General features: G+C 39.9%; 1 protein-coding gene across 2 annotated transcripts; it reads left to right on the top strand.

Annotated features, from left to right (window-relative positions):
* The first annotated feature begins 51,765 nt into the window (after positions 1-51,765).
* On the top strand, positions 51,766-121,344 carry PIK3C3 (phosphatidylinositol 3-kinase catalytic subunit type 3). Of its 2 annotated transcripts, XM_071580841.1 has the most exons (25): positions 51,766-51,890; positions 53,908-54,096; positions 54,609-54,752; positions 56,871-57,000; positions 61,132-61,218; positions 63,331-63,426; positions 70,528-70,599; positions 71,669-71,773; positions 72,278-72,370; positions 73,074-73,259; positions 77,223-77,377; positions 78,616-78,703; positions 79,876-79,943; positions 82,956-83,061; positions 83,941-84,057; positions 85,628-85,759; positions 88,434-88,562; positions 88,893-88,962; positions 89,515-89,579; positions 91,882-91,966; positions 93,023-93,097; positions 99,247-99,415; positions 103,729-103,819; positions 116,906-117,031; positions 120,612-121,344. In XM_071580841.1, exons 1-25 carry the CDS (start codon positions 51,823-51,825, stop codon positions 120,624-120,626), a joined length of 2,661 nt encoding a protein of 886 aa, XP_071436942.1. In that variant the 5' UTR covers positions 51,766-51,822; the 3' UTR covers positions 120,627-121,344. The 2 variants fall into 2 exon arrangements, with proteins under 2 accessions (XP_071436942.1, XP_071436943.1); XM_071580842.1 differs by lacking the exons at positions 116,906-117,031; positions 120,612-121,344 and adding an exon at positions 107,073-107,151.
* Positions 121,345-144,179: the final 22,835 nt, after the last annotated feature.

Raw genomic sequence — 144,179 nt, 5'->3', positions numbered from 1 at the left:
AAATTAATGGCATCAAGCAGAGTAAAACACTGTCACGGCCCAGAGCTCCATCCTGTAATAAGTGAGTGGCCCAGATGTCAAAAGGGTTAGGGCATTCCCTGCTGCCACACACAGGCTCCTGAGGGCAAAAAACATTTTGTTCTCATTTACAGTGTGGTGGAATGGGAGAGGGGGAAAAAGGAACAAGGCGGAACATAACTGAGAAGTAAATTGATTTACATTTAAATGTTATGTTTTTATTACTATTTTTTTTCCACTCACTGTGAAATGTTATCCTTTAAACTAGACAAACCAGGGTAAACTATTTTTTATAGTGTGAAAAAAAATGATTGACATTCTGGGGTAATACTTTTTAAATTCCTCCAATTAAACAAAGCGAATTTAATTTTAAGTTTAATTAAAAGGAAATTTAATTAGAAAGAAGATTAAATTTTAATTAAATTTCTCCAAAATCCTTATCCTTGCCTTTACTGCTAATATTTCTCTCGGAACCAAATCCCTTTTTAATATTCTTAAATTCTATTCTAGTAAACTTTCCCTTTATATTAAAATTATATCTGCCTGGATGTACTCGCTACCAGGGAGAAAAAAAATCATTACCCCTTTTAAAATACTTGAAGAGTACACCTGAGACACAGAGTAAGTCAAGAGCGACCAGTGGAACATTTGGATATGCTCTGAGTGCGACATCGCTAAATTAACCCGCCTGCTGCTGAACAGTCTGCAGGCAGGGGAGCATCTGTGTGTCACAAGACATTCCTTTCCTGCACACTGTTCTCTGCTGCTCAGCACACCCACAGTGTCTGTACAGGCTGTGCTGCTCAGCACTTCATATGCTCTGCTCGTGCATCCACTTTTCTTCTCCAGATTGTTTTGTTGAGGGTTTTTTTTTGGCTTTTGGTTTTTCTGTGGGTCTTTGATTTGTTTTGTTTTATTTGGGATTTTTAATCATATAATGGTTTGGGTTGAAAGGGACCATAAAGATTATCTTGTTCCAACCCACTGACATGGGCAGGGCCACTTTCCATTACATCAGGTTGGTCAAGTCTCAAGTTACCTGCCTTGAGCAATTCCAGGGATAGGACATCTACAGCTTCTCTGGCCAACCTGTGCCAGGACCTCATCATGCCCATAGTAAAGAATTTCTTCACAATATCTAATCTAAACCTCCCCTCTTTCAGTTTAAAGCTATTCCATTGTCCTATCCCTGCAGATCCTTGTCCAAGGTCCCTCTCAAGTTCTTCTGGATCCCCTTCACACACTGTAAAGTTCTCTAAGATCTCCCTGGAGCCTTCTCTTCTCCAGGCTGAGCAGCCCCAGCTCTCTCATCTGCTCTGTTTTCCATCTACTCTAGTCTGTTGGAGAGGTTTGCCTCCATCACAGCACCCAAGATGGTCTGGGTCAAACCTCCTTTCTGCTTACCCTGTATGCCTCTGACATCCACTCCAGTCTTCACAACAGACAAAACCACCTGACAACCAAAAATCCCTTGATATAAGGTACTATACAGCTTGTGTAAAGGTTTGCAAAGCTTGTGGTTGCTGCAGCACAAGACAGCTGCAGCACCAATGCCTCCACCCTGCCACCAGATCATCTCCCTGGTTCTCTGAGGATGCAACTTCTGTGCACAAAGCAATGCCATGCAGGAACAGGGACAGGACACCCCAGTGGACACAAGATTGGAATCAGCAGTAGCAGGGCAGTGCTTGTCCCAAGCCACGCTCCTGCACTTCCAATTTTGTTCTTTTTCCAGCAAAGACAATCACATCTCATAGCAATGGTCAGAGGAAAGGGGAATTGGCTGTGCTGGGAAGTGAACTATGAGGATGGTACTTAGTGGGACTTTCTTGGCAGTTATCTCCTGACCCCTAAGTGAGGTATGCTGTCACAGCCTCTGTCTAGCGTGACCACACAGCCCAGCACAGTCTGGTGGGTCCAGCACAGGGTCACAGGGTGTCAAAATCCTGTGAAACTGTGCCTGCCTACAGTTCATGCTGGGGCCTTGCACAAAGGGTAAGATGAGGAGGAGGACAGCCAGCACTGGCCCTTGGGCTGTGGTCAGGGTCTCTGTCCCCAAGACCTTCCACATTCATAATGAGCCAATATGTGATCCATCATCCCAGATTCAGAACAAACCATGCTTATTTTAACATGTTGTCATGGTGACCACTAGTCTTGCCAATGCACACTGACTTGCAAAGCATCATTATTTATATAGTTACTCTTAAATGTAAAATCCTACCCGATGAACTCATATGTTGCTCTACCTGTCAGCCACCTACCTGCTTCAGCATCTCTTCTTTAGCAGGAGGCAGGACCAGACACTTCAGAAACTCCAAAAGAGAACACAGATGATGCTTTGTCTACATATCTGTGAAGAAGAAAAGTCACACTCCCACTTTGAAAAAATGCAACAAGTATTAATGCCCATAAAAGTCCATTTTTCCTGGTTGTTTTGGGGGGGTTTCTTTTGTTCAGTTTGCTCTTTTTTCCCAGACCACAAGCTGCATGGGGTACCAAGTGGTGCTAGACCATTCAGTGAATATTTGAAGGACCATTCACAGAAAATATTTTGCAAGATTTATAGAGCTTCATTTACTTTGCAAGGGAATCCAAATAAGGTTCATCTTCCCTGCTGAAATAATAGCAGAGATCCCAGGAAAGCCATGTGTGCAAGGCCAGTCCCAACTGCTTCACCCCCAGCAGACCCATCATAGCCCTACTTTGGCTACTTCTCTTCTACTTCTTGACATTTCTGAGGTCATTCAGGTTGTTCCTGAACAGCAGTCTTGTTTTTCTGAAGGGGATTTTTTTTTTAATTAAATAATCTTTCTATGTTCCCTTACCTTAAAGTCATCTATTTTGTCTATGGGGGCATCATGCTCACCTTCTGATCTTCATAATCTCTGTGTCTCTCTCCCACCCACTGCAAAAGTCAGCAGGAGATGACCTTCCTCTTCACCAGCTGTCAGACCTGGTTGAGGTTCCTGAACAACAGAATTTTTGCCTTGTGGAGCTTTTCTTTTTATCTTCCCCATCTATCTTAAGAATAAACATGGACCAAGTGACAAAAATTCATACTCTACCAGTCTGTTCTGCAGATAGTTTCACAGTTACAGTGATTGAAAAAGACACTGAGCAAGGATTATTAAAATATGATGGGCCAATGGCATTATGCATCTTATTTCTTTCACAGATGTAGTACTAAAAGTGTTCTAGGACAGGCTTGAGAACATGGTAATAATCTTTTATTTATAGTGATTAAATTGTTAACATGATGGAAATTTATATTCTTGTTTTTGCACGCCACTGCTCATTTCCAAAATCTGTATTTTTATTGCTAACTTCAATTACACTAGGATCAACACAGATGAGGTCTAATAGACAATGCTAAGACATAAATAGGAATGGAAAGAGAGAAAAGAAATAACTTTACCTGTTTTTTAAGTGACAAGCTGAGGCATCGAGAAACTAGCTGTGGGTACCGACCACTTGCAAGTGCTCTCTCCAGTCAGTTTAATGAGTTCCATAGAGCTCACTTGGAAAATCTGTTCTGAAACAGAGAATTCAACCCTGATTTCCAGAGCCCTAGATTGTTATTTCAAGAAAAAATAAGCCCATTATATTAGACACAAAACAAAATTGAGAGTTAACACAAGATAGAACATTTTTATTACTGATGGAAATGATTAGATACATCTGATAGCATTCAGGTGATGAAATATGATAGCATCTAGAGATCATGGATAAAATCATTACATGATGTGGGTATAACTTTTAACTGATGGATAATTTGAATTCATCTTTTGTGTGAAGGCTCAGTCTATTCAGACATCAAATACGAACTATTCAATGCGGCCAGTAATAAGTGCTATGTCAGAGGGCAGAAGATACGAGCTGTACACACCTAGAGATCTGCTCCACCAAGGACTCTGACAGTGTAAGGTTCATTCAAAAACGTGGCAGAGGAAGATAGCAGATGCTTATGCTCATCACCTTAATAGAAGATGTTCCTTCTGAAGTGATGGTGTGGGCCACGTTCTTAGCCAGTGGGGGTTGTGACACTGAGCTGGAAACCCTTCAACACATTGGTGCTGTGTTAGGGTAAGTTGTGTCTCATGATGCCTTGCTATTTTCAGAAGGCAAGGCTTTGAAACAAATCACACCACCACATATGAAACTGAAAACAAAAACCTGAGAGCACAGCATTGTGTCCATTTAGTGAATTTGGACTTTTCCAGGTCATATACCCAATGTGTAGATCTGAATTAGTCTGCGGAAGAGAGGGGATACAGGCAGTGCTGGACTGCATGAAGACACTGCTTGACCTGATTCAATATGACACCTGGCAGGAACCAAGGAGGCATCAGAAGAAAGTTCAAGGCATTTGTCTCACAAGGAAACATTCCTACTTTCCCACAGCAGCTAAAGGTCTTCTCGATCCTGAAAGTATAAGGATTTATTTCCTGTCTCTTACTATTGTTGAAAGAAAACTGTTCTTTACCATTTAGTGTATTCTGTAGACTATCTGGAGAGTAAGGAGCTTTCATCACATAGACACAAAAATAGAGAGAGTTTTATGGGGTGTGTTTCATTCCCATTGGGTGCCCACCAGCCATGACTAGTGCCCTTTGGGCCACACAATCAACCTCCTCACTCACAAAGATAAATGTCGTATCAGCCCTGCAGTAAGCCATCATCTATTCTTGAGAAACAAAGAGAGTATATAGCATGACCTTCTTTGAAATATTGGATCTATTTACACGGGTTTGCGTGGACCACATTACTTATGAGTCACCAAGGGGAAACTGAGCTCCTTGTAGATAAAGCGATCAGTGTGAACCACTGTAAATAAATCTGAAATTTCTATGAAGGTCGCACTGTGTCTGATTTATACTTCAGCAACCTATGAAATAATGTTGGCCAGGTAAGTGGTTTTCAATTATTTTTTTTTATTCACATAAGAAAAGAAAAAAAAATGCCTATTTTGTAGTATAAGGGACTGCTGTGTTTTAAAGTGCATCTGGTTAGAGATGACACATGCCCAGGAAGTAAGTTGGCTGGCATAAGGCTAAATGTTCCTGGACCTGATTCTGCCACCCTAACACACCAGGATGACTTGAATGGGCATACACGGCAGGGTGAAACCCAGCAGCAGACACAGATGATCCTTAGACAGTTTGAAGCTCCATTTTTCTGATTAATTTATAGCTTTGTTTCCACTATTAACCCCAGTATAGGTCAAGCCCAAGTGAAGCCTTGGAGTCACCTAGGAGTTACCACAAGGACAGCCTTTTGATCTTGGAAGATAAGCAATGCTCCAGTGGCCAAATTATAGGAGTGAAAGTTGGGATCTTATTTCTGTCATTATTCTGCTTTGTGACAAGTTTCACTGCCCCTACCAGCTTTCATATGACCTCTCTGCTAAAGTAGGTGAGCCCCAGATATCAGAGGAGACCACTTGATTAAATTAGGAGCAATAACCATGATGACTACATTTTAGGTTGAGAGGAGTATTCTCATTGAATTTGTATCCAGTTGCTTCAATTTGCAAAATCAGAAAAGAATTCTGTGAGCTGACTGTCTAGGAATATTGATAGGTTTTCTACTTGCTGTTCATGACATCACTGGAAAGTAAAAATGGTATCTAGTAAGTGTGAACTTGATCACCCTCCATGTTCTTCTGAGACCAAAAACCAATGTTTAGTGTTCTAAACAGGGTAAAACAAAAACAGCTTTGGAGCACCTGAGCTTAACACAGGAAAAACAATCTTTTGAGAATTAAAAGAAAGTTGAACTTTCCCAAATTGTTGCTCATTGTCACAGAAGCAAGTTTCACATAACACAGTAGGAAGTCAGGATTCAGGAAGATTGAGAGAGCCTTCAGTCACAATATGCAGCTTCAGTAATCACAGCAGATGAAAGTCAGACTCGGAAAAGACAATGACTCTCTCTAGCAAAAGAGAAAACTCGAATTTACTTTATGATTTTTTCATAATCTCAGGAAAACATGTAAAAAAAATCCTGGAAAATATGCCCAGCACTCAAACTTCACCCTAGCTTTTAAACATCTTAATAAAATATCCTGAGATAGAAGCTGGTCTGAAACACAGCCTTCCTGGAAGTCTAGGTACAATAAGGTTTTTCTAAACCAGACTGAGATTTTAAAACCAAATTGGTTAATTTAAACCTGACTGAGATCAGCCTTTTGTCAGCCTCAGCAGTTCTGCCACACCTCAGGACCTTTTATCAAATCTATGCCTCAGCAAATTTAAATGCTAGTTTAACTGCAGTTGTTAGTTAAATGACAGTTAATTACATCCTTGTAGCTCAGATTAATCACTTTAGCATATGAGTAGCTTACATATTGGACAGGATGTATCTAAAGTGTCTCTGGAAAAGCTGAGTCAGAGCAGCACTTTTCCTTCACTGTCAAAACACCTTTTGCCCCACAAGGGGCATATCTGAGCATGTGTCAGCACTCCATTACCATCCTCTGACACAGGGGTTGGCTCAGCTGGGCTGGTCATTGCCTTCTTAGGATATGGACTGAGAACTGTCTCATGTCTCACAGGAATGGCTAAACCCACTGAAACAGGTTCCCTAAAAAGGTAGTGGGTGTCCCAACTCTTGAAACATTCAAGATCAGGTTCACAGGGCTATGAGCAAACTGATCTAGTTGAAGGTGTCCTGACTCATTGCAGAGGGATTGTACTAAATGACCTGTAAAGGTGCCTTCAAACTCAAACTATTCTGTGATTCTGTGGGATTGAAACCTAAAAATTGTTAAAGTAGAATTATCACATTAAACAGGCCGGGGTTTTTTGCTGCTATTATTAACACTATCATGGTTGTGACAGTTCTCTACACAAGTACTAGACAATAAGAAAATTGTCCTAGTCTCTGTGTAAACTCCAATCCATATCCTAGAAAACTGCCACTTAAACTTTACAGTTTAATTACTCCAAGTGGTTGTTATTTAATTTGACTGTAATGGTTTTAGAATAATTGCAATGCAAAACCATCTATGCAAAATATGAATTCATATTTTTACTTATTTAACTTGGCACTTTGTTTTGCTACTTTTTCTTCACCCAGATTTATCAGGAGTCTGGCGACCCTCAAAGACCATTTGAGAAATGGTACAGTCCTGGCAAGGACTAAATCCTAGGAGAAGTCTGAAACTCACTGTAAAGCTCTCCATTCTGTTGCTCCACAGACTCTGCTCCACCATCTGCCTCATGAATTAGATTTTTTGTTGCTGTATTTCACAAGTTTAAAAATACGGTTATTATGATCCATAAAGCAGCTTTCACAGAGATTATTAATTAAGTCCCAAATATTGTACTGATGTGCTTTGTGAAATGTGTCTCCAACGTCACAGCACTGCTGCTGTTATGACCCATCTGCATAAAATTACATTGAAGCACTTAAAAGTAAGTTTTGTGTTTGCTGCAGGGTGTGTGTGTGTGGGGGGGGGGGAGTATTATTTTGTTATCCCTTGTAGCAGTCCAAGAAGTAAAACCTGGAGCCTTAAAGTCAGGTGGATGAGATAAATTGAAACGGATCTTATTGCTCCCAAACACTCTCCTGGAAACAATGGCATCTTGACATTTTATCAGTCACTCATGCGGTCATTCTCGGCGGTATCAGCCAGAGCTTGAAGGATAGAGCCGTAAAGAAAGGATTGTCAGCCATAAACATTCCTCAAAACCATGAAAGCCACAAATGAAAGCTTAAGTAATGGAGGACAGAATACCCTTGATATTTGAACAATTACCTGCAACAACAGGCTTTGTGCAGAGCCCTGGCCATTTTTTCAAAAACCTTTAGTTGTCATGGCCAAAACAGGATAGAGAAAGAATAAAAAAAAAAAAAATGGGGGGGGAGAGAAAATAAAAAAGGGGGAAAAAGATAGAGGAAGAGGGAAAAAAGGACAAAGAGCTCTGATATGAAAAGATAAACTTGAGTGTCTGCATATAATAGGAACCTTAGTGAATTTTTTTATTTTTTTTTAAATCAAGATTTATTACCAGATATTAGAATTATTAGGCTGGTAGCAAGATACTTCTTTTTTTCCCTTTTTTCTCCAAGAGATCATTAGAAAAACATTCATGCTGCTGAGCTGTTAACTCTGGCCATTTCTGACGTCAAATTATGGAAGAAAAAAATGACACTTGCGAGCACATGGCAATTGAAGGAGCTTCAGTAATGGACAGAAGTGAGCAAGTTGGAAAGCAAAAGTGAATTCAACTTCACTTTTGGAAAAATATCATATTTTTGTGCAGGAATAAAAAAAAGAAAATCTAGCTTTAAATAGTCTTTCTGCCAATATTTTAGCAATTTAGAGCTTACAGAAAGTATGTAAAATGTAGTGCTTGGTATCCAAGCAAACCCAAACTCTGGAGGCAGTAAACATGAAAGGTTAAATGCTCTAGAAATTGCATTTGTAGAGTTTCTCAACTTAGGAGATTAATAGTTACTCAAAGCAATGGATAAATATTAGCAAAGGACCATTAGCAGAGAAAAACACATCAGTGAATCAGAGCTCCCCAGCTTATCAGATCAATTTTAAACAGGTTTATCTTGGACTTTTCCAGCACCTTAATGAGGAACAAATTGGTTTTTTACCCCTTTTTGTTTCCTGAGATTTTGTTGACTTTTTGTTGTTACATATATCCAACCATTAATATAAATGGGTCAGTGGCATAAGAGCATTAATTCCCTCTCCCCTGCAGGTTCCTGAATATATGCATTTTATAAAAGTTCCCTTCTATTACTCTGCTTATGGTCACCTAACATTTAAGAACAAAGGAGTTACTGTTGTTTAATGAATCTTATAAAGGAATAAGAGACCAAATAATTAATGGAAATAAAACCAGAAAGAGACTAGGGTTTGGGATTTTTTCTTTTATATATATATGTGTATATATGTAGAAAACAATGTGAACAGCTAAGTTAGAGCTTGTACACTGGCATGAGTAACTCTGTGGCCAGAGGGAAAGGAATCACACCGTGAATCACATTCTGTGTTTGCAAGCAAATATTGAACCAGGCAATTGAATAGGAAAGCTCTGTTTTACCTTTTAGACCTCCAAGAGATTAGAAACAAACAAACAAAAAACCAAACAAAAACCACAACCCCGCCCATGCAAACACATGCCAAAAAAAAAAAATCAGAGAGGAAAGTGATATTTAAAATACAGTCCTTGCTGAAGCAACAAAACGCATTTATTACACTTCATTAATGGCAGAGCAGAGAGCAAAGCAAAGGAACAAAGGCACTCTTTTTAAAAAGAACTCACATATTTATGTAAAAATTTAAGTTCATTCAAAATGCTTCAGGACGTGCCTGTGGCCTCTCACTGTCATTTCAAAAAACTACAGGTCCCATAAATCCTAGACCCATTCTGACAGGGTGATGTGGATCTCTTAAACATCCAAGATTGTCTCAGATGATTCAAAGCACCCTGGGGAAAGAAACTGGAATTAACTCAGAGAGCTAAACCTTCCCAGACATGCAGACACCTGCCTCTGGGCCAGGCATCTCGTTCACTATTGTCGTCTGTGGGCTTCAAATGACATTTGGCATCTAAATGCTTCTGTGGGGCTGACTACAGGATCCTTTTTCTCTGGGGTACCTCTGTCTGCAGTTCATAACATTGTTCTGAACCCTGGAGGCTGGGTTCTTCTCCTGACCAGTTGAGTACATCTTCATGGTCCCTTATCCACCTTGGATTTCATTTGGCATTGTATGAGTTTGGTTTATTTAAATTGCTGCCTGCAAGGCTGAATTTCTCTATGTCACTGTAAACTGGGTAAAGTTTGTCATTTTGGAAGGATGCTGGAATCTGTCTATGCCCTGAAATGTCTGTGAGATGGAAAGTAGTTACCTTGAGGAGCTTTAAAGTCTCATGGAGAAACTTGTCCTCACCTCCACCAGCACTTGTGGAGCAGGAGAAGGGATATTATGGGAATATCATGCCATCCCCTTCTACCCATAGACCTCATAGACCAGCGACATCTGCTCATTTTCATCCCTTAATTCCCTGGCCATATAAACCTGTTAGGTTCCTGCAAAAGTCTTAGTTTAGATGAAGCATAACTTATCACCCAAAAATCCTAACAGACGTTGACATTAGCAGGGGTTTTTATGTATTTTCTGGATGTAGGAGGTCTAACAGGATAATGTAGGAGTCTCTTTTATACCAATTGCAGCTGACAAGCAGATGCAGCTATCCTTATACACCTTTTTCTAATAATCGACATTGTATAAATTCTGCAAATGATGCTGGCAAGTTTGGAAGTTTTCTAAACTGAATTTCTTTTGGATTCATATATTCATCCCATTTTCATGACAAAAGAAATGCTATTTTGTGAATACCTCACGTTTTTACAGGGGGAAGAACAGAGTTACCATGAGGTTAAATGTTGCAGTGTAGATATGAGCAAGTTGAAATACAGAGCAACACTTCCACTTCCTCCAATGAAATATGCATTTTATCTTCTATGAAGACTTGTTTCTTGCTAGTCTCTGTCAGCAGGAGCCATCAACATAACAGTGTTTTGCTGACCTGTGAAAGAGCTTCTGGTAACCAACTACTCAACAGCTCCATTAAGACAGAATTATTTAAGCTGATTCCATAACAATGTGAAACTTTTGTAAAATGAGGTTAGAAGGTTGATGCATTTTATATAACCAAATGCAACCATTTTGGGCCTGAACTTGTGGGATGCTGAATAGTCTCATCTTCCATTAACATCACAGACATGCTCAGCATTTTATGAGATCAATATCGATGAAATCTAAAATCTTAAGGTAATGTTTTAGTTACAGTAATAGCAGTGGAAGTGCATAGGAATCTGAAGACAATTCCTAAGTAAAAGGAACAAAACCCTGGCATGTTTACTTGTTACTGATGACAGTTTCGGGTTAAATCTTTGCCTTGTCTTACCTTTCTCCGTCTTTAACCTTGAATACCTTTTAGAGTACCCAGTAAAGCTAATCTGATTCACAATTTAATACATTTTTTGACATTGTTCCTCACACAGTCATCAAGTATATTAAATTGCTAATAATTACTTGGGCAGCTCTAGTTTTTATAAGTTCAAAATAACACAGTCAGCCCATTAAACATAAATGTAAGGGACAGTAACCAATGCAGAATCAAATCAGAAATCTATCCTGGAAAGAATCCAGTCCCGTTCCCTAGTTTGGTTTTTTTTTTCAGGAAAGTTTATAATTTTGTCACACATATAAGTGTATGGCACACTGTTGAAAACCTTGTTGAGTCCAATTGACTATAACAGGAGACAAGTTCCACAGCCATAGAATTTTTATCACCTTTTCCAGATTAAATATACTAATTTCTAATTAATCCCTATAAAAAAGATCTTGGATGCCTATGACATCTGAACCTATTGAGTCTTTTAGGATTTTTCTGGAGGATGTTCACGATCCTCTGTTTGTACTGACTGTAGTGGGCCTGAACAGAGCCCACCAGCAAGATCACAGATAGGATGCTTCCAAAATTAAATTCTATCAGTGTAAGTAGAAACAGCTCTGCTAAGAAGCAGGTTAAATTATAGTTTGTGGGAAGTTATAGACCATTTCCCAAAAATATCCTTTCATCTTGAAAGTTCTAATACTTGAACACACAAATCCCTCCTCTTTCTCAGGCTATTTATCATTTTTAGAGGCTATAAATTATACACACCAAGCACCAATTTTATACACCAACAACCATAACAATGCAGTTGCAAAACAGAACACTCTGAAGGGTATGTTCCCCTTTCAAAAAGGATAAGAAAGAAAAATAATGCAATGCCTAGGTCTGCAGTAACATTTTCCATTCAAAGATCTCAGACTGGTTATAAAGGAGCCATTAACCTCATTAAACACCTATGAGACAGGAATCTAGCCATTATCATCATTGCTTTCCATGAAGGGGCAGAGTGGGGAGGGTATCTTGTGTTTGTGTACCTTAAGGGGAAGTTTTACAAATGTTTTCCACTCCTGCTATAACTGGTTCAACTCCATCAGTTTTAAGCAAATTCAGGAGCAATATATTGATTGTTCTGGGCCAAGACAGATTACATGATATATAACATGCTGACAGCAACGCTGGATAGATCAGGCTCCTAACACTGACTGACTGACTGTTGTTAGTATTGACATCAAGTTAATTCATCAGGAGGAAAGTTGTGGCACAGAAATCAAAAGTGCACATCACCAGCTTCTGTCTGGTGAAGTTTGGGGTCTTCCATTGCCTCGAAAAGAGCACGACTGTCTCTTGGGAGAGCTTGCCACAGATTGGAACTGGGAAGTCACCCCTCAACTCTGTGCCAAAGGGGACATCCTGAGTCAAGAGGAGCAAGTTGCAAAGCCAGGGCTGGCAGGTCAAAGCCTTGGTGAGATATGTTGCATCTGTTTTTCTACTGGATAGCTCTTGCTGATCCCCACTTGACTGACTTCTGGATCACACATCAGAGCCAGCTATCTCCCTGAGGAGTGACTATGACCTATGAAAGGTGTCAGGCCGGATTCAGGTTTTCACCCTGGTTGTCTAGCTGGAAAAGCCTACAGCTGAGCATAGAAACTGGAGCTTTAGTTATATTCAGCTGTGATTCAGTCAGCAGCATATGGAGCACCCTCCAACCCACCCAAAAGTGGATACTGTGGTCTGAATGTAAAGCTGAATCCCACCCCGGTTTGCATGACTGCTCTCAGGCATCTATTTTTTTTTCAGATACTGAGATGCCAGAGTTGCCGATGTGTTTATAGTCTGTGTAACAATTTGACTCCTGCTCTTTCTTTATTAACAGTATTTTTTACAAACTTTCCTAGACGAACAGGCCTAGAGAGGCTCAACTCCTTACTCAGAATTACCAGCACACAAACAATATCAAAACCATCCACATCTTCTGACCCCAGATCACTGGACAACACTTTCACATGTGGAAGACATTTTTTTCCATTAGTTAGCTTTTTTTCCACATAAAGTCTTTTCTAAAATGTCTTCCTGACTGTCTCCAGAGTTTAGTTGACTCCATTGGAAAATCACTCAGCTCCACTCTGACATGGCCACTGGCTAAGGGAGGCCTTGCTATATTGCAACATGCTTATCTTTTAACTTTACTGCCTTTTTTCCTCTTAATACTAAAGCTAGATGGTTATAGATCTTTAGGAGATTACAGATATGCTATATTCCCCCAAAAATACATAAGCTAATAAGTAATTTTGTAGATACCTGAACATTAAGAAATACTTAGTTTCAGATAGGACTCAGGAGGAAATTTCCAACTTTTGTTTTGCTTTGTACCCATTATGAAGGTCAGTCTTTGTTCACCCCTGTTATCAAGTAAATTTCCTGATAAATGCCAATATTGCAGAATATGCAAAATGTCTTTTGCTTTACTTGTGTCATCAGTTTTCAGTTCAACAGATGTGTCCTATGTGGTGAGGATATTTAGGGAGTTTGAGGCTGAGGGATGTGAGAGACCAGTTCCCCAAACGCCAGCATAGCCACTGTGGTAAAAGCTAAACATGCCATGAGTCAGAGCATCCCTGAAGCACTGAACAGACAAAGGATGTGTAAGGAAATGTCCACAGAGGAACCTGGCCAAAGTTATAGGATAGGTCAAGGGGAGAATGAAACATGGATCACAAATCTCTCAGCTTCTACTAAGTGTTCTTGCCACAAGGTGAAATACAAAAAGGATTTACTCGTTCATCTAGCCTTTCTATTTCATTACCTATCACCACATGAGACTCTCCTACCCTTTTTCCAGACTAATTATATAGTTTTAAAATTCCTGAGGTTTCTTCTGGACTTTCAGAAGTCGGAATGAGATACAAAAGAAATCAGGAGAAGAAAAATCCATTTGCTTTACCCTTACTGCAGTGACATTCACACAAAACATATATGTCATCTGCTGATTTTCCCCAGGGAAGGCTACATCAGAGTTTTGCACTGTGCTCTTAAACAAAAATCCTCTTCTCCTTCCCACCCTCCAAATACGTATAAAACCCAGAAGTGTGTAGTCTTTGCTCTTTGTCAATATGCTTACCTGGAATATGAATTCAAGTTTGAGCCTGTGATTTGCTTGATCTGGAACTCACTTTGCCAAGAGGATACAAACAAGAACATATAAGTGCTGACAGTTCTCCAATGCCATTTCCACAAATCCTTCTCCAGGGACAGATAAATAATAAAATGGTTTAATGGGAAATAACACTAAAACATCTCAGCCCACAGAACCACAGTATATGCACCAGACACACATGGGTGAATGCTGAAATCCAGAGAACATTTAGTTACACAGATAAGACTTTGGGAATCCTCACGCTTCTCTAAGCTAATTGAAGGGTAAATCTGGAGTAAATGGAGCAACAGTGATGTACACTGTCATAACAGATTGAGAACCAGACCCAGAGCTCCAACCATCAACCTACATGATAGAAAAAATCTTCATCATCTCTATATCGCAGCCTATTTCTTGATATTTCTCTTTTGAACACCTACTCTGCTTTTTTAGCAGTGCGGAAATGCAAAATAGTCATCTTACATTTTCCACAGCTGACTCCCATTCTGCAAATTCAGTTAGGCAAGATGTGACCCAAACGATTCCTCCCTCTTGATTTTTTTTTTTTACTTTGCTGCTATTTGTGGGCAGTCTTTATGTCCAAGGCTGTCAGTGAAGGGATTTTGATCAGGCAAATCTTTACTCCCAAGACTGTGCTGCTGAATTAGAATGGTAGAGTGTGCTCTCAGCTAAGTGCATTAAGTAAAACAGCATAACAGCATGCAGCATTTTAGACTTGTAGCCTACAATTTCCCCTCCTGCCCAGAACGTATCAGGGTGATCTATTAACATCCTGCAAGCACAGGGTTTTTCCATTCAGTGACAATTTCCTTTCCTTTTTGTTACTAACCTGCTATTAACCATTTCAGCCACTGCTGAGCATTGAGATGTTTGCAGAGAGTTATCTAAAACTATTTGAAGACTGCCTTCCTGATTGTTGAATGTTTCCTTAAACATCTTTATAACTACTGTAAGCATTTTCCCCCCTTATTTATTAGACAGATTTAGATCCCTCTAACTGTCAGGGCACCCCATACCACCAGGAATCCATATGTGAGCCCTGGGATTTCTCAGACATCTCAGGGTCTCCAAGATTGATGACTTAAATACTTATAATTGAAAGGATCGACTTCAGTTTTCTTAAGCAAAAGTCAGCTGGAGGACCTACAGTCTTGTGCTGCAGTCATTAAGCTTTGTGACATCCTCCTCTTCCCATTCAAGAGCTCTCTGATGTCTCTGCTCTTCTCAGACAGGGAGATGCTCTGAGTCAAGACTGTGTCATCAGTGGCCTAATTTTCTACCACTGGCTTTAGATATAACACATCTCTTTTAGTTATTGAGTACCCTTTTTTTTTTTTTGCTATCTAGCAAACAGTAGGTTTCTTTCTAATATGATACCTGTTGTTCTTTGGGAGTTTTTCTGATTTTTATGAGAGACTGTCCCTCTCAGATCCACCTATTAACAACAAGAGGCAGGAAAGGTCTTAAACCTCCTAAAACCAGCTTAAAAGGCAAATGCTTTTCATACAGCAGCTCTTCAGTTTTCATATGGTTCTTGCTCATTGTGTTTTGATCCTATTGATGCTGAATGCTCTTTTGCTATACCTCAGTGTGATATAATGGAAGGAACACCATGTGGTAGTTTGCAGAAAAGTCGATTAAACTAGCAGACATAAAACTGCAAACAGCTTTTACGCGTCACTAATGGACTGGGACCGCTTGGCTTTTATGATAGCTCAGAAAACCTTACACACCTGAGGTGCTGTAAAAATGAGTAACAGTTAAAAACAGGAAGAAATGTAAGGGACAAGGTGCAAAGTAAGATGGCTTTTGGCATGAGCTTTTCGGCAGTGTCAGACCACGGTCTGTTTACAGGTACAAATAAAATGAGCTCTCCTCCTCATGGGAAAGTTGCCTTGATCTCAAAAGTACCCTGGAAACTTGGTGATCAAAAATTTGACTATTAACAGAGTCCCTTTCCATCTGCTAAAAAGAGGAAATGGCTTTGGTCAACAGGGATATTTAATTTGTAGGTTCAATGTTTGGCTAACTAAGGATGAGATTTGTCACTTTTCTCAGAGTTAGCAGAAACATTCCCCACATTGTGTTTAGCTCTGACTAATGCTGCCTGTCTTTTACTTTCAGACCCTCATGGCTTTTTGCCTCATCACCATGTTACCACATGTAATATCTATGTGGTGCTGTTTGATATTTTAGGGAGCAGGACTCAGAAGGACAAAAGTTCTGACAAACCTTTTTCTTCTCTCCTCAACTGGCAGACACATGGACTAATTCTCCAAGCCAAATTTAAAAAAATAGTATCAGAGAAATGACAAATGTCTACAAAAAATGCTGAATACTGAATGCAGATGATATGTCTGAAAAATCACTTGATCATTAAGCAAGAGAAGATGTCACCTGTAAAATAAACCAAGAAAGGAGAAGGCACAACTGCAATGTAATATTAATAGGGTCTGAACTGTTCAGGAAGATCTTGGTCAAATGTGAATATATTCTCTGTGTCATATACTGTTGACAGATGCTGTCCCCAAAGCAAAGCTGAAGCCAAGTCTGACACCTGACTCATACCAACAGGCAAGACATGAGAAATCTCAAAGTGTGGTTCAACTAGGCAGGAGACAGCAGGGTGTTTTATGGCAAAATCTTTTGAGTGTCATAAATTTTCATGCTATGTACCTGGATACCACAGTGAAAGGCGATGGATTATATCCATTTGTCATGATTAAAATTCCTGCTCATAGCTGGAGGAAAAAAGTTAACTTGCAAATAATATAGCTCAATTAAGTGGAAAAAAACACATCCTAGAGAAAACCCACCCTAATTGAAGAGCTTTGACCTAAAATGAATCAGGTTTGGTCTTAACTGACTGAGCACCAAAATATATATTCTATTATTTTTTATCTTGCTGTAGTAATTAATGTAAGGAATGTTTCATGCCAAGTTAGCTTTGACTGTAATGTCCTCAGAATAAAGAAAGTGAAAATAGCATCTCTGTCAGAGTGGTTGCACAGTGTTCTCATCCCCTGAAGGAAATCCAAGCTCTGCTGATTAAGAAGACTTCAGCTTTTGATCATGAGTTATTGGATATTGACCCATCATTCAGTCAGGGCTGCAGACTGACTGTCCTGAGCTGAAAGGCTTGGAATCAGCTCACATCCAGTGGGAACAGCTCTCCAAGCAAAACTTCCTTCCCATCTAAATCAAGCCTACAAATGGCAACTCACCTTTGTCAGACATTCATCAAATGTGACATGCTTCATGAAGCCAGGCCACAAAAACACAGGAACCTGTCATAATAAGCTCATGCAAGACAGTAGATGGTCTTGATGCTGTATGACATGCTGGGTAGCAGATACTGTGCTTCCCAAGCAGGTGAATGTAAAACCCAATCTCATAGAAAGAGAAATTGTTGCTCATAAATTGGAAAAGGAAAACAAAAAAAGTAAAACAAAAACCCCCAAAACTCCCAAACAATTATGTGATCTAATTAAAATGTACATTGATTACTGTCAGGCTGTGGAAATGCTGACATGCAGGGATTGATCCTGCTTAGAGATGGTTCATGAAGCAGCAAGCCCCCAAACTGGGAGCTATCGCTCTCTCCAAACCCACAACAAGTAGCTGCTAAACTCAGGCAAAAAAGTCCTCCAAAGTTATGTATCTCAGCCTACCACTTCAAAACACTACTGACTTGGGCAATGGTTATCCCTATTTTTGTTATTTTTTGGTACAGAATGCTGCCGTTTATACACTTTGGTACAGAACAAGCCGCATTCACTGACCCTCCTGCAGCAAAGAGCTGTCTGTAAGACTTCAGGTTATGCAAGGACCAGCTCAATGAACACACAGCACACAGGATATGAAGAGCAAGAGTAGTCAGTGTCTCTCCAAGCCCAGCTTGCTTACACAGTGCAGCAGAACTGCAGCAGGAGCTAGAGCTAGGGGAAGGTTTTGAGATATAGCTGAAATCAGCAGTGAAAGAAAAGCAAAGTAGCCCAAAAGTTTTTAAACAAAATAAGCTTCTAACAAATCTACCTCCTTTGCAAAATTAGGGAATGAGAGAGAGTAGGTTCAAGTTGAACAATAGGAAGAAATTCTTCATGGTGAGGGTGATGAGGCAACAGAACAGCCCAGAGAAGCCATGGATACCCCAGGCCTGGAAGTGTCTATGGCCAGGTTGGATGGGGTTTGGACCAACCTGGTCTAGTAAAAGGCATCCTTCCCCATGGCAGACATTTGGAACAAGATAAGATTTGAGGTGTCTTCCAACTCAAACCATTCTGTGATTCTATGAAAACTATTTTGCCCCCTAATGACAGATCCACAACATCCACATATGGATGTTTCAGAGCCAAAGACAATATGAAGTGATACCTAAATTTATACTTCTCAGACTATATCTTCTTAGGTAAAATGGCATCAGTTTTCCTTGTGTCAGTCCATTCACCTTCAAAAAAAGGAAACTAATATGTCTTATGATAACTTCAAAAATTCTATTTAATCCATTGACAAAATTAGAGGCAGAAAATATTAAACTACATCAACCTACCTATCTAATGTATTGATACATTTTGATCAGTAGATAAAGTGATACAATAGATAGAAAAATATCACAATTGACCAGCCACAAGGAATGTAATACTCATCTTTCCCCTGGAAAAACAAAACAAAACAAAACAAAACCCTGACTGCTCAATTTTGACATGTCCTTTAGCAGAATAGATAATTGCTGTAGTAGGTAATAGTTTATAGTTGATTTTTTTCAGGTAAAACAATAGATGTCAGTAGTTTGTGGAGAGATTTTTTTTCCTTTTTAATGGTCAAGTTCTAAATTACTGTGACAGACATTTCTTTGACAATCTGTGATGGTCAAGGATGGGTCACAGTTCCCATGTACTGGATGTATCTGTCTGTGACCCTGAACTTACAAACCTCCCAAAACTGCAAGTCACCTTGGAAAAATCTCCACATAGAACTTCACACAGGCACATCTTTCTAACACGAGACATAAGAGATCTTCTATACCATGGAAAAAAAAAAGAGAGAGAGAGAGAGAAAAAAAAAACACCGAAACCCTGGATTACTGATAATTTGCAGCTGGAATGAGGTGCTCTATGATTAATGCCCTGTGAGTAGGATGCTGTAAAGAAAACATTATTTTGTATTGCAAATAAATGGGACTGCTAAGTGCTGTGCAAATCCTCCCAGGTACCAATGGCCCATAGCTCTGACAAAAATGCATTTGCAGAGCACTTAGTGTCAAGAAATCCCATCCCTTGATGCCAAAGGGTTAAGAATCTCTCCAAATCAGAGGATAAACTCATTACAATGGGCCATTACTGGAGAAAGAGGAAGCCCCAAGACTCCTTCCACATTTCTTTGCCAGGTTAGCAGGAGGAACCAAAGAGCATAATACAGGTTTGAGTGCACATAAAACAATAGTAAACTCCATAAAGAGTGAGGATTCCAAAGTAAATAGAATACCGAAAGTCAGCAGAGGAAAAGTTAACTTAATATAAAATACTTGACTCTCAGGTAAGGCATTAAGATGCTGTTTTGGCAGCCAGAACTAATAGCAGACTTGCTGAAAGGGTATTGGCTTCAGAAAGAAGACAAATACAATCCTAATCCCTTTTTCCTGCCACACGCTGGAGATGAGTGAAACCCAAGGGGGAAATTCTTATTACAGCAAATAGGTGCAAGTCCACAGGAAAAATTAAGTCAACTTGACAATTTACAAATTTCCTTTCAAATATGAAAGGTGGATGAAAACAGAAGGTTATTTTTAAATCCAAACCACAGTATTTTGTATCTGTTAATATCACTGCTGAACAATAAGGGACACAGGAAAACAGTTCATAATGAACCTAAGCTTCATCTCACTGGCATGAAGCCAGGACAAAATAAGTTTTGTCAGACAAGCAATATTAGAAAATCTAATGCCAGGAAAAGACATTTTTTCTTCTTCCCATCAGGGGCAGTGAGACCTGGCAGTTTATCTGCAGCTTTCTGGGTGAAGATGCAAACCAAGGTAAAATCTGCTTATCCCTGACTTTGCTGGGTAAGGAATATATAGCACAAAGTTCCTCAGTTAAAAAAGAAAAAAAAATTCCTTTGCTGTGTGCTTCACGTTCCTCCTGATTTATTCCCCTGCAGACAAAAGAGGATTAGGGATAATCAAAGTTTGCCATCAGCATACCTGTACTATTCCACAAATGAAAGACCTTGAGCTTTCTGGAAAATACCCATACTGTTAGGTGGGCATCTGCTTAACTCTTATGGACCTTTAACATGTGTTTTGAAATGCTCTGGCATGCCAGGACCTAGGAGTATTAAATCTTGCTTTTGTAGGTGGAAAAAATTGCAATCCATGCTCTGTTACAGTGAATTGACTGTACAGATAAAATTACACCCTACCCACTACATAGCAACAGATACGCTCCTGAATCTTGGGCTCAAGTGCTCCTAACTCCCTTATGACTTCCAGCAAGCTGCACTTCCACTGTTTGTTTGGGGAAAACACCTTCCTCTCCAAATGCATTTTGGTTTGGGTGTACAGTAACACAAGCAAGACAGTCAGTGAAGATTGTACCTGGGAAAAAAATAGCTAGTTTGGGGATGAAATGCCATCTTGCTAAAATCACATCTTTCCTTGATGTTCCAAAAAGTGGTTTGTCTGGCTTTTTTTCCCCATTGTAGATGCAGATGGCTCTTCCTGTTGAGTGAGGAAATAAAAGCAGACCACTCTGTTCAAGGAGCTGCATGAGTTCCAGGGATACATGGGTGCCACAAACGCATGTTGTACAAGAACAGACCTGATGCTGAGGAGAGAGAGATGGTGGAGGAAAAGAAACTGCATCTCAGGCACTGGAAGAAGGAGTTTTATCCTTCTCTTGTAGACCACAGGGCAATCGAAGGGAGGCGGCAGATGAGATGAGAGAATTGCTTTGGAAATTTTCTTGTTGATTCTCACAGAGGTCACATGAGTGGGAAAACATGCTCATTCCTAGGGGCAGTCTGTGAACTTCAGGCTGAAGTTGTGGAGAGTCTTGCAGAGATAATTGCCCGGAGGAGAGAACATCAACTAAAATTCTGAAATGGAAAACATCACAGAGCATCATAAACAGACAACATTTAAACATCTCTGTCAGCAGATACACTAGATTATTATTTGCTACCTCAGATACAAAAAGGGTGACCAGCCTATAAACACAACAAAAATACCCAATCACAAAAATGCTACTGGAAACTTCCACACCATGACAGAAGCCCATTTAGCAGTATTTTTAATGATTTTTCTCTATATGACTTATAGTCGAATGTAATATTTATGTATATGTGTGTGTGTGTATATATATATATGTATGTATATGTGTGTGTGTGCGTGTGTATATGATGGGGTCTAGTGTTATACAGAATAAGTTAATGACACAATTTGTAACATGAATTGCACTGTAATGCTATTAATATACAAAAAGTGTTTGCAGGATTGGAACTTAAACTGCTACTCCGTGAAACTCACCCTTAAATTCTTTTTATAATACTGCTCTTCTTTGACAGCACCTAATTTGAGGATTGCTTGGTGAAACATCTAAGCAACTATCTCTATGAATATATAAATATTCATATAAATAAACATATAAGTATCTACAGATGAATGAATAAATATTTTTACATAGAGAGATTTGAGAAAGCTTTAAAATACATCTTTGTTCCAGCAATGTCAATAAAATTATAACAGATGCGAAACAAAATTTCAGCTGGTTTGATTTTATGATCCTTTGGTACAGATTTGCCCTAATTTTATATATTTAGTTAAATGCTACATGTTAAATCTTGGTCACCTTTGTATTTCTCTATAGTTGAAAAAGAGAAAGAGATGAAGCTATTTTTTGAGAAGGTGTCTCTTCTGATCTTTCTTGGGTTGAATCACCTTCTGAAGACACCTATTTTACCCCTGCCTAGGCAGCCAATATAGGAATACTTCTTACTTAGCATGCTGGCTAAAATTTGAAGTTGAATGTGGTCCCTAGTTCCAAATTCCTTATCAGTCAAATAAAGCAATGCTTCTCCTTATCTGAGTCAGATCAGTAAGAAAGGTGTTTGAAGTCAGTGAATTTAGCCTGGTTTGCACAGGGGTTGGCCTCATCTTGGGATAGGCATCTGGGACTGGCAACATCAATTCTAGAGGTGTCAGCCCAACATGACTGGCCTCAGACATCAACGCTACAACTTTTTGACAGCTGAAGTTACATGAGGTGCTCCTCTCCGTCCTCTTTTCAATATATGCATGTTTCCACTCAGCTGGGTAAATTTCAGGTTTCCTTGCAAAATCACCTCTTAAAATTCAAGCACAGCCAGGATGAAACACAGTGGGTTTTTGTCAATTTCTTACAACACTGTACCTACCATTCAGGGCAGAAAATTATTTAAGTCTGAGCTAGAAACCTAGGTTCCATCACAGATAACAGAAAGAGGTAAACATCTTCAGAGGGCAATTAACCACAGGCTCAGTCTTACTTTTCGTAAAGTGAAAGTCATTTTGGGGTGGGTATGAAATGTAGAGCTGTCTTGAAACAGTGATAAATAGGAGAGGTGTTATAGGACAACAAGAGTGAAGATAACAGTACAACAGTTAAACATCTGAGCTAGGGGTGTACAGGCTGGAATTCATCTCATACAACATCATCCACTTAAAAGGTCATCATCAGGTCGAAGTTAATCACTTAGGCTCCTTTCCAGTTCATGGAGAAAGCATTACCACAGGGTCCACTATTGGCAGCTGAAACACCCATGGCATCGGTGCCATCAACTTTAGCAAAAACCTTGGTAACTAATTATGAGCTGCCTTACTTTTAGTCAGCTTAAGTGGGTGAGGTGGATTCCATACTAGATATTTCCTATGGAGGCATATTTGCTCAATTTAACTGTTGAACTGGGAACAGGCTATAGTCCTTCAGAAGTTCTTCTGTCCTATAGGCTAAGGAATTGTTAAGCCTTTAAAAAGAGTATTAGTTCACCTAGTCTAACCACTTGGATACCATCAGCAATTTACTGCCTTAGAACTCTAACTGTGCTAAACCCACTCATTTGCTTTTTCTTAATCTGCATTTGGCTACATTTATTTTTTCAGTTTTGAACTGAAGACATCAAAAGCAAGAAAATTTCCCTCATCTCTGTAGTTTGTTTTGAGAGTTAATTCCCTTCTCCACTATAAATGTGCACCTTTTTCCCCATTTGAATTTGCTTGGCTTCCAGCCACTGACTCTTGTTAAGATTTTATCTTCAAGATTCAAGATCCTTTTACAACCCAGTATATTTCCCATAGGAGGCAACTTGCACATGGTGACAGAGGAAATATATAACAGAGCAAGGAACCAAACCTTATGTTCTGAAATCGCAGGATGATGCCCAGATCATCAGCTCATCCATGCTGCTGACAGCACTTTGGAGAATGGGGATGGATAATGGTTATTAATGCAACATGCAGAAAGGGTTTTACATGTGGGACTGTGAGAAAGGACAGTGTTATCTCTGCCTCCTCCAGTCACACACACTACATGTGTCAGCTGGAGTACCACAGAAGAGATCTGGTTATACAGGATACAAATGTCTCAGGAACTCAGCAACGTGTGGCTCTGGCTTCTCGTGAGACAAACTGTTTCCCACATTTCTGCTTCAGCATGTTTCTAACCTAATAGCAAATGTCTGCCTTGATTGTACTTTGACTTTCATGGACCAGATGATACTCTTTGCAACACTACAAGTACCAGATGCCCATGAGCCTGGCAGCCCTCATACTCCTACTCCAGCTTCCCCTCCTGGCATCCTGAGGTTATTGTGGCAAAGACACATGAAAGGGCACACAACTTTTATGGGAAGTGGCAAAATTCATATATAAGAAAGCACCTTCTCCCTCCCTGGAGCTTCACCTTGCTGTTGTGAACTGAAGCTCTGCTCTCTGTCTGCTGCAATTCCACATAAAAAGAAAATTGTTTCTCATAAATTACTTCAGTAATGCACATTGCATGTTAATTGTAAAATAAACAGTTTAAATTCATTTCATTGAGCACAACATCAGAAAGAAAATGAGCCAACTGCAGTAGATTATTTTTGTTGGATAGGTTTCAATCATCTTTACTGATGCCCTTCATTCTTCTCCTGATTACCATCACTAAAAAACCCCATAGCAAATTTCATCTGAGTATCTAAAAATAGAGATATTTATAACTTAGCTGTTTTTGTCTCACAGTTCTCCTCCCCCTTTCCTCTTTGCATTTTTGATCAGACTTATTTCAGACCCTGATGTAATATAAAAAACATCCATGCAAGGGCTATTGATGGACTACAAAAGGGAATCTGGGAGCTTCATCACCTTTTCTATCTGTACCATAGCTGTCCAAAGGAGTAGCCTCAGTCCATTCCCATTTGTTCTGCCAGAAGTGATTGTCCCATGAGACTTGCTCTCCCAGCTGCTTATATGAACAGTGCCTGTTGTCACTCAGATTCAGCCAGGTTAGCAAAGAGCTCCTAATTAGATTGGTTAAGCAAACCTAGTTTGCTTTCACAAAAAAAAGTGAAGCAGACAAAAAAATAGTCCATCCTGCAGGCCAGCAAGACCAGAAAGGAACAGATGGGGCAGGACAGAGAGCAACATCTTCTTCAGCTACTTACACTGCAGCCAGGAGACATGTGATCAAGGCATTAGTGCAAATTCTCATTTGGAGTAAAAGTGCCACAGCTGCATTGACTTCACACCAACAAGGAGGCAGCTGATAAGGAGGATGCAAAAACAGCAAGTTACATAAGTCTCAGAGGTGGGTGAATGTCACCCTTCTGAGTTTGATCTTTTGGTTGACATCCCAAAAATTAAGCAATTCATATGGAAGCCAGAAGTCTACATGTTGAGCCTACAAGATCACTTTGTAGGTTGTAAGTCATACCTTAAGGCATAAGATAACTTGAAATGTAGCCCAGACTCGTTTAAAATTCAACTCAGGTTCATAGAACTACAAACCTCAGTGAACCTGATGAACTTGGCTTGGTTTTAGGGTTTGAACAGTCCAGGTCTAAACACATTTAAAATACTTTTTCTTTTTTTCAAAAGCAGCCTGGGCAACAACTGGAAGCCTTGGGAAAAGTTCCTCTGCATAGGAAAATAGCTAATGCATCAAGTTATGGTTTCTTAATGGCATTCAATTAACACATCACCGTTGTTAGTTGATTAAAAATTAACTGTGAATACACATTTAACATTTAGTACTTATAAATGTTCCTTGATTTATTAAAATTGTCAGGAGTTAAGGAGTCTTGGGATAAGCAAGGAATATTTTCTTTGCCTATTTTGGTAACTCTGTAATGAAGCAAGCAGCTTTTAATAGAGAATTCAGACTTGCTGAAAACTTTTCTTTAAAGCACATTATAAATCATTCTTCAGATATTAAACCCTAACTTTGCTCAGTTCACGTTGTTTGTGAAAGTGTGTATTGACTAGTAGTAGTTGTACCAAAAGAAACCCCTTATTTCAGCATTGCAAAAGAAGAGAATGTTGTTGGGAAGATTCCATTAGAACAGATGAGTTTCTTCTCATATCCTGTTTGCTGGTGGGAAATCTTATCCACACTGTTTTTTTGAATTGGAGTATGGCAACAAATGCCATCATGGGCCTTTTGTTGGATGGCATCTGGTGCCAGTGCTACACAAACAAGGAAAGAGGCGGCACCCCCAGCATGTAGTCCAGAGAAAGCAGCAAGATAGCCATGCCTGCAAGAAGCACAGCCACATGCTGGGCATGATATCCCTCCTCCACATATAGGGTTTTCAAGTGACTCTCAATCCCACCTGACCTCTGACGTGACTTACAGGACCACCTCTGGCAGACCCATCAAAGTAGCCAGCCTATATTCCCTGTCATTTGACACTGGTGTATTTTCTCCTCTTATACTAGACCTTCCTAAATCTGAACATGTCAGTACTGATGCTGTGCACGGGGCTGACTCTGACTGCACGTGAAGTTACTGCAATCACATGTTCAAACAGACATTTAAGCCTCTGAAGAAATATTTGTACTCTCAGATGTGGCTAATGTGTTTATTGAACCAGGTCCAGGCAATGACAGGCATGAGGACACTGCGGAAATAGAAACAGTCCAACCAAGAAGAAGCAATAGCAGAGCAAAGCACTCAACATTTCAGCTAAAAGAAGTCAGGGAAAAGAGAACTTTCCTCCTACTTGAGCACTGACATTTCAGGTCTTCTTGCTTTAGTCCACAGTCGTGCCTCTCTGATTAAGTGTGTGACATATGGATGCAGATCACGAAAACAAGACCCCTACAATGTGAGCATTTGGTCACCCTGTTCATGAGATGCTGACAAAAATCTCTTAAGCACAGAAATTGATTTCCAACACCATAATTTTCTCTCTTTGCCTTCCCACATTGCTCTACCCTCAGTATAAAGCAAATGAACAAAATTGGAAAAAGAAGAAAAAAAAAAAAAAGAGAGAGAGAGAGAGGGAAAGAAAAGGAAAAAAAAAAAAACTAACCAGCTTGGGAGCACTTTTTTATCACCTCCCCCTCTGACTTGCTCCCAGGGAACACAGCAGTGTTTTTTCCCTAGTTCTGCACCTAATGAAACTCTTGTCATGATGCAGGGATTAATCTGATTATTTATTATTTGCATTAGGATGATACCATCTGCCCTTCCTTCCCCTCTCTTCTCCTCCTCCCTGCATGATTAGAGATCTGTTACGTTGAGCAAGATGGGTACTCTGTTAAGAAAAAGGTGGTTATCCCTGTTTCAAGGAAGGGAACTGAGGTGGGGAGAACTTAGTGATTTAGACGGAGTTCGCTGAAGCACAGTCAAAAGAATCCTATCCATTTCTGTGGGCTCTGTATCAGGCCCTAAGAATAAGCCTGCTCTGCATAAAACATCATTGTGAGATAGAGATTTAAATTGGCTCCGAAATAGCTGAGTGTCTGCACTGCAGCATCACCACCCGAGGAGAGGCTAGTTCTGACTGTGGGAGCAGAGTAGTCATCCCAGCCTGGTGCTGGTAAACTGAAGTCCTGCAGCCTCCTCGTTCAGAGCTGGCTCAATGTATGGCACTACAGGGAGTATCAAATGCCAATGCCTAGGATAACCTTCCTCTACTAACACAGAAAGGAGTAAAATGGGAAAATAGCATTTCCATTAATAAACTTTCCTTTACCGTCATCCACTCTTAAAGGATGTCTTGCCATGCTGATAAAGGAGTTAGGATGAATTGAAAGTAAGACACTGCTTTTGATTTTTTTTCTTCTCAAGTCTACTGCCATATTTATTGTGTCTCTCATCATGTCTAAAAATCCAGTTTGTCAGAGTTGACTGAGAAGGGGTCTCATCAATGTCTATAAGTAGCTGCAGGGAGGTCTCAGAGGATGGACCAGGCTTTGCTCAGGGGTGCTCAACAATGGGTCAAGAGGTAACGGGCACAAACTGATGCCCAGAAAGTTCCACATGAACATGAGGAAGAACTTTTTTACTGTGTGAGAGAGGATGTGGAATCTCCCTTACTGGAGAACTGTCTGGACACAATTCTGTGCCATGTGTTCTGGGATGACCCCACTTGAGCAGGGAGGTTGCATCAGATGACCCACTGTGGTCCTTTCCAAACTGATCCATTCACTGATTCTGTGAGAACTGTTCCATAGGAAATGGAATCATAGAATCATTGAATATCCTCTGTTGGAATGGACCCACAAGGATCATCAAGTCCAACTCCTGGTCCTGAATAGGACAGCCCCAAGAATCCACCATGTGCCTGAGAGTAAGCTCTGGCAGGAAAAGCATTGTTTTATGATACCAACTGTGTAATTCTTAAATGCTCCAGCAGAAATGCTTTTTAGTGCTCATTTTTAAAATTAGTGACTTTCTATACAGCAGTTCTCTGAGAAGTTTTTAAAAGACTTCTGAAAGATACTAATAAGTGGTAACTGATGATGCTTATCTTCTGCTGAAATTAATGGGAATGAAACACATAAACACTTTTGAAAATCTTCCTTTGTATCTGCTGATCTTTAATCTAAGCATTATTGAAAATCCAAGTCTTGTGTGCTCTTTAAAATGAGATGTCTGTGTAAGTCTGACATGCTTACCTGTCAAATTATTTTGCTAGTGTTACTCATAGGCAGTGATGCCCCAAGGAAAATCTAGCATTAATAACACTTTCTGCCAAGTGGGCATGCTGACCTTCACACAGTCAAAAATCCATGAGCTGATGACCACACACCCAGAGCCTGCACAGATACACCTTACTCTGCTTATTAGACTGGTCTTGTCTCACCAGCTGCCACATGAGCCTCATGCTGCTGTTACCAGCATTTACTACTTAAGCCTGAGTCTAACATTCTTCAAGGAAATGAAGGGAAAGGGCTTACTCACCCCAGTGCTCTTCATGTGACAAGTATGACAGAGCTTATATGCCTCAGAGACAGAGAAGGATCTACCCAGGCAATCACATAATATAAATATCTCACACAAAGCAGGTATCTGTCAGGTTGTGAGGTAAAAGGCTCATCTCCACACACAAAGAGGAGCCCAGAGCATAATAATGGGGATGGGGAGGACCCCAATAATTTCAGGGAAGAAATACACCTCTCTCATGCCTCAACCCAGGGTTGCCCTTAAGGAGCATTACCCTACCATGCTGAGTCACAAGAGCTGCTCTCTGGAACACCGCAGGGACAGAGATGGGTCACTACCCAAGGACACATTATGGAGTACAGGAGAAGAGTGTTTTGGGATAGAATGGGATTTACTATATCATGTTTAGAGGAAGTAAAAAACAAACAAACAAACAAACAAAAGGCAGGAAAGAGAGGATCAAGGTGGTTTGGGAATGTCAAATGTGGGAAAAGTGAAGGGAAAGGGGATAAAATAGACAGCTGTGTGCAAGTAGGACTAGCCAGTGCTCTTGTCTGGATCCTCTGTGTATGTGTGTTTGTGATGTTGTGTGCAAGGTTCCTGTACCACCCTAAAATGGAGCAGCAGCCTAAGGTCCTCCTATCTCCAGATGCAGCAGCATGGAGGAGATTGGGATTCACAGGCAGCTAGTGGGCATATTTTTCCAATATGTTGTGCATATTTCGTGCCAACAGACTTTCACCCTGATCAGCCAGAGAGGAGATGTGATGGGCTGTTGGTGCTGACTGTCTTTGTTGTGAGGGCTCTGTGTGTCTGTGAGGTGTATGGGTCTGAATGCATCTCTGTATAAATACTTACGGTGTATATATGTGTCTGTGCCTACTGGGAATACATGCTCTGTCTCTGTACTCGTTGAATCTCTGATGTGGATCTGAGGCAGACCCAGCTCTATCAGGCTGCTGAATTCGGTCTTTTCTTAACAATATTCTCAATCCACTAAAAAATGCAGGAGTGCCATATGCTAACCTGAAATAAATTCAGCTATCTCAGTATTCAGTCAGACTTTGGAGGTTTGTAGAGGCTATCGTATTGTAATGCTCTGTTTGATAAGCTTTGCCCACCAGATCCGAGGAAGGGAAAGAGAAAAGGAGGTACCTTTGGGCAGTCCTGCCAGGCAGATGGACTGGGGAGCTTTTCTTTTCAGCTGAATGATCCCAAGCACAATTGCAGCAAGCAGTTTATGGTGCAAAAGGAAAGATAATAAGAATCTAATGTGGAGGAAATTTTCAGATTAACAACTGTCTTCTCTCTCTCTCTCCACAGGCTGATATTGCTTGGTGCTTTCATTTTCTGTTACACTTTAAATCCAAGCCCACTGTGATCTCTATTGATGAAGGTACTGAGACAAAGAGCAGTTGGGTGCCTAAATATCTCTGAATACCTCTGTGGACACAGCTCTGAAGACCCTGAGCATTCAAAATTCAAAATGGGGTTAGATTCCTCCAGCTGCAGAACAATAACTTTTATAGCCTTTTTCCCCAGACAGTCTCAAAGTCTAGAGTTTGAGACTATAATGAGAAGTTTAGAGCAATTGAAGTCTCTTATTTCATATTCATCTGAATGAGGACAGCCTGGAACCTGGAACATCTCACTTTTTTGTTTAAATAGCTAGACCTTTTTTATCTATGAAAGAGGCCTTGAGTAAAGTAAGGCCTTGTGCTTAACTTGAGGACATGAGGGGTGGTTCAAGTTATACCTCTTTGAATCAGAGACTTAAGTTTGCCTAATTTCTGGATCTCACTGGGATTTAGGCTAGAGTTAGCCAACCCACTGATCAAATTTGGGGGTGTCCCTAGGGCATGTTTTCAGGGTAAAAGCACAGACATCCATACCATTTATGATTCTCATGGATTAAACAGTCAAAAGGAGGTGTGGTTCAGATGACAATTTGAGAGTATGTTTGGCACAAAATTCCTACTTTGGGAGTGTTCCTGAGATGAATTTTTGAGGAACAGAGAAATGAGCTTTACCAACATTGTTTGCAATTGGAAAAGGTTTCATCTCACCTGGCTTCTCCCATTCCACTACGGAGCACTAAACCTGGGCTCCTTCCATTAACAGAGATAAGCAGAAGGGACTCCTTCTTCTGCAAGCTATGCAGCATGAATTATCTCCTTCATAGTTCTCTCTCTTCTCTTTACCTATAAGAAGGAAATTGGATGTTCAGCTTAAAAAAAGAACGGGGAAGAAAAGATGTTTGCAACCACACTCTACCTTCCCAAAGCCCTGTCCTAACTGGCAGTGAGTTTTAACCAGAGAAAACTGTGAACTGACCACTCATTTCAAAATCTTATTCTATAATTGGAAGATGTTCACTAGTGCAGTGCCACTTATTAATTATGAAGCATTAAACATGCAAGACCAGATTTTGACATCTTGACAATGATGGTAATCTTGTATACAAATAGTCCTGCTGTAATAAATTGGACCATTTGTGTAATGGGATCTACCCAAGGCTAAGAGTGACTCCGTGAATCCAAATCTGACACCTAATATTTATAACAGAGGACTAGATGACTCAGGGCTTCGTAACAAAACACAGAGTTTTTCAGCCTCGGGCTACCTGCTTTAATCTCACCGCTGTCAACCGTGACAAAAAGTCAGCACCACATGACAGCTGTTCAGAGACATCCTAATGAGCAGGTGATGTTGGGGGTCCCGGTGGACATCACCCCGGGAAGCAGAGCTGTGCCCTGGTCCCTGTGCTGGTGGCCACAGTGGAGGAGTGGCAGCCTTCAGGTCAGGGTCGGAGCATGTCAGGTGGCACAGGGACACCGGCACCACTGCCGGAGTCGCTCCAGAACGGCATGTCTCTGCACTCCAGGCACGGCGAGAACAGAGCCTCCCCATCAGCATGCACAACCAAAATAATCCCCCCATTTCCCACCCCGACAACACTGGCTCACCAGTGAGGCCTAAACCATGTATTCTTTGGGGAGTGCAGCAAACCCGGAGACCATAATTAAAATATGTTAATCTACACTGGGCACTTACCCATGGATAAACACTTCCATTTGGCACAGTTTCCTGAAATCTTCTGAGATTTGTGACTGATCTCAGAACCCTGCTCCTTTCCCTTTTGACATTTTTGGTCTTACTTTTGAGCCAAGAAGAAAGAAAGAAAGAAAGAAAAAAAAGAAAAATAAATAAAAATATAATGGAATAGAGGATAAAGAAAGAAAGAAAAAAGACATTTGTTTTCCTCATAAGCTTTATAATTCCTGTACTTTTTTACTGGGGGCGGGGGAATGCTGTCGCTAAGCTATGTGTTCATTACAGCCAGGGGGAAAAAATGAGGTTGGCTCCCACTTTCGCTTATGCTGTTAAAAGAGCCTCTGAAGCTGCAGTTCTGGAACAGGTCTTCTCTTTCTTTGAAAGCATGCTGTTTGATAGACTGTCATTTGTCCCCTCCTTTCAGAAGAGCCAGCTGGCAGCTAAGTGCTAAAGCCAGTGACTTGCATGTGTTTTTCTGACATTTAACAAATGGGAACAGCTTGCAAATCTGCATTAACTCACTCTGTCTCACAAATAATCATCGGCTACGCGTTGTAGACATTCGGAACATTAGCGCAAACACAAAAGGGAGTGGGAGTCTGTGGGAAAAACAAGTTGGCAAATAAAAGATGTTTCACTAAGGGACAGATAAAGCTTTTTGGTTCAGATGGAGGGTTTGGATATAGATCCTGAAGATGGGGGGAGGACGGAGGTATGAGAGGAGTGTGGTGAAGGGAACCAATCCTCTCCCTTGATACACAGGGGAAGCTAACGGATTTACACCTGAAATGGTAGAGTCTTCCCCCCACCATTCACAAGTATTTATCAGTGGAGCATTTTCATTCTGCAGTCAGCACCTGAGATAGTCTGAGGATAACACAGAAAGCACACCCAGCATCAAGTTGTTTCCTCATCAGTGCTTCTATGTGGGAGCTTATGGACGTCCTCACTTTTCACTCTATAAATTAACTAGGATAATGAATGCTATGGCATTGTTCAGGCAATAAAGGAACATGGATAAACTCAGCACATGATCAGTTCTGAGGCCAAAATACAGCAAGTGAAACATTAACCTTCTAGGCTTAGACCTGTGATTTGGGGTGCATAATTCCTTTGGCCTCTCTGAAAACTATAGCCACAGCTTTTAGGGACTGAAAGAAAAATCCAATTGTTATTTCATCTTAACCTCTATTTCCCCTTTCTGAAGACTGTCAAAGGCTCATGGCCAGGTAACAACGTGGACATTTTCCTCTGCTGTAAAAATACCCTCTTCCTTTGTAGGTTCACACTCCTATAGCTAATAGGGGGAAATGAAGCACACATAAAATGATGGGAAAGCCTCACATACAGACCACATCATTCAGAGAGATCATCTTCCTTTGCAATAGCACTCAGGCCAGGACTGCAGCATTTAGAGCAAAATTCCTCTCTTTCTAGGCTTAAGTTCTGTGCTTGGGGAGTCCTCACAGACTTGAGACACCTGCAAGTGCATCTCTCAAGGCTGTGAATAGTGAGTTGCAGTAACAGAACTGATCCCCCTCCCAGGGCAAAAGAAAACCCCAATAGCATAGGCACAGTTAGGTGGATATGATTTCTAGGCAGTACCTGATGGCTTTGAGTGCCATTAAAAATAATTTTGCCTAGTGGCTCAACGATTTTATTACTGGTAGCTGAGAAGGATGCATGCCTTGGCTGCCTCACATAGTACAGTAACATTTCAGAAAATATCACTCTATCTGAATGCACCAATACTTCTGACAGAATTTAACCAAGATGATATAAACTGTATACTTTACCACTTTTTCCCTGAATTATCCTATCTCACACTAGTTACACTTTAATATATTGACTGTATGCAAGCTTTTAACTGGTCTCACAAATGCAAAAAAAAAAATCCTAGGATCAAATGTTGTGCCAGCATTTCCACTAGGCAGAATTCTGCAGCCTGTAAGACACCATGAGGACACAGCCCGTCAGGAACCTGATCAGTAGGCAAAGACTTATTGTGCACATGGCATTGTAGACAGCTGTGGTTGTGGTGTGTCCCCTCACCTGAACACCTGCAGGGATGTTTTTTGTCTTTTGAGGGTTAAAGATTCAGGATTCTCTGAATAAGCAACCCAGTCTAGGGGGTGGCATCCCTGCTCATGGCAGGGAATTGGAACTAGATCTTTGAGGCCCCTTCCAACCCAAACCATTCTATGCTTCTAGGCAAATAATGAGTTATTATTTTCCCATAGCTATGTTCCTCCCCATCTGCCCCATTCTATGCCTCCCCCAAATACTTAGTCTACTAGTAAAAATCATCTGGTCATTCCAATCACTATAGGAAGTTCAAGACCATGGATGACAAATTATATGCTCCATCTCTAATTACTCTGTCATCTGTTTTCCCGTAAGTACTGGGCAATTTCAGTGAAGCCTGAAGTAGGGAACTTGAGTCACAACTTCCTTGTCACATGTGCACTGTACTTTGTTTGCCTCTCTGAAACATAAACACTGTCATTTTTCCATATTTCTTTTCACTATATCCCTCTATCTCCTTCTCTCTGTCCTTCCCCCCCTCTCTCACAATACTTGGCAAGTTTTTTCCTCACGAAATGTCCATCTGTAAAAAATAAACAGAACAATAACACCTTGTAGGCATGATGTAAGTGTTGCTTGGGTTTTATTTTTGTACGAACACTTATATATTTAATTAAACACAGTCCTGGCAGCTTTGTAATTGCATAAGAGTATTCTAACAAAAGCCTAACTGCTGAAGTGGGCAGAAATGCATATACCTTCATTTTATTTTCTCTCCTTTAGTGTATTCTGTGCAGTGCAGCACTGAGTGTATGATTTACTGGTGTCCTCTGCAAAACCTTACCTTTGATTCCCTTCCCCACCTCGGACTGTTCATATACACAGGTACACATTCTGTGTCTTCAGTGGTCCCAAGGGAAGATCTGATTCATTCCTTAGAACTACTTGAAGTCAGTGAAGTTTCACCATCACAGATGAGGTTGGCCCTTCAAGCAAAGCTTTGTAGTGGTTACAAGGCATATATGAAACAACCCAAAAGGTATTCCCTTCCAGATTATGAAGTAGCAGATCAGGCAGACAGATAGAGCAGCAGGCAGACAGGAACAGATAGGATTTTCTGTCAGAAAGAGAAATGGCAAATACTTTCATGGCTGAACTAGGAGCAGTGTACCTCTGGAACAAATATTTGAAAGGAATTTCAGGGACTTGGAGGCAAGTTGCAACTAATAAAATAGATGTTACCAACTGGAGGAAGAAGCAGTGTTCTCAAGCATTCTTGTCAGGTTCTGCTCCTTGACCTCCTCGATGTTATAGGATACCCCTGGGCAACAGATAAAATCAGTGTGTGACTTCTGAAGATGCTGGGGTGCATCTTTATAAAACACCAGGGAACATAATAAAAAACTGCCTAGAAGTTTACTTCTGAACAACCTTTGTTCTAGAAAATAAGTAACTCCCAGCCAGCAGCTGGTCAAACCCAGGAACTGCAGGGTAAAACTCACATTCAAAGGTTTCACACATGGTCTTCATTACCAAAACCAAACTCTTTGGTGCACAGCCATTATGCAAGAGCAAAGTTCAGTGATTAGATCAATGCTACAGCTATTCCTGAAATTTTGTTTTTGTGAAAAATGTTCCTGCTCACCGGGGCTGCCATGAGATTAAAAAATGGACTTGGTCCTCTGGAAGAACTTGTCCTGTACTCAAGGAACATTAAGTCAGGCCCAGAGCTGTTGGTTTTCTGTGATGAGGGGTGTCATGGACAAGCAAAGCAATATGAAATAACACACAGAGACTCACCTTTTCCCAGGGAAAAGTTAGTCCTAGGTAACAAAGTCATTCCCTACTAACTCTGTGTATCATTTAACACTGTATTACATTTTTAGATGCACCTTTCCAACCTTAATGTCATTCATGGTTGTTTGTGTAAGGATATCATGGGATTGTTTGAGTTTGCTTTTTTTTTTTGTTTTTACTGTTGGATAATCAGAGATACCAAACAAATATTTGGAGATTTTTAGAGCTCAATGGCACAGAATATCTCAGAGACAAATCGTTTGAAATACTTTTAGAAAAGACCCAGTGGCATTTTTTAAATTTTTTTTTCCCCAGAGAGTAAGAACCAGCCTAACCTTTCCATGTACATTAAGCAACAGGATCAATCTGTAAACCTCCGGGGACAGCTTATAGGCAGAGGAGGTCAGGAAGAAATGCTCCCAGTTGCCCAGCAGGGTGTTCGTCGGGAGGAACCTCAAAGAGATATTTGTTATTCACAATTTCCTGGAAAATCTCACTGACCTCTCCAGTGCTACCCTTTGCTGTAAAAAAAAAAAAAAAATTATATGGGGAATGAAGACAAACCAAAGCATCAGATCAAACTATTGAGCCTCAGCTGGAATAGGACAGGTTACCCAGCACAAAGTGAACAACAGGTTTGAGTTAATGCTATGAAGTCAGGCTGAAATACCAAAATCTGCAAGCAAGGTAAATTTTCAAATTTCCAGATAGCCACATTCCTAAAGATGGAGATTCCTCCCCTAGTTACTTTGGAAAACAGATTGTTGTTTCTCAAAACTAGAAGTGCAAAAAGAGAGCTGCTGAAATTGAGCTGTCGTTTCTCTAGACCTGCTTCCTATCTCTTCCAGCCTTTCCTTCAGAAAATGTAAAAATTGCAACAAAGTTAAAAAGTAACACACAGGCAGTTATGGCTGTACAGGCATGTGTTTGCATGTATGTGAAAGAGACAGATGGGAAGAGGATTCCTGACCCAGAAGTGTGATTAAATCCAAAGCAGGTTGATAAAGGATCTACTCTAGTAGGATGTATTAAAAAAGAGAGTTATTGTATCTTCTGTGCTGATCAAGGTGATAAAGTAACTGATCGCACAGACGAACTGCTGGATCTGCACCCAATTCTACTCTATGAGTAAACAGAGTCCTGTGGCTCATTCAAGAGGCTATAAATTTAAGCTTAGTATTTAAGGTCTATATCTAAAGAGTGACAGAACCTCATATCTCCTGATTCATCCAGAAAGAATGCATCATCTTTTCGTACCAATCTAATCAGGAACACTTTTGCCATGCCCATTTTTCTTTCTAAGTCAAAAAAGGCACAGAAGAGATTTAGTTTAATTTTTTCTTTTTCTCCCCAACCCCCCCCCCCCCTCCCCCATCGTTCCTTCGTGGTTATGGAGACAATAAAACCAGCCTCGACTTTGCTAAACCTTTGACACAGGTACCCTCACTACATATTTCGAAGCAGAGCAGCTCATTCCAACCCTGTTCTTTAAGTACCATCTAGTGGTCACAGATATATTTGCAATTCTGTTGTTGGAGGATCTTCGGATTGAGATTTCTGTATCTTTCAGAGATGAACTAGTGTTATCCCTTTCTGTAATGAAATTTTCTATCTGTAAAAAGGAAAAAAAAACCCACATCTAAGTTTTTCTTGTGCCCTTTTTTCTCAGAATTTGCTCCTGGTGGGACTGACACAAGGTGGGTAAAAAGACATGAAAATTTTCCTTTTAAAAAAGGGGAGGAATAATAAATGGAAGGGTTTTTTTCTTTTTACAGATAGAAAATAACTGTCAACCCATGAGCATACATTACCTTATAATTTTTTTAAAAGATTTTTTCCATTAAGAGCTGAACCCATATGTCTCTGAATATGCACTTGAGAACTGGCCTTTGATTTGAGCTGTTTATTACTTTTAAAAGTATTGCTCCATCTATCTGCCTGTCTTAAGTTAGTATCTCTCTTTGTCTGTTCCCCTTTCCATATTGCCTGCCATCTGTGATATGATCACTGAGATATAAGCCTGGTTTTCTTGTTTGAATAGTTATCTTGCTTTCTGTTTCAGTGCACATTGGTTAAATGTACACATAGTGTTGCTCCCCTGATATCCGCAAAGTTACACAAAGACCACGAAGAGGTGACCTCCTCTTTTCCACCAAATCTTGTTTGATTCTCTTACAGCACAAGGCTCCAAATGTCAGTCCTCTTCAAACAATTGTTTGGGAGAAATCAGATTTTATCTCATTCTGAAACAGGCATTTATGACAGGTTAAATGGAAATTTTACCTAAGGCACCTATCTTCTTCCCTGCTTATGTAGGGACCTCTTCGACGTAGGTAAGGTAGGCCCCTTGGACCACAATTCTGTTCCTTGCTGTTGATGTCCAGTGTTGGTCACACTCCTCATGAAAGAGCCCTCTAGAGGCCTGTTCTCTGCCTGACCAGGGCCAGAGGGAACAACAGCAGCCCCAAGGGTCTGAAATGAGGTAGGATAAGTTGAGTCCTGGCAAGTTCAGGCTCTCCTGATGTGCAAGGGAGAGCCATGAGTACAGCACATGGAGAGAGGGGATAGAGCTGCTCACCCAAGTGCAGGTTCCAGGACTGCTTCCACAGCTTCCCAGGAGCCACAGGCAGACCTCACTAGCTCCTTAATGGCTACAAGGACAGCCTAAACACCAGCCTGGCCATAAACATCCCTAGGTGTCTAAATTCAAGTGTTTTACTTACACACTATATCGCACTCAATACTTCAGTAAGCTAAAATTTGGCAAGACAAATTCCACCATGGAAGGTTACTAATTTCACCTTGTAAGTCTAACTGGCAAGTGATGTGAGAAAAATAGACAATAAAACATTTATCATTCTCACACTGCCTCAGCACGGGTTATTACCCTCTCTGAGTTTGTCCCCACAAACATTCAATTTGGTGTTTGTCACAAGTGATAGAGCAGGATCCCATAAAGAAGGTCCTGCTGTTGATGGAAAATGTTTCTGTCCCTGGTTCTCCATCCCAGCTGCTTATTCCCTCTCCCCAACACTAGAGATTTCCAGACAGATCTGCCTGTAGCCATAGTCTAACCCTGAAGATACCAAGAATATATGCATGGGAAGAATTCTTATATGAGAGTTTAAAAAGTCAGTAAAGTTTCTCAGAAAAGCATCATTTAACTACTTTCCATTCGACAAATTTTAGAGATTCCCTCTTTTCCTGTTAAAATACTGCTCATGCTGCTTGTATCATATATCATAAATTGCTGCCTAATGTTGAGCTGTGAATTTTCATCCTAGAAATTCTGCTGGAGACATTTTGACATGAGCACGAGATTTATTGCTGGGCAGCCAGTGGATCTGACGTCTGCGATGACAGATATTCTTTTTTCAAATGAGTATAATGACACTGAAAAGAACAGGATCAAACTTAATGTCCCTGAAGTTGTTTTTTTCTGTGAGTTGCAGATGTACCCACATGCAGATTTTTGAGGAATCCCCATCAGCAGAAGCAGCAGCATCACATATAGTTATTGAGCAAGAAAAATGTACGTGTTTGTTTTATCAGGCAAATGCATTTTGCCTGGACGGTTGGGGGGCAGGAAGGTGGAATGTGGATACCTTAAGCTAAACTAGTGGAAAGATCCTGCTCTTACACAGGAAGATATGGCATATCCATGGGCTACAGCACATTTCTGTTACGTTACCCAGAGCTTATTACGTATCATTACCTCTGAACAACAGATAATCAATTTGGATGTGTCCTTATTTACCTGGACAAACACTGGAAGGCTTTGCAATTTAATGGCCTAACTGTTTGTTAGAACAAATAGACCTATTCAATTCTGAGATCACAGTCAATCTGACGGTTTATAGCTGGTTGGTTTCTGCTTTCAAACTGTGAAACCCTGATTTGTTTTCAAGGTGTAAAATTAGCAGTAACATTTTCACATGCTAACAGATAAGTCCCTTACTGAAACATATGACTGCACTTGCTCTTTGCAGAGTGAAAATAGCCTTGCTTAAAACCCCAGCACAAAGCCTGTGCCCTGCCTGAATTTCACACAAGTCCTGAAGTGATACCAGGTGTGAATCAGCCCACACTTTGGCTGCCTGCTCAAGAGTAAATTTCAACTATTAATTTACAGGTTGGAGCAGGATGTTTTCCACTCATTATTAAATTATATTATTTGTATACAGCTCTGCAGAGTAACAGTGGAGTGCTTGAACCGAGCATGGGTGTTTAAAACAGTAATTCTTCATTTTATCTCTGAAATTATTAGTCTTGATAAATAATTCCAAACGTTGAAAAGGGGTGTTAAATCATCTCCCTTTGGTTTAGTAATATATTCCACATTGTAATCACACCAGTGTAAATAATCACAAGATTAAAAAATTAAGAAATAACTGAACTCAAACATCTGCCTGCAGATCTTTGAAGCCAGAGGAGTGGGAACAGAATACAAGGAGAGGAAAAGTGGCAACAGGAGAAAATGCATATTACCATATTAAAGCATTGTATATTTTTTCTGTTTAGCTGGGTAAGCCAAGGTTAATTTTGAAATTATCAAACAAGACTACAGTGAGAGAGTAGAAGTTTGGCAAAGAGAACATCCTGAAAATCTGGACAGTATGGTATGAGTTGCTGTTTCCAGTACAAACACCACCTTATCCAGCAATATCCCAGCATTAATTTGCTTGAGAGACTTATTGAAGTTTGGAATTATAAAAATTACACCTATTAGGATGCACTGAAAAACACACAAGGAGCTTGTGTGGTAAAGGATGTACTCCAGAATACACAGTGATGTTCAAAGAGGATGCTTCGAAGTGGCATGTGGATGCTTCCAGCACTCTCTGCCCACAGGACAGCTGCACCCAGATGTGCAATTTATCTGAACATATCTGCATTTCTCATTGTTTTTCTTTAACATGAATATCATTTTTTCCCATGAGGAAAGGTAATTATACAGTAATAATATCACTTTCTTGCCTTGCCACTGCCCCTTTTGGTTTAAAATACTAGTCTCTTTTAATTTCTCCACATAAAATAGGTTCTATATTCCCTTATTAATTTTAATAGTCCTTGTCTGTACCCACTCTATTTTGGATTTGTCTTTTTGTGGCTATTACTGCATGCAAGTTCCTGCCAGAATTATTTGTACTTGCCTTTCATTAGTTGCATCACTTTAATGATTCGCAGACATCACACAACTGCTATAAAGCCCAGGTTTTTCTCTTTCTTCAGTAACTGATGACTCTGTATTTAAATCAGAAATGGATAAGTTAAAATTCCTCCAAAGCTTATGAATGATACCAGGGATCTGGTTGAAAAAGGATCTTATCAGCAACCTGAGAGAAACATCCACATCTAACACATATATTTTATAAAGTCCATTTACATTTTGGTTCTCTCACCTATGGATGCTGAGATGGATTATTCTTTATTTAATAAATATTCCCACTTAGCTCACAGATATTGAATATAACAATTTTCTGAATTGTGTGATACTGAACCACCAAGCTACAGAGAGCAGATGCCTTACTAGATATGTGGTGAGCACCTCAAAGAGGTTGTATGTGAGAGGTAGGACTGCACAAGACACAAAGAGCACAACTGCCACAGTGTCTCCAACTCATACGCGGTATCCATAAACATAGGATGCTTCACGTCCTTATTCAATTCCCAGTGATACCACTAATACCTCTGTTTAAAGACTCAGTCACCTAATAATAAAGCTAACACACACTGTCACTTAGATTTCCACATCACAGAGCTAATAAAGAATTAGATTTTTTGTTTGTTTTTTGTTTTCGTCTCTTGACATAAGTGATATTTATCAATCTTTTACTGCATTTTCAACTGAATGTTTTCATCAAATGGAAGAAAAAAGCCCCAACATAGTGAATACTTCTCCTTCTTATTACCATTAACACTAATATTATCATTGCCATTACCTGATACAGAAGTAAGTTCTTTAGCTTTTTACTACGGCTTCTTTCCTTAGAATATCTGTGAATGACATAGGACAGGCTTTTAATGGAGGTCCTGAATAAACTTCCAGAAACATTTTTAGACCAGGGTGCTGTAAGGATTTATTTAGTTATTGCCAGGATCAATCTTTAAATTAACTGTGCCTTTATAGTACTAAAATTCTGCTTTTTCATTAGTGACACAGCTTAATTGCCTCACAATCAGGGGAAAAAAATCAGAAATAAGAAGAAAGAAAAAAAGAAAAGCAGCAAATACCTGCCTGACTTAACCACATTAAGCAGCATGGTGCAGAATATAACTTAACAGTCCAGTGAACTGTCAGTGGCAGAAGTAATTGGAAATTGGTGGGATAGTTCTTCATGTGATGGGAATAGGAGTTTTTCATGCCTGTTTTTAATGGGCAAATAGCTCTCAGGGCAGCTTCATATTCTGTCATTAATTTGTAAAGATCCTTTATAATGTAGAAAAGTTAAGATAGCAAAAAAAAAATCCAATTACATGTTTAATGACTTGGCATTTGTAGTAATGCTATCTAGCACTAATTCACCTTTTAGAAAACAGTCTATCTTTTAGCCCCTGGGGTTAATAGAGTGCAAAAGCCTAGTCTTATCAGAGGGTGGGAGAAAAGTGAGTAAGTTTTTCCTACAAATAAGAAAGAAAAGCAAGAATGACAAAATTGATTATGAATTTTGAACTTGCTTTTTTTTTAGCTTAGAATTACAATTTATTAAATGCTTTTTAAAAGGAAATAACAAATTTCTAATTGCTGCTGTCTGACTGGTCCTCAGGCTGTTGCAGTGACTTGCGGGGATTCCTTTCTCTTTGTACCCAACATGAGTACCCACTGGAGAGAGGTGTAAACCCAAATCATGTCATGGGGCTGCAATGGTGATGCTGCAGAGCCTGCCCTTGAGATCAGGGCCTCCTTCACTTCTACATGAAAATGGGATCTGTAATCAAAAATATGTTTGATCAGTCAATAGGTGGATGAATGGATTTATTCTGACCTCAGCTGCATGCTCATAACTACACTGAAATCAAAAGTAGATGCTTAAATGGAACTAAGAGCAGAATTTGTTCCACAACAGCAAAGAAATACAGCTTATGCAAACATACATATTCATTTACATGCCTCCCTTTATCAATCACTTCTTTATTTGCATCTCACCCTGGATAAAAGGTTAGTGAAGGCTTTTGTAATGAATGCTTCCATTTTAAAACATTTAAATAGTCTGTAGTATAAATAGCATATTCTAACTGACTACTCTGGTGTGAATTTCTAAGTCCATTGAAAGGAAGAAAGACAGCATTTACCGTGTTAATACAACAACTTTTTTGCTTAATACCAGACTTGTCTGTGTCATGGCTAAACCAGGATTAGCAGCGGAAATACTAAACGATGTTAGAATTCATAGAAATCTGTCTAGCCCATGCAGAACATGGAAATACTGTCAATGTCAAAAAAAACCCCACCAAAAACACCAAAAACCAAAACCAAAACCAAAACAAAAAAACCCCAGCAACATCTAAACCCAAGCAAACTATTGTCATCAGTCCAGTCTCTAAAACCAGGAGTTTAAACACTAAAGATAAGTTCTGTCTAACAGATGGAACACAAGCCCTGAAATCAAGGTCCTGAAATCACCCTTGTTCCTAGCTCATGGTTCATCTGTTAGGAGTGAGCTAATCTGGAATGAATACTGACCATTCAGACCACTGAAATTCAGTGATTTGATCCAGGATTCTGTAATCTTCAGTCTTCTGAGTAGGAACCCCTACAACTTGTGCCTGAATCCTTTATGGTCAATTATAGTTTTGTTCTCAATCTCAGCTGGACAAGGAAACATTACACTTTATATTACCTCTACCCCATCATCTCTCACCTGTGGCACAGAAGCTAGAAAATCCAACACACCCTGAAAAATTTGGACATGTCTGATGCTTAGAAAATTAATGCTTCCAGTGTGCCCCTTAGTGATCTGGAGGTTACAGAGAAAATACATAAATCTCAGCTAATGGAGAGGACTCACCCCATTTAATATTAGCTTATAAAAGCAGGGTTTAATACAAGTAAGTCACTGGGGTTCATGTCAGAATTTTTTGAGAAAAACTGGACTGCAAATGGTGGTATACAGACTAACACAACTGTTAAAGATGGGTGTGATTACATTGCTCTTGAGCATTACGGCCTCCTTCCCCTTTACTCTAACTCCAGGGGAGGTAGCCTAGACAAGGTAAAATTTTGTATCCCTGTGTAACAATTCAATTTTAAAGAAATTAACAATCTTTTGTTTCCAGCTCGAATCCTTATTTGGATCTGGATGCTATGAAAATGGAGTCTTCTGCAAGTGGATGGATGGATGGATGGATGGATGGATGGATGGATGGATGGATGGATGGATGGATGGATGGATGGACAGACTAAATTTTGTCTTTACTGTAAGGTCAAAGCTTATGTTTCTGGTTTTTATGTTTGCTATTTTTAAAAAAGTTGTTATTATTGTTGCTTCTTATTTGAAACAACCTAAAAGAGATGTTTAACTACTTTGTGGAAGCATGGGGTGCAGTGTCAAACTTGTTTTCCCTAAATTAGTTGAAAGTGATGTGCCCTCATTCCCATGGCAAGGAACATTTCCTTTAGTACAGCTGACAAGTTTTTCAAGGTGTTTCTGCACTTCCTGTAGGGAAAGCAAATTGTCATCAAAATTGAAAATTCAGAATATGTTTTTTTTTTTCCCTGAAGGTCCTTAGGGCTCTTGAAATGCTAAGTAGAAAACTGAGCTCAATGCATATGGAGGAGATTTTCATATTTTAAAAGTCAGACAGTGTCAGCCAGCAGACGCAGCAACTCCAAGAATCTTCAAAAAGGCAGAAGCAGGAAAGTTTACTGCTTGCTCGGCGGACACATTATTTTAGCCTGTGTTCTGCTGAATGAGAAGCAGATTGCCTAGGGTCAGAGGGTGACCCTGCCCTGCAGCACCTCCTTTTTTTTTTCTTTTTTTTTTTTAAAGTGGAAATTTATATTTGACTGCAACCTGCCTCCTTAATGATGGATCAGCCTTTTGTTTAGGTATAAGCTCTGATTGATGGGGCACAGGGATAGGAGAGGAGAATGGAGAAAACAAGTTTATAAATTTGACATAAGATTTGAATCGCAGCAGGAACTCTGCCAGTCTCCTTAGGCATAAAATTGGACTGGCTGGAGATATGTACTGCATGTGTGATGTTTCAGCACTTATTGCTTTCATTATATCTTTACTTACTCAGTTAATAGACTACTGAACTTGCAAAATCTGGCAGATGTGTTTTTTTCTAAAACAAATTTTATGATGGGAAGAGGGAAAGAACTGAAAAACTTAAAATTGTATACCACATCTTCATTTGGGATAATAAAACATAATTTACTTGATTTAACTGGAGTTACACTGAATTTATCTAGGTGATGACCTGACTCGCTATTCTTATTTTGCTTTAGCTTTTTTTTTTCCTTTCTAAATAGCTTGTGTTGACATTTCATGTTTCCTATTATTATTATTCCTTCCCCTCCTTTGTTTTGGGAATTATATGGCTTATTGACTAAACAGCATTAGAAAACTAAAGTTAATGGGCCAAACTCTTCCCTAGTGCAACTTTATTGAGTTCAAGTTATATAGAGATGAATGAGTTCAGGGACTCCTCCAAAGAGGGTTATTGCAAAGCCTGATTCTGTAATAAAAGGGAAGTCCACAACTTTGTTGTCATTTCAATGGAAATTAAATGTTGCAAGAAGTCCAGTGCTTCTTGTTCAGTTGATGTGATGAAACCTGAGGGTAGTGAGCACAAGAAAGTAAAATCATACCTTATTTTAAGAAATTAGAACAAATACTTTAATATTATGAAGTATTCCTTTTATAATACAGCTGCTCATGTCTATCTGTTTCCTGGAGAACTCTGAGTTGTATGATAAACCAGAATGGCCATCTTCTCCACCATATCATTATTCCTGGAGGAATCTTAAAGAAATGTAGATATGGTAATTGGGGACATGGGTTAGAGGAAGGTTTGGCAGCACTGAGGGAATGGTTGGACTTGAGGAACCTAAAGGTCTTTTCCAACCTAAAAGATTCTATGATTTTCAAATTCTATCCATGGCAGCTGAGGGATCGGCTGACTGACTGATATGATAAATGTGAGACTGTGAGGATCTGGCTCCTTAAAATAGCATAAATGAAGCACCAATCTGGATTGGGCTCAGGGAAAGCAAAATAAAGAAGGAAGGTTCTAATCAGGAGTTAGGACAACCTTCTCACAGTCTTAGAGGAATTGAAAGCCTTTTTGCTTGTGAAGTGGAACTCGCTGAGACAGACTGAAACAGCTGGTGCTGGTAACCCAGAAAGATATGACTGAGTGTGTGAAGAGATGATGGCAAGTCCTGGGTTCATTTGAGCAGAGAATGATGCTGTTGTTCTTGGACAGAAGGCTGGAGAAATGAGAACTTGGAAAGTCTGTGTAGTGCTAGCGTCACTTAATGAGAAAAGGCTGGACACACACTAGACAGAAGATATGATACTAATAGAAGGGTTTAGGAGATAAAGTCCTAAGTTCTCTAACAGCAAAGCACAATAGAAATGCAGAAGGATAGATGACTTCTTCCTCAAAGAACTTCAACCTCAATCTAACAATGACGAGTTATGCAAACACATAAAATCATCTGGAAAGTGAAGCTTATTAGGTAAAATATCATTCCATAAACCTAAGCAATTAGTGCTCCAAGTTTTCAAATAGACCTTTAGGCATGGCTTTGTGGATCAGGATCCACAGGGCTACCCTTGTAAGAACCTCAGCTCTCTACAGGGGTGTATACTGCTGGCTGAATGCTCTCTGTTAGAGTTTGGACATTTGCTCCCAGTTCCACATCATCTAGATCTGAGTTTTTCTGAGCACATTATATGGATGGCTTTGTTCCAAGGCTAGAACTGTGAGAAGTATCAGGTTTTAGACCCAAATGATAAAAAAAGTTTAATTCCAAAATAACTGGTTTTTGTTGACACTTAAAATCATTCAGTATCTACAGTATAAGAATCAATGACCTTTTAATACACTTATAATATAACACATACATTTGAGGAAAGGCAAGATGTGTTCTTTTCAAAAACTCCATTCTTACCCATTTCTAAAGGAAATGCAATAACCACAAACTAACCACCTCTCCATTGTGATTCTGAATACCTGACCGTCACCGTGGTATTCAAATAGCAGAAATACTCTCTGCTATATGTCCAGCACATAAAGTCTTTCTCGGGATATTACTAAAGGGAAAAAAGGCAGTTGCCAAGTCAGTTTTGTTTCAGTTCATTAGTGACTGAAAGTCTTTATCGTCTGACAGATGTACTAGGGGGTACATATAGTTCCTAGTTGTCTCAGTCCAGTTTTTAGTGGACAGATGTCCACATTCAGAAAAGAAAAAACAAGTCTGACAACACAGCTACTTCCAGCAACTTTGCTGAAAGTCTTTACCAAGAATGTGGGATCTGGCTGAACATCTGAACTGATCAGTCCTCTCGCTTATCATGGTAGTCCCACTAGCAGAAAAATAGATGGAGTATGGGGAATTGATGTTGTCCTCTGGAAGGTGTTATATACTTTTTGGTAGGATTGAGAGGTTACATATTTCTCTGTGGCTATCAATCCAATATGAACTGCAAGTGATACTTTTGCTTCAAAACAAGAAAAATAGCTTCATTCCCTCCAAAGAGAATCATGTCAGCAGCAGACCTCTCTATTGCTCCCACTGTTTTCATGATGTTTCACCTCATCAGACTACTGGGACCCGACAAACCATTAGACTGAAAAACAGAAAAGGGATGGGGGAGATTTTAATGCATGAGCAAAGCAATGAAGAGTGTCAATCTCATGATTGCTATATGTTTTCCAATGACAAGAATAGCATGATACCAGCAAATAACTAAATTTAGGTGTAGCTAGCCAGTTACTATGAGATTTCCATTTGTATCCTTATTTCTTAAAGAACTTGCAACCACTTACATGTCTTGAGTTAAATTGGTGTTCAAGATCATCATCACCACCATCATGGCTGGGCTTCACAAACGAAGATTTGGGAAGGGCTCTACCCTTCCCATGGGTGTGCCCTTTCAGCCTGTGCAGAGGATTTTATAGGTGAGGCACAGTATGAGTGAAACTGGCCCCACCCTTTAACTCCAAAGGTTCATCTGCCACAGCCGAGTGAGCTTGGGTGGTGACAGTGAAGCCCTCAGGACTAGAACCTACAGCACCCGGTATTCCCAGGAGGTCTCCCATCCAAGTACTGACCGGGGCTGACCCTGTTTATCTTCCGAGTTCTGACGGGATCAGGCTTCAGGGTTGCATTTAACTGCCTGTTCCAAGATCAAACACTCATGTTATGGCACTACTGGGCTGTGCTTGGGCAGAATGCCAGAGCCTGTCCCACTGCCACAAAACAGGAAAGACTTGTGGGGCAGCCAGGACAGGTCCAAATCTGGGCATCAAGCATATCCAGGAGGATGGGACTTTAGTCTAGGAGTGCGAGTGGAGTCCATGGTTGGCCCAGATAGGGCTGTGGAGGAGAAGGAGACTTGAAGTTTATAGTGAAGACATTTTATTTCACACAGCACACGTTTTATATAGGGTTAGAGGTACATCTTATTGGCTAAAAGGGTCTCACCCCAACACCCTAGAACTTCTAATAGGTTAAAAGCCTATCTCTCACAAGTCCAGTGTTTGTATTATCTCATCCCGATGTTTTGAGGTCCATGTCCGGAGATCAGGAAGGCAGTTGAGACGTTCTCATGAAAACACTTGCCAGGAGTGACCGTCGCCTACCGGACAAACAGCAGGTGTGTGTCCTTGCAGGCTGAAGTATCAGCGTGATTCTCATGGAGCTAAAGCAGTTTGGATTGCTCAGAAATTAACTTTTTGCAAGCAATCTCACAACAGAGACTGATTGCTGTGGCACTGCTGGGACATACAATTCCCTGAAATGGGATCCTGGGCCATAAGCAGGGGAAACTGGTGGCCACTAAGGCCTATTAGTTCCTCACACTGCTCTCAGTTTCACTTCAAACGTAGAAGGGACAGATGCCCCTTCTGGCATTATACAGGCCAGAATTTGCTTCACAATGCACTTGGAGCATCAGCAACCCTGACATTCTGGTTTGCTTCCAGAATTTGTTCCTGCTATCACATATATGCAGTTGCCTGTGCAGTGTTTACATCAGTTGACTCCCAGGCTCCCTTCTGGAATATATCAATTAGTCTCCATAAAGAAGAAACCCAAGTAGAGTTGGCAGGAAAGTTTGCTTATGGATGTGCTGCAGATGAGCAACAGGACAATAGATGCGCCTGGTTTAACACCCAAGAGTTGGAGTAATCCTGCCCTACTTCAATAGGGCAGAAACAGAAACAAGGAACAACCACAAAGTGCCCTCACGTTATGCCCTAGATGACATGCTACAAAAAACTTACTGCAGATGGCCAAACAAACCTTATAACATAGAATTATAGAATCACAGAATGGTTTGGATTGGAAGGGACATTAAACATCATCTCATACCAACCCTCTGCCATAGGCAGGGGCACTTTCCACTAGAACAGGTTGCTCCAAATCACATCCAACCTGGCCTTGAATGTGTCCATGGATGGGGCAACCACAACTTCTCTGGGCAACCTGTTCCAGTGCCTCGCACACTGGCTGATACTTTGAGCTGGAAAACACACACATAAACAATCATATCTTTTGGGCATTGGAGTGGTCCTTGAAGCTTGGAGACAAGACAGATCAAGTATTATTGTAGGTGGGATGTGGATGGACCAGATTGCAGGGGCGAAGTCCAGAAAGGGCAGATGTGAGTCACATGGACTACTTGACTCAGGGGCAGCAGCCCATGGTGGCTTTTGCATCAGCACAGACATTGCCACAAAGGCTGAGGGCCCTGAAGGACACACAGAAGTGGCAGCATCTCTGTACCAAACGGTCCTGCTCAGCTTCCCTGTGCCACCTTGGCTTTGGGTGTGTGGCATTTACAGACACTGCTCCTGTTCAGGCACCGGTCACCTCCAGCAGGATCTGTGTCAGCAGCGTGGCAGCAACTCCCAGACATGTACAGTATGTCCATCACTGCCTTTTCCAAGTAGTACAGGATCCTCCGAAAATACTCTATGTGCCTTAATGACAGAATTTGAGAACTATAAATGTAAGCTTATTAATATTGTAAGTACTATAAAGTGACATTTCTGACTGAAATAGCATCTTTCTTCAATTTTATTGTCAAAAATGTCTTTCCTAAACATTTTTCTCTTCTTTTACTTCACCAAATTTACTTATCTAGATAGACACACTGGAATCTGAAAAACTTGGGAAATAAACCACTTCAAAAACTTTTTTTTAATGTAAACATATGTAATTTTTCCTCTTAGCTTTTTTTTTTTTCCTGATAAACAAACAAAATTTCAATAATGACCTAAAAATGCCTGTAGTGGAGAAATAGATTGTGAGATTATTCAGCTGGTACTACTAAATCCATTAATCAAAAAAGGATCTAATTTTTCCTGAGAAAAAAATAGTACCAAAATAGGAACACACCCATGAAGGTACATGGCTGTTTGTGTACACACAGAGACAGACATTGCTCAGCTTTAAAACGATGAGATTTGTCTTTTAAATTTTTACAGTTTCATGTTGTCGCTTTGGGGTTTTTTCTCCACACCCAAGAAGAACAATATGCTTATTCATTTTTGTTACAGAAAGCAGAGATTTTATGTAAAAAATGGGAAGAAACTAAACTAAACAAAACAGAAGTCAATAAAAAATTATGAGGCAGGTAATAAATGAATGGCGTCTGCCAGGGCTGTCGAAACTGTAAATGTGATCAAAAAGTGAAAAATTAAGATAGAAAAAGCTGGATAAAAGATAACTTTTCCTGTGAAAAGGAATTTGTTCATTTAATTATGTTTCAGTTACGTTTTGCAGTCATGACACACACCAACGTGGTAGTACTAGAAAGCAAATACTTCAATTTAGTGATATATCGTTCTGGGTCACGGTCTTCTCTCGATTATAACTGTTTTGGAGAAAAAGAAAAGACCTTCTGGTCATAGCACCTGAGGGGGAAAAAACAGTTTTTAGGAGCAAAAGTCCTTCTTTCCTTAAACGAAGTGTTTCCTCCCCTGCTTTGGCTGCTTTCCCTCTTAGCTGCTGGCTTGCAAGAGAAGAGGAGAATGGAAGAGAACGTGGTGGTTCCAAGTGACAACCAACCTTTTTTGTTCAGTGTGAGCTATGCTGGGAGAGGGCACCTCCGTCTGGACACTTCCACAGCACCAACCCCGCTCTAAGTACAAAGACCTGCAGCAAAACAGCACTTTTCAGATTTTTGTTCATCAGTGCTGAGAAGTTGAGCAGCTCTGTTTTAACATAAAACACAGACTTTGTCACCATTGGCTGCTTTGCCTACATTGACAGAACAAGCAAAGGATATTAATGACTGTATGTATATAATTTGAATATGCCCACAACCTGTATTGATACTCAAAACCCAAAGAATTCTTTAAAATCATACAACTATTTACAATATGTTAGTTGTGGGTGCTTTCTCGTTGCCTATGTCAGGTATGTAGACATTCTGTACTCGTTTGACAATGTTGTTTTTTGTTACGTGGTGATTGCTGGTCGCCTACTGCTGCTGACACCTGAGGCTTCAGGACAAACACAACAAATTAGAAAAAAAAGTGGCCCCAAAGTCAGCGTGAAGATAACAAAGTGATCACAAACCATTCCTTGACTGTGCAAAGGAGGGCAGTGAAAGTGGGGAAGGGCCCCGAGGGGAAGCGTGTGAGGACACTGAGGGCACTCGGTGTGTTCAGACCTCGCTGGGATCTTCAGCATCCTCAGCAGGGGAGGCAGAAGGGCCGGCACTGCCTTCTTCACTTGCACCACCACTGACAGGACCCGAGGGGACAGCAAGAAGCTGAGTCAGGGGAGGTTGAGGCTGGATAGCAGGAAAAGATTTTTCATCCAGACGGTGGTCGGGCACTGTGCCCCAGGGCAGTGGCCCCAAGGCTGACAGAGCTCAACCAGCGCTTGGACAACGCTCTCTGGCGTACGGTGTGGCTCCTGGGATGCCCTGGGCAGTGCCGGGGCTTGGACTCGATGATCTCTGTAGCTCCCTTCCAATTCAGCGTATTCTATGTCTGCATGAGGCTGTAGGACCCTCTGCACCCCTCCCGGTCCCGCCACCGCTCCGAGAGCGGCCCCATTTTGCGCTGAGGGGGGAGGGGGGGGGGGGGGGGAGATAGAGAGGCGGGGGGGCCGCCATTTTGGTGAAGGGCCGGTGCCGCTCATTCCTCCCTTACTCAAGATGGCGGCGGCGGCGCATGCTCGGAGCGGGTTCGGAGCGGCCGCGGCGCTGCCCGGGGGTGCTGAGGGGGCGGGCAGGGAGCGGCGGCCATGGGCGAGACCGAGAGGCTTTACTATGTGTACAGCTGCGACCTGGACATCAACGTGCAGCTGAAGATGTGAGTGAGCGCCGCCGGGGCTCTGCGGGGAGCGGCCGCTGCCGTCCCGGTTGGGGAGGCGCGCTGGTGCCGGGCCGAGCGGAGCGGGCTCGGCCCCGGGTCCTTCACGGCGCTTCACGGGGCGGCGGTGCCGCTGCCCGCGAGGACGGGACGGGACGGGGCTGGAGCCGAGCTGGGGCTGGCCTGGAGCTCGGGGCCTCTGCCACACACATTGGTTGTCAGTGCAGTCCGAAAACTTCCCACCTGCCGGTGCCACAGTAGCACACCATGGTTTGGGTCTGATGGAAACTTAAAGGTTATCCAGTCCTACTCCCCTGCCGTGGGCAGGGACACCTTCCACTATCCCAGGTTGCTCCGAGCCCCTTCCAACCTGGCCTTGGACACTCGCAGGGATGGGGCATCCACAGCTTCTTTGAGCAGCCTGTGCCAGGGCTTCACCACCCTCACAGCGAAGATTTTTTTTCCTAATACCTAATTTAAACTCTCAGTTTGAAGTCATCCCGCCTTGTCCTGTCACTCCAGGCCCTTCTACGTAGCCTTGCCCTGTCTGTCGTGTAACTTCCCTCCAGTTGCTGGAAGGCCCACCACAGTGTCACAGCTCCCTCCTCGGGGCTGGGCAAGCAGATAAAATTTTGATACTCTTCCTGTTTGTTTTTTTTTTTTTTTGATGCTGTGAAAACAAGATTCTCTTAGCTAGGTTTTTTTTATTGGAAGGTCCAAGTGCTGCGGCACCCAAGTATGTTCCTGACTGACCATGTGGAAGCGGTTTAGCTGAAGCTGAAATGATCACTCAGTAGTGTATTTGCCATTTTTTAAGTCGCTGTTGTGCATCATTGCAATGGGATGTTTACATTTGTGAAGAAGGGATGTGTCTGTCTCTAAAATGAAGTGTACCTACTGGCATTAAAGTCCATAGCACTTTTTTGGCGAACTAACTTGGAGAAGACTATTAAGGGTCATTTAACTTGGAGAAGACTATTAAGGGTCATCAGCAGGGGCATCTCCCACTACCACTGCCTGTAAAAGGAGATGCCCTTGCTGATGACAGGGGGCTGGAACTAGATGATCTTTAAATTCCTTTCCAACGCAGGCCGGTCTGTGATACCTGGAGTTAGATTTGTGTGTCCTCTTCGCTATTTCGTTCCACCAAACAAAATTAAACTGGCAATTTTATCTTACTGCATTGGACTGTATGTCATCCTGGAATGAGCAGTGCTAGTTTCTTGCAAGTAACTTGTTCATCTACTCTGAAGTGTTTTTGTGGTTGATACATTTTTCTTTTCTGTAATTGATGTTAAGTATTTTCTTGTCACCATCACCACAATTCCTTTTTTTGTTTTAACGTGTGTGTCCACTATCAGATATTTAATGTGCTTAATTGTTTGTATTGTGGTCTAGCCGAGGCCTAAGAAATTCCAGCTTAACAGTAACATTGTTCAAAGTGTTGCAAGGCTTTAACCAAGTTTTATTTGACCAGTCTGCTTAGTTGAACTTGGATTTGTTGTTGATTTGGGAGATGACATACAACGCCAGTCACAAATTTGATACATCTTAAGATGTACTTACTGTGGTTGTTTTGAGTTTTGTTTTATTTTTTCCAAATAGTGTTTACAGCACATGTAATCTGATGTTTGTTTTGTTAATAATAGCATAAGTTCTCTCATTGTTGCGCTACTTAAGGTTCCTAATTTGATGCTCTCTGAGAATCTACAGGTCGTACTAGAAGAAGTTACCTACTTTGAAAAGTCAAACAAGTAATTCTTGCCTTCCCTGCTTTTCTTTGCCACCTTTAAATCAGGATAGAATACATTCTGTGTTCATCATTTCACGTCTTGAGTTCCTCTCTGTGTTTGGATTTCACTACCATCTAGTAATGCAAAGTGAGAATACCCTTAGTACTGGGTAATCTAAATATAAGCTATGGAAATACAATAGGATTTCTACTTTAGATAAAACAAATTCAGTTTTTTCTTTGTTTTCTCTTTCTTTTTTTTTTTTTTCTCTATTTCCCCCATAGAGGAAGTCTGGAAGGGAAAAGAGAACAGAAGAGTTACAAAGCTCTCCTAGAAGATCCAATGCTGAAGTTCTCAGGGCTGTATCAAGAGACCTGCTCTGACTTGTATGTAACTTGTCAGGTGTTTGCAGAGGGGAAGCCTCTTGCCCTTCCAGTTAGAACTTCCTACAAGGCTTTTAGCACTAGATGGAAGTAAGTGACCTGCCTTTTATTTCATAGTCCTCTTAATTGCTGGGGTATGAAGTGGTGTGGATATAGATATGTATGGTTTTTATTTCTGTCAGAAAGATTTGGTTTCTATTGTCTTACTCAAATGACTTACATTTTTCAAGTGTCTGTGGTAGTGTTACCCTGCCTTATGTTAGTGTTACCCTGACAGCACAAACCAATCTTTTCCTATAGTGGTAAAATGATAAAAATGTTACTTGTATGTTTTGTTACTTAAGTAACTACTGGGCCCTGGACTAGCACATATTCATAACTGTTTGCTGACAGCCTTGTCACTTAATGATCAAGTCTGAATATTTTTCTTCTGGTCTCTAGCCTTTTAATCATGCTCAAGACAAGTATTTGAATGATTAAAGTCTGCAGGAAAATAGTCCATCTGCCCTTAGAACTTCATATTCTGGGAAGAATCTGGGTTGTATAAACAAATACAGATTAATTGTAAAGCTTTATGACTAATAAAAAGTGTTTCTCTGCAGCTGGAATGAGTGGCTGAAACTACCTGTGAAGTATCCAGACTTGCCTCGCAATGCACAGGTGGCTCTGACCATCTGGGATGTGTATGGACCTGGAAAAGCCATTCCTGTGGGAGGAACAACGGTCTCGCTCTTTGGGAAATATGGGTATACTGCTTTGTAGTTTGTGTTTTATTTTGTGTTTTTATTTTTTTATTTTGTGGTGCACATTTGAAGCTCACTTATGAGTAATAAGGTTCTTGTGGTTATAAGCGATATATTTTTAAATCTTTTCTAAACCAGGTTACCAATTCCATGTTTGAAAATTCAGATACATAGATTATTTACTCTGTTTCTTCCTGAGTATAGTACATGATAACACCAAGATTTAGGCATTTTGTAAGGTCTGCAAGCTTGTATTTTAAGGTAGCAAATACTGAAATCACTAAATATCTATACTTTTGTAATGCATGGATGCTAGTGCTGATTACTTTAAATAATTGATTTAATTGGCTTGAAATTGGATGGTTAATGCAGTGTTATTTATAGGGAATAAAGTATCACTCCGTAAATCAGGAGTTTTTAAAGTCCAACAGAGGGTGCAAATTTGTGGATAATAAAACTAAGCTGGTAAGGATTGCAAGTGTGCTGGAAGGGGAACACTAAGTCAAAAGAATCTTGACTAGATGCAAAGACTGAAAAAATAGGAAAAAGTTTAAGGAAAATTATGATGGGTGCTTTTTGCAATTGATTGTTATCAAATCCAGGGAAACAGAGGAAAACGCTGGTGATTTAGAGTAAATGCTGAGCTTGGGTGGTTTAGCACTGTAGTGTTCCTGCAAAGTGTGACATGAACAGTTCACAAGTATGTGCATCAGGGACACTGTTGTTTCCATCTTCTTACTCATCCCCTCAGGTGGGATATGTTCCTGTTCTATCTGACTACTGGGAGTCCATGTCATTGAGTCTTTAGCAAATAGGTGTGAGGGAGGAGGTGTAAGGGCTAGTGAGGCTGAAAAAAAGACTAGAAACACTTTTCTAGTATATGAATAGTGTTGAAAAATGGGGGAAAATAGCCTGTTCTGTGTTGCCAGTGGATAAGAAGTAATAAGACTAAACTGAATTGCAGGAAGAGTTTAGATTAGCATTAGGAAAGCTGTTCTAATGATGCTTGAATGCAGAAAGTGTCTGCAGAGAAACAGGTTGTATCTCTGTCATTGAGGATACTGCTTTGACCAAAAAGATTAGCATTGTCTTAGGGCAGAAAATTGAACTGGATTGATTGGACTGTGTCCCAGAGACTGCTGGTAGATGCTAAAGCATTAGAGCACAGCACCTGTAAAAAGATAAAATTAAATGTAATTTATAAATCTTCCTTCCAGCATGTGAGACTGAAGCAAATGAATGGAGAGAAAGCAACAAAATATTTTTGAATTTTGTTATTTGTAAATAGAAATCCTTATTGTTGTGATGAAGTGATGTGTAAATTCAAGGTCAGATGGTCCTTTAATTGTTAATTCTCATTTTTAATAGTTGACTTTCTAAGATATTCCTTTCAGTTTTATTTACCTGAATTTGATAGAATTAGGTGGTCAGCTTTGGCAAAAGTAATGCACTTGAATTCTTGGAGCTGCTTCTGTAGGTGGATCAGGACAAATGTGCAAGGGAAGCAGGGTTTGCACAGGACAGACGTGGTCGGTTACCCTGCAAAGTTCTGTTCACTGCACACTTTCAATTATCAATTCAATTTCAAGCATAGGTGGAGAAAATGGTGTGTGGAGGGTCGTGACATTTTTTTCTTGGTGTAGCTTTTTTTTTATTTGGCAGCTCAGAAGGCTACATTCTGTCAGTTGACCTTCAAATGAAACATAAGCAGCTTTTTAGTTTATTTTTTTTTCAAATTGGCAGACCTAAAGTTACTCTTACAATTTGCAAATCAAGAGGAATACTTTCTGCATCATTTCAAATAATAATACGATGAAGGTTGAGCTCTGTCCTTAGTTTGTATTTGTACTTCCCTACTGACTTCAGGAATTACCCATTTTGTTTCCACTTGCCAAATAAGTTCTCTCAGACTTAATATTTCTTCTAAACTACATGTGCCAATAAAATGAAGGCTGTAGGGGGCACAAGGTGCAAGGCAGTTTTGCCTTAGTTAAATTATAAAATTATGTGATTTTGGCATGGGAAGCTGCTTCATTTTCTTGCAGCTGCTGCTGTACTTTGATTCCTGACCAGCTGTATTATTTTGAATTTACTGAAGTGATTCTGCATTTTTCCCTACAGTATGTTTCGACAAGGAATGCATGACTTGAAAGTCTGGCCCAACGTAGAAGCTGATGGCTCAGAGCCCACCAAAACTCCTGGGAGAACCAGCAGCACAGTCTCTGAAGATCAAATGAGTCGCTTGGCAAAGGTAATGGAATACCTGAAGGGAAGTTCTAGCCAGGTAGGGGTTGGTCTCTTCTCCCAGGCACTCAGCAATAGGACAAGGGGGCACGATCGGCTCAAGCTCTGCCAGGGGAAATTTAAGTTGGATATCAGAAAAAAATTCTTTACAGAGAGAGTGCTCAGGCATTGGAATGGGCTGCCCAGAGAGGGGGTGGATTCCCCATCTCTGGAGGTTTTTAAACTGAGATTGGCCGTGGCACTGAGTGCCATGATCTGGTAAAGGGACTGGAGTTGGACCAAGGGTTGGACTTGATGATCTTGGAGGTCTTTTCCAACCCAATCGATTCTATGATTCTATGAATAGCAAGTAACCTTTAAAATGTATGTGGCAAGCTTGCACTTCACTGGAGTGAAATGAAGGCAGGCTGCCCCTTTTGTTTTCTCATGTGAAAGCTCCCTTCCTTTGGTTGGTTGGGTATTTCACAGGATTTCTATAAATGAGTAAACTAGATCATACTCATTTGCTTGTGAAATGTTTTTTAAAATGGGACATACAAGTACCTTCTAATACACATGGATGTTAGCTGTTGCCACAACTTAACATCCAAAAGAATGAAAATATCAATAAGCCTTGAAGATGCTTGAAACCAAATTTCATCAGATTTAGTGAGAGAATCTCTTAACAGTAATTTTTGAGGCCAGTCAAGCTTTTTTCAAAGCTATTCTTTATCTTTAAGGCTGTGTGATGTGGTGTTCATGTGTGGATGACATACCTCTTCATTATAAAGAACTTGAACAGAACTGCAAAGATTCATTCATTTCAGCTCATAAATATGTATCTATGTTAGAATTTTCTTATCTGAGGTTTTCATGACAGTATATTCTTGCCATCAGAACCGCTTCTGGAATTGGTCACAAAATGTTAGTTGTCAAAGTGTTTTACTTGCTATCTCTGATTATTCAGGTGAGCTTACCCCAAGCTTTGCAAACCTCTCGTCTTTCTTCTTAGTCTTGGTCTCCCAGTTTTCATCTTCACTTTTGTACAACTTCCAGTGATAATAGGTCCAGTGCCATAAATAAATCCATTTTCTCATCTAGACGTTTATCACAGCAATAAACTAACTTTAATTTAGGGTCTGTCTCTAATTAGTCTGGTTCACATAGAATTTATAATGGAATACTCATTAAAGCCTGTGGTGCTCCATTTGATCATAGAATAAATCCCCTCTGGCCTACAGAGTCTCTGTAGGTAGACACTAAATATCAAGGCTTGTTTACAGTTCCTTGCATGGTTACATGATGTATTTAGTGGGTTTCTGAGAAGGGGTTTTAGAGCATAGGCCTTCCCTTTCATGTTAGTACTGTTAAGCAAACATTAGCACTTTCTTATTTATACTCTCTAGCTCAAGAAACACAAATAATGTAGATTATTTCAGTCTTAAAGTAGCTGTTTCTGTTGTAGTCTGTTCTGCCGCCATTTCCTCAAGGCTTCTGAGGAAATAGGAGGGAATTCTTTCACATCCCATTTGAGAATTGTAGTTAATGGCTAACAAAAAGCTGATAACATCACTGCCCCCATTCTTTTTTCTGAAAGCTGTGTTGGGAGATAGTAATTTCTGAAAGATGAGGGTTTTCACTGATATTTTGTTGTGTTCCTTTATAAAAGGAATGAAATGATTACGACTTCTGGGTGGTGTGTCTGTGGGACCTTTCATTTACACAGCTGTTTGCACAGCACAGAAGGTTGTTGTGATGTGTCATTCCTACAAAACCATTGTTTGAGCACAATCAGCTTCAGTTTTTCTGTTACTTGGTCATCAGTTGCTGAATGTTTGCTCATGCTATTCCATGTGAAGAAATATTTAAATAGAGGTAAGAGGATAACAAGTAACTTCTGAGAAGAGCTTATTGAAGGACCTTTTCTCCATTTAGAAGACAACTTTTCTCTGGACGTGTTTCTGAATTTACGTTTTTATGTGTTATTACTTTTTTACGTTGTTATTACAGGGAATGTTTATAATATCAGTGACTGGCTGGTGGAGAAGTTGCATCCTTTTACCTTAAATCATTGATATTATGGCAAATCTCCCCTTTCAAGCTGAGGTACCACATGGTTGTGCTCTTACAAAGCATATGACTGTTGCTAGTAAAATGTTGCTACTGATGAAAAAGCTTTGCATCCTGAAGGCACTATGAATGCAGTTTTTTTGGGTATTAAGGGATATTAATAGGAAGCATGTAGAATACCTTAGCATGGTCAGATATTAATGACATTAAGATATTTCTCCCCTGAGTGGTATGTTAATTTATTTTACTTAAACTAAAAATACTTTTAAGTTCCTTTTGATCCATTCATTTCCCTCACACCCTCTGCTGGCTGATTGAAATTAGATAATAATAATGCTAAGATACTATCTAAAGGGATGCATCTTACTTAGTAGCAGATGATGAATACTTCTTTCCCTGAAGGGAATGCACTAGGTTCTCTCTTATTTTAAGCTTTAAATATTAATCCAAGAGAACAGTTCTTCATGTGTACATACATGCCTACAGATCTTCTGGGTCTTGTATGCAAACCTAATTAATTGCTGACTTTTTTCCTCTATAAAGGAGGTTTAGAAGTTTAAGATACTAATAATTTTCTTCTAAAACATACAAAATTATTTTTTTTCTTTTATTCTCTAGTGCAGTAGACAAGAAAATAGACTAAGAATTTGTGACCAAGTTATCTAAATAAGCTTTTCCCCCTACCCAGGACTGATAAATGCTGTCCTCAATCTGTGTGTCAGTACTAGATGTGAATATGCGGTATTCTGAATATCCTGATGCTTTGGTTTAAGGCAGGGCTTAGAGGGGCTGCCTTACAGGCACGAATAATATTTGTGTTGGATAGAAAAACAGTAGGGAGTAACTGAGAAGTGGGTAAGATGGTGGACATGTAAGGGTAAGGAGTTTCTTCGTTGTTGAGAATGAGAAGACCTTTTCTGTGAACTGTGTAGGACATTTGTGAATGCCTTAATTGATGATGTTCAGCCTTGCTGCTGGTTCTCCGCTTCTGAAGCGTATTATGAGGTTGCATATGAGGCAAAGGCCACGTCTTGTATTATCCTTTTGGTACAGTCCTGCCATGTTCTGTCTCTGCAATATTGTGAGATGGAATTTGATGAACTGGCTGCACAATATAGCCTAAGATTGAAAAAAAATTGTTACTGTGCTGTGCTCCTGTTATGATGCTGCTGCTACCCTGAAAGAACACAGAGGCTGAACTTTTGTGCTTTGTTTACATCCAACATCCCAAAGTGTTACTCAGGATTAGTCTTAGCTAAGTCTTCTGTCTCGTCCTTCCTTTTATCTTCTTACATCAAAATGTAACTCTGTCAAGCTATGCAGTAGTTGAGAGCCTGAAAAAATGTTAGATCAATCAGCTGCTGTAAGCAAGCAATCTCATAGTTCATCGTTTTATGGCATTGTGTTTTTGTGTTTCATGTAACAAGTTCAGAACAAAGGGCAACAGATGATCATGACTAGTTTGCTATTTAATACCTCTTGAAGTGGCCAGTCCCTAGCAAATCTGCAAATCAGTTAAAAAAAATAAATAAAAGAAGCAGGATTTTTCTCCCACCTGAATGGCTTTTTGGCTGCTTTTTAAATTGTGACTGCTTTTGATTAGTTCTTTATGCTGGTAGAGCTAATTATTATAGTTGAGAACATAGAGAAGAAGCTTAACTTGCTCTAAGTCTTCAGTTGACTCCTTGTGATCCCAGTCTGGAAGCTTGTTTAGGTAAGGCTGACAAGGACGGAATTATTCAATATAAACAGTTTTTGAAATAACTTATTTTTGTTTTACTGTATGAAACATAGTAACACAAAAAAATGGAATATCTTTCTTATATGACTTAAAAAATATGTTCCTGGTTTTGATGTGTTAAACATGCAAAGATAATGTGCTTGGATAATGGTCTTTGGTGTGACTGGTATTTTAGACAGCAGAATTACTTTTATACATGGTAAATGTACAAGATTGTTTTACCTTTTTTTACAGTTTCTTTATTTTTTTCTCTTGATTTCATATTAGTGTCTCTGTTGCATAAGGACTTTGGTATTCTTTTTCTTGCTCTGAGCAATTTAAATGTTATCATTGTGTTTTTTCATGCAGCTCACCAAGTCTCATCGGCAAGGCCACATGGTGAAAGTGGACTGGCTGGACAGACTGACCTTTAGAGAAATAGAAATGATCAATGAGGTAGGTCATTGAACATCAGATTTGTAATTTTGGGGGTTTTTATCTTGCTAATATAGAGCCTTCGGTTGCTTTGGAGACTAAGTCAAGTACTTGTCCTATTTTTCTTCAACTGCAGGTGTACATGATAAAGGGAAAAATAATTCTTTAAGCTCCCAAAGATGATTTTACTTTAGCAATGATGGGAATAATAGAATAGTTTGGGTTTGGAGAGACATTTAAAGGTCATCTAGTCCATTCCCCCTTCAATGAGCGGGGAACATCTGCAACTAAATAGGGTTGCTCTGGGCCCTGTCCAGACTGGCCTTGAATGTTTCTAGGGATGAGATTTCTACCATCTCTCTGGGCAACCTGTACCAGTTCTCACTGCTCTCACAGTAAAGAACTTTGCCTAATACCCAGCTTAACCGTGCCCTCTGTCAGAGTGAAGACATTTCCTCTTTTCCTGTCACTATGTGCCTTTGTCCAGAGTCCCTCTCCACCTCTCTTGGAGCCACTTTAGGCACTAGAAGGGGCTCTGACACCTTCCTGGATGCTTCTTCAGGCTGAACAACCCCAACTCTCAGCCTGTCTTCATAGCAGAGATGCTTCAGGCCTTACAGCATCTTAGTGGCCTCCTCCGGACTCGGTCCAGCAGGTCCACATCTCTTTTGTGTAGACATCCCAGAGCTGGACGCAGCACTCCAGGTGGGGTCTTACCAGAGCAAAGGGGCAGAATCCCCCACTCACCTTTTGCCCATGCTGCTCTGGGTACAGCCCAGCACACAGATGGTTTCTGAGCAGCCAGTGCACAGTGCCAGGTCGTGTGCAGCTTTTCATCCACCAGAACAGACAACTGTCTTACATGTTGACAGCTTCAAAGGAACTTGATTACAGAAGACAGATGTTAATAATTTGGAACAGCTTGGAACAAACTCTGTGAGCCATTACTAACTTAGCTCTAGGATTTAGGTTGTGATGGGAAGCTTTTTAGACATATAGTCTGTTCCTTGACTTTAGACCTGTCCAACTGTTTTTTCAATTTTTGGGTACTGAGGAAAGATTTTTTTTTAAGATTTGAATGCATATTAAAAAAAATCTGGTAGTTAAATATCTTAATGAGGTTTTAAACTTCATTTCATAAAATTACCTTCAAACTGTTTAACTTGTGAAATTCCTCTTGCACCACAGAACTCTGTTGTTTTCAGCTTTGTAGTCTCAGATTCTTGTTCTCTAACTTATAATTAGACCCTTGGGATCAGATTTTATTTTTAACTGATATTTGTGTTTTATAAACCCTTGTGAATATTTCAGTTTTTGGGTTTTTTAAGAAATAAGCCTATCCTCTTTTTTGTCCTCTTTTTTCTTTGTTGTTTTTCCCACTTCACTTACTGTAAAAGTACAGAAAAATAAAAGTTCCTAATTCCTAGAGCTGTGCTTTAAATAGAGAACCATTTCGCCTATGCTGGAAAGCCAATCCATTATTAATACATTAAATGAACTGAAATTGCTCACTGTAGAAAAGGGTGGGATTTTTTATTAAGTGTACGTTTCTGGTGGTGATTATGTATAATAACTTCTTTCTTGTTTCCCACCTAGATTTTAAAATTCTAAGCACTTCTAGTAGCTAAAGCATCTAAAAAATGCATACATGAGCAAATCTTCCTCTGAAACAGAATGAGCTGCAAATCTAATCTTGTAGTCCAAGCTCACTTGGCCTCTTTCATGGTGTTGGCTAAAACGTGATGGTTTTTGTCTTTGATATCCATGATTGTTTGTAATGATTTAGAACAAAAAAAGCAAACACCAACAACCCAGTGGTCACCAGGTTATTCTTTGTTGCATTTGTTTACACCTTTAGGCCACAGCTGGAAGCTGCTCATGGAAACAGTTTTTTATCTGCTAGAAGTGGATGTTTATCACAATGTGGGAATGTGAGGTAGTAAGAATGTCAGGAAGGAGGTGATATGGTCTCAAGTAGTGCTGTGAAATGATTAACTGAATAATTGCTACAACAACTGATAACCTAATTAATCAGTTCCAGCACAAAGGAAGTAAGGTAATTGCTGTACTGAGAATGCTGAAGATTGATGCCATGCAATAAATGATACACATCTGTGGTGGCTCTTTTCTCAGAGGGAAAAACGAAGTTCCAATTTTATGTACCTGATGATTGAATTCCGCTGCGTCAAGTGTGATGATAAAGAATATGGGATAGTTTACTACGAAAAGGTATGTGCCTTGCAGGCTTTATGATCATCTTTAAAAAGCAACATATGCACCTAAAATGGATGGTTTTTTTCTGACGAGGTGAAATACTCTGCTGCAGGATAGCAGCAGACAGCTGTCAGTGGGATCTTTTTATGTACATGCAAATCAAATAGTATAAATGCAGCAAGATTGCAGAAGGCAGTCGTTTGTGTAAAAGAGTTCAAGATTACAGAATTTAACAAGTGTGAGTGATTAAAAACTTTGTGATTTATAGTTCCTTCAGCCATCTAGCAGCACTTTCAGAGTAGCTGTAAAATTATGACTTAGATCAGGAAGAAACCTATCTGGATTGAGTGGTAACTTTGTAAAAGATGAGTTATTAAAACTTTGCACCAGAGATCTGCTGGTGAATATTTTCTGTAAAATGAAAAAATACAGAAGTTTAGTCTTTATATGCTGAAAATGCTGTGGAAGTAAATTAGTAAAACACTTCTGAATTGTAATGTCTTGCATCTTTTTTTGCTGCTTACAAAACAGATCTCCAAAGCAGTGCCTTCAATATTTTGCTTGAGATGAAATTTAATGGGATGAAGGATTAACTGTGAACTTAACAGGCATTGGAAGGCATTATCAGTACTTTGTGGACCTGTGTATTGTGGAAAGACCCAATTGGATAGAAAAAACAGTATATCCACAATCTACTTTAAAAAAAGTCTCTTGAATTTTTCAGCGTGTTTAGATTTGTAAGAAGTCAGAAAGTAATAATGCAGCTTTCTGGGAAACAAAGAATGTAGGAAAAGAGGCTGGTGTCCTTTTAAAATTAGAGGAATTGAGTTTAAGAAGCATTTTAAAATGTCTGTTATTCAATAGAAAAAAATGTTAATAAAATGGGAAATATATTAAAAATATTTCTATGTATGTGGACTGAAGAACTGGGATCTAACTTAAAATACTTGAAGAAGGTAGTGAAAAATACAGTAATAAATGACAAAAAGCAGGATTCCAAAAAAAATATTCTGAGAAGACAGACTAGAAGGTGCTTCATCTATATGATCTTGGGGGTTTTTGATTTCTGGGAGGGGTAGTTTGGGTTTTTTGAGGGAGCTGGGGAAGGGACAGTGGATTTTTTCTTTTTGTTGTTTTGTTTTGCTTTTAGTGTAGTTTCTTGGTGAATTTTGGTAATTTTAGTGAAGCTGTGCCTTAGGCAGATGTCCACATTAGCTCTTTACCATTTCTTTTCGTGGGCTGTAGTTGACAGTGAGACCTCTCCCCATGTTACAAAATCCTTTTTGCCTTTAGAATAGATTGCTTCATAGTGCTTCTGTAAACTCATCCTAGAACCAGCAATTGTAGAGACCGTGCTACTACAAAACTCCCTTGTGTTACAAATCACAGTGAAAAACCTACAATGTGTCAGATTCCCCCATGTGACAAAATAAAGTGATTTCCTTCTGTGGAAGTCAAGGAAATACTTGTTTGAAAAGCATAGTGACCAAAATATTGAAATGCTTTACTAACAGTTAGCTTTTTACATGAGAATGTGCTGTGTCTTTCTCAGGTGCAAACAGCAGAGCATGGCTCCTGTGTGGCTCACTGTCCTCTTGGGTCTTCTCATAAATGAACATGTCGTTCCTAAAAATGACTTCCCTCCCTTACCTCTGCCAACCTGCCATTATAGATGAATTATTCCTGATTAGAATCATAGAATCGATTGGGTTGGAAAAGATCTCCGAGATCATCAAGTCCAACCCTTGGTCCAACTCCAGTCCATTTACCAGATCATGGCACTCAGTGCCACGGCCAATCTCAGCTTAAAAACCTTCATGGATGGTGAATCCACCACCTCTGTGGGCAGCCCATTCCAATGCCTGATTACTCTCTCTGGAAAGAATTTTTTTCTGATCTCCCCAACTTAAATATCCCCTGGCAGAGCTTAAGCCCGTGTCCCCTTGTCCTATTGCTGAGTGCCTGGGAGAAGAGACCAACCCCTACCTGGCTAGAACTTCCCTTCAGGTAGTACTAGACAGTGCTGAGGTCACCTCTGAGCCTCCTCTTATCCGGGCTAAACACCCCCAGCTCCCTCAGCCTCTCCCCACAGCACTTGTGCTCCAGTCCCTTCTCCAGCCTCATTGCTCTTCTCTGGCCCTGCTCCAGCTCCTCAATATCTTTCCTGAACTGAGGGGCCCAGAACTGAACACAACACCCAAGGTGTGGCCTCACCAATGCAGAATACAGGGCAGTAAAATGCCTCCCTGACACCCGGCCCCATCAGATCTCAGAAGCTAAGCAGGGTCAGCCCTGGTTAGTACTTGGATGGGAGAACTCCTGGGAATACCGGGGGCTGTAGGTTCCAGTCCTGAGGACTTCACTGTCACTGTCCAAGCTCTCTTGGCCATGGTAGATGAACCTTAGGAGTTAAAGGGTGGGGCCAGTTCTGCGCACACTGTGCCTCACCTAAAGAATCCACTGCACAGAGTTGAAGGACACACCCACGTGGGGAGAGCCCTTCCCAAATCTTTGTTCACAAAGCCTAGCCATATAGATATGTGTATATATATGTGAATATGAATGTATGGCCTAACTTGGTGAACGCAGATTTGGGAAGGGCTCTCCCCACCTGGGTGTGCCCTTCCAGCCTGCTCAGTGGATTTTTTAGGTGAGGCAGAGCGTACATGAAACCAGCCCCATCCTTTAATACCTAAGGTTCATCTGCCACGGCCGAGTGATCTTGGACAGTGACAGTGAAGTCTTTGGGACTGTCACAGCACCCGGTACTGACCGGGGCTGACCCTGCTGAGCATCTGGATGGCAGGGAGGCATTTAACTGCTAGGGGATGGTCTCCACTGAGACTTGAACTTGCGACCTTTGGATTTGGGGTCCAGAGTGCTCTCCATTACACCACAGGACCGCCCCAATATGAATATATAATATATGTATGTATGTACACATACATATGTATTCCTGATTTACACACTTGAGTTTTTCCTTTATTTTTCGTCATTGTAGTTTTACAGATGTGCAAGATGCAGGAAGGGCGATTCAGACTTTGAGTGTGCATCTTTCTTTTAACAAATGTTTCTGAAGCGTGTTAAAAGTGCATGGAACAGTAACTTGGAATTGGTTGCTCTTGCAGAAATGCAGTAATTGAATGTGTAATAGTACATATTAGAGCTATAACTAACTGCAGTTTGAGGGATTTGTTGTTATCAAGTAGCTTTTCAGCAAGTTCTTGACCCTTTCCTGACAGCAGTAGGAAATGGTACATAAATTAGTGCCTGTTTTCTCAGTTTTGTCAGGCTTCCAATTACAGCCTGCAGTGTATGTATAGAGCATCACCAATCCACTGCACCGAGCATAATGAAAGTAGGTTCTGTTGTCACCTGCCTGTGACCGATAGTCAAAGTGGAGATTACTTGTCACAGTTTTGTTGATATATTTGTTTTCAAGTGTTTAGGAAGAACTAGCCTGTTAAACAGTGGCTGATAGAATTTGAGATTCTTTGACTCGACATTCAATTAAAATGAAGTGAAGTGGCAGTGTCTCTTTCCATGTTCTCTATTGACTTCATTTTAATACAGCATTCAAGATGTGAGGGATAGAGTCTGCTAGTAATGAGAAATCTCTTCTGATTCTCCACTTAGGCTGAAATTCAGTGTGACTTACCAAGAGCAAGTAACACCTGCATTTATCATTAATGTGTCTTTACACAGGTTTCAAGTGAAACTTGTGTTTGAATAAATGATTGTACTACTTCATCCAGTTTATTAAAAACAAAGAAAAAAAGTTGATTATCAGAGAATTTTTCATGTATTTAAAGAAAGAAGAAGTAGTGTCTGCATTGATTGTCCTTTTTGTGTGAGAGAAGTTGAATCTCATTGCTCTTTCTTGAAGTGATGTTTTGGTTAAAGAATAAGATAAATAGAACCTCCTTATTTATCGATGTTGCAAAACTGATTTTCAGGCAAGTACAGAAGAATGTTGCTGGTTTGGAAAACTGTGGAGTTTGTGAACTGTCTTAGATGGAGCTCTTGTATTTATATAAAATCACACGTACTGACCTTAATGTAGTGAAATACCTTTAAAGCTCTGTAACACAGCAGTTTAAAGCAAATTAGTGGTGTTTAGTGTTGATGTTGCTTTTGTTTCCTGGTGGCAGAAGAGGAGATCACCTCATGTTTCACTGTTTTGGGGAGTGATGCAGCCTAGAGAAGCAGATTCATGGGGTGAACAGGTTGCTGAAGGCCAAGAGTCTGCACTGTGTTCTCTTGCTCAGGACTGGCTTTCATCATGTCCCAAGGGCTGGATGGCAGTTGGCAGCTGGAGAATGTCAGGGATTTCTAAGGCTTCCATGACATTAACTAAAGCTCACTACATGAGGATGACAGGACAGACACTTCAAAAGCACATACCTGACCAAATTGAAGTGATAATTTAGGCACTGGTATGGTTTATGTTTGTTATGGTTTACAAGTTTGTATGGTTAGGGTTGTGCTGCAAGTGATGCTTTCCAGGTACGACAGAGTTGGAGCTGTGTATTAACCCAGTCAGGGGGATGGGTAGTTGAACAGTTGGCACCTTCACAAGGAAATTAATGTAACTTTGCCTTCCTGAGGTTTTCATGAAAAAGTTTTGCAAAATGTTAACTCCTGACACAGTTACTTGTCCCACAAATCCTTGATAAAATGTAATTTTATAGCCTTTGGCCAAGGTTATTTTCTGTTATGCAATGAAACACTGGGAACAGTTTTCCTGGTGCTTGACCTAAGAGCCTAAAGCTTTTCAGGTTTGCTGTTCAGCATAATATAACTGTATTTAAGGAGTTTAAAGAGCTGTCATTGTAATTGTTCTTTTGAAAAGTTCAAAAAGAGATGCCAGCAATGAATGTAGAAATCATTTTTTAACACTAATCTTGGCAAAAAAAATACCCAATTTTATTTTTAAAGGATGTTATTAGCACTTGGACATGAGGCACTGGAAGGCTTAGCACAACTTTTTAGTTTTGCAAGTAAGCAAACTTTAGACAATACTTCTTTTGTCATTCTCATCCTGGTGAGTTCTGAGTTATTAATAGCTGTCATAGACTTCTGATTGTGGGGTAAGTGTTCCACTTTTACCATCCTGAAAGCTTTCCTTTTACAGTTCAAGTATCTGATTTTTTTCACTTAAGGAAGGATGTAATAGTATGGGTGTTATTACTTCTTATCCCTAGAGAATCCATATGGGACATGGATGTTAAAGGAGTTGAATGCTTGTTAGTTGCTACTGAATCCAACCCTGTGTCAAGTTTCTCATAAGGGATTTTTATGGGAAGGTTTTAAACAGAGTAGAAACCTGTCACTGGGGCACTGGAATCCTTTGGTATTCTGTAAAGGTCAGATTGCAGCCTTTTTATGGTTTTGAATTGGAAGATAAAGATTAAGGTAATAGAAATCAGTCTGTTGCCTCTTGTTATCTGAGGTGTTTATGATGTTTAGGATTTCCCACCCCCAGCAATTTTGTTGTTTCTTTTTATAAACTTGACCTTGTAAAACTACATTAACATGATCAGAACATTCTATCTGAAGAGATGGCACAGGTTTAGTAAGATATGAATGTTGATCTGTCACTGGCTCCAGCTCAGTTCAGTCTGCTGTTACAGTGTTGCAGCAATACTTTGTTTTAACAGAAATACTTTGGAAATACTGTTAATTCTATGCAGTTAGGTCAAAGCTAAGTTCACTATTTAGGAAGTATGCCTTCCGAGCAGAGAAACTGTAAGTAAATGTCATCTTGGTGCTCTTCAATGTTTGCATGTGTGCTTTTTTTTTAAAGACTAATTGGAAAAGCAGTGTTCTGGGACCATCACCAGATTGTGTGTTCATTTCCCTTAGATACCAAGGAGGTCTGTGTTCTTACTGCTTTTATTTCAGCTGTAAAATTGTTAATTTCAGAAAGGCATAGTACACTGAGAAATGTAATACAAGTGTCTTTCTGAACGTGCATTCTAATAATAGGAGATATTTACTATAGTCAGCAACACACAATTTATGTAGTTGGAGAAAAAATGTTTCTCCTGGAAGGCTAATGGCAGTTTTAACTCATGTTTCTTGTTGGTGATGAATGCTTCTTTTCTTCCCCTTGAAACAAACCCCTCCTTTGAAAGTTACCTTTGAAAATTACAGAAGCAAAGCCATCCCAAGAGGTGTGCATATGTGATTCGGAAAAGACAAAAAGCAAAGATGGGGGCAGAGAGAAATCTGAGCAGGTTACTTCAAAGCTAATGTTACCGAGGGAAATGTTGATATATCAAAAAACTTGTTCTAGGCTGAAATTTACAGCAAGGAAAATGAGAACAAACTACATATAAATAGATCATAGCACACATTATGCTGGTGTTGTCTTGTTTTCTGTTTTACTATTTTGCATTGTCTTTTGAATGAATGTTGTTTTGTAGCTCATGGCAATTAATGCTTAGTTACACTTCTAAGATTCTAAAGCCCAAAACCACACTGCTGTGATAACCTGATGCTGACAAACAGAGTTGGTGGGTTTGTCATGTGGTGGCAGGCTTTTAATTTCTTTTTCTTTTGCCTAGTTCAGACAGGAATCTTTTAGCTTCTCACTTCCCTCATTTATCTAGCACAGGTTAGACCCACCTGAGGAAAGCATGTGGAACCCCTGGCAGATAGGTACATGTTAATCTTCCTAAATTTGTCTGTGTTGAACTTTTTAGGAGATTTTTTTTCAGCAACATGGTGGTTATTTCTAGGAGATAATTTAGTTTTGGTGGAAATACAGAGCCTGGTTTGGTGGCTCTTTGTGCTTCCAAAAAATACCTGTAATGATAATGGCAAAGTTTTCTGCTCATCTGTGATGCCAGCACATGGTGGTGAGTGGCCAAACTGTATCTCCTCGGTTGAACTTCTATTTTTCTTGCCACAATGTTTGTAATCTGGGAAAAACTTAAAAGAAAAATGATTCATCTTTTATTTTCTTTTTTCCCTTTATAACTGTCAGAAGTCAGTAAGGTGCAGTTGCATCATTCTTTCATTGTAGTACAAGTCACAACACACTAATAGGATATATGGGGTTTTTTATAAAACTTGAGATGTGTAATATGTCTTTAACTTTTTGTTATTCAGGATGGTGATGAGTCATCTCCAATTTTAACAAGTTCTGAAATTGTTAAGATTCCAGATCCTCAAATGTCTATGGTAAGCATACTTCATGTAATGCCCTCTGTTTTACAGAGTTGTTGCTGAACTTTTCATAAACAGATGAAAGCTTGATGTCTTAAATATTTTAAAATTCCAGTGGAAAGATGTATTTGACCAATTGAGAAATGTCAGTGGGTTTGAATTTTTAATCTTTTTCCTATTTCTGTTGCTGTATTAAAATAAAAGAATTGATTTAATTGTTATGTTATCTGCTCCTTTCCATACCTAATGAGCTTGCTTCTGAGATGTAGGAAAGCAGAGAAGGGGCACTGTTGGCAAAAGAGGTCAGAGGGTGGGAATATAAGGTAAGAGACAGCTGAAGAAGAGAAAAATAGAATTTAGAGGCTGGTGCAGTAACCATTGGTCACTTCATCTGTTAAAATACTTTCTCCCTACACTCTCTTGTATGTTGTCTTCCATGTAGACAGTGCCTAAATACAGTTCTAGAAAAGATTTCCATTATTGTGGATGCCAATTCAGTGGAACTGGTATTGGCAGCTTTGGGAACCTTAATGTAAGTGGGCTTGTACTGGCAACACTGTTTGAGCACTGTGTAATCTAACACTGCAAGAGCAAGTCTGACAATGCTGGAAACTGCCTTGGCTGCTGAAATCTCGTTGGCACTGTGGCTCCTATTGTGTCTCCTACTGTTGCTAACATGGTATTAACAGTGGGACAAGTTTTTGAGATGTTTTTCTTGCATACAAAGCTTTATGCTGCAAACATCATCCTAAAAAGATGTTTATGAACTGTCTAGCACGTTTGAGTGCTGTCAATCACGGATGTGTTGACTGAAATGCTTACATTTTGCAGCAATTCACCAGAAGGCAAGGTAGGATTTGTTAACTGTGTGAAGTCATAAGCTGAAAGAAACCCTCAAAATTCCCAATGAACCTTCATGTATTATTAAAGCAGTTTTTTGTAGAGCAAAAGGAAAAAAAAGTCGGAAGACGCTGTAGTTTTAGATGTGAATTTTAACTGCCATGCATTTCCCAAGAGACTGGTGGTCTTCACTAGATGGTTTTGTTTCAGTAGTAATTTTCTCTGACTGACCCTCTGCATTTAGGAGAACTTAGTAGAAAGCAAACATCACAAGCTTGCTCGAAGTTTAAGAAGTGGACCTTCTGATCATGACCTGAAGCCAAATGCAACTACACGAGATCAGCTTAATGTAAGTCAGTGAAATGATGGGTAAATGCAATTTTGTTAGATAGGTTTGTAATATATTTAATAATACACTATTAGTAATGATGTATTTTATTGATGTCAAGTTAATTTCAGTTTATAAGAAACAATTAACCATGAAGTGCTGTTTGTTACAAGTGCTTAGTTAGAAGGGCCCAATGCAGAAAGGAACAGAAGATACTTGCTCATTTTTTTAAAACAGTTTTAGGTAGGTAGGAATGTATATTTGGTACATACCATGTAGGTGTGAATGGTCGTCTTAAAATAACTGTATATGTTTGCCTGCACTCTCAGTTTAATCAAACATGCAGCTAAGGAGCATCACCATGATAGCATGAGAACTTTGTGTTGTTGGAAAGCTTCTTTTTTATCCCCTAGCTGTTTCTGTGTGTTGTCAGTGTCATGCTTTGTCACAGAGTACTCCATTAACTTTCTGCTTATTTGCCTGTTTGAGTTTTTTAAACTCACTTTCTGACCATGTATCTGATAGATCATAGTGAGTTACCCACCAACAAAGCAGCTGACGTATGAGGAACAGGATTTGGTTTGGAAATTCAGATATTACCTTACTCATCAGGAGAAGGTAAGTTGAATCATAGAATGGTTTGGGTTGGAAGGGGCCTTGAAGATCATATAGTAATGATTTGAACTATTTGCATAAGACTTCTTGGTGCAAGAAGTGCATCATCTGGCAGTCATTCTAAAACATCCTGTCCTTGTGGAGATACAGAGCTTCAATGTCTCAGAAGCTAGTCAAGATTATTCTATTTTTTCTGTAATGTTACTGCTTTAAAAATTAGTGACTGCAATTTTTCCTCTTTAAATCTTATGAACTGGCTATTAATACCGTAGTCGATGTACAAACACTGACTGTCAGCTTAAAACACCAATGTTGCCAGTTTGCTCTTCAGAAAAAAAAATATGGAAGAGGACCTTCTTCATCACTTTCAGACAAGAGTTAGCATTATCAGAGTAACTAGCAGCACACCAAAACCCCAAAGTAAATTAAATCACTGAATAATCCCTCACTGGGGGCATTTTTTATGTAGTGGTAGTTGTGGTAGAGCAGTAACAACTGGCTTTATGTTTTACTTGGGTAACTCAGGTGCTGTTTTTTGGGACATGTTAAAACAGCTCAACTTTGTATTATCACTTGTTATCAGAAAGGTTTGTGCTTATGTAAATATAATCCAAATCGTGTTCTACCTGAATGTGACATTAATTTTTGAAATAATTTCCTTAGCTTGACTTTTTACGTACAAATTGTCCAATTCCTTTCTGCTCAGGCCCTAACAAAATTCTTAAAATGTGTCAACTGGGATCTACCACAAGAGGCAAAGCAAGCCCTGGAGCTGCTGGGCAAGTGGAAGCCCATGGATGTGGAAGACTCCCTAGAACTTCTGTCATCCCACTTCACCAACCCCACAGTTCGGCGCTATGCTGTCGCCAGGCTTCAGCAGGCTGATGATGAGGTATTCACTGGTCTCTGGATGCATGGAAAAGTCAGCTGGTCTTACTGACTATTTGAAATGTTTGCTACTTGTTTAAGCATTTAAGGGAGTAATAGTGAAGGAAAACAAAAAATAATTTGCTGTGTTGCTGTTTACTGTAAGCTCTCTGTGGAGCAGAGTCTTCACGTTTTAAGTGTCACTGATTGATAATTGTCTTAGCATGAAGGGCCAGTAATAGCTAGTTTTGTCAAACAAGATAAAACAGCCCTATGTGTTCCCCAGAAACCATGATAAATTTTGATTGTTAACCTGCATGGAAGTGCTCTGAACGTAAATAGTCCACTAAAAGATTTTCAACAAATCCACCTGGTAAATTGAAACAATATATTGTCATACTCTTCTGCTAAAGAAAATGAGCAGAAAAGCATCTATGGAAATAAGGTGTTTCTAACTGTATACAGATTAGAATATGATAAGCTGTGATTTGTGAGTTGAGCCCATGTAACAGAATGTAATCTGTTAATTCTTAAAGATTTATGTATTTTATTTTCTTTTGACAGTACAAAAACCAAAGCCATGTTTGAATGTATTACTGTGACTGAAATCCTTGTCAATCGGTAGAGTTTAAAATACAGAGCATAAATATATTTTTTCAAGCCTGCTTCAATAGCCAAAGTCATACTGCTTTGACTTTAAAAATGTACCTTTTACAAAGTATTTGAAGACAGCTAAACAAAGCAAACAGTTCATTTTAAACCAGTGATTAAAATTCTGTTCTTCAGTCTAAAGGAAACCAGATACGAGCTGTTTCTCTTTGGATCCCAGTTACACAATGGATTAAAAAAAAAAAAAGTCCCTAAGAGATGAGAGAATCTCAGTTATTGATACCCTACCCCAGAGTTTGTTTGAATTTTCTTCTTGGGAGCCACAAACTGGAAGGGGTATTTTGTGAATGCTGAGAGCAAGTTGGGCAATTTAGCTAAAGAGAATTTTAAAGTAGTAATTGCATTGAAATATTCACTAAATTAGCACTGACTGTCTTTGAGTGACTAAAAACAGTAGTATGATGTCTTGGTTTGAGATAAGCAACTGCCAACCCCCCCAAGCACAGAGAGAAAAGCCTCCCTCCTAACACCAGGGAAAGGGAGGAAAAGAGAGGGGAAAGAAAAAAAAACACTTCAAACTGCATTTATACTAAATCTACATATATTTTTCACAGAAAGAAAGAGACAATTAGAAGAGAGTACAAATATACACTCACACAAGTCTACAACAACAAGTTCCCCACCTCAACTTCTTAACGAACACACAAATTCTACTGTCCCAACTACACACCACTTAAGAAGAAGCTCACTCCCCAGGGAGACAAACCCAAGCAGAAAGGAGAGACCCAGAACAACACATTTTACTTTCCTGAGGTACCCTGTGAGCCAGTGGTGGGCCTGGTCCTCTCCATCCCCCCTGGGACAGCATCGTGCATCCTCCCAAGAGGAAGGCTGAGAAGCCACTGACTTAACCACTCCCACACTGGTTCCCACTTCCCTGGAGATGATGTCACAATGTGGTATGGAATACAAAGTTACTGGCTAGAAGAGGTCAGCTGTTAGCTCAGCCCAGGTCACGCCAGCTGACAGCTTCGGCCTAATCCAAACTTCAGAGCCCAAATCTAGGCCCACCTAGGTGAACCCATGACATTCTCCACCCCTTATTCCATACCATATTATGTCACTCATTTCTTAGGTTCTCATGCTTAAACACTGTATTGTTCCAGGGCTGTTTTCCACCCCTCCATAATGTGGCTAAGAGTCCATTAGGATGGGGTAGATATTTCAGACAGGAACAAAGCAGTTCAACTCAGGTCATCTTATCTGATGATTCATGTCTTTTACTAGGGTTACCATCCTCTCCTCAGGAGTCTCTAGTTTCCCACTGGGGTTAGAATAGTGTTCACAGTCGAATCCACCCCTTGGCCTCATCCACCTACAGGTGGTCTGAGGCATCATAGGCCCATTGAGCCAGGAACAACCCTCCCCCAGCCAGTCCAGGGTGTGATGTTCTTCATCGGCTCGGCTCTTGGGCACATCAACACTCACACGACGGGTTTTCAAAGATTCAACTCAAACCACAGTGTCCCACTACACATCAACAGCTTACACAGGCTTCTCTTCATGTGTTTCTCCTCGGTCACACAGAAGTACTACAGTTCACCATGTGACCCATCCCCCTTAGCAGCAGTCCTAACAGCTTTGGCAGCCTCGGAAGCAGCCCCGACAGCAGCACAAGCAAGCAGCAGAGGCAGAAGCAGCCCCGACGGCTCGCCAGCCCTGGCTCGCTCGCAGCCCTGGCTCGGCTCACAGCCTCTCATGGCTCGCAGCCTCTCATGGCTCGTGGCCTCTCACGGCTCGTGGCCTCTCACGGCTCATGGCCTCTCACAGCTCATGGCCTCTCATGGCTTGCAGCCTCTCACGGCTCACAGCCTCTCACGGCTCGCGGCCTCCCCCGGCTCGCTCGCAGCCCTGGCGGCAGCCCCGCCAGCGATACTCTGGCTCCTGTGGGTCGCTCAGCACTGCGGGCGCTGGTTCCGGGTGCCGCATCTGTAGGGTTCTCTGCAGGGGGTTCCGTAGCTCCTCTTTTCCTCGTTCACTGGGGTCTCACAATGGCAAACACGCTTCACAACTGTGGATAACCTTAAGAATAGTGTTCACGGTTAAATCCACCCCTCGACTTTATCCACCTGGAGGTGGCCTGAGGCACCATGGGCCCATCGAGCCAGGAACACCTCCTCCCCATGCCAGTCCAGGTGAGATGCTCCTCATCAGCTCCTGGGCACATCAGCATTCACATGATGAGTCCTCAGGGATTCAACTCAAACAGCCGTGTCTTGCCACACACGAACAGCTTACATGGGCCTCTCTTTTCTGCAGTGGCTACAGTCACATCAGGCACCAGTCGAGCTGTTTGAACTCACAAAGACAGTGAAACAGTGAAAATGAGCATTCAACAGCAAGGGAGAGTTGTTTACATTTTCTGTTCTGGATGTACTTAAACAAGGCACTTATCAATCTATGTTTCTACAACAATCCTCCCGGGAAGCCTGCCAAGATTCTGGGACACCTGCCAAGGTCCTCCGTCGCTCCCGGGTTTCGGCACCATTAACTGTCTTGGTTTGAGATAAGCAACTGCCAACCCCCCCAAGCACAGAGAGAAAAGCCTCCCTCCTAACACCAGGGAAAGGGAGGAAAAGAGAGGGGAAAGAAAAAAAAAACACTTCAAACTGCATTTATACTAAATCTACATATATTTTTCACAGAAAGAAAGAGACAATTAGAAGAGAGTACAAATATACACTCACACAAGTCTACAACAACAAGTTCCCCACCTCAACTTCTTAACGAACACACAAATTCTACTGTCCCAACTACACACCACTTAAGAAGAAGCTCACTCCCCAGGGAGACAAACCCAAGCAGAAAGGAGAGACCCAGAACAACACATTTTACTTTCCTGAGGTACCCTGTGAGCCAGTGATGGGCCTGGTCCTCTCCATCCCCCCTGGGACAGCATCGTGCGTCCTCCCAAGAGGAAGGCTGAGAAGCCACTGACTTAACCACTCCCACACTGGTTCCCACTTCCCTGGAGATGATGTCACAATGTGGTATGGAATACAAAGTTACTGGCTAGAAGAGGTCAGCTGTTAGCTCAGCCCAGGTCACGCCAGCTGACAGCTTCGGCCTAATCCAAACTTCAGAGCCCAAATCTAGGCCCACCTAGGTGAACCCATGACATATGATAATTCAAATCTTTTGGGAGTCCCACTGCATTCAACACCAGTTTTTTCTACTGTATATTGTTAGGGAGACCTCAGTTTCCATATTGTTATAGGTCGCTCAATCAAGTTTTTCCATAAATCAGAATTTTGAAAACATAATGGAATTCTAGTTTGCTTTGAGTGACACCCTTAATTCTTTTTTTTTCCCTCCATAGGATTTGCTGATGTACCTGCTACAGTTAGTCCAGGCACTGAAATATGAAAACTTTGATGACATAAAGAATGGACTAGAGCCTAGCAAAAGGGACAGTCAAGGTTCAATGTCAGAAACTATGTCAACATCTGGAACTAATGCTGCAGAAATAGACAGGTAAGAAGCTTAGGCTTCCAGCAGAAAAGCAGAAACATGTAACATTCTAAGCCATCAAATTCTTTCTTCTTTTTAGGAATCTTTGCATGTTCAGTACATTATTTTATAATCTGAAGCAGTGACAGAAAAAGAAAATTAACCCCTGAGAATTCACAAAATGTGTTTCCTGATTACAGATAGTTTAGAGAGCAAACATTCTTAGTCTTGAATTTGTGGATTTTGACTTCACTGCAAAAAGGAAGACAACACCTGGAGAGCAGGAAAAACACTCTTGTTGATTCCTTCGGTCCTTGGAAAAGTTAGGGTGCCTTCAGTGGAGTTCTGAGAGGCTCCACTTTTTACTTTCATCACAGAATATTAAAGTCCAGTCAGTCTGAAATGGAAAGAACTTTCATCCAGTTCCTGCAAAAGATGATGTAGGGAGAGAGCTGGGGAATCACTTCTTGTTCTTGCAGGAATCCAAAAGGAAGACTGAGATATCTAATTAATAATGTATTAAGCAAAGTGCAAAGCAACTTGATTAACCAAAGTCTCCCGTGAATACTTTTTACAAATTGCCAGCATTTTTAGTTTTAAGCTTCTTACCACTTGCATGGTAAGGTATATTACATTAGGGTATATTTTTTGTGTTACAATTCTATACTTTCTCATTGCTCTTGCTGTAAAGCTGTAGAGTGGGTGTTCTGGAATGTGTGGTGTATTTTGAGGCTGCAATGATACTTAGACATTAGTAGAGCTGTTTGATTACTTCCTTTCAGGTAAGTTAACAGTCTGAAAATTTTGCCTTGCAAATACTGCGTTTGTCTACTCTGTTGTGTATAGTTGCATTCCAAAGACAAGTGCTTGCAGGTGTTGTGTATTAGCAGTTTCATCTTAAGCACATTAGAAAAAAGCTTCTCCTGAAAATGCAGATCTGTTAAATTCCTATCTGTGTCTGCTGATTTTGTATAGAAGATGAAACAAAATGCAAAGTTTGATGTAAGTGAATGTCCTTCACAGCCGTAAACTGTATAGCCATCCATGCACAGATTTTTGCTGTTTTCAGGAACTGCAGCTGTCAAAGTTGCTGTTTAGCAATTTATTCTGAAACAGGGTTGGCATGGTACCTTCAGACTTACTTCTCTTCCAGTTCTCTGAATGTATATGCTGTTGAAGTGAAAATCAGTATTTCCATGCACGCTCCCTGGCCCCCAAGCAAGAACTTCGAATCATGCCAATTACGTGCTTTCCTTTTGCAGTTCCCAGATCATGAGTCCCATTCCACCTGTCTCCTCACCACCTCTTACATCTAAGACAAAAGAGCTTGCAGAAAATGAAAACCTTGATGTAAGTCAGATTTACCTTGTATTTTTGATACTTTTTTAGTGACCTCTTGCTGTTTCTAGCTTTTAATGAATGTTTTGGTCTTTCTCCTGTGTCATGCTGGATATTTAAAGTGCCCAAAGAATGTAAAGGTAAACTTAATGCTAAGAAAATAGCAATAGCTTAACTGAATTTTTTTTACAGGCCATCTATTTGTATGTGTTGTCATACTACTCAAAACTAGGGAACTAGGCATTGAATTTTTCATAAAATTCCCTTCTTTGAAGGACAAAATTGCTGCAAAAGCTATCACATCAGACATAGGCAACTACATGCGCTTAAGGTGTTTTAAAGCAGGTGTTTTTAATGGAAAACAGTTACACAAATGTTTTAATCTCTGTAATCTGTTCTTCCTGTTTCCATATTCCTTGGCATATCATCTTTTTTGAACCTGAGTGAGACACTGTTGATTTATTTCTGCAAAGGATTATATTTAGTTTATGCCACAGTATGAGAAGAGTAATAGAAATGGGACTGGAGGGAGGGAAAAACAGAAGTTATAAACAGTTGGAGGGAATCTAGTTTTATTACAATATGCAGATTAATTGGCCTTTGAACTAAAGATCTATCCCCTTTTGCAAATCTTCCGATTTGACTCTCAGTATTGAATGAAAATAAGCTTAAAATTGAGCATATCAGTAAAGATACACAAATTTCTTGTTAGTTGAAATATTAAACCTTAAAGAAGCAACTAAATGCTGTGTAGCCTCTACATTTTTTTTTCTTAAAACTTAGAATGTCTTCAAGATTTTTAGATTCTCTGGTTACAAAACAGGGTAGGAAACCAATTTTGGTATTGAATTTTACAGCAAGAGATAATTGCATAAGAGGAAAGTAACATATAAACAGAAACTTACATTAAATGTTTATTTTTAGGGAGCATCATGTACTCTTGATATGTTGGTAAATGCGTTAACTGGAGCAGCAGACTTATTTTTTCTTCTAATGGTGTTGATGTATTTGAAGTAATATTAAAACTAATATTTAAATACGAGGTTCAATTAGATTCTGATTTTATAAGGGAATATATCTCTCAAAACTTTGTTATGTTGATTTGGATTTGTTTCTAAAGTTTGTCACTCTCAGGTGCTTAGACATCTTCATAACTTAATTTTGCTCTTCTTATATCCCTCCAGCAAGACCTTTGCACTTTCTTGATATCACGAGCATGCAAAAATTCCACTTTGGCAAACTACTTGTACTGGTACGTTAGAAATGGTTTATTCAGACTGTATCAATATGTAAGTGAAATCAAAGTGTAATGCCTAGAAGGATGCTCAGGAAAAGATGACCTGACTAGAGAACTTCAGAACCTCAATTTCTGTTGGGGTGAAATAGTATATTTAAAATAATATGCATTTGAACATAATAATTATTGAAAGGATATTTTTAAAATGCACAAATATGCTTCACTGTTAGACAGAGAAAGGTTATGTCTAGGTCATTAAGTACAGGGTTACAAAAAACAGCCCAACTACAGCCTGTAAGTTGTCATTCAAATTGTTCATTGTGTCATGGAGAAGATACAGTTCATCTTCCACTCTGCTTTTCTATTTGTTTTGTGTTTATAGTTTTGACAGTGTTGGGTAGAACATTGAAGTTATGCACTTGAGTATTAATCATGAATGTATTTTATGAAGGTTCATAAAGCACTAATTTTTTTGTTCTAATTTTTTGGGGGTTCCGTTTTTGGTTATGTCATAAGCACAAACAAAATGTCATTGCACATATGTGCTTTCTGAGGGGAAACTTTGGTTGTAAATGCTTCATCTGGGCAGTTGAGAAGGAGGATTAGTTAGCTAAGGATCTTGTGTCACCTCTCTGGTTTAAGAATTAAATTAGATATCTAAAATAGTTGTCTGAAAGCCTTCTGAGTAAGCATTTGCGGATAGGAATCACCTCATTTGAAGAAAGCTGAGATGAATAGAGCTGTGCCATGTGAGTGTGTGTATATTAATGTACATATATCTGTATATACACAGCACACAACTATTTACTTGTATTTTAAAATCAAGAGCTTAAGTGCCTTTTGCGTGGCTAAACCCAAGTCAAACAATTTCCATTTGTATCCTTTGTTGCTGCATCTAATAATTAAATACTAATACACATGATCCTTTGGTAATGTACTAAGAACATTAATGTTAGAGAAGCTGTGATAGGGAATGAAGTGTGATAGGTGATGTAAACATAGCACAGTTCTTACAAGAATTCTGTAACCTATCCTGAGAAAGACTCCATTTATAAATGTAATTTCTAACTTTTATTATTTCATTATTTTTTTACTAGCTTGAATTTTAAGACATTTCAGTGCATGACTTAGGTACCCTTGCTAACAGTGATTAGTTCTGTGGCTGTGGCTAAAGATAATGTTTGGCTTGAGGAAAAGGTGATATTAAATTTAAATTATTAAAATAATTGCAGCATGAATTGATGTGAGTAGAAACCAAGTGCTTGACCTAATCAAATAGTCTTCATTAAGATAAGTGTTGGTATGTTACCATATTTCAATCATGTTGAAACTGTTCACTTAAATTCTGACAACAGCTCAGACATTCAGGCTACAGAAAGTTCAAACATCCATAACTCTGAAGTTTTTGACTTATGACTTGGAAAAAAATTCAACAAAACAAAAAAACACAGCAAAGCAAAACCCCTAGTCAATTTATTCTTTGTTTTCTTTCCAGACATCTCAATTTCTCAGTGACAAAATACGCAGCCACTGTTTGAGCTGACATAGCCATAAATCCTCATGGCTGCTGATCAGTTATATGTTTCAACTATCTAGACACAGCATGAACCTAAAATAATCAATGAAAAAAGTACAGTAACCCTTGAAAATCAAACCTTTTGCTCATTCACTTGTCATTGTAAAGCTATTCTGTCCTTTAACAGCACCCTCAGAAGTCAGTGCTTCTGCTTTTTCTGTCTCCTCTTTGCACATATAAGACACCGATTCAAGTATGAAGCATTACTCTTACTCCTTGTTTCAAGATAGCTTTGAGTAACTGCTATGGGCTTCTTAACTAATGAAGATGAAAACGACATTTCAAGTCATTATCTCCCCTTTTCCTTGAAGTTTGGGTGCACAAACTTTGTAAATATGGACTTGTTTTTGTACACATATTCATGAGAGAACAGTGTATAAAAGTATATTAATGAAGTCCTAGAAGGAATCTTTAATTGCAGGTTTCTTGAGATAGGACACATGAAATAAGTTACATATGCCTTAATGTATGTAATATATTGTGTATTTATAAATAAGACTAGTCAAATCTCTTCAGCTGCATGTGCCAGACCTCTAATCTTGTCCCACAGTCATTCAGTGACAAAGAGATTCTGCACAAGTAAGGAAGGGCTAATTCCAGCTGTGTCAGTGCAAAGTTCGAGTGTTTCTTGAATGTGTCAGTTTATTGAACGAGTCCCTTTTAAATCAAATGCAGTGTTTGCAAATCAACTGACTTGCTAATGTCTTTCTTTTTTAAATAGTGTCTGTTATATGTTTTTACTGTTATTATATGTTTATTATCTGTTTTTACTGCACAGTACCAGGTGATACATTCATCAAAAAGAAAGACCTTCAATGCATAGCTACTTTTTGGTTGTCAGTACTGCAAATAGAAATAAGCACAAAAGCATGCTAAATGACTGCTTAACATCAACACAGATTTTCAGTATAACTGTCCCAAATTACACTGATAAAATCTTGTACCTCATTAATAATTGTAGAAATGGAAACTTTGGAGTGTGGGTTTTGTAGAACTGCCTTAGAGACAATTCCTTCTCTTCCACCATTACTAATGGTAAAATCGGGAACAGGTAGGGTGAGATTGTCCTTGGGTTTGCAGGAGTTCTTGAATAGCAAGTTTGCAAACACTGTATTATGTGGAGGGTAATAATGGCACAGTGAACAGCTTGCTCCTCTCTGTTCTGCTTGTTTGGAGTGTTCATATGGTTTGGATCTCTGACTTCTCCTGTTTGAGTGATGACACCTCCCTGTGAGTCAAATACCTCAAGAACTTTAATCCTCAGCTCTCCTGATCTAAGTCAGAATTTGGGACTATGCAATTTTTGAACCGTTCACCTATTGGTTGAGCTACAGATCTCATCAAAGATTGACTTATTTTTAGTTCCTGGTCTATAATACAGGGCTAATATGTTTCACTCAAATCATGTAGCACAGAAGTACAGCTTAACTTGGATTGTTTTTATACTATAGGTATGTAATAGTGGAGTGTGAAGACCAAGACACTCAGCAGAGGGACCCAAAGACTCACGAAATGTACCTAAATGTAATGAGAAGATTCAGTCAGGCTCTGCTGAAGGTAATGCTTCTATGTAAGGAAATATGTAGTGGTTTGGGATAGTCCTTTCTTAAAAAGGGAGAGGTGGCTAAAGGGATGAGGTATTTTTTTTGTCACATGCATTGAAATTTTATAAAACCTTCTACTTTTGCTTGAATAGTGAATTTTAGCAAAACCAAAGAAATTGCCAGAAAATAGAAGTACAGATATTGAGAACTCTTTCTCCTGTTTTGTTGCTTGTTCCTGTTAGTAACACATTGTTTCTAAAATCGTCTGCCTAATGCTGGGTTTAAAATTCTCTAGAAACCTTGTGTAGTCTGTTTTATTTACTGGTTCTTTATTAGAAGCACTTGTCCTTGAAGTTCAAATGGAGAGACCCGCTCTGTTGAATCCACAAACAGCACTCGCTGTTCTGTCTGTCGGCAGCAGAGGGTGCTGGAGCAACAGGGAAAAAAACTAAAACAAAGCCAAAGGAACTTCCCTGAATTTCAAGTTCTAATTTATAGCAACTCTGCAGTCTTTCCTGATTTTCACGTATCTCACACTTCATATTATTTCCAATTTTAGGGACGTTACTCAAATCTGACTATTAGGCTTCATAAGAATATTCCGTGCTTATCCTTACTGTCTTACTTTGGCTGTGTGAATAGGTTTGTCATGCATGACTGTTCACGGCTGAAATTGTTGATGCAAATTGAAGTGCACTGTTAGGTCAGATAATTGATTGCCACCTACAGTGATTCTGATTGTGTTTTACAGAAAATACCTTTTGAATTGACAGCAAATTGATCATTATTCACTTAGCTCTTAAAAGCCCAAAGGTCTAGGAACAAAGGAATAATGTCTAGTTAAAATAATTACAGAACAAGGAACTAATTCTGTTTCTTTTCATGCTCTTAGGGTGATAAGTCTGTCAGAGTTATGCGCTCGCTGTTGGCAGCCCAGCAGACATTTGTGGATCGGCTGGTTCATGTAATGAAGGCAGTGCAGCGTGAAAGTGGGAATCGTAAGAAAAAGGTAAGTAAAGGATTGGAAAACCTATCTGTGGCTTGAATCTGGCCTGTAAGAATGTTAGGTTTTCATTAAAAATTCTTAGCAGTGAGATTTATAAGAGTTGTCCATTGTCCTGTAATGATTTTGGTTAATTGTAAACAAACTTTGGAGAGGTTTCAATGGGTCAGAGTTCTAAAGTGTTCTGAAACTTTGTGGATGAAGAACAGAAGAGGCCCTTGAGAACACTCTTGGGGTATTTTGGCAAAAGAAGGATATGAAAATTATGCAGTGCTTGATGTGATAACAGAGAATAAGCTGTGGGGCGTGTGAGAATGTAATAGAGGTTATTGTGATGTATTATGCCAGGATAGATAGTGAAATTTAGTTATCAGCAAGGCTTTGTTTGTTCCAAGAGCAACAAAACTGTTCTTTTACAGTTGTTCTTTTACAACTGTTCTTTTACAAGCAGAACTTTGCCTTCTCTTGCATCTTGGGAAAAAAACTTTGTATCTTAAGAACATTTTAAGCGCCTTTGTGTCTAATTAAAATATTTTGAGTGAACTTGACGGGCAGGTATGGGAAGGAAGAAGAAATGGCAAAAAAAATTTTGTCTGTTTTATTTTCCTTTGACACACGTCAGTATTTTTAAACAGTATTTTTTCAATGTGATGATTTCCATCACTTTCCTTAAATCTTGGAGTGTGAGTGTATTTATACAGAAAAAAACCCACTTACTAAGAAAAAATGATGCAGTGCTTGTTCAATGTATCAGTAATAAAAGTATAATCACTAAACAAGGAGGAGGATTTTTCAATTTGTAAGATTGTATTTCGTGCTTATACAATACATTGACAGTGTTCAGATATATATTCTTTTATAATTGCCAAGAAATTGCTGTAAAACTAAGAAACACATGGCTTTGACTTTTAGGTTGCACTCTAGTGAGCAGCAATTAAACACTAGAACTATTCCTGCAGCACTGGGCTTCCTTGCTGTGTGTTTATGCCTGTTAAATTCAGTGGGGGAACAGACTAGAGACTTCCATGTACTCAATGACTTCCATGTAGGACACCAAATGCAAAGTACTCAAAAATTGGTGGGGTTTTTGTTTCTGATAACTAGAGATGTACCAATGTAGAACAAGCCCTGAAATCAGGTCTGTGCAAACTCTTGGCTATTTATTTGGTGGTAGGGAATTCCTTGGAGTTGAGGGATTTAAAGTTTCAGAGTTAGACTTGAATGAAGTTTCTGAAACAGAACTAACATTTAATTCTAGCATGGGAAACAAATAATGCTGTGACTTGTGCAGGCAATTTAGAAATTATTTTTTCTAAGACTTGTATCTGGAACTCTTAAAATTGCCTGACTGTCCTAACATTAGGTGGAAAATCTCCTTTCTTAGGCAGATTACTGCAAACAGAGAAGTTTTATTTCTCTGAATTTTATGAGTGAAAGCTTGATTATCTGGACATGTTAATTCAATAAGTTGAATATTTGTTAATAGTGCATCCTTTGTTTTAATTTTTCATACATACTTAGTGTATGTTGCGTGTTTTGTAGGGTTTTTTTCTTAAACAAATTTTCATTCTTTTAGAATGAGAGGCTTCAGGCATTGTTAGCTGATAATGAAAAGATGAATTTAGCAGATATGGAACTTATTCCACTTCCTCTGGAACCTCAGGTGAAAATTAAAGGAATAATCCCTGAAAAAGCCACACTATTCAAGGTAAGTGAAATCTTCTGAATAGCTGAAATACAAACAAATCTTGTGAGCACTAAGCTTAGAAACATCAGTTGAAAGATTTCAAGGGGCAGACATAGTTGATACAAATGTAACTGCAGCATATTCTTAAAGTTGTTTAACAACTCTTTATGTTTTTCTCTTTTCAAGTTAAAGTTTTGTAGTGAGCTGACATGGCAAAATGCCAAGCCTCAACTACAAGGTCATAGAGGCCTCCCCCACCCTTGAGGGAAAGGGAGGGGAAAAACCCCTGAAAAACTGGAACTTAAAATGGCAAGATCTTTATATTTACACAGAAGAGGGAAAATTAAAAGCCAAATGTGATATAACACATATGTACAAAAGTAAAAAGAAACAACAATAACTCCCCATTCCCACTAAACACAAATTGCACCACCCCAGCCACGGAACACCCCAAAAAGACTCTTCCTGAGAAACGCTCAGCAAGGGAGAGGGAGAGATTAACAATAACAATGTTTACTTCCCTGAACCAGAACAGCTGCAAAGTAGCAGCAAGGTGGCAGTGAGGTCTGATCTCCTGGAACTACACAGCACATCTCTCTCAGACAAGTGGCCATGAAGGAAGGGGCCAAGGCACCTCCCTACACTTGCTTTTATACTTGGTTGGACATCAGCTGGTATGAAGTATCCCTTTGGCTGCTTAAGTCAGCTGATAACCTGTCCCTTCATATCTACATAGCACTCTCAGGGCCTACTAAACTGAAGCCTACCAAAACAAAGGCCTAACTAAAACTACCACAAGTGTCAAACTTAAAAGCAGCTTTTATAGGACTGATCCAGATTATGAAGTTCTTAATTTCCAAAACTTTTTTTCTATGTTCAGCAGGAATACTTGCAATCAAAATCATGCAAATCAAGGCAGATGTGCCACGTCTTGGCTACATGTACATGTCTATTCCATTGCAAAATGAAGTTTAAGTTCACAGAGAGTGGAAAGCAATAAAATGTTCTTGTCATGCAGTTGCTGTCAGCTGGTAGGCAGATTTTGTATCCCTGCAGTTGGTAATTCCTTGTACCGATCTGTAGCACAGTTTGTGATCATATGGCCATCCCTTAATCTTAACAGCCGATGTTCTGTTTGAAAAAGCTGGGTAATTTTGCTTATTATAATACCTGAAATGTAAGTTAGTGCTTGCAGTGTAACTTATTACCTGTGGTCACTGAGGTAGGACCTCTTTATAAATTTGCTTTAAATTCATATAGTTGACTGTAATCTAATTTTAAGATGACCAAAATACGCTTTACAAGCCGGGCCTATGTCCAGGAGGCATTCTTTGCCAGTTTAAAAACCAAACAAGCTGCTGTCACAGCCAGTCTTAATCTGTTATCTCTACTAGGTCCTGAATTTACTATGCTCAGTAGTTTTAGCAGGCTGCTTGTTGACTGTGATATGATTTGTATTTGCTTAAAATCAGAATATTTTTGCATAGTTTCTACCAGCTTCAGCTTGCTTCTTTACATACCTGTTAGTCTTTTTGAAGGGTGTGCTTCTTCAATTCTGTGCTCCTGCACCTTTGATTGGAGGCAACATTGGAAAGATTTTGTCAGGAAAACAAGATTTTCAAATTTGAGTCAGCATTTTGTGTGTATATGATTTAAAGCTTGGGGAAAGAATATGGACAAAAAGATTGCAGAAACAGCAAGTAAACATTTCCTATCCATAATATGAGCTGAAATTGTTCAGGACGAACTTGAATCAGTCTTTTGCATATTGCCCTTCCACAGCAGTGCAAACAAATTAGGATGAAAGACATGTTTTTTGTTTCAAAATCAGGTATTTTTTGCTCCTTATTCTGAAAGGTTACAGATTTCCATTTTATATCTCTCTCTGTGCTGTGGAATAAAAAACCAAACAGACCTAAAAAAGGGAATAATTACTAATTTCTGATGCCTTTGGACATCACATGTTAGCTGCCATAGGACTAGATAAATCTAAATTTTGTATTTATGGAACTTAATAATTTTGGAACATTAACTGTATATGAAAATCTAATATAACTGCTCAGTATTAAACTCTATATCCTCGATTATTTTTGTTCATGGAGGTTTGGAGAGAAGTGACTTGGTCAGTTGCAGTAGATTATATCCTTCATGTAGGTAATTGATCCTCTTGAACCCATTGTATGCAGAAAAATTGCAAACAGTTAAATGGGCTTCTCAATAATGTAGAAAGGACATTTTTGCTTTTACTAAATAGATTAAGGAAGCAATTAATTGTTTAAGATGTCTTGCCCTTAGCAATTCTTTGTTGCTTATCCTTTAATTGTGTCTCTTTTTGTTCTGGACAGTTTCAATTTGTTTTGTTCTGATCTTTTGCATATTGCTTCCTTGTTGATTGGATTTAGATGCATACAGAAAAAAAACCCTGACTACTTCTTTCCTCTTCTGCTACTGTGGGAGGTGCAAGGGGGGAATGTGTCCTTCAAACTCCTTGATAAAAAAAAGAAAGGAAATCTTAATGTATTTTTCATTTTAAAAATATGGTTAGATAAGACTTTTGGTAATTGGAAATGGTATGTTCTAACTGTTGAGTCAGTACAAATGCCATACAAAGACTTGAATTTCAGAACTCCGTTGTGGCAGAATGTTAATTTGAGCATTGCTGTGAACCAACTCAGTAGAATATTTCCTTTTCCAGAGTGCCTTAATGCCTGCTCAGTTATTCTTCAAGACAGAAGACGGAGGCAAATACCCTGTAATTTTTAAGCATGGTGATGATTTACGTCAAGATCAACTAATTCTTCAGATTATTTCACTCATGGATAAGGTGAGGATTATTAATCGATGTCCTGGTCTTTCTATTTTCATTATTTTCCCTTTCAAAAAGCAAGACTGTTACTGTTAATGCAGCATATATTGCTAAGACATTCCAGAGTTCTCAGGTTTTAGATGGATTTTTTTCTTTTCATTATAGTCACGCAATTATCCTGTGTAAATTAAAAAAATATTTTCTTTTTTAAATTTCCAAACAGGCTTTCACTCATTATCAGTTTCAGTGAGAAACAGTAGAGATCAATGTCCAATACACATCCTTTTAGAAATAAAATCTGCCTTTCTGTTACATTCATCTTTGCTTTTATTTGTTGTTTTTTCCCAGCTGTTAAGAAAAGAGAATCTGGATTTGAAGCTGACACCCTATAAAGTGCTGGCAACTAGTACAAAACATGGTATGAATACTTCTATTTCCTGAAAATACAGTCTGGAGGGGAATCTTCTCCCTCTGTTCATGGTGTTCATAGTTGCAGTGTAAGTTATGGAAGTAAACAATCTGAGTAATTACAGTGTTCCATAGCAGACTTAAATATCTTCATAAAAGCAGCCCGATCTGGATTTTGGAGTAAGTGACAATCAGTAGTCTGTCCGTCTTTGCTGGTAGCTTGCCATGACACTCTTATTTAGAGGTGTTTTCATGAAATTGAGGAGAAAAACAAAACAGAATCAAACTTGGCAATGCTTTGAGATGCATTCTTGATAGCCATTAATGTACTTTTTTTTCAGAAAAATTGGAACAACAGACCTTTTGCAAGATAATTTGGTGTTAATGACAAGTTGTTTCAAAACTATTAAAGGCAGAAAATTGGGACATGGGACAAACCCATGTTTTTTCCAATGAGAAGCAGTTGAAGAATTGCATTAGTGTTTGTTCTTAAACACGCATTATGGAGTATCTTGAAAGTTCTGTGTGTGAAGAGATCTCTTCTGGTTTTTTATTGTCACAGGCTTCATGCAGTTTATTCAGTCAGTACCAGTTGCAGAAGTTCTTGCTACTGAGGAAACCATACAGGTATGTGGTAGGAGAATTTTGTCTTCTATCAAACAGTGTAGGTTGCAGCTGTAGATCCTGTACAAAATTCCTTCAGTCTCTCATTTTTTTTATCTGTGGCTAGAATACAAATTACAGCTTGAAACATTGAGGGTATTTACAGCAGATGTTCTGCTTTGAAAAGGTATACTTAAATGGCCACTTGAGTATCCTGTGTTCTAAAAGTAATATTTAAATAATTACAGTATAATTTAGTTGTGATATTGAAATTCTGGCTTTTCTGTGATGATGAATGGGATCTACCTGGCACTTTTTGTTTCACATTGTTTTCCATTCATTCATTAGTTTTGACTTGACACCTTGTAAAAGTATGTCTTTTTTTTCATTTGGATGTAACAACTAGTTTGCACATATAATTTCTGAAGCCTGTTCCCTGCCATAGTGGATGTATAGGTACCACAACTTATCTCTGTTAGCAAATTTCATGTAATTCTCATGGAATTGAGTGGGGATGCAACTGAATAGTGGCACACGAAACTCATGTTAGTTTCGAGCACAGCACACAAGCAGAGCTCAGCTGGTTGATATAAATAAAGCTAGATAAAAACATACTGAATTGCCATGAGGTAAATAGCTAGTAAGTTTTAATGAAAATAGAATATATTTGTTTGGATTTGATATGTTAAAGTACCTCCTTTTGGTTTTTTGTAGTTGATACTAAAGCTTGCATTTGTTTATAGCTCGGTAACTGCAAGCCAAAGGAAACTATCTCTCAGCTCCTATAAATGACATATATTAAAAATACGGAGATTTAAAATCACTTACCATTGGTCATTATCATTTCCTTAAAACCAATAAGCATATCAAAAGCCTATCACTTATAAAAAGTGTTTCTCATTAATCAGTAAGCAACATAAGTTTATTATCAAGTTGCGTAAATTTATTTAGTTTTCTATGCCATAAAGGTTGTGATAAGCTACATCTACACAGTCAGTAATCATACAGATTATAGACTGTTTGTTTTCTTGGCAATCCTTTGTAATCTTGGAAGGGTACTATTCATAATTTAGTCCCCTCTATGTGTTTATAAAATAATATGTTTAGAAATGCTTGTGAAACCGACATTTTGCAATTACTTATGACATCATATTTCCAATAGGAAATAGGTGTTTTAGTTGCTGTGCAGATGTAAGAAGCAATTTTTCCTGTGAAGATTATTAATCTAAATAGACAAGACGCCAAAAGAATGAGATCTAAATTTGCTTCACGGATCAATGGCAAAATATATTATAAAGCCCAGATTTCCTGTGCTGAGGCATGATAAAATAGGTGGGCATTGTAGGCCAGGGAAATAAAAGCAAAAAAACACTTCTGGGTGTTGTACAAGTTTGTTTCACTGCTTTTGTGAGTGTTCATTCTGGATTTCACAGCTGTTCTAATAAGAATGAGCACTGTATATAACCATTAACTTCTGAAAAGATTAAAAACAGTTAATCAAATACTGGTTGGTAATGCAGATCTACAGGAAAGAAAAGGTGTTTTGATGTTTGAGTGTTACTTATCTTCTATCAACAGTTTTAAAATGACAGTTCACGTTTTAGAAGTTTATTGAAGTAATTGTCTTAATTTTTTCATTATGATTTTAGTCACTTATAGGCCATCCAGATGACTACTCTGCTTTTCTTACAATGCTTCACTAAGACTGTGCTTACTGGAAAAAAACTTGTGCTTAGGCTTGGTGTCTCTTTGTCAAGAAAAAACCATTTTAATTCTGGCTGGTGGGAAGGACTGTTTTGACCCTGTCCACATTTTTTCCAGGAAATTTCATGTTTCCACTATAATAACTTAGGATATTATAATAACATAAGTTTACTTTCTTCTTAAACTCAGTAGCAGCAGTTGATTTTGTTTGTGAGATGTATAATGACGATAAACGTTGAGGACTGTGCTCCCCAAATGTAGTTACAAAGCAGGACTTTTAATCCTGTTTTAACTTTTGTTGAATTGACCTAAACAATTTGCTTTGGAAGTATTGTCACTCATTGATTAGTATCTTTTCAGTGCATTGATAATTTTCTGTAAACATATAATAAAGAAAACTGCCTTTCAATTTCTTTGTTGAGCGTAAGAATGTGATGAATGAGATAGAAAATAAATAAAGCACTATTAAATTAGATCTTACTAGGTATTTTGGTAGTGGTTTTTAGTTTAATTGATTGAAATATAAATGACCATTTCTGGTCTTGATTCAGATTTTTTTTTCTGAAGATCCAGTTTCATATCATGAGGAATTAACTAAATATCTTCATGACTTTATTTCCAGAACTTCTTCAGAAAACATGCACCCAGTGAGACTGGCCCTCATGGGATAAGTGCAGAGGTGATGGACACATATGTTAAGAGCTGTGGTAAGTTACAGTTGGTAACTTCATACCTGAAGTCTGAAGCACAGGGCGTATGAGATACTAAGACATTTCAGTTTAGATGACTGCAGCCAGGCCACTTTGCCTGTACTTGCTGTCAGAATTCCTGTGAAAAGAATCCTTTTGAGCCTGGCATGTCATACACAAGCTCTCTCCCTGTTCTTCTTGCAGGAGAGTGTAAGTTAAATACTTTTTGCTTTCCAGCAGTAATCTTACCTCTGCCCCCTCTGCATTGTGAGTTGGGGTCTTTGTAGTGCAGGAAGATCTAAACATTTATGTAATGATTCATCTGTATTAAAATTTTAATTTGTTTTGGAAACATTAGGGGTTTTTGTGAATGTGTCTATATTCAACTTGTTCCCTTTTGCAGATAAGGATTGGAGGTGGTGCAGTTCATGATCAGTAAACTAATGGCCATGATAAAATACCACATTTAGTGTCCATTAAATTAAAAGCAATTTAATTCTATGGGAAAAAAAATATAATTCACATGTGGCTCCATAGTACTTTCCCCTTTCTCCTTCTCTTTCTGATGTGCAGTCTTTAAAACTGCTTCAAACTGTTCTGGTTAGTGGGTGAAAGTAAATATTTAAACAGTTTTCTCTTTGTCCCTGCCAGGCTTCCCTCTGACCCTGTGAATGCTGCTGATGTTATATCCCGATTCATATCAGTGTCCAGTGCTTGTTTAAAGTGGCCTTACAGTATCAGCAGTTCAAAATGTGTACAATCATTTTGCTCAAAATATTTCAGCTTCCTTTGAAGTATCTTAATCCCAATATTGAGCCAATTTAGTCTTTCACTGTTAAACATGTAATTGTGTATTAAGAAATTAAAATCTAGGCAGTACTGAATAAATTACTTCAAATGTTTTTCATAATATGTTATTCTTCACTAGCACCATCCCTGCCCTGAGTCTCTATGGTATATTTATTACTAGTGAGCAAGAGCTAAGATAATGTCATACGCTTTTGTTAATTGTGTGGAACTTGTTGCTCCCCAGGAAAGGTACTTATATTGATGTTTACAATTTACTTGTTACAGCTGGTTATTGTGTGATTACTTACATCCTTGGAGTTGGAGATAGACATCTGGATAATCTGCTGCTAACAAAAACAGGTAATTCTTTTTAGCGGTATAATTTTATAGTAACAGTTGTTTAATTCCTAATGTGTTGGTACTTTTTTGTTCCATTTTCCTTGTGACTATAACCCACTGAGTGTTATAGATCAGAATATATTGTAAAATGTAAGTTACATTGTTGTATTTAAGGTAATATTTGATTCAGTGATTAAGAAGATTCCTTAACTAGAGGAAATGAAGGATTTGAAAATTAAGGTACTTCAGCTGTTAGAATCAATGCTTTGGAATGGAAGGAAATTCAAATGTTTTCATTGAAAATGAATTCAGATGTAGCTGGATCACAAACATCACAAATAACATTTCTTGACAAATAACATTTCTTACAGGAGAGAATTTTTTCTCATTTCTCATTTTTCCTTATCTACTTGCCAATGTACAAATGATCATTTGAAAATCTGGTCTGGTCTGGGAGGTCTCTTGTCATTTTTTGATAGTGGTGGGTATAAATCTTTTCAGCAGGCTCTGCTTGGGGAGAGTAGCAATAGTTTAGTGTTTTAATATGGCATAAAATACACCTTACCCGTCTCTGTTAAAGTGCAGCATCACAGTGGCTGAGTGGAAGAATTTAGGGAGTGCAGCAGAGGGCAGTGCACATCCACTGTACATCCTGAGTCTGACTGCATGTGCTCTGCCACATACTGAGAGGCTTTGTGAGCTGTCGGGAGAAATCCTCGTGTTCCAAATACAACAAAGACTTGTTACAAAGGCTTGTATCTTGCTACTGAGAATCGCTTAGCCTTAGTTGGAAAAAGCTAATTTCATTCTTCCCTTAAAGGATGTGTGCTCCAAGTACCTTCTTCAAAATTGTATGACCCTATATCCATCCTTTCTTAATGATACTTACTTAATGAATTGAAGGCTTCCAGTAGGGTGAAGAATGTGGGGTATCAGCTGTGTGTTCACATAATTCCCTTGGATTTATATGACAGTAAATATAATTTACTCTTTTTGGCTCTGCCTGGTAGTTTGGTGAATGCAGCCACGCCTCTGTTAGACTCCTTCCAAGAATTGATGCACCACCTTCTGAGATACAGATGCCTATGCTTATAATATAGTATAATTTAAATACTAAACAATATATACTGATTTTCATTAAAAACAAGTTGTTTCCCTCTCATTGTGAGAAATGTATTTTTTACATGACCATGTCAGTTACCGTGATGGAATAGTTTTTCTGCCTTCATGACTCTTACCCCTATAGTTCTAGAAATAGAGTGACTTTTTTTTAGTAGTCTTGGACAAAGCATTTAGATTTTCAGGTTTTTAAAGGCTGTATCATTATACTTCGAGGACAGCTGTGGAAGTTTTTATGAAAAGAGATATAGGAAACCTTCAGGCAAAACTTCCTAATCTGTCAGTAATGTTAAAAATTACAAGAATACTTGCATCAGTTTCATAAATGGGCCTTAGCTAGTGACCCGAAGGTCACATTATATAGTCAATATTTCATAATGGGAATATTTATTTTCTCTGAAAATTCTGAACTCTCTGCTTCTCCTGGAGATGTAATAGATTAGCCTTTGTTCTACGTTTTCATATCTTCTTTCCAAATCTTTAGCAGCAACTATTACTGTGACTTGTGATTAACAAGACACTGTTTTGCAGTTGAATGCCCAGTTCTAAGCAACATGCCTCCTTCTAGCATCACAGACTAATTTATATATTGAAGCCAGCATCTGATTTAACAGCTAATGTTCCCTTTGTTTCCTTGGAAGGAACAGTGGGATGGTTGTGAAGGTGGATTGTGATACATGAGGTATAGCATGTTCAGTTAACTTTCATGAGTATGCAGTAGGGCTGGCATGTTGCAATTCATGCCTTCCCCTGAAAACACTTTGTGTGCTGCATTTGTTCCACTCTCTGATTCTGATTGCAGAGTTGGGATCTAAGTGCTGATAAAATAGTCAGATATGGATGTCTTCATGTTTGCTAAGGCTTTTTATGAGTGTAAAACAGTCATTAGTAAACCTTGGTTATTCAGGTTTCATAGACAAGTGAAATCTCCTTTCTCATTAGCGTTATCTTAGTAATTTCATCTTGCTTCGTAGGCATACAAAAGTTCCACGAATGTCCAAGCTATGTGTAGATATTTCAGGGTATCCCAGACATTCTGATGGCTTTTTTGAATAGCACTGCATGTGGTGTGTCTGACCAACAAACCCTAGTAACTCACCACCTTAATCTTCCAATAACCTTTAGGAACCTACATGTAAATTTGAGTTCCCAGTACAGGTTCCCAAAGTACAGATGCTTTGCCCTGAGACATCCCCCTGAAACTGTTCTGTAGCAGGAAAATTGCTGAGTGGATAAAATCAGGTTATAACTATCTAAAGAGCAATTGAAGACTAGCACTCAGAACGAAAACCACATTTGCTTTTAGCATCATGTGTAGGTAGGTGAAAGGAGGATTGGACTGTCTTCTCATTTAGTGCTTAGAGGTAGAAGAGCACCAATTGACACCTGATTTGTTCTTCAGTCTTGGTTAGAAAGAGTTGCCAGGTAAGACAGCAAAGACCTAAACAGACTGGTATTTGAGATGACACCAAGTGTTTGTAGTTCCAGTGCTTTTCAGTGAAAACAATCTGTCCCAAAGCAGGTTTAAAGGTGACTATGGGATTCAAACCTTCCCTCTATATCAGTGTTTAGATAAGAACAATTGTTAAATGCATTTATTGATGTTGCAAACTGCTATGGTATGTAAAACATAGTGGAATTTTTAAATGTGTTTAGATGCTAATGGTCTTGGACAAGCTGGGATCTTATCAATTATGTGGGGGACAAGTGATAAGCTTTACCCTCCACTGTTGCTGTGTACCAACTTTAAAACCTGTATCCTGAATGAGTCATTAAAAATACATGTTACTTTCACTTGGAACAATTGTAACATGCTAATGATGAAAATGATGAATAAATTAGGAATTCTGGTTTAATTCAGCATGGCAATGCAGTATTAGCAGAGGAGAGATTTTGACAGTGGTATTAGAACTTGCTGGGAAAGCCAGAAAAGCACCCCATCCGTCCAGTCATTTTCATCAGAGAAGCTTTTATCCTATTTCTTCAAGTTCAAAATTAGGAATTCAGTTAAAATAGTTACTAACTTATACTTTTTCATATGAGCCAGGTTAAAATAATAGTGGCACTTGGGAGCTACAGGAAAATTACTGAAATACAAACATTGGTGTTTTTTGTGTTTTGTGGGTTATTTTTTCCCCTCCAACAGTGGGAACAGAGTAGTTTGAAATAATTTGTAAGGCTTGTTTACCATTAAAAGACAATTGCCATCAGACTTACTTTATTTCAGTAATTGCATCTAATTTGTTTTGTCTTCTGCATTTTGTTTAAGGTTTGCAGAGTTCTGTACTGGTTTTCAGTTTTTCCTGACAGTACCCTAGGGAAATGAAACAATTTCTGTGCTGCTGTATGGGAACTTTCTCCTGTACTAAAATCCAGGTATTAGCAGTAAAAGTGATGGACAAATCAGCCTTTCCAGCTGCAGTCAGGTGTTATTGGCTGTTGGAAGCACCAGATATCAATTTTTAGTCTCTACAGGTCCATGCTTCACTTAATCAAAGATCACTCTCAAGGCTGAAAGGAACTCAGATGGACTCTGAAATCCCTGATGCCCTGACTGCTAGTCAGGGAAACTTTCCATGTTTCATGCCATTTCCTTGAGGTCTCCAAGGGCCTGTCCTCTTTATTCCTTATGTTAAAAAACACAGGTGTTCAGTAGAAAAATGTAGTCAAACTCATAAAATAAATAAATTTTTTAAAAGGCAAGCTTAAAAGTACCCAACAGTATTGTTTTTAAAAGGTTTTGAATGAAATAATTTTATATGTGCATGCTGCATTATTGCTTATTCCTGGAAGCTTCTTACTGTTAATGTATTTAAATGGAAGTTTTATTAGGGCATTGTAGCATTACTAGGGCCCTGTTTTTAACGTAAGAAGTTCTCTGTAGGAAGCCTTTTCAGCAGAAATTTTTCTGCTCCCTGGAAAGAAGTCTTTTAGACTTTGAAGAGCCACTTTCAAGATCAGAAATATCCCTCTGGAGCTCTGTATCCTGGACTCTGTGGAGGTGCCTACAGTGCTCCTTCAAGCCTCAGAACAGGAATTTCATCCATTTTTATCTGTGGTCTCAAGGAGTTTCCTGAGTTGTTATGTTTTGTTTTCTCAGATACCTAAAATACCCCATTTTTGTAAGGAACTCAAATGTTTAAAGAAATGTCTAAAGATTTCAGTATCTAAATATTAGAAGTCCAAGGCCTTTTGTGTCCAGCCCTACAAGAATGTAAGAATCTCAAAGGGTGAAATCAGTTTCACCTGTTGTCATAAATAACTCCTGTTTTTTGTGTAACTCATGAGTGAAATTAAAAAGAAATAAAATATCACCCATATGATTTAGAGTCATTTGGGAAAAGTAATGAACCAGAGCTAGAGGTCCAGTTTTGTCTGTAATTTATAGGCATGTCTGATAATTAAGAGCCCTTTAAATTAAGATATAATAAATCTGAAGAAGTTGGGTCATGGTAAAACATTATGGTCTAAGAGATAAAAGTGCGTGACCCACTGTATGTTGAAGGACATGTAATTGTTTTATAAAACATGGAAGTTCAAAACCTTTGGAAGAGGTGGTGTTACACAAAGATCACACGTGGTCTAATTTGTTGGGCAGATGGCTTATAACTGTATATAAATACCGTGATATGAGTAAGAATGATTACAGTGAGGTGACTGGTACAGGTTGTAGACTCCATCCCTGGGGGTGTCTGGAAACTGCCTGGAGCTGGTCTTGGTTAAGGCAGATGACTCTGAGTAGCCCTGCTCAACCAGGAGGCTGGACTAGGTGTCCTCCAGAGATCCCTTCCAATGTGACCCATTCTGTGATTCTGTGAAGTGAAGGTTTCCTAGAGTTATCTTTTAAATTCAGTTGAGAAAGTTTGGGTGCTTCTTGCCTACCATGTTACATAACTTTAAGAAGCTGTGAAATACAAACTCCGCAAATTTTGTGACACTCCAAAACTAAAAATCTTTCTCTAAGCCTGCCCAAACAAAATGCTCATTCTCTGGTAGACTGTTTTTCAGCTGTGATTACTAGACAAGGCTATTTTTTAAGTATTGCCTTACCTGAGCCTGACAAATTTCAAATGAGTAATGTTAAAAAAAAACAACCAAAAACAAAAACCCCAAAATCAACAAACCAAAAAAACCAGACAACTTTGGATTGACCAAAAAAAACAGTTCGTAAGTTGCTCTGTTTTGCCCCATCCTTAAGATGCATATCAGGAATAATATCTGTGTTAGGATATAATGAGCTATTCACAATGAAAAGTCAATTGTTAGAGAATAAAAGTTCTTGTTACAGAATAAAAATTCTTATTAAATATATCTTCTGTCTTCTTAAAAATCAAAAAAGCAGAAAAAGGGATCTTGTTTGTTAGTACTGCTAGTGAATTTGAAATCTGCTTTACTTCTTTAAAACCATGATTTCAAGTCAACAGCTGAAGATAAAAAACCCCAATGTTTTAAACCTTACAAAAAACAGTGAATTTTATTTTCTGAGAGCTGCTTACTACCTCCAGAGATTGCACTTAAGTGTTGCCTATTCCTATGAAAATACACTTGAAAACAGTTTTAAGGGAGAAAGATTTACAAGTTACCTTTATTAGAAGCTTCCAAGGTGCACACCAGAAGGTCTGCGACCCTGTGACCAGGAATGTTACAACTTTTATAACTTCTCTAGTAATTCACATATAAGATATTAACAACCAAGCATGATCTTCATTTCCCTCTGTGCCCCACCTATGGGGGTCTTCAGGACTGCCGCCTGGAGATCTTCAAGGACCTCTAGGACTACTTCTTATGTTTTGTTTTCTTCCTATCGATGAGTGGCTTTTCTCAAACACCATGGCCTTGGCAGAGCATAAGAAAACTTACTATTTTGTGGGAAAGAGCTTTAGTAACTGACTTTAGGATGTGAGCAACCTAGAAGAATCTATGCAACTTATGTGGTTCTAAAAATCTACAAAAACACACTAAATCCTTAGGCATCATAAAGATTCTGTTATTCTGAGGTTTGTGTCAAGAACTTACACTATGTGAAGTGTTTGCCTTTCCTCCTTCTGCAGGTAAACTGTTCCACATTGACTTTGGTTACATTTTGGGCCGGGACCCCAAGCCGCTGCCGCCCCCGATGAAGCTGAACAAGGAGATGGTGGAAGGCATGGGGGGCACACAGAGTGAGCAGTACCAGGAGTTCCGCAAGCAGTGCTACACGGCCTTTCTGCATCTCCGCAGGTAACTGCGCCAGCTTTGTGCTGACCTTCCTTAGAGCCACTGTATGGCAGGAGGGAAGAGGAGGAAATCAGTCACGGAAATGTTTCTGTGGAAAATTCAAAACTTGATTAAAGCGTGAATGCAAACACAAGAATTTTGTATGAAACAAAGCATTGAAATCATCTCAGCCCGGTTGTAATGTGGAACTTGAATGTAATTGTTCAAGTTCACAGAATCACAGACTGTTCTGAGTTGGAAGGGACCCACAAGGATCATCGAGTCCAACTCTTAAGTCAATAGCCCACATAGGGGATTGAACCCATGACCTTGGTGTTATTACAACCAAATCTTAACTTAGCTCTTAACTGAGCTAATCTCAGAATGATGCTAAATACCTCAGTTTTGCTCGTTTAATAACTTAAATAGATTTATGTCATAACTCGTGGGGTATCAAACTATATTCTCTTTTTGGGTATGTTTTTGCCCTTAAGCGTCTTTTGCTCTGGTTATTGATGATCAAGTAACTGTCATTTTAACTCTTAAGTCATTACTCATCTGCTGCTTTATCTTCCTCCAGTTTAGGTTAGTGATGATCAAATTATTTGTCTTGAAGCTGACACACACATATGCTTTGGGTTCAGGTCCTGTGGGACAAAATTTGTCTGCTTCTAATGACAGTCCAAGTATGTTAGAAATTTTCTTAGACACTCAGAACTGTGGCAGCTAAAACGTCCTTAGACTCTGTATCCATGGACCAAGAGATCTGTCCTTTAATTCAGAATCATATTCATTCTTTTGCAGTTACAAAAGCACACAGGTTAGCACTCTTGGTCTGTCCAAGAATTTGATTTGGCACATCTTCAATAGAAATGAAATAATCTGACTTCATATCAGGATGACATAACGTAAACCTTCAAATATGTGGAAAAAAATGGTAATACAGAAGGCATATGTGAAAAATACAATGTAATATGAAAAGCAGACAGTGATACAAAATAAAATGCTGCATTTGGTTCTCCACTTGCTAGAAAGAGTAAGGAGTTGGTTTAAGAACTGACATTATTAATGGGTTAAAAGCAGTTAAAAAACTTGAAACAAACCATGTTATCAGCAAACAATATTTGTGGCTTCAGAGAACAGTCAGAGAGGCTAATGCATATTCCAAATTCTGAATTTTGCTTAAAGCAGTTTCATAATACTGTGTTTCTTATTTGTGATATACTTGAGTTGTTTTTATTGTTCAAACATAGCTGTTTCAATGGAAAAGTCTGTTGTGTGAGTGAAGGATTATTTATTAAGTTATGAAATGATTAGCTACAAAGATCATTATTAAGTGTGGAGTATAGCAGTAATTTGAGTATACAACTGAAACTGTAAATCAAGATGGTTTCATTTTTAATGGCTGGGATTGTAGTTCTAATTATAGTCTCTCCAATATTTGTTCAGTTTAATAGGGAAATATTTTTAAATGGTTCTGGATAAATATCTTTAAGGCTTTCAACAAAGGTGGTGTAGGATAATATTAGAATTACTCTATCTGTTACTTTAAGCAGCTAGAACTAAAAATTATTGAGATTCCTTGCTTATTGGAAAAAAGAATAATTGGATGTGGAATGGCTTAGTTCTAACAGTTCTGTATGTTGGCAGAAACCCACTCACAGATACATCTTCTGGCCAAGTACTGTGAAATCATAACCTCTGATTGCTAAGACAAAATGCAAACTCTGTCATCTCCCCCAGTTTGTGTTTCGGTTTCGTTCTTTATTTCTCTGAGGTATGATGATGTAACCAGTTCTCTACATATTTCAAGTACTTTATCTTGGTGTTTTAGGATTCCTGCTGGAATGGGTGTTGCATAGTGACAACAAACACAAGGAATTTAAAAGTTACAAACAAAGCAATATTTTTGTTTGTTGTTCCAGGTTGTAAGTGCTTTGGCATATGATCATTATTATCTGTTTTTGTTAGTTTGAGGGCTTCTGTGGACAAGTTGGGGAGATGCTTTCTACTTTTTTGACCAACCAGGTAAACAGGGCCTTTGTCTGCGACTGTATACTTTCCTGTCCTCCCTTTGTCTTGTAGCTTCCAATTTGGTAGAGTATTTGCAATGTCAACAGCCTAAATATTTGGTTGGTTTAGGACATCTGTGTGCAAAGGGCCCAAGTAATCGTTGAAAAAATAAAGGAATGCTTAGAATCAACCATTTATTTGAGATATTAAGCACTTAAAAACAAAAGTTGCTGTTCTCAGAAAACATAGCAGTGAGAATTTGAGCATTTGTTTGTTGTACATTTCTTCCTTGATATTTCAGGCCTTTGTAACATAGATGTCCAAGATAAGTGATATCACTTCTTGACAAAGGTGTTTGTTTTTTACAGATCAGCCTCCTAGCTCAGGTGAGTCAGCAAAATGTTTCCTCTAAGGATGAGTTTGGGCTTTCAGTTCACTGGTTGTGGACCTTATGGCATATTTGCCAAAGATGTAGCCTGTAAGAAGGATGACAGTGGACTACTGAGGTAGAGAAATATTGGGGTGAGGGGCAGAGGAGAGACCTGCAGATAATACAGTGAGCAACTCTTTCTTAATTTGGGGTTTTTTTCCTACTCAGTACTCCCCCGAAAAATACCTTTTTTTTTTTTTCTCAATGAAGTTCTTCAGGTGGTTCTTCAAGTTCTTATGCTTTGAGAACCAAAAGACTTCATTTTGTGGAACAGAACCATCTCTTAATGGACACTTGGCAAAGATGACTAGACCTTTAAGATCTTTTTTACAAGCCTCCATTGCATAAATAAATAACCTGTAGTGGTCATAAGCTCTTGTCCTTTACATGGTTCAAGAGCAAAAGAGACTCTGAGACTTTGGACACTGGGTCAGTTCAAAGGCAAAACTTTGATTACTGATGGGAGCTACCAGTAACCAAGGAAGAGACTTAAGAGCACATGACTATAAGATTTAAGCATGTTTAAAATGAGATTGGTTTGTTTCAGGCAAGTAGGGGAAAAAAGAAACAAGTCATAAAAATCTGAGATGGCAGTTCATGGCAGCAAAGCAACTTGACTGCCAGATTCCGTACCCAGATCTGAACCAAAATGGTGGAGTAACTTTTCCTTTTTTCTTTTAACTTGTGATAAAAATAGTTTTTCTGACTCTGGCCCCTGGGAAAGTGAAGCAGAACAGGTGAAACAGATGGGACACTAAAGATTTCTGGCCCAACAGTTTATTTGAAATGCTTGTGTTATGAAGCTTTAAATCTTATATTGGAATATGTTAGTTACCAGATAATAATTTAGTGTCAAGAGTTTTTGATGGAATTACACTAGTCTAAACATAAGTTTTGTTGAGCAGTATTTACTTTGTAAAATATGCCCATGAAGAAATCCTTTTGTGTAGTTAAAATACGTTATACTTAAAATTGTCAGCTTATATATGTTCAGCAGCTTCCTAATAAACATTTTTTGCTGCTAAGAATTCATTTTCTATCTGTGGTGCTCCTGTTGCTCTTAGCAAAGCAGTATTTCAAATTTTGAAGTCTGTTACATATGTTTTCTCTTAAAGGGAAGTAGATTTCTTAGCAGAGGAAGGGGAGTTTCATTTTATGTTGAACAGCTTGAAAATTATCCTTTCAGAAAGCAACTTACAGCTAATTTCTTGCAAGGACAAAATGGTGTTCTTTAAAAAAAAATTGTCCTGAGTGCTTCCAACACCATTTCAAAGCTGAAAACTGTTCTCTGTCTTGTCTTTTTCAATCGTTACAGATGACATGTGTACTTCGTAAGTGTAGAATGCTACCCCATGTTACTGGAGCTCAACTGAGCAACTGCAGACTTGGGTCTGGTTAAATATTTAACTTGTTATGTCAAAGCACTCACAGTGACTTGAAAAATCATGTTTTGCAATTATGAAGAGTTCGGCTCTTTGAATGCTAATTCATATCATTCTGCTGTATCACTTTTTAATAAAAAATAACCTTTGAATCAATATTCTGGGATTTGTTTGTCCTACTTGAGGTAGAAAATGGCATTAAATCTTACAGTGTATGAAATCATGGTTTATATTTGTCGTGTCTCTAAGTGACTGTTCTGACAATTTTAGAAAATTATAACAAAATCAGGGCTATTTATTCAGTTTTGGCTGTATGAGAAAGTTTGAGTGTTAAACTTTGATGGCTAATGTCAGTATCTTATGTTCCTAGCATAAATACACCCAACTACATGTTACAAATGGATCTCTGAAGTCTTACCAAATCACTGTTAAGATGATAAGTTCTTAAGTTGTTTACAAAATGACCTTTGTACAGTTCACAAAGTGTTTTACCTCATTTGCTCTTCTTCTAGGTATTCCAATTTGATCTTGAACTTATTTTCCCTCATGGTGGATGCCAACATTCCAGATATTGCTCTTGAACCTGACAAGACTGTGAAAAAGGTAAATGGAAAGCTTTCCTTATTGTCATTTCATTCTGAAATTTTCAGTCACTTCTGATTTAGTTGTATCTGACCTGAAAATGCCTGCTCCTGTTCAGGAAGTTTTGATCCGTTTCCAGAATCACTGAAGTGAAAGTTAGGAGAGTATACTTTGACACTACTTAGCACCTGCCCTTAAATTCAGAATGGCTTCCTATCATCCATGCAATAGTGCAATCTGCCCCACCACTCCATTCCAAGGAGTATTTTAGGTAAGAATAGTGTTCCCATCTTACCAAATTTTTGATAACTGAAGGAATCAATACTGACTATATCATGAAAGGTTGTTCCATCCAGTTGAGAATCCTCTAAGTTATGGATGGTTTATAACACTAGTTTGCTGCTAGATACAAAAGTGGTCTGCTGAAGGTTTGAAACCAGTAAGCTGGTGTATCTTCGTCAGCAAGAAATTGTTGTGTGTTGTGAAAACAGACTGGTGTCCCATAATTACAACTTGGTCCCTCCACTCCAGCTTGAGTCATTCTTCTCCATTTGGTGTTTGAGCAACAGTTGACTTGAAAAATACTGGATCCCTGTTCATCTAGATTTCATTACATTTACATTCTAGACAAATGTTGGCTCTTTTATAACCTGATTTACAGTGACAGGGTATCTGTTTTAATTCCACCAAAGACTCTGTGGAGCCTCTTATCCAATGGAAATTAGTTCAGTGTCATTTTATTCTAATGGTGGATTTTCTCCAAAATAGGCTGTTCTTCAGTGTTTTCAATAAGTTATGAAAGCAGAGATTCAGAAACTTTAATGTTATAATATTATTTCCCTAAAGAAAACTAAATTGTGACTCAAACAAACTTCTTTTGCCTTCAAGAATCTGAGCATTTCTGTTCAGAGTTTCTTGGTTCCAAATTGAAAGAGTTCATGTAGCTATTGAGTTTCATTTCCAGGAAGCCTGAGCTAGCCACAAGTGCTGTATTTTGTGGTAAAGATGACAGCCTTCCCTTTACTTGATGGTTTTCTGACAGCTAATTCTTTTTCTATATCAGTATTTGAACCTCTTCTTTGTCCCTAAATGCCCTACAAAGATTGAGTAGGTTACAGACCTTCCTAACAGTATGTAACTCCTGTCTATGAATTTCATTTTTATAAAGAAGACATGTTTGATTCTGGGTACCCCCTAGAAAAATGTTTGGTACAGTAAAGAGAGGAAGCTCTTTAAGACTGCAAAGTCTACAAACAGATGCACCATCAATCCTAGGAAAATTTGAAGTCAACTACAGCTAGAGCAGAGACTAATTTTTGAGAAAGTTTGTTGTTGACTTAAACAGTCATCCAGAGACCAAACAGATGCTTTCACTGAATTCCAGAAGTGTTGGTGTGTTCAGAGTTCCCTTTGTTTGATTACAGAATCTCAAAATGGTTTGGGTTGGAAGGGACCTTAAAATTCATCTCATTCCAACCCCCTGCAATGGCAGGGACACCTTCCACTAGACCATGTTGCTCATGTGACAGTGTCCATCCTCAAATGCTCTGGTATTTTTGTATCAAACAGAATTTCCAATTACTTCCTGCTAGTTAGCATGCAGTATCCTAGTTTTGCATTTTATGCTAGTAACCTCTCTAGAAGTGCTGTCCAAGATAGTACATTGTCAGGTTCTGTAAAACACTTGTAAAGGATTGTTTTAATATTGCAACATTTGAGCATTTCAGACACGTAAAAAACTTTTATTCTTTGTAAATTTCCCATATAATTTTCTTGAAATAACAAATAATGATATACAATTGAAAGCCAGCAAGTCTTTTCTGGAGCTAAGAAGTATGTTACAGTTCACTGATATACAGTAGTTAAGATTATGTAAAACATGATGGTATTGTGTGCATTTGGAGATCATGGAAGGAAGAACGATCTAAAAGGAATTTTTAAGAGCCGTGAGTTAGATCCATGTGGTTACGTCTGAATTCCATTGGGAAGTGTAAATAATAGTGCCTTCTTTGCATGAAAAGCACAGTTTTTATATGACAGACTGTTATTAGATCAAATGCAGCAATTAGTTACTGGGATTCTTAGCTCTGACAGTGACTGCACCTTGGTGAATTGTGACTTTCACCTCCATGGTAGGTTCAAGGCTGTCTGATCACAGAGGCTTTAAAATATCTTACAGCTAGAACTGAAGAAGTAAGGCAAGTGTTTCTGACACGGAATGCAAATCACTTTGGAATGTTTTGAGAAGAAAAGATCCTACTTTCACAAGTTCTCCAAGTTAATTTACAGTGTGCTTGACAAAAGAAAACCCACACAGTAAGGTATTATCAAAAAGATAGCCAAATTGTTCAGTTTTCTCAAATATTAATATTTTATAAAAAGTTTCCTTTATTTTCCTGACTCCTCAGCTATTTTTGAAGCCTGTTAGCAGTTCAGGTGTAGCCTTTTTGGTTCAAAATTAGCCTTTGAATATACTCCTTAAATTTGTGCAAAAATAACACAGGATCGTGGCACCCCTAAAGCTGAGGTGAACAGAGGAGCCTTCCATAAAGCAATTGTTGATATTACTACCTACTGGATGCATATGATAATGTGGAAAGCTCACATGACAATAATTGTTTTGTTCAGTTTTCAGTTTTTTGTTTAATTAAGCAAAACAACACCAAACGAACAAAACAAAAAAACCACCAACACAAAAAAACCCAGAAAACAGCTGTAAACAGGCCAGGATCAGAATCAACCCATTAGATAATGACTAGGTCACTGTTGTTTTGTTTTTAAATAATGTGTTAGAAAACTTGCTTTGGGTATTCAATACCCATTAGCCCATCTCAGATCAGTTACAAGCTTTGTTAGTACTAATATAAAAGAGGAACAAGTTGTCTTGCATCTCTTGGGTTGAGTGGCACGTTTGTTCAGTCATTTAACAAGGTAATACTGTACCTTGTTGTACGAAAATTGAGTAAATGCTTTCACCATCTCAGTTGATTTTTATTTTTTCCTTAAAGCTTTAACAAAAAATCCATATATACATCAACAGACTCAAATTACGTAAAGATCCATTTTGGACTGACCTGCAAAATTAAATTACCTTTGATGTGTGAGACAAGTCAATAGCCATTTCAACCACGGTATCACTTTCATGAAAGACAAAGGTGGAGATTACAAATGTTTCTGTATCTAAGACAGTGTCCTGGTAAACAGTGTAGGTGGAAGTTCACAGACAGCATTTTCCTCACTGATGCTGCAGTATCACTCATTGTCCTTTTTGCAGAGCCCTCCTTTGGCTTTAGAGGGCTGGAGCCACTGAGGTTCTGCTCTCACAGCTGAAGCCAAGTGTGCGGGTTTAGAGGTAAGCTGGTGGGAGAAATGAACCCATCTGAAAAGAGATTACAAGTCGGAGTTAAAATTTACTAAAAAGATTACAATAAATACAGTGATACAAAGTGAAATTGGTTTTAACCCACAAAAAGCCAGAGGTATAACCTGGCACCCTGGAGCATAAACAGAATGGTGGGCCAGCCACGTGGTCCCCCCCAGCACAAAGTAAAAAGAAAGGAAAACCTGTGTATGAGGATGATGGTGACACTCTGGTCGAGAGTGGCTGTCACAGTCCTGTTGAGATTCTGGTCCTCCTCTGGATCCAATTAGTGGTACCCCAAGTCCCAAAACCTGAGGATTTTATATGCTCTGGTTCGGATGGGAATGCCCAGTACCTTCTCACAGGTTGAAGAGTTTCACAATGAGTGATTTACTCTGGGTCATGGGATATTTTTGAAATCTTTGATTGCCCATTAGCAGACATGACCCCTCAGGCTGGGTGTTAACATGGTGATGCCTCCGTGGAGGGGAGTTATGACACATAGGTGTGAAAACAAAGAAACACTCCACTGTCTCCCAGGATTCTCTAACACCCAGTTTGTAGTGTGAGGGGTCAGGTGTGCTCTGGGCAGCTGCTGCAAATGATCATTATTAACATGAGAAATGATATGGAGGGTGTAGAATAGACAGTTTTGGTTACACACCTACAGTGACAAACTGGTCCTGGCTGCTGGTAACGAGGACATCAGGTCACTGAGGTAACTAGATAGGTTACCTTTATCTGAAGTTTGAGATTCATCAGAATACTAATTTTATAATTAAACTGCAAGGAAAATGATACGGTAAAAAAAAATTATTTTTTCTTAAAGAAATGCTTATTGAAGTACTGTGTGTATATATATATTATGATGCTTATATATGTTTATATATATATTTATATATATCTATACTGCAATTATTTTGTTGAACAATATGTCTGGCATAATGGTCTTTGATAATGGACTTTCAGCAGGTATACTATACTGCTGTTATTAAATAGGCATAAATTACTCTAAATGTTATGTAAAGGAAGACTTTTCTTTAATTATCACAATTTTCCTTCCTCAAAGTGAAAGCAGTGCTGTGTTAGATGGTAGATCAAATTCCTGTGTAATCTTTATCTTCGCAAAGAGACATCATGTGTCATACTCACTCCCAGTAGGCAGGGAGGTGCTTTATGTTCAAGAAAGTATTTGCTTGCTCATGAAAAACACAGTCAAATGCAAAAACATGCTGGCAAGTAAAGCTGCCTTTGGAAGTGAAATATTTTTTATGTTCCCCTTTTCTGAATTTTCTGCTGAGATCTTAGAGCCAGAATGAAGGTGGTACTCAGTAATCACATACATATTCTAAATAAAAATAAAAATTGCATCTATTGTGTGGTAGTGATGCCTGGAGTAAAATAAATTGAAAAACAATAAAGAATACTATTGGCATTTTCCATGTCTTGATTTCTTGTACTCTCTCTTGTCGTTTCCTCCTATGGTGTGTATATATAGGTGTATTATTATGAGATGTTTCATAGGTAGAGTAGTTAAGAGAAGATGGTTGAAAGTCAACAATCTTTGGACTTTCTTGTGCTCAGACAAGTAAGGAAACCAAGTAATAAGATCATAAAGAAACTTATAGAGAATATTTCCTCTTCAATGAGACAATGGATGATCTGAGTTATGATTTCATTTTTTTTCCCTTAAAGACTTTCAGACTGCTGTGCTAAATGAGACTTTTTGGTAAAATCTGAGAAAGTATTCTCAAGGAATATTACTACTAACCTGAGAAACAAAAGGGAAGGCAGCTTCTTTATCTTTTTTTCCAAAATATTTTTTTTCCAAAATAATTGTTTACTATTATTAACAGCATGACATCCCAAGTTGCTCAGTGACAGGATGTAGTTGTATAATCAAGATTAAAATCTAATTGGAGGCATGTTGTCCAGGTGTTGCTTCTATCTAAGAGTTTTGAAAAGTCTTGGGAGAAACAAGGATTAAGTCAAGCCAAAATTGGAACAGCAGCTTCCGTCATATATAACTTTGTGTAAAGTAAGTATAGATTGCTCCTCTGACATGGTTTGTGTCACAGGTGTAAACATATCTGGGTGCTCTGTTCCTGTCCTCTGTGGAGGAACATTTTCTTGGTCAAAAGAGAGCAAACTCTATACAGAGAAAAATGGCATTTTTTTCCTGCTATCATGAATAGAAACAGAAAATCTCTATGGCTTCAGCTGGAGATGCTGATTTAGAGCATTGCATAAGGTTTGTTTTCAGAAATTAAGTCAGTGCTGACCTTAACAGTGCATCTCCACAGCTAAAATTGGACTGACAATGAGTGACTCAGCATTGTCCTGAAAATAAAGAAAGCTCTGTTTAAAGTTTCACAACTATTCTTGGAGAGTGCATGAAAAAATGTTACTTTCAAGCAACTATCTGCTTGCAGGGAGTATAACCAGTATGTATAGAGATATAGGCTACTACCTTTCATTTGTAAGAAAAGATTGTTCCCGTGACTTACCTCACTCCAGTTTTGATCACTACCTTTCCCCACAGAAAAATCTTGAAAACAGGTACTACCAACTGCACAAAGTCGTCTCCATCATCAAACCTGTAAAAATCCTGTTCAGATTCCTGGTATTTAGAGTCATAGCAAAAAGCTTGCAGTTTTTGACCAAGAAAACGTAGCTGCAGAGCTTAAAGTTGTCTTTTTGATCCTTTCATCTCCTTTTGTCCTCTCCATACTATTTATAAGGAAAGCTGTCAGTATAGTGTGTTTCATCTTACGGTTCATGACACCATCTCCTACTGCCACTCTCTGATTTAGGCTTTTCTGAGAACCTGCTGTGGCTCAAAAATGTCACAAAATGAAATTAAAATTGAAAAGTAGCAGAAGATTCTCCCCAGTTTGCCTCTCCCTTTCTGTGGCCTCTGAGGTAATTGCCTTTAAAGTTTCCACTCCTCACATACGTTTTTTCAGTTTTCAGGAAAAAGGCTGAGCTGAAATCTTTATATTGACCTGTCAATGCATAACTGATAGTACAGTGAAGTTATTCCCACACTCACTTTTTTTCCCTTCCAATGCTCCTTGTTTTTCTGTTTCCAGCTCAGCCGCAGTGCTAATTGCTAATTGTTGGGCTTTTTAAAACTAGCCAGTGCTATAAATTCTAAGTAGTAATGACTAAAATCTGGAGTCAATTATGTAGCCAGTTTTGCGTGTGGAAGAGGTAGATCATTACTCTTCAGATGTAGCTAATGGATTCAGCATTGTCACCTCCTAACAAAAAAAGCTTTTGATTTTACTACAGGAAAGCCAGATGGTTTCTATCTGTCCTTCATAGCAAATTTGACCTTTAAATGAGAAAACATCAGGGACCAGTGATTCATTGGCAGACAAAGGACTCAGTAGGCATTAAAGGACAGTGTCCTAATTGCCTGAGCTGTGTTTCAGATGCCCATTGATTAAAGAAGGTTCTGCAAAGATGCTGCATTACTGGCAAGGTTATTGTGAGCGCAGGGAGCACAAATACCTGGCTCCCAGCAAGGAGGAGGCAGCTGCTCTCTGAAAGTAGCCCCATTCAGTTCTGACAGTGCCTTTGGATATATACAGAAGGGCTAAAATCAAACCATTCAGAAGAGAGGAAATTTTTCTATGGACTGGAACCTGAGATCACCTTCTGTGTTTCCAAGGCTGTGCTATCACTAATGGGGGCTCATCCCCCTTATTAAGAAAATTATCAGTTTAGTTGTTTGGAAACTAGCAGGAAGAGGGAGCAGACATTTTTCGTTCCTTAAATATATCAAAGTAAAGTTACTTTTATTCTACAGGTATAAAAGCTGAAGCAGAGGTGTGACTGGAGGTACAGAAAGAGTTTCTAAACGAGTTTGTTTCTAAGCCAGAGATAATTTTTCCTTTATTTTTTTCATCCACCTTAAAGTGAAACTCCTACTGATCTTTCCTCCTCCTCTGTCCTCCACAGTCAGTCAGTGGATAATTGAGAGTTCAGTCTCCTGGCTAATGAAATGGAAAGGACTTCTAAGTTGGAGCTTCACAAGCCTTTTCAGGCAATGATTATCTGTCCCTTTTCACCTGACTGAAAATACAAGGATTTGTTAAACGGTGGCACTAGGAAATCTTCCTACAGGGAATTTTCCACTAGGAAATTTATAGGAGAAATAAATTCAGTTTTGCTTGATTAGAGTCTGTTTGTTTCAGCAGTCATATTTTCTTGCTGCTGTGGGGAGGTTTATCCTTTGTAAAAGTGTCACATTGCCATAGAGCTTATTTTGCTTCGACAGACATGGATCTCTCTGTCCATTTGGGTAATGATGCTGCAGCTGCACACCCAGCTTTTCTCTTTCTGGGCTGTTGATTTTTCATGTATGTTAATTCACTTAAAAAAATGAAAATAAATTGGAATAAACATCACAACATGAACCAAGTTTCTCATACTCCTGTTGCTTTATATAGCCCTCTCAAACTTAGATTGTAAGTTTTTGGCCAGCGTGATGAAATTCTGAGCTGGAACAATATCATCTTTGTGTACTGTAGCAGCTAAAACCCTGATTTTCACAGAAGTTCCATTTAGAGATGTTCTCTAACATCTTTAGTGCCTTCTAGTTTGAAGAAAAAATAAATTAGAGAAACCTACATGGGCTTGTTTAGAAACTGTAGTTCAGTTTGTTCAAATTGAACCCTTGAAGATAAAAACTATTGTTGGAATAGTCTTTCAAATGAAATAGTTCATGCAAATAGAGCATCTGAATAGTTTGTGCTGTAAGTTGTTTGAACTGCAAGCAACAGGGACAGCAAGGAAGTGTTTTACTGAAAGAGCTGGACTATGAGAAGGGTTAAGCAAAGCACTTAATTTCTGCCACATGGATGCTGAGTGCTGGTAATAACTGTAAGGCAAAACAGTAAAAATAATCATGAAAACACTACTAAGTACTATTATTTTCTTTTCTTTTTTTTACTATAAATTGATGTTTGAGGTTTTAGTGGTGCTTACATCCAGTGTATTTCATGACCCAGTGGAAAAGGCCATTGAAGTTTCTCTTGAAAGCAAGGATTTTACAATGAGCAATCCCATACTAGTGTGATAAAATTATAGAAAACACAAGCAATGCTGCTTAATGTTGCTGGAAGAATTACTAGAGCAGCCACCAGTCTTCAGAATGTCTGAATTGTAATTTAGCTGAAGCCCAAACATGATTGAGAAAGAATTTTCATATGTACATCTTCTCTGTCACCTTAAAATGCATTACTACTTGCTTCATGAAAGGTAACCATGAAAAGTATAGCTATGAGTGTTCATAAGTATAGATTTGGATGATGTCATGAAGTTGACAAAAACTTCCACACAATTTCTAGAAAGTTTGTCATAACCTTGAGCCTTAAATACCTAATTTATTTAGGTAATGTTTTAGCAGTGAGAAGATGCTTTCTAGTGAAAAAGAAAAATTCCTCAGTTTAATATGATATCCATGGGACATACCGTGCAGTAGATCAAATTTGAGGACACAGTAAATAAAAATCTATACTAATCTGCTCTTTGGTGAGAGGGTAAAGGCAGTCCCTGTGGTTAAGGAACAGAAATCCCAAGTGAAAATCTTGAAACTTTACAAGACAGTGCACTTAGCCATACAAACACTGTACTCAGCTGGGTTTGTGTGTGATCTCTCAAGCCTGTCACACTTCCAAAAATAAAGAATGCCCCAAAAATAGAAGGGTAAACTTGGAGAGAAAATAAAAATCCTTGTATTTTTCAACGGAATGAAGACACTGCCCTGCTATTATCTCAGACCTTTAATGACAATTTTAAATAAAGAGTAGTGGGTTTTTTGAGTATTTCATATCCTCTTTTTGTCATCCTGTTTTTTGTACTTTAAACAGCTCTGGGGACCTGACTGAGAGTCTTCTATTAAGTCAGCTTCACAAAACACATTTGGTGACCTTTTCCAAACAATACTCATTCTAGTCCTCCTTGAAGACACTTGAAGTGAAAAGAAAGTCTTAGTTTATTAAAACTTAACGTTTTCCATTATTCTGGTAGATGTTACACTCTTCCAAGCTCAGTTAATTTTTGCTGGGATAATCATGGTGTGAAGTATAGTTTCTTTCTTTTTGTTACTGTAAAATATATTTTTTTCCTTTTTATTTCTTACCTTGCTAAGTTCCCATCCTCTGTATGATTCCACTGCAAGTGGTGATTGGCATTGTTTTACCTCACCATCAGTTCAGCCAGAAGGAATTTATATTTAAATGCTTCTCCACTTGCCCTCGCTCCTCTGTACTTTCTCCTGAACTGTCCCTCCTGGTCTCTTCCCCTTCTAATTTTTATTTGTCTTTTGAAAAATAAAAGCTCTATCATGATAACCAATAACAGCTTTCTTACAAGGTGCTTCAGATTTAACTGGAGCATAGTAAAATTTCTAGTAACCCAGTTTCATGTAATTGTGCAGTTCTCTTGTTGTACACTTTATTACTAAAATATCCACTCTGCAGGGGGATAGGAAGTGGACAGTTTTAATATTTGAAGTTGAATGTCAGTACCTTCATGGACTCTGCTAGTTCATTCAACCTTTTCATCCCTGAACATTCCAAATTCTGCTATTGAGAACTAATGTTTAAAAATAGTGTTTGTGTGTGGTGTGGGGTTTAAAACTTCCTTTTCTGGAAACAAAGCAAAAGTTTAACCAGATTCATCAAGTATATTTCTTTTCTCTATAACAATACTAAACTAAAGCAATGCAGTTGATTTAAATATCAAAGTGAGAGCTCCAAGTAAATCTTCATGTGAGATGTATTTGATGCCTTCCTAGTAAGCCATACTTCATGAGTGTGTAGAATGAGATAATAGTATAACTCATCGGAACTCCACCCCTCAAATTCACCTGTTTTTAACACTGTGCAAAAATCTCCCTCTAGTTGACCTCCACTGTGAGAAACCCGGCTTTTAGAATATATTGTTTATGCTGGAACTCAGGTATTTCAAGTGAGAAGTACTGTTAGTTTTCCTACAAGAACTAGAAGTCAGTGTGTATCAATCTTGTTGTTGCTCCATTGCAGCTCAGGAGGTAATTTGTAATTTTGCCATGTTTCTTCTCATCTAGGTTGGAGCGGTCAGTTCTAATTCAGGGCTGCAGAACTTTCATGCAAAGATCTAATACTCAGCAGCATTTGATCCTGCTGTTAACTGCAAACTGATTTTAAGATCTAACCATCGGTAAATTTCTTTGCACATGTATCAGTGTGTTTGTGGGAAGCGGATTTAATTAGTCATTAATTCCATAGAATTAAGCTGCATCTTAGTATCTCCAACAGCAGGAATTCTGAGAAGGTCTTCCATGAACAAATTAGAAGATCGCTGAAGTGTTTGATTACTGGAGTTGTGTGAAAGAGCGTTACGATGATTTTTAGCTTTTTTTGAAACTGGAGTTAGCAATTTTGCTCAATTCTCATTAACATCACCTTTTCTGTGAGCATGGAAATAGATCTGAAAGAAATCTGTGCTGTAATTTGAGGAGGTATTTAAGCTTGTGCATAATTGCAAGCATGTGTGAATAGTCCATTAACTTCCGTTGGATTGTACTGTGTGCGTCATTGGCTGTCTGAAAACTTCTGTTACATCTGTGGGAGATAATAAACTTCCTTCTCGTGTTTGTTGTGAAGATAAAAGTTCTGTAATATTAGCCTGAAATGTCTGCTAAATCTCTCCCCAGTACATACTTTGTTGAAAGTTTGAACTTTTTCAGCTTAATCCATTCTTCCATATTGATCAAACTTCCTTTTGAGAGGAAGTTGAGGAAAAACTCAATTTATGCTTACTTCCAACATATCAGTAACAGATATTGTAATGATATTTTGAGTGAAGCAATTCTATGATCTTAGAGCTCTTTTCCAACCAAACAATCCTATGATCTGTCCATACTTGGCAGGCTAACTTAGGCTTTTTGTTACAGCTCGGATGGGTGCAATTTTGGTATGGGTTGCCTTTGAAAGGAGCAGAAAGTTTTACTGAACTGCAGTCTTATGGCAGTTTTGCTGTCATAAAGAGGGTGGTTAAGTATGTGGTATCCTTGGTGCATAGAAAACACAAAATAGGAGAAGAAAGCAGTACCATCTCACAAATTCATCCTTATTGAGTGCATAGTTGAAATAATTTGGCTCACTTTTTAATCAATGCCTTAAAAAAAGGGAATGAATGAAAAATGTTCAGGAAAGACTTGATCCTATTTATGGTTAATCTCCTCAGCCACAGACACGAAAATGTTAAGCAACTTAAATCATTTGGTATTTTCTTACATGAGGGAGATTTCTGATAGACAGCTCTTTAATATAAAAAGTTTTAATGAGCTCAAGTGTTTGAGATGAAAATTGGACAAATTCAGATAGCAAATAAGTCACAATTGTTAAGTAGGGCAATTAATCATTGAAACAATTTACCTAGGATATGAAACATTCTGTCTTAGTAGAAAGATACCATAGAAGAGATTCTAATAGATAAAGCAGAAGGTAACTACTTGGTGAAAAAATTATTTTATACCATTTTACCTAGTTCACTATGCAGGAGGCTGAAGTAGTTGAATATGATGGTCTCCACAAGAGCTCGTGTCATATGAGATGTACTTTTATGAGAATAAAACACATGACTAGATGGCAGCAATAAATTTTCTGCAACTAATGTGGATTTGCTGGGCAATTTACGTATTGTGATCACCACTGCTTTGCAAGGTAACTAGTACTTTAAGAGGATAGTATTGATTAGGCAGTGCTTGGATCTAGGCTCTTCAAAAGCGATTTGAAGGGGTAAAGGGATAAACCCAAGCTTAACAGAGCTAAGAGTGGGTAGGTAACTCTATATGTTAAGGAATGTTGCCATCTGGATCAGTTCTGAAAAACTGCCATGAGTTAGCTGGAAGTCACAGAAAGGCATCTAGTGCTCAATCATTAATGTTCTTGGCTTTGCCAGGATGGAAATAGGGGAGTATAAATGTTTCTGTGTTCTTAATTATAGTGCATTTAGCTTTTAATCCATACATGAATTGAAAGTGCAGAGCAAAATATGTTATCGAAGCAATAGTTAATCTGTGTTGCTGTCAAAAGAGAAAACAGTATGAGTGGTAGGAGTATCTCCAGCTGTTTGTGGCTGGTGGGTACACTCACAGTTAATGAACTTCGCACCCACCACTCAAAGGTCAGTTTTGACAGAGTTCATTTTCTCACCCCTTCCTCTGATTTTGTACTCTTTATTTAATTACCTTACAGTTTCTCAAAAGCTGTCACTGAAAATAGGTTTAGAGTAAGGAAGTGTTACATCTTTTCAGAAATGATTGGGATCATCCAGACTCTTCCAAATTTTTATTTAATATGCAAAGTTGTGTGTTTTTTCTTAAGTGGAATTTCATTCTTTAGTGAATGTTGAGTGCTTTCTCTCATTGTATTTCAATTCTGCTTAAACTTGTATGTCCAAGTAATTCTCTTTCTGGCGTTCAGCTTTGAAATTACTTAACTGGGGGAATGAGGTGTAGGGGGCTGTTTCTAGCTTATTTAAACACTATTTTTTTATGAAAATATTTAAAATAGGTGTTTTACGTAACATGTAAATTTCCTACCATCTGCTGTAACTTGCAAGGAAAAGAGAGATTCTCTATGAAACTTTCTTAGCTGAAATCACTATGTCTGCTACTGTATGCAAAAATAGAACAGTGCATGTTTTAATTGTCAAATTAATGTTGGCCTTTTCCATCCCTGTTCCAGGTGCAGGACAAGTTTCGTTTGGACCTGTCTGATGAAGAAGCTGTCCATTATATGCAGAGTCTAATTGATGAAAGTGTCCATGCCCTTTTTGCAGCTGTGGTGGAGCAGATACACAAGTTTGCACAGGTGAGATACCTTCTTCTCAGTTGTTGGTCCGTTTAAAAACTGAGGAAGGTGACAGATTGCAAGTGTTTAAGATGTAACTTCATTGTTTGTGATGTTTTAGTTCATTTTTCTACAAAGTAAAACTGTGTTTTAGCTGCCAGTACTGGAGAACAGGCTCAGAGTGGTCCTGGAAAAAATTTTGAGGCACCTTAGCAAACAGGCAAGGTCTGTCACCCAGGTCAGGGCAATTTCTGGTATCAGTCCAGGCTGAGGGATGAACAGGTCGAGAGCAGCCCTGCCGAGAAGGACGGGGAGGTGCTGGTGGGTGACAGGCTGGACATGACATGGCCTGGGCAGCATCCAAAGCAGGGAGAGCAGCAGGTGATGGAGGGGGTTCTGCCCCTCTGCTCTGCTCTGCTCTGGTGGGACCCCACCTGCAGTGCTGCCTCCAGCTCTGTGTTGTCTTACTGCAAGCCACTGTAAGACAATAAAATATATGATTCTCATGTTGAACAAAACTGTGTTCACAAAAGCATTTCTGCTTCAAATTCACAGTGTTTCTTTTTCCCCTAAAACTGTCTGACATTTGGTTTGTGTTTGTAGAGATTTAAGATATTACACTGTTTGACTTAAGTATTAAACTCCTGGCAAGAAATGGAATTAAGAGGAAAAATGAAACTGGTCTGAAAAGCCAGTCGTTATCCCAGTTTTTTTAATTGATTCCTTCTTCAAAAGGCTGATCAGATTCTGATATAAATTGAGCAGAACTGTTTTTATGGCTATCCATTTTGCTAAAGATCTTAACGTAGTTTTCTTCAAACTTAGTTTTATTTTGAAGAATTGCACTATATAGTGCAGGATAAGAAGCAAAAATGTCACTTCCATGTATATATGTCTTTAATAAAGGTGATCTTTTATGTGATGTGACAAAAGGAAGTGTAATTTAATGAAAATAATGCAAAATTTTTTGTCATTCACTATTTCTTTGTCTTAGGATGAAGTACAATAATTTCACAATACAAAGTGAGAAATGCATGGCATCTACCTTGGGGTTCAAATAAAAAGCCATACAAAGATTCAAGATCAGAATTTTAAGTGCCTCCAATATGTGTGTAGACCTTTCTTTTAATCATGTATAGTCACTTTTTTTAGGGCATGTCTTTTTACTTCACTGGTTTTAGGTGACTGCCAGACTCTCCCAGATAATTGTTACTGCACTCGTGAAGCTGTATTAGTAAGTCAGAGTTTACAGGTTTGATTTGGATGACCTTTACTTACTCCATTCAAACTCAATCTTGCTTGTTTTTTCTTTAACAGCCTTCACTGCTTTTAAAATCTCAGGATAGATTTGTACAGAATGTTTAAAAATGCCCCATAATGTTACTCCAGGCTTCTATGGGATGGGGTTTGGAGCAACCTGGTTCAGTGTAAAGTGTCCCTGGTTCAATGTAAAGTGTCCCTGCCCAGAGCAGGGTGTTGGAACTAGTTGATCTTTAAGGTGTCTTCCAACTCAAACCATTCTATGATTCCAACTCCCAGGAGTGGTGTTCTAAGCAACAAGCTGATACCTACAGCAGCATCTTCCATTCATATTTTTGGGAGTTGAAAAGCAAGCTCACAGTGTGTATTACACTTTGGGCAGATGTGACAGCCACTAACGTAGGCCTGATCCAGTTACCTCATTTCGAAGGTTTTACCTCTCCAGCTGGTTCATGGTGAACTCCAGCACAGGGTCTTTGGGGCTGTGTTTCCTGAAGGTCTGAACCCTCCTGGTGCTGCAGAGTGTCCAACCTGTTTGCTTTCAGCTTTCCTTTCTACTTTTGGCTTCTGGTACCTAGAATGAAAAGAGTAGTGTGTTGCTTTGTAAGTGCTTAAGGCATCTTTTGACTCCATATGAGGATCTTCTGCTAGTGATCTTCTGCTAGTTTTGGAGCTTCAATTCTTGTCTTTTTTGGTGCTCTAAAAATGGTTACACTTGCAGGCTTGCCCCTGCAGGGATACTGGAGGCTTGCAAGTGTGAGTAGGATGCAAAAAGAATAGTCACAAATTAATCAGCAGTCAAGAATCTCAGCTCTATTCATGTATTAAAAAAAAACAACCTATCAAAATTGTGTCTGTTCCTTTTATATTACAAGTGAAATAGGACACTTTTTAGTGATACTTAGTACTTCATTTGTCAAAATCATTATCTTTCCTCTTTGTCTTAGGCATCTTCAGAATTTCCTTCTGTAGTCTTCATGGAGTCTGTACCTCATTAAACAAATGAACAATTAATGGGTCATTGAATTTCTGTAAAGGGATCATCTCACACAATGGCCAATTGAAGCTTTCAGTTTGTTCATTTATAACTCTGCATTGAATTGCCAGTGGTCTTGCTCTTAATAGTATTATAAGTTGTCTGAAAAAATACCCCAACACTACACAGGTGTTAGGACACAAGTCCAAACAGCAGATTTGGCCTAATGCCACACAGTATTTAATTTGAAATGTTCTTCAACATGGTTTTTGTTTATCAATAGGTATTTATTCTTTTACTGCTTCCAAAATAGGCTAACAAGTAATTTGTGCAGTGTGCTTTAGCTCTTAAGAGCTTTTTAATAAGGTTATTATAGTAACCATGGTGTTTCAGTATTCTATATGTCACTCTTTAGTAAGTAAACCTCATGGATAAAGTGTTCAGGATGTTTTGGAATCAGCTGAGTATTGTTGTTTTGTAACAATATTGTAAATTGAGTTCAGTTTACAGCTGTGTTATGAAGCCTTTAGTTTAGTTTCTAATGTATCTCTAATCTGGTATTTTATCAGATATTTTACAGACCTTTTTATGCACTACATGTCTGCTTAACAGTTATCAAAAAACCATTGTCTCAAAAGTAAATAAATTTAACATTTAGAATAAGCTAATGGTGTTGTACAGTACTGCTCAAGAGGAGGAAAAAGTGCATACTAATTTTAGTCAATACTAATGGAGACTGGATAGCCATTTCTCCCTAGAGAGTAATTTTCATTTTAGCAGCATTATTTATTTTGCAGAGGAAGGAAACAATCTCCAATTGAAGTGTCTAATTTCACATTTTATTTCCCTTGTAAATTTACAAATTAAGTCAGTTGCATTTAGGGCTGATGCTAAGCAGTGATTAGGAAAGTTTGTGGGATGGGGCATGTCCTAGCTAAAGTGCAGCTATTTAGTTTGGAGTTTTATTAATGCTTGGTTGTTGTCTGCTTAGGAGCAAACTCAATTACTGAAGTAAGTTGTAGAAGTTGTGTGACTTTAGAGTATCTCCAAGCTGCAATCCCACTGCTGCTGCATCCCAGAATGCATGGATTGCGGGACAGAGTTTCTGTTTTATTTCCTATTGGACCCCAGAATAAAATAGGGAACATCTACCACCAGGATTGTGTGGATTAACTGAAATAATTTGTCAAGGGGCAGATAGAATTGTTTCCATGCTGATTTTTCTCTTTGAAGGGTTGTGAAAATCACCTGCCCTTAAGCATTTCACCATAATCTTAAACACAGAATTCAGTTTGCGCCTTATTTGTTCTTTGAGAGCAAACCAAGTTGAATAAACTCCTTGCTTTGTGTTTTTTTTTCTTTTAGTATTGGAGAAAATAAGCCTTTTACCTACACGTGGTGAAAACACAGAAAAGCTCAAGAAAGAGACTGTCTCAGCCCTTGTGGACTTCACTAAGCAGTGTTGGAAGGCAAAAGCTCCAGATATAGGAATATGGAGAACTGAGAGCTCAGAAAGGTAGAGCACCTTTTTAAGCCTCTGTTCATTAAAGGTTTAAAACCGACCATTTTTTAAAGGAAAATAATTGTTTATACCATCCTTGGGAACGTCAAACGTCGAAGTAAGCAATTTTCTCTGAAGCCAAAGATAACTGGAAGAGGCTGGATTTGATCGTGAATTCTTGTACCTGTTAATATATTTTCTTATTTAAAATATAAGTACATACAAAGGAACAGCAGTGAGGCTCCAGTTCCTCAGTGCAGCAGAAACCCCACAGAACTATGGCAATCTCATCTCATCCTTTCCCACCAACTTTGTTCCTCAAGTAAGTTTTAAATGTAATCATATGATCCTTTATATTCCACCTTGGGCAATGTTACCATTTAGAAAGGACAATCATTTCTTGCCTGCTTACAAAAATGTTTTTAAGTGTTGGTAAGTTACCCAGCCACAGGCAGCCAATTAAATCATCACTAACAAGCTCAGCATGCAGAATGCACAGTGAGTGAGCGGTTGAGTATTTCATGCTTTAACTCTGAAATGTTTTCTGTACAGTGATTATATATTCTTCACTCTAATAAAATGTTTGTTGTTGCAGTCTTGAGGTGTTCTGTTTTGTCTTTTTAATCTTACCTGCTGAGACGTAGCATACTAGAGGATTATGTTTATAACTCTTGGCTTTTTGGCAAGTATTTTCACTTCTCAGTTTGCTTGATGCTGAAATAAGGCCACTCTTGAAATGACTTTTATGCCACATGTTGAGTTCGTAATGAATCTGTTTTGTATAATCAACAATGTAATTAGCTCTTCATAAATGTGTGGCTCTCTTCAAAGGGTGGCCTTATACTCCTGTATTTTTCTTATATAAGAGTTTAAGCCAGGAAGAAATCCTTCCCAATTACAAAGATAAGAGGGACTGATTTGAATCTGAGTCTGGCTGATGTTTGTGAGTCGGTCTTTGTGCTTTTTCCCTTCTTTTCCTCTGTACGTGTCACTTAAGAGTCTGCATTACCCTAGTTACTAATACTGCTTGTGTTAGCTGGGAATGCACAGGGTCAGAGAGGAGCCACACTAGTACCTCTTACCTTTATCTGACTCTTCTTTGGAAAAAAAGAGTAATTACCTTTTTTGTGCAGGGTTTTTTTGGTCTTGGTTCATCTGGCAGACTTACATACTTCTCTGATTCCTCTGTTTCACCTGAACTCATTCTACACAGCACTTTATGGTATCTTCCAAGTATAATTCTGAGAGCCTAGACTTTACAGACATTCAGAGAAAATTCTGCAAAAAAAAAAAGTTGGGTTTTTTTTAATCTGTTTTCAAGGTGCATCCTCTGTACTTACACAACTTTTGATCTGTATGAAGCAGCCACACTATATTTGACTTGAGTCCTTGTCTCCTAACCCCCAGCCCTTTCAACCGTATATATTAAAGGATTTTTCCTCTATTTTTCTTGAAGAAAACTTTCTGTTCCCTGTGCTCCAGACTAATTATGAAAGATACAGCATGAGCTTGTGTACTAGTGGAACAGACAAGTCAAGGCTGTGTCCTCATTAAAACCTGAAAGATAAAAGTCAATGCAATCCTACAGCACATTTCACTTTTCAGAGAGGTTTATAAAGTGTTAAATATTAACTTTTATAAACACATTAATACATAGCTGTTCACTGTGTCTTCTGTTTTAAAAATAATTAACCTGTTCATAGGCTGGACTGTGCAACTGCCTATTAAAACTGTACACTAACTCAGTTATTGTCGGGATAGACCAGGACTTTATTAAGTGGCAGAAGTACTACAAGCGATGGGTCGACGAAGATGCAGAAATTGGAGAGCCTGAGGCTGTGGGCTCAGGCATTTCATATATTGATTTCTCCCCTGTTAATGGCATTGGTCATCAGGTCTACCCATAATGTTTCCCTATAGGAGTCCCTGTCCAAGTTCTTCTTCCCAGAACCCCCTTAGGTTTTTCCTGCCAACCCTACCCTGATTGGCCCCAGTTTGGTGCATTGCAGTAGTTCTCCTTTTATGGCTCATTGTTCCCTATTGGTCCTTTCTCTGTACCTCCCCTTTGCTGATGTTTTAACCAATAGGATGCTTGACCTTTCCCCTTCCTCCTCCCATTTTCTGTAACTATTCCCCGAACCCTTTATAAGCCAGGCACCCCAATAAAGTTTGCTTCTTCTGTTGCCACCTGGCCTCAAGTGTGGTCCTTCCTTGGGGAGGCTGCGCTGGGCTGGGTGCGGAGGGAGCCATCCCAGGCTTCGAGAGGCGGCCTAAAGGAGCTGCTAGCCAACGGCCACCGTGCCTCTTGAATCAGAAGACCCACGTTCCTGATTTAGGAGCTTTTTCATCCATCGATTAGTTATAATTGTTAGGATGTGAACCCAAATGGAATCTGAGTATGGTAGGTCAGGCTTAGGAAGACCCCGACTTCACTGTAGATCACTGACTGCTTCATAAAAGAATATCAGGCATACAACATACTAGATGTAAATAAAAATGTACTTTATGCCTTGTCTGCTAAATACCAGTATTGTTGAAAGTTCACACAATCCTTAGGTTTGTTTTGGGTTTTTTTAATACTCAGATACACAGTTCTGCCTCTTTTTGGAAAATCTGATGGCTCTTGGCACTTCATGTGGCATCATTTATTTAAAGTAAAACAGGAAAAAAGGAAAAAAACCCAAACAATGGGGCATTGTGGGGAATAAGTTACTTTGTTTTAAATTAAAGGTTTTCTTTTTAGGTATGTTAGTCTAAAGCTTTGATAAATACATATAATAGGTTATTTATCATAGCTCAACACCACTATATAGTAAGCATGATTATATTATGTCTGCTGTCTAATAACTTCTGAAGTCCTTGAATAGCTACTGCAAATTTTGTCTTTAGGAGTACAGTTCTTAAAGCTGAACTTTATGTTTCACAGAGATAGATCCCTAGTCATAGAAAAGTCTTCAGGGGAATGTCAGACAGGATTTTTCTCCCTGCATATTTATTTGTGTGTATGTGTGAAAGTACACACACACACACACACACACACACACACACACACACACACACAGAGGAAAATCTGGATAAAGTGAGGCTGTAAGGTCCCTCATGCGTATCAGAGCATGATGCAGAACTTGGTAGCAAACCAGGCTGTACCAGTTGTGTCACAGAATAACTTGTCAAGAGTCATCTTGTTAAGTGTCTCCAGGAAGCATTACAGAGAAGAGGAAACAAAACAGTAATTTTGCCATGGGCTTGTTTTGCCCAGCAGTTGTATTTTATATAACTATAGATAAAAAGTACAGTAAAGCTAGCTTGTGGGTGCTTTATTTGCCTTTCAACATCCCTCTTGGTTTCATCCAGATTTTATTTCCTTCCAGAATCTCTGGTGATCTGTCTTTGGGATTGAGGGTGGGAAAAGTAAAAGAAATCATTCCATCCTTTTTACGTGCTGTCATATACACCGTCATTGGTTGTTTTCACCATCAGTGCATCTGGACCAGAAAATGCCACAGTCAGCTTTTCTTCTGGGGATGAAGAAAAAATAATTGTCAAAATAGTCTTGTTGCGGAGTGTGGGGTAGGGGAATGAGAAGGTGATGGATGAGGTCTTTGCTTTAATGTAAAAGGCATGTATCTTTTGGGCAAGAAACGTTCCTGTTCTTTTATACAGTTACCTAGCTTTGTTGTTCTTGTGTGCAATCTAAAATGAAAAGCACCTTTGACAGGCTTTAGAGGAATAATGGCTTTGGAAAAGGGAAGGAGGAACAGAGAATGGGAGTCTTAACACCTCCTCTCAGAGTGGGGGTAGCAGAAAGAAAGGTAGTCTAAATGGCCTGCCTTTTGAACACAGCAGAGGTCTTACTCACAAGACCTGGTATTCATCAGCAGATGGTAAAATACTGTGCTTATTATGAAGTATCTGAAGTGCTGCATTTAAGGAGTCTTAAGGGAGTCATTGAAAACAGATTGCAGGTGATTGTGTTAAAATAGATTTTTGTAACATCTTCAGCTGATGTGATGATTCTTTGTAATAGTGAAGCTACTCAAAATGTGATATTGGTATCTTCCTGTCCTTCCATGATTTAGATTGGACCCTGTCAGGGGGAAAGAAACTTCACTTTGGAGGATAAAATGCCCCACCCCAGTTGCTTCCAGAGTACTGAAGTGGTTCACCTGCATGGGTTCGAGCCTGAAACAGCAAGAACACTACTTGGGGAGGAATTCATAGCTCATCTTCATGCAGGCATTAATCAGTTAAGCTGTTTATGGGACTGTCCTTTCCAAAGGGGATTAAGCTAAACCCCAGGGAGGTACTTAAATTTCAAATAAAACCTCTCTGAAATTAGAAGCTGTGCAAAATTTATTAGAGCCACTTTGAATTCCTTCCCTTGACAGAAAAGCATTTGTCCTAATTTTTTCCCTGCTCTCTTTTGTCAGTGGTGGGGGATCAGACAGTGGCAGTTTTACAGCCTCAGCTGAGGATCAGTGTTCACAACCTGCAGTGCACAGAAAGCCCTGTGAAGGTATGGCAGAGCCAGTGTAGGGGCTCTGGGAGCTCTGGAATCTTCAATCATGAATTCCTCCATGGCTGAAACATTCCATTTGGTCCAGTGACAGTCAGATAATACCACTTCCCTCGTAGTAGGTGCTTAGATATTGATTGGAATACATGATAGGTAAATCGTACAGATCTACATTTCACAGTGTCAAACTGCTTTGTCAGTACTTGATTATAAAATGGGAAGATATTTTGCCACAGTTCTTTTTTTAAAGTATGTCTTCTTTCACTGGGAATCAGATTGTAAAGTTAATTGTAGCCAAAAGCTTTTCTTTCTTGTATGTGTTTAATGTAACATCTCTCTCTGATTAAGAGACTGAAAACCCAAATTACAAAAGAAAAAGGCCTTTTATAAACTAAGCTCATTTTCTTGTATGGATATAGGAAATCAGTTTTCTAGGAGAGAAGAGGTAATTAGGTAAAACCTTTGCTTTTAACAAACCATTCACAAATTACTTCACTTTGAACCTTAGATGGAGTAACTAAAGTTCCATGTACGTGTGCATGTGTAGAGAGGTGGGTCTGCATCTTGTCTCTCTGGTGATGTAGTGCCTGGTGATGTGGCACTGTGTCCCCAGGGCAAGGACAGACTTTTTTTTTCTTTTCCAGGAAGTACTCGATTGGGTTTTTTTCCCATATCTGAGGATGCCAGTTGTACTCATCCAGTGCAGTCAGCTGTCACTTTTCCAATGCTGTATTTTTGGCAACTGACATACAAATGAGAGATTTCTGACAAGAAGCACAGCTGGGCTAGTAGTATTGTCTGTTCCCTGAAAAAGGCAGCTTCTATTTCAGCTTAAACTTGGAATTTTTCTCATCTGATGATGCGGTGACAGACTCCAGTGTTGAGTTTTCTGACCCAGTGGAGGTGAAGGGGAGATAGTTGATGCTGTGATAGTTATCTGAGTCATTCACCAACCTCAGGGGTGAGGGCAGCAGCTTGTGTGTCTTGAAGCTCTTTCTTTAGAGTGGTTCAGCTGACATCTCTGATCAGGTTCCGTAGGAAAATGCTGAAATGAATCCCAAGGAGGACAGCGCTGGAGAAACACCTTGACTAAGATACTTGCTGTTGAAGTTTTAAAGTGTAGTTTTACTTGTAATGGGGTCTTTTTTTTTTTGTCGAAATCCCCTGCCTGATTCTGTTACCTCATCTGTGCTGTGCTGATGACCACCACACTCTGTTTATAGTATCCCTCGAGCTTCTTTGTTCTCTTGATGAGTCAGCCATTAAGCTGGTTTGCCTAGTTTCGGGCCAGGTGGTGCCCATCCATACTCAGGAGCCCCGGGGCTCCTAGGGCTCCCAGGCCCCTCTCCCCTCTCTGCCCTGCTATTCCAAGGTAGAAAGCCCCCTGTGTGAGACTCCTATGCCTCGTGGCTGAGGGGGCAGGGCCAGGGCTCCAGCCAGCCTTGCCCTTGTCCCAGTTTCATTGGTTAATAGACCTTAGACCCTTCCGCTTTCTAAATTTTCACCCAATACAGTCCCAGATCTGGCATCTTCCCCCTGAGATCTTAAAAAACCTCGGGGATTGTCCCAGTAAATACACTCTCTTGCCTGGACTCTTGGACTCCTGGTCTCTGTTTCCCTTCTTTGCACCCCCTCGGACAAAGGGAAAGCAGAGACCTCCCTTCTCTCCAACCCTGTTCAAAGTTCTTCCAAGGCTGCATTACTACACTGGAAGCTAATTCAGCTTCTTTTCCAAGGGAAAGCACAGCTACAAACCCTGGGATAGTGAATGAAGTTTTCTTAAAAGTGAAGTACATGGCAGAGACCTGGCTACCGTAAGAGCTATATGTGCTAAAATCCTGAACATGGGAACAAATGTGGTTGTGTAGTTCTGAGGTGTTTTGTGTAGTTAGTCTACAAAATTTTGTAAAACCTCTAGGTAGTATCTTCTCAGGGATTTTGGTCCATATTGGACCTGTCTTTTCCAAGTTGCTAATAACATGCCAACAGCAAGGTGCAGTGGCATCTTACTCTGCAAACAAGAAGATGACACATCTTAGCTCCTGTTCTGCCTCTAACTTGACAAATGCTAATTTTGAAATGAGCTGAGAGGCTCTATTACAATCATGGCAGTGGCTTTCCTTGTCCATCGGCCTTGAAGATTTTTCGCTTTTTCAACTTCAATTTCCCTCCCAGCTCTGTAAACTCAGTGGTGCAAGACCCATTTTTAACTTGTCTCGCACAAGAAGTACCATAGCTTTGGGCTTTAACTTCAGATGGATCTGGGAAGTGCCATTATAACTTGCCAAATATAGCAGTGTGTTTTGATTGCACTTTGTATTCACACTTGGTTCACTGGCTTGTATTTGTTCCATACCTTAAAGCTCAAAAGTGCCTCATGAAATGTACTTGCTGGAACCCCTGTTCCTGTCAGTGTTCTGGCAGTTCTCTCCATCCTTCTGTCTTAGAAAACTGTAGTAAAACTTGAGAAAATGAAAGTGTTTCTGTGCATTCATTAATTAATCCTAAAGTTCTGTACTCACACAAGTAAAGGTTAACTGAAATACAGCAGTTTTTCAGCTTAAGCACCCAATAGCCACAGACATGTTTGTCAGGGCTTTTTATCAGGATCCATGTTTTTTGCACCCATGTTGTCCAGCTTAATGGGTACCTGATCCTGATTTAATATGCTGCAACACATAAATTAATTTATTCAATTAAGAGACCCAGACAGAAGGATAGCTGAAAACTATGTGGGGTTTTTTTCTGGTTTAACACCAAATTGATTATAAATGGGTGTGTACAAGAAAAAACTGAGCATTACCAGTCCCAAGCATTATTTTCTCATTTACAGTTTGAGATCCAGAGTAAGCAAAAAGAGCAACTTATTTAACACTTGGAAATCAGCATAAATCAGGACACACACAGCTCAGTCTTACATCTCCATAATATGTGTGCACCAAAAGCTTACTTACTATATGCTTTTCCACTATTTCATTATTTGTTTGCCTGTGTTAATATCCCTGATCATGTACCTACTGATGCCTCTCAGTAGTTTTAGTGCTGAGTTTTTTGTTCAGACATAAGGGTTGGTGATTTTGTTACTCAGTGTTTTGCATAGAGTTGTATTGCAGTTTGCCATTTTTCAGCCATGGGGTTGGGACTGGCACAAAGGCAAGCACATCTGTGATGGTAAGGTTACCAGCTATCCTAATTTTTGTAACTGCATTGTTGGTCTTGGACTTGAATATCTCTGAAGGTGCTGTCACTGCTTAATACTCAACTTCAGTTTGCACAGTGTGCTGTACTGTAATATGGGAGCAGGAAGAAAGAATCTGGGACCATTGCAGTTAGTGTCACACAGACACAGATTTTGTATAAATACTCCTACTTTAATTGTGCTAGATTAAAGCTGCCAGCTGTATATATGTTCTAATCCTACAGATGACAGTATCTACAGGATCCTATTCAGTTCTTCATTGCCCTTGGGCAGATACTGAATAATCTCCTCCTTTCCATTTGTCTTGCCATGCAGGCAGGTAAGGGTAATCAGCCCTATCTTTACACTGTGATACCTGGATCACAGATTAGGATTTATAAAGGAAGCTTGTTCAAGGTAGGTCCTCAATCTAACCGGTATTCCTCCTGGACTCTGGTTATTCCTCTAGAAGAGCATGGATGACCCATGTTTTTCATCTCATATTTGCCACCCTGCTGTGGAGGTCTGTGCTACCCCAGGCCATTTCAAATGACACTGTGTGTTTACTTTTAGCCACATTGAATCAAGGTCTATCTAGGACAAGCTGACTGAAATTACTAAACTCTACTGACTGTACTTCATAGATTTCCACCGACTATGCTGGGAACTTGATGCAGGTATATAAGCTGAAATACACACAGGACAGTTCTATTTTCCAGTAGTGGCATATTCTTGGCAAGGGCCAAACAGAGGGCGTTGCTAATTGGATGTCCCAGTCATGGAGGTTTGGATAATTTTAAGGGAGTCTGAGGTTCAAGGCGCTAGGCTGTCTCCATCTCTAAGAGGGGGTCATAGCCTTGGGCATGCAGACATATCACTCTCTGAGCAGTGAAATTTACGGGAATATGTGGATTAAGTGTGCATCCAAATCACAATTAGGCTTTGATTTGCTTGACAGTATAGTCAACACACTTGTTTTCTGAGAGGATTCATAGGTACAAGAATGGCCCTGTGTAGTCTAGGGGAAGGGTTAATCCCATCACATTTTCATACAACTGGTTACCTTGAAAAAATCTTTAGTTTTCGTGAGCCCAACTTCAGCAGAAGTTCAGAGCTTCACGTACAGTAAACTGTTAGGAGTACAGCCCCATCACTGAGCACCAAGATACTTTTCCCACTCTGCAGTGGGGCAGGTGCACCTTGAACTTTGTGGCAGTTGTGGACACCTGAATATGAGAAAGATAGTAATCCATTAGAAAGTGTCCAAAGGAGGGCAATGAAGATGGGGAAAGGCCCTGAGGGGAAGCATGGGAGGACACTGAGGGCACTTGGTGTGTTCAGCTGGAGAAGAGGAGACTGAGGGGAGACCTCACTGCAGTTACAACTTCCTTGTGAGGGGCAGAAGAGGGGCAGGCACTGATCTCTGCTCTGTGGGGACAAGGAATAGGACCCTGGGAATGGCCTAAAGCTGAGTCAGGGGAGGTTTAGGTTGGAAATTAGAAAAAGGTTCTTCCCCCAGAGGGTGCTCAGGCATTGAATAGGCTCCCCGAGGCAGTTGGCACAGCACCAAGGCTGACAGACCTCAAGGAGCATTTGGATGATCCTCTGAGGTGCTGAATGTGACTCCCGGGGATGGTCCTCTGCAGGGCTAAGGGTTGAACTCAATGATTCTTGTGTGTCCTTTCCAACGCAGCACATTCTGTCATTCTGTGAAATGCCCATGAATGGGCCTCTGTGCAATCCAGGCTAGTGGAAGGTGTCCCTGCCCATGGCAGGGGGTTGGAGCAAGGTGGTCTTTAAGGTCCCTTCCAACCCAGTTCTTTCTCTGATTCTGTGATAAGCAGAATGAGAGCCTCCAACAGAGCCATGGGAGGTGGGGGATGTCCCAAGATGTCAGACTGCACTTCCCATCAGTGCATGATGTTGCAGCAGAAAATAGCACATTTTAGAAATGCCATCTTCTCAGAAACTGGAGCAGAATCAAGTATATTTCACACAACTAGGCACATCAACCAAGCTTAAATCATGGAATAGATAATTACATCGCCCCAGGAAATCAAATGACTGTTCTGTTATGCACAGCTTTGGGCTCTGAACCTTCACATAGCATCCAATTGCCATGGTAGCAAGGCTTCAGATGTGCTTGTTCTGATGTCTCTTATTTACCTGCTTTCACATATTTTGTGAGGCTTAACTGAACTGAACTGTGTTCAGTTCCTGGTAGTGGTAGTGAGAAGATGCCAGGCAAGGCATAAATTATTAACTTTTCTAGCATTAATTACCTGATGTGAAACATGAATTTCTATTCATACTACAGTTTTTGAATGTCTCTTCGTGATTTTATTTATTATTCCCTTCCTATTTTGTTTAATTCCATAAAATCCAGCAAGATGTAGCATGGGAATGCGACTTTCTTTTTCTTTCTTTTTTTTAATATCTTTATTTATTATCAATTAAGTAATTAAAGAAAGGATCTTTATTTGAATGGGAAATCATTACAGTGAATTTCAGTTGGCACTATAAAGGACAGACTTGATCCCAGTGCTCCATGAATATTATGCCAGCTGTTTGGCATTTCACATGTATGAAGAGTTTTTCCAGTCTCCTTTAAATCCTATATAATAGGCATCAGGGATCCAAGTGTTTCTTATTTCATCTGTTGCATCCATCTGTGTTGTCTTCTCTTGACCTTTTAAATTTGCAAGCTCTTCTGAGCAAGGACCATATTATTACATTTGCATAGTGATTATTACCAAAGCTCTGGAATCAATGAGCATTCCTATAATATAAATAGTTACAGAAGAAACCAGCAGTTCAAGCTCAAATGGCAAGACATATGTAAATAACAAAGCTAGAACTTGATAAATGGGCTGTAAAATGAGAAGAAACAATGGATAGCTGTATAGAAGACAGGAGGAGCCCTCTGAAGGAAATATATACTCCCATATTTTCAGTTGGATCATCCTGAGAATATCAGGAAAAGAAACCACAATGGTTTTGTTTTCTAAATCAAAGTGAGAAGAACTGCCAAGTCTTGTTTTTCAGCCAGACTGTCTAAACACACAGTAAAATACTTTTAGTTAGCTTGCTACACTGCACCAAATGACTCCTGGTGAAGAACAAAACAGGTAATATACTCAGAGACCTTACCCTTGCATTACATACAATCGGAAAGAAATGTCAGGCCCAAAACTTGAGTTAGAAAAAATGTTGTCAAAAAGAGTAATACATTTCTGTGACTATCTGACTCTGTATCATGAGGCCACGTGTTGGATTACAGTAACAGTTATCTATGGCTTATCTATAACAAAATCATAGAATGATAGAATAGTTTGTTTTAAATGAGTCTTTAAAGATCAGCTCATTCCAACACCCTGCCACAGGCAGGGACACCTTCCACTATCCCAGGTTTGTCCAAGCCTTGTCCAACCTGGCCTTGGATGCTTCCAGGGATGGGGCAGCTACAGCTTGTCTGGGCAACCTGTGCTGGGGCCTCCCCACAGTTACTGTAAAAAATTTCATCCTAGTATCTAGTCTGACATGGCCTTCTTGTACTTTATAAAGCATTATCCCTTGTCCTATTGCTATAGGCCTGCTAGAAGGTCTGTTCTCATTTTTCATATAAACGCTCTAGCATGTGTATGAAGAGTTTTTCCAGTCTCCTTTAAATCCTGTATATCTGGCACCAGGGATCCAAGTGGTTCTTATTTCATCTGTTGCTCCTGCCCTCTGATTATAAAATAGTTGTGCCTTTGGCCTCTGGGGAATTTTGACTGTTTTCTCACCCTTATGGAATGAAATCTGAAAATACTCCCAAGTCCTATCCCCTAGTTTTGAAAAACAGGTTACATAGAAATAAGTAGGCGGTAGCGAAGGCATGGATGTTCTTTCACGTTTACTTCTCTATTTCATGAGCCAGAAAGTCTTCAGCCCTGGAACTGCTTACCTTATATGTGACTAAAATAGTGCCCACAGTGGTTATTCTGTGTCTGAATTCTTCTGTCACTGCGCACACTAGGCTATGAATGTAGAAAGCATTCCTATGAGCTGCTTTGTAACCATCTATCAGCGGATGGTAGGTCCACTGATACAGTGGAAGGGAGCTCTCAGCTCCAAGGGGCAAGTGATAATAGCTTTAGCAGTGACAGCTCTTTTAGATGGTAGCCCCTTGAAGCACAGGGAGGCTCCTCCTGCTCCCAACCGGCACTAGTCCCCCAAAGAAAGGCAGCCACGAGTCAGGAGTCCGCGGCGAGAAGCAAAGTTTTTTGTAACACCCGGCTTTTTATAACCCAACTGGGGAAGGTTCTGGAAAAAGGGGAGGGGGGACTCCTCTCATTGGTCCAAACTTATGCAAACGAGGGATCAGAAAAAGGACCAATGGGAGACGGGGATGAGGCCATAAACATACATAGAAAACTACTGCATTGCAGTGGAACTGGGGCTAATCAAGGAAGGCTTGGTGGGAAAGTGCCCTAGGGGTTTGTGGGAAGAAGAACCTGGATAGGGAATGACTAAAGGAAAAATACATAGGGTAGACATTTTAACAATACAATCATCAAACTGGGGAAAAGTCAAAATATGCTTTAAATCTTTCAAAGTCTTTATTGAGCTGCCGCAGGGCCTCCGGGCTCAGGGTGCTGGGGTCCTGGACCTCCGCGTCCTCGTCGACCCATCTCTTCTAATACATTTGCTATCTGATGAATTCCTGGTTGCTCTGGCCTCCTCTGTCAACCATCCCAAAAATGACTTCTAAGATCAGTATATTACTTCCCTGTTCCATCTTTACTCATACATTTCTATTTTTATTCCTCTCTATATTCCCTCCTCCCCTTCTTTCACTTTTCTGTTTTGTCCTAGGAAAATAATTCAAAAGGGGCAAATTGCTAATGCAAAATAAATTACTTTGCAAGTTTTTAAGAATGCAAAGCCTAAAGGATGAATAGGGGAAGCTCTTGAAAGTAGTATTAGTAGTGTTAGTAAAAACAACAACCACCACCACCACCAATAATAATAATAAAATAATACTACAACAACGAAAAGGAAAAACTGGCGTTATAGAACTACCAACTGTTAAAATGCTTGTTCAGAAACATGATCTCAGAGTTCTGATACACAAAATATTTTTATCAAAACTTTTTTTCATTCTCAGTAGCAGTCAAAGAGCAGTTAACAACAGGATTTGTTAAAATAGGAGTAGAGAGAGAATGTACAGAAAACATCCTCATGTTGTTGCCTATGTGCATCCACACACTGAATAAAATGAAAGCTATGGTTGTCCCATTCCAAAATGGATATGTTAGGTCTAAAGAATAGGAGGATGAGTAAAAAGCATAAGCAAGAGAAGAAAATGCCTTCTAACACAGGACCAGTAGCTGGACCAGGAAGCTTCAATCTAGGAAAGAGATGGGTGAAAAAGAATGCTACAGAGGTCTTTAAAATCTGCAGTATTGTGTCCAATACAAGATAAAATTATTGAAGCAACTCTGAAAAGGGGCACAAAGATGATTAAGGGACTGGTCCATCTTTTCTTCAAGGAGAGGCTGAGAGAGCTTGGACTGTTCACCCCGGAGAAGACTCAGGGCATTTTATCCATGTGTATAGATAGTCAGTAGGAAGGAACAAAGGGGAGTGTCAGACTCCTCTCAGTAGTTACCCCCAACAGGACAAGAGGCTGTGGGGGTGGTCAAATTTGTGAACAGGTTGCCCAGAGAAGCACTGAAGTCTCCATCACTGGAGATGCACAAAACAATACCTGCTCCAGGTGACCTTGCTTGAGCAGGAGGGTTGTGTTGGAGATGGGGACTATATGGACATGGAGGAATGGAGGAGGACGAGGGATCGCCGAGCGGAGTTTGACGTGTGGAAGGTCCAGGAAGACCCCGAAGAACCCGGACAATGACACTACAATACGGACTTTCTAAATCCCCAGTTTTATCCCAGTTTTTATTAAAATAAAGATGTCTACTGTTCTCCCAGTTCCAGAACCTTCCCCCAGACAGGCAGGTGCCTAGCAACAAGGAGACAGCTACCATTGGTCAGCTCCCTCTAGGGGGCGGCCCTGGCCCTGCCTGTCACCAGTCCACGCCCAAGTTCACTCCCTCCTAGTTTGCCTACCCTATGGGCTGAGGTGGATTTGCATGCTCCGCCTCAGCTCCACCCCTTTTTCCAGAACCTTCCCTATCCCAAGTTATATAAACCCCTGTTTCCCCCCAGTAAAGTTGGATCAGCCTAGATCTTCGGATCAGGTCAGACCACCCTTGGCTCCTTGGTGTTTGTTCTCAGCTCGCGAGGCAAACCATACCTTGGGTCAAAGGATAGCCGCGAACGACAGCTCAGCAGGCAGTCTGCGAACCCCGTCGCTGGTCTGGTCCCTTCCCGAAAGAGACCAAGACTGCGACAGATGGTGCCGAAACCCAGGACTGTTTGTTGAGTCTGTCGTTCAAGATAGGCTCACTGCAGTCTCGGATCGGTGATAGCCGCAGGAGTGTCTGAGACCCTGCGGTCCGGCAGTCTCCCCCGGCAGAGACTGGGCATCGGCCCCACCTCATCGTTGGAGCAGGCGACCATTGAGAGAGGTGAGCTGCCGGGGAAGCCCCTACCCTTCCTACCCCGTCTCCAATTCCCCCAACAAAGACTTAAAGACTCAGAACTCCATCTTTTTATTAACATCATGGGAGCCGCTCTGGGGAAATCCGAGCGCCCAGTTTATAAGAAAATCAGAGCGGTCATCGAGTACCAGGGCCACAAGTATGATAAAGCCTCCCTGAAAGCCCTGGCCACTTGGATAAATTCCCACCAGTTGCAAGTCCCAGAGGAGCTTAACATCGATCACTGGGACAACCTGGGAGCCACACTCTGGAAGGCGGAGAAAAAGGGCGACAAAACGGCGGCGAAGGCGCTTATCGCCTGGCGGCTGGTGTACATGTTACTCCAGGACCGCCAAAGGACTGGGCACCCAACCGTTAATTCGGCAAGGGCACAAGATGGCGCCTCGAAGCCTTCGTCCTCCTGCCCCAGCCCCAAGGACAAGATCAAGGGCAAAATGGCGGAGGGGGGACACTGCATGGATCGCGGCGAAAATGGCGGTGGCGTGAAACACCTCGTGGCCTGGGATAACGGGGGAGGAGCCATGGGAGGAGCCGTTGATGGGGAGCGATGGGAGGGACCACCCGAGTACACGCCCCCTGAGGCACCGCCCATAGGCTACGCCCCTCATGGCATCATGGCCACGCCCCCACCTTGTGGCCACGCCTCTACCCAGGCCTATAGCCCCACCCACCTGGACCAACATGGCTGTGCCCGTGCAGCTAGGCCCGAGGCCCACTCGAGGGAGGCCTACCCACCATCACCACCGAGGCCTCCCTGCCACCGTGCCCTGCCCAGTCCACCCTGCTATGCCGCACCAGAGAAGCCGTGTAGGCCTGAGGCCCTGGCCAGGCCGCAGGCCTTGTGCCGATCCGTCGTGCATAGGCAGCTTTCCATCAAACGTCGCAGGAGTGCCGTCGCGTCGCCCGGTTTACGTCGTCGCCTCCGGAGTGTGCACACTTTCTCGCCCTGATAACACCGAGGGCTGAGAGGTGTGATGAACTGGACTGTGAGGGGGAGTCTAACATCTCTCCCCCCACTAGTCCCAAGAGACATTTATTGGACCTACACAGACGTGACACATGCCTCAGCGCCAAGGCCTAACACATTTGACACCACGGCCGCCGACTCGGCCCGCGCTTTCCCGGCCTCCACCACCTCCCAAGTGGAGGTAGTACAGCACATCGTGGAGGCGCAGGAGAAGGCGTGGAAGGCCGTGCACGAGCAGGCGGCCCAGGCAGGGGACTTAGACATGCTCAAGGCCTTCCCAGTGCATGTGGAGGCAGGTAGGCCACCCCAGTGGAGGCCTATCTCCTATCCCGTACTGAAGGACATCAAGAAGGCCGTAGCTGAGTCCTTTTTCCAGGCGTTCGACCTTACGCCGAATGACATCAGGCAGGTCACGAGCGCCTGGTTGCCTTCCCTACAATACTCCGCCTTCGAGGCGGAGTGGAAGGCACTCATAAGGAGACACGTCACCGAAGGGGACTTCGTCCCCGTTCCCAGGGGGCTGACAAAGGACAGAGCCATCGACCAAATGTACAGGGAGGGGAAGGTCGTTACCAACGCTCAGCAGTGCATGGTTCCCCTGCCTATACTCCATAAGTCAGCGGACTTGGCGCTTGAGGCAATTAAGAAGGTGGCACAGACGAGCTCCAGCACACCTTCGTATGCCCTGATTTTCCAGGAGCCACGAGAGCCGTTCTACAACTTTGCGTCCCGGCTTAGGGAAGCTATTTCAAAGCAGATTAGCGACCCTAAAGCCCGGGACGTGCTTTTTAGATCTCTAGTTGTAGAAAAAGCCAATGAGGAATGCTGGAGGATCCTCCGGCCCCTAAAAGAGCCCACGTTGCTGGAGATGGTTGAGGCCTGCCGCAACGTGGACTACTCCAAAAAAGACCTCGAACTTGTTGCTTGTGCGGTCACAGGCCGCTGTTACAACTGCGGCCAGGTGGGGCACTACAAAAGACACTGCCCCGCCAACCAGCCACCACCCTCACCAAAGACATTACCAAAATACAACTGTCAGCGCTGCGGTAAGGGGAAGCACTGGACCTCGTTGTGTAGGTCCATTACCGACATCAACGGTGACCCGCTTCCTCCTAAGTCACCAAAATCACAATATAGGAAGCAGGTCACCTTTAGCGATCCCCCAACGCAGCGCAAAGAGGGTGGTGGGCAGGGAAACTCCCCGCCGAGCGCCAGGAGGGGCGCGACGACACTAAATGCCTCTCCTGCGTGCCTCCAACGGGCTCAGTCGGAGCCGAGCCTGCACTAGAGCGGGCTCGCTGCATCATCTTGCACCCCTGTGATCCCTGTACCATCCTAAAGGGGGAGGAGTGCGAGATGAAAGTAACATCTAAGCAGCCGTTGGAAGAGGGGGAGGAGTACCTCCTCCAACCAGCCGCGCAAGCAGCACAAAGGGGCATTATTGCCCAAACCAAAATCGTAACAATCAACGGACAGGACAATTGCAATGCACATGATATGACTGTATCTTTCAAGGTTCTTCTCCCCCCAGTAGAAGTCTCCTCCATGGATCCGGTGGCTGTCCTTCTCCCTACCTCACAACTGCAACGACATCAGCCCGCGGAGAAGGCAGTCAACTGGACCACGACCCTGACGGCGGAACAACCCCTGTTGTCGGTGGTAGTAGCCTCACCCCTGGGACGGACAAACATCGAGGGGCTACTCGACACAGGGGCGGATATAACCATCATCGCCGTCAGGGACTGGCCGGACATCTGGCCAAAGGAGGAGACAATGCTCAGCGTTACTGGGGTGGGAGGGACCCTAAAACCCATGCAGAGTCGGCATGTAGTCACCTTCACCGACTCTGACGGAAATGTGGCCTCGTGCAGGCCACTGATACTGCCACTGCCCATGACGCTATGGGGGAGAGACATACTGGGGCAGTGGGGCGCCAAATTAAAAACAAATTTTTAACATCGGCCACTGGTGAGCAGCTGCTACCCAAACTTAATTGGCTAACTCAAAAATCGATATGGGTAGACCAGTGGCCCCTTCCAGACGAAAAGCTGCAACAATTGGAACTCCTTGTAAAAGAACAACTAGAATTAGGCCATATCGCTCCATCAACCAGTCCCTGGAACTCCCCCGTCTTTGTCATCAAAAAGGCGTCGGGCAAGTGGCGGTTATTACATGACTTAAGGAAAATAAACGAAGCGATGGAATCCATGGGCCCAGTACAACCAGGTATGCCAGCCCTATCCATGCTTCCTCGTAATTGGCCTATCGTAATAATTGATATTAAGGACTGCTTTTTCCAGATCCCCTTGCATCCGGAGGATGTGGACAAATTCGCGTTTTCTGTTCCAACTAGGAATGCCGGAGAACCCCATAAGAGGTTTGCATGGAAGGTCCTGCCACACGGTATGAAAAATTCGCCCACGCTGTGCCAAATTTATGTTGCCAAAATTTTATCTCCAGTTAGGCTCCAAAATCCAACTGTCATCATTTACCACTACATGGATGACATATTAATTTGCGCAGAATCTAAAAAAGATGTAATTCGGGTCCTTAATTCGGTCACCACAGCGTTGCAGGCCTTCCATTTCGAGATCGCACCAGAGAAAATCCAATGGGATTCTCCTTGGCTTTACCTAGGCTGGAAACTGTCCCATTCCTCCATTACTCCTCAAAAGATTAAAATTGATTATGATATTCGGACCTTAAACGACATGCAAAAATTGTTAGGGAATATTAATTGGATTCGGCCTCAATTAGGAATAACAACAGATGAGTTAAGCCCCCTATTCGACCTATTGCAAGGGGATCCCAATCTCGATTCTCCCGTTCACTTACAAAAGAAGCCAAAAATGCCCTCCAAATTGTTGAAGACAAAATTTCAAAAATGCAGTCCCAGAGGAAGCTGGTTGGGGTGCCACCTATCCTGGTTGTGCTAAAAGGCCCAAAGCAGCCCTTCGCCATCATAGGGCAAATTAATGAGAAGGACGACGAGGTGATCATTTGGGAGTGGGTCTTCCTCCAGCACTGCTTCTCGAAAACCATTGTTACTCTCCCTGAGATGATCAGCAAGGTCATTCTCAGGGGGAGAAAGCGGTGCTGGGAAATGGAAGGCCAAGACCCTAATACCATATATCTCCCTATAACATCAGAAACTTACGATCAAATGGTCCTTCTTTCTACAGATTTGCAATTGGCGGTCCAGGATTTTGAGGGCCAAGTGCAATTCTCCTTACCCGGTAAGAAAATCACCCAAAAACTCAAATTTATCCCCCTAAATTTAAAAATTATGCGGTCCTTGACCCCTATTCCCGGCGCCGTCACGGTATTTACCGACGGGTCGGGAAGAACGGGCAAGGCTGTGGTGACATGGAAAGTCAACGATGAGTGGTGTAGCGACTGCCATGTCACCACAGGCTCTTCCCAAGTGGTGGAGTTGTCGGCAATGGTCAGAGCCTTTACCATCTTTTCCAATCAGGCTCTGAACATTGTCAGTGATTCAGCCTATGTAGTAGGCGTTGTTAAAAGAGCGGAACACTCCTACCTCAAAAAATTACGCAATCAACAACTCTTCACCCTATTTCGGACTTTAATTATGTTAATTGGCCAAAGAGAGCACGCATATTTCATCGTTCACACCCGCTCTCATTCCACTCTCCTTGGTCCCGTAGCGGAGGGAAATCGCCAAGCCGATATTTTGGCAGGTGTGTCCGTTGTCCCTAACTTGGTGCAGCAGGCGCGCGCCTCCCATGAATTTTTCCATCAAAGCGCAAAGGCGTTGCAGAAACAATTCGGCCTAACCCAACATCAAGCTAAAGAAATTGTAAAAAGTTGTCCAGAGTGCCAGAAAGTTTCCCCCCTTCAGCCCTCGGGAGTCAATCCTAGGGGGCTGAAGCCATTACAACTGTGGCAGACAGACGTCACTCATATTCCACAATTCGGCCGTCTAAAGTATGTACATGTTTCAATTGACACTTTCTCCAAATTAATGATGGCGTCTGCCCACACGGGAGAAAAAAGTAAGGATGTTCAGAGGCACTTGACTGCCGCCTTTGCGTTCATGGGAGTGCCGGCGCAGATAAAGACCGATAATGGCCCTGCTTATGTCTCGGCCAGCCTGCAAGCATTTTTCCAACAGTGGGGCATCAGACATACCACGGGGATACCTCACAATCCTACGGGGCAAGCGATAGTGGAACGTGCTCACCAAACTCTAAAAAACATGCTGAAAAAACAAGAAAAGAGCACCGTATCACTAACGCCCCAGGAAAAATTGGCAAAAGCCTTGTATGTCCTCAATCTCCTGAACCGCCAAGAAGGAAATCTGACCCCCATCCTTCGTCATTTTAATGAGAATAAAAACTTAAGTGATGAAAAACCCCAAATAATGTACAAAGATCTTGAAATCGACAAATGGGAGGGCCCCTTTCCCCTAATAACCTGGGGAAAGGGATACGCTTGTGTCTCAACAGAAAACGGTTCGAGATGGGTGCCCTCCAAGCGAGTCCGGGTCTTCCAAGGACCATCGCCATCGTCATCGCGGCCACCGTCGTCTCCTTGACTGACCCCTGCGCGATCCTGATCCTCCTCAGCTGCGTGTCCCCAACCGAACACCGTCCCGTCCCGACTCCAGCATCTCCCAAGTTACCACCAAAAGCGGCCCTCAGGGGTAACATCTGGGCCGAACTCTCGGATGTGATGAATTCTGGCAAAATCTGCCTAACCAATACTAACATAGATGACCCTCTGAAATCTCACCTGATGGCTCTCCCCGATAGCTCCAAAGTCAGTCGGCTGTTCAATGATTATTATTACTTGACCCCGGCTGACTCTGAACCTATCGAGATAAAAATTTTAGGCTCACCCCGCACTAACACCTGTTTTTCTTTTCGCCAAACCTCTGCTACTGTTAACCACACGCTAACACCCGATTCTTTTGCTTATCGCAACCTTTCATTCTGGTGCTTCAACAAATGGTACAGAGAACCTCTAAAGTCCCATTTCTTCATTCGGCCAAAGACTCTACCCAAAGGCTGGTTCCTGGTCTGTGGTGACCGCGCCTGGACAGGCATTCCATCTTTGCCTGTAGGGGGTCCATGTACCATCGCTCGGCTGGTCCTCCTTGACCCAGCCACCCCCATCATGCCCAGGCGCGTCAACGAGGACCCGGACCCAGACAATTTGAAATCCACAATAGTGTCATTCATTTCTATTAACACCACCTCCGAACTCGACTCCCTAGACCGCCTCACTAACCGTACTTTTCTAGGAAAGACAGATGGGCACATTAGTAAGTTTATCAATCCAATCACTACCAAATTGACCGAATATACCCTGAATCTCCCTGGGTCTATAAACTACCGAGCGGCCGTTGACTATTTCATGCTTGCCCGCATGATCGGCTGCTCAGATAGACCCAACCTATGCTGTTTAGAATTCGACAAGCTGCAGGAGAGAACTAAATTTGCCTTTTATAATTTCGCACAACTTAGAAATCTATTCTCTGCAGCTCGGGCCCCACCAAATTTTTATTCTAAAGATATTTTCGAAAGCATTCAAATCCCATTTATGCCCAATTGGCTAAAACAAATTGTGCTCGTTTGCCTTTCCTCTGCTTTCACCTATTCCTTGGGTTTTGCCAAGAATCAGATCATCCGAAGGGTCTTCCCAGCAACATTACAAGACAAAAAAGGAAGAGATGTTGGAGATGGGGACTATATGGACATGGAGGAATGGAGGAGGACGAGGGATCGCCGAACGGAGTTCGACGTGTGGAAGGTCCAGGAAGACCCCGAAGAACCCGGACAATGACACTACAATACGGACTTTCTAAATCCCCAGTTTTATCCCAGTTTTTATTAAAATAAGGATGTCTACTGCTCTCCCAGTTCCAGAACCTTCCCCCAGACAGGCAGGTGCCTAGCAACAAGGAGACAGCTACCATTGGTCAGCTCCCTCTAGGGGGCGGCCCTGGCCCTGCCTGTCACCAGTCCACGCCCAAGTTCACTCCCCCCTAGTTTGCCTACCCTATGGGCTGAGGTGGATTTGCATGCTCCGCCTCAGCTCCACCCCTTTTTCCAGAACCTTCCCTATCCCAAGTTATATAAACCCCTGTTTCCCCCCAATAAAGTTGGATCAGCCTAGGTCTTCGGATCAGGTCAGACCACCCTTGGCTCCTTGGTGTTTGTTCTCAGCTCGCGAGGCAAACCATATCTTGGGTCAAAGGATAGCCGCGAACGACAGCTCAGCAGGCAGTCTGCGAACCCCGTCGCTGGTCTGGTCCCTTCCCGAAAGAGACCAGGACTGCAACAGGGTTGGACAATGTGATCTCAATAGGCCCCTTCTACCCTGAGCTATTTTGTGAAAATCCTGAGTCATACAGTAAGGGGTGGGGCGGGAAGGGGGAGGGGGGGGGGGGGGGGAGTGAACAAGAAATATTGGGGTTTTTTTACTCTTTCTTAGTGAACAGATGGTGTCAAAAGGAAATTAGCAAGAGAAAGGTTGGAAACAAATAAAAAGAAGAGCTCTTTACACAGTGCATAATCGAACTGTGGAGCTCCCTATGATAGTGTTTTGTGGATGCTAAATACCAATTAGATAAATGCATGGAAGAAACATTCATCAAGGTCAGTCAAATACAGTATTACCCACAGTTCTTGAATTTCCTGAACCTGCAAGTCATTGGAAAGAGAGAGAATAAACAGAGATATGTTAATATATTCTTACTAATATAGTCTTACACTTCTCATCACTCTTCATTTGACTCTTGTTACTTGTCACAGTTGAAGACATGACATGATACTGCTGACCTTGCATAACTGGTTGTATGTTTTAGAAGTATTATGCACATGCACTTTGTGACCCATTCCATTGCAAATGCTCTATTAAAAAAAAAACAAACACAAAAACAAACAAACAAAAACCAAAAACCCTCAAACACCTGAAAGAAATGTTTGTGTTAGACAAAGAAAATATGCCCTGAAAAGAGAAATTATTTGCATAGAGGTTAGATTTGTGGAGCAATAAAGTTCCATTCTCATATCTGTTTTTGATGAATGCTGTATTTTAGTTTGTTGGGTTTTTGAAATATATTTAATATATTTAAAATATATACATGAAATATGTAAAATATATACATGAAATTTCATACGGAAAACTATTCTAGTACAAGTCAACATTTAATATGCTTTTCAGAGGTCTGGTGTACTTCTAAAGTGTACAAGTAAAAATAAAATTACTTAAATGACTTAGTGCAAATTGGAATTAAGTGACTTTTGCAAAATACAAGAGTATATTAGGAGAGTGAAGACTTTCTTGTTTAAAAAAGCAAATAGTACAGTTTTCTGAAAATCAAAAATATTTGCTGAAGAAATGTTTCATCATAATTAATTCTTAGGCAAAATAGTGAAGAACTGGATTTGCACAAGCCACAAAACTGGCAATCTCTGTAATGAATAAGATAGAGAAGATTGAAGCCTTGGGGTTGTTTTTAGTTTTGATTATGACAAATCAAGCAAATAAAAAAGCAGCTACACTGTTGACTTGCAGTGCAGGGAAGAAAAGTCTGGATAAAAGTTTTCATAGCTCCTTTTTGGCTGAAGTCCTGTGTCCTTAGGCAAAAAAGAAAGAGCAAGTGTAGGTGGCAGGATTCTGGGCAAAGAATCTGTACAAGGTTGAAAATGTTGAAAAATTAGACAGCGTGGGGATTAATTGTAGTCTGGGCAAGAAAGTTCTTTCTTGAAGATGACACCAGCTGAAGCTGCCTTTGAACTGATGTCATTGGGACACTGTGATTAAATAGATCTTGTTTTTAAAACACTGCTGGTCTCTGTGGAGCAGTGATTAGGAACCCAGGTCAACTCTACATCAGTATTGGTTTAAGACTGCCTTTTTTCCTACACTACCAGCCTTTGGAATGACATTGTAAAAAGGAGAAACTCCTGGTTACTAACTCAGGAAGGTTGTTAGTTTTGTTTGGGCATCACATCTATTCCTTCCCCTATGTTCATTTGGGGATATTCCAGCTTCCCCCCCCCCCCCCCTTTTCTTTACCTCCACATCTGCCCTGGGATAGTGGTGTCCTGCTGTGGCTTGCACCTGAGCCTGCTGCATGCTGTTTCTTCAAACTGTGGTGAGCTTCACCTGGAGAGCTGAACACAGCTGCAA

This window comes from Pithys albifrons, chromosome Z, assembly GCF_047495875.1.
Source record: "Pithys albifrons albifrons isolate INPA30051 chromosome Z, PitAlb_v1, whole genome shotgun sequence".
NCBI classification, from domain to species: Eukaryota; Metazoa; Chordata; class Aves; order Passeriformes; family Thamnophilidae; genus Pithys; species Pithys albifrons.
Note: the sequence above shows the minus strand (reverse complement) of the source record. Positions and strands in the feature narration are given on the sequence as shown.

What these genes read in the sequence shown, in the direction of transcription:
- PIK3C3 (XM_071580841.1), top strand. Translation starts at nt 51,823, where the DNA reads ATGGGCGAGACCGAGAGGCTTTACTATGTGTACAGCTGCGACCTGGAC. An exon ending in GCTTTTAGCACTAGATGGAA is followed by an intron (nt 54,097 to 54,608) that starts GTAAGTGACCTG and finishes GTTTCTCTGCAG; the next exon opens with CTGGAATGAGTGGCTGAAAC. An exon ending in TCAGTCAGGCTCTGCTGAAG is followed by an intron (nt 83,062 to 83,940) that starts GTAATGCTTCTA and finishes TCATGCTCTTAG; the next exon opens with GGTGATAAGTCTGTCAGAGT.